The sequence below is a fragment of the Macrotis lagotis genome, chromosome 7, assembly GCF_037893015.1.
Source record: "Macrotis lagotis isolate mMagLag1 chromosome 7, bilby.v1.9.chrom.fasta, whole genome shotgun sequence".
NCBI classification, from domain to species: Eukaryota; Metazoa; Chordata; class Mammalia; order Peramelemorphia; family Peramelidae; genus Macrotis; species Macrotis lagotis.
The window spans coordinates 102,278,448-102,406,234 of NC_133664.1; the positions used below are offsets into that span (position 1 = coordinate 102,278,448).

General features: G+C 35.8%; 1 pseudogene; it reads left to right on the forward strand.

The window, feature by feature from the left end:
- The first annotated feature begins 2,714 nt into the window (after window positions 1–2,714).
- On the forward strand, window positions 2,715–70,354 carry LOC141494093 (uncharacterized; annotated as a pseudogene).
- Window positions 70,355–127,787: the final 57,433 nt, after the last annotated feature.

Sequence of the window (127,787 nt, forward strand, 5' to 3'; positions counted from 1 at the left end):
AAAAAGACCAATGTTGGAGGTGATGTGAGAAAACTGGGACACAACACACTGTGAGTGAAGTTATGGACTGATTCCATAATTCTGGAGAGCAATTTGGAATTATATCCAAAGGGCAATTAAAAACTGTGCATATCCTTTGATCTACCATACCACTACTAGATCTGTATCCCAGAGAAATCATTAAAAAGAGAAAAAGACCCACAAGTACAAAAATATTAATAGCAGCTCTTTTTGTAGTAGCAAAGAATTAGTAAATGAGGAGGCCTATTAATGGGGAATGGCTGAACAAATTATGGTATATAAATGTTACGAAGTATATGGATGTAATGGATTGTTCTATAAGAAGTCATGAACAGGCACCCTTCAGAAAAGCCTGGAAAGACCTGAATGAACTGTTAATGAATGAAGTGAACAGAACCAGGAATGCATTATACAAATTAATAGCAGCATTGTGTGATCTATGATGGGCAGTGACCAAGGAAAATTCTAAAAGACTTGTGACAGAAAATGCCGCCCACATCCAGAGAAAAACTGTGGAGTCTGAATGAAGATCAAAGTATATTATTTTCATTTTTAAAACTTGTTTTATGTTTTTTTCCTTTTTCTTATGGCTTTTTTCCTTTAGTTCTGATTCTTCTTTCACAGCATGCCTAATATGGAAACATGTTAAACATGATTAAACATGAATAACTTATGTCAATTGCTCATGGGTAGGGGAAAAGGGAAGGGAGAGAGGAAGAAAAATGTAGAACTCAATAGCCTTACAAAAAGATGAATGTTGAAAATTATCTTTTGCAGGTAATTGAAGAAATAAAATAACAATCAATTATTGGAGAAAAAAGAAATTAATTCCTCTAAACATTCTGACCATTAGAACTTGTGTGGATAAATGCCCTTTAAAGAAATGTTCAATTATAAATTTAGCAAACATCATTTAAAAAGTTCAAATATATACACCTCAGATTACATCATATATCAAATCATAATCCTAATGATTTGCAATTTATCAAAACATGCATATTTCAACTTTAAAAAAATATTTTATTTGCTTAAGAGCTTAAGACACAACAGGATAGGATAATGGAGACTTCTCAGTCTTCTGATGAATTACTGGAACACAAAATTTAAAAACTCAAAATAACTCTGAGCCAAGCAGAAATAAAAACAAAATATAGAGAGAATCAAATAGCCTTCAGAAGACAGTATTTGAAAAAGAGGCTGAAGCTCCAAGTTTTCAGGAACAACAAACACATATTCAGTTTGAACTCTCATATCATCAGAATTTTCAAGACAGAACTACACGGGGAACAGCTGTGACAACATATGACTGAGAAGGAAGACAAAGTGAGAAAGGCTCTTATAGCCAAAGCCAAACAGGCACACTGAGCTGGTGTCAAAGATCAACTAATTAAAGAAAATGAAGAGCTTAAACCAGAAAAGGTGAATTAGATTAGCAGAAAGATAAGTTCAATATGTGTATGATTGCTCTTAAATCACAGCATGAAAATCAATTAAACAATTGAAATAGGAATTCAGGGAAAACAAGGAAAACATCTTAAGCAAAGAACTGAGCCTCTGGAAATCACTAGCAAGGTCCCTAAACTAGCAGAATAACACTAAAAACAACTCTCAGAATGAGTCTGCTAGCCAAGAACTATCCCCCAGCATTACAGAAGTTGGGCAACCAGTTTTAACAATTGAAAGACCTTGCTTGGGACGGCTAGGTGACACAGTGGATAGAGAACCAGCCCTGGAATCAGGAAGACCTGAATTCAAATCCGGTCTCAGACACTTAATAATTACTTAGCTGTGTGGCCTTGGGCAAGCCACTTAACCCCACTGCCTTGCAAAAATCTGTCACTTGGACAGCAATATTTGATATTGCTTCAGCTACTCCAAGTTCATCCTTGCCTAAAGATGCATGTGAAAAGGAAGACAATAGCACCATGGAGCCAGTCACAGATAAATTAATAGATATGCCTCTCAAAAAAACTTAAAAAGCATACCCCTTATAAGACCCAAGGTGAAAGTGATTGCAGAAGAAAACACTGATAGGGAGATCCAGCCCCTTGTAAATCAAGAATCACAAGATTCTATTGGAGAAGGAGCCACTCAGTCAATATTATGATCCTGTGGAGAACAGGGAAGAAACCTCTCCATCTCTTCAATTTATCAAAAGACTATGGCCTCTTGCCAGGATGCCCAGTACAAAGGCAATATGATAAACAGTGATGATGGAGATGATGATGATGATGATAATGAAAATTATGATTATGGTGAACAAGAAGACTATGAGGAGGATGAGAATGATGATGATGATGATGACAATAATGAAGAAGACACCGTACAAACATGAAGACAGTAATGAAGGAACAGGTAGTGCAGAGGGCAATGATGCCTTTGAAGCTGATGATAATAAGGATAGTGATAGTAATGATTCAAATTCTGAAACAGAAGAAAGTACAGGAGGTAAAAGTAACCAAAGAGTTTTAGATTCCCAGAATGTTGGCAGAGGTTTTGTTACCGTCCCATGAGAATTCTAGAGAACAACAACTATCATCAGCATCTGAAAGACAAGGTCCTTGGGTGCTTCAGTCACCCCAAAGACCACTTCCCCTACTTCCCCCATGATCTGTTCACTTTCCCAGGAACTAGGATTAATAATACAAAGAATTCAATTGACACCAAGATTGTCAGATGGATGAGGGTTTCAAATGACTCCTGGGGTAGGTGGCAGGCAACAGAACTTCTTGGATGAAAAGGACAGAACAGATACCCCAACTCTTATGGTACCATATCATACATATGGATTTGCAGAAGCAGTTAATTCACCTCCTGTTGCTGGCATTCCTAGATTCCAATTTGAACTCCCTGAAGAGATGCCGCAAACAGTTCTAGTTACTCAGATATTAAGCAACTTGTATCTCAAGGGTATATATATATATATATATATATATATATATATATATATATATATATATATATATGAAGCACCCTTCTTATTAGTATATAAAGAAGAATCTAGGAGCTGCAGTATTTCTACTACTCCCCTACAAGTTGCAGCTCCAGAGACTATCTCTAATAAAGGTACTTTTGCTGATGCTCCTGAGAACACATCTAAATCTGTTTCAATTCTGAAAACATACACTGGTAGTTAATCCATGATAACATAAACTAGGACAAGTGATGACAAAAATTAAATATTTATGGTGATAAACCTGAAGGAATTAATTTGGAAGCTGGCCTATAAATTGATAGCCACCAGAAGTAAAAACCTATTCAGGCTTCTGAAGAGTCTGACCTTCCTTCTACCATTCAAGATCCCCTGTTCAGCTCTTCTTCAAACCCCAGCAGTAGTCCACCTAAGTCATTCAGATGAGTTAGGCTTCAGCATCAGACTTTGAGAACAGAGGTCTAGAATCATTAATATAACCAAAAGAGAAATGTGATCCATGCAATAAGAGGCAGAGAAGAACTAAACAGAGAAAATATTAATTAAAAGCTTTATGAGCTATTATTAAAGCTGTGAATAAGACTATCAAATCTGCTGTTTTACTGTAATGATTGCTGAAGTCAAAAGTGCTTTTTACCTAAATTGGTATGTACACATTTCAACATTTTTATTAATAAAATCATTTTCATTTCAAAAATATCTTATTTGCTAATATCTCTCTTGTTCTTATGTAAATATTATATGATTTTGATATTATTTTAAAAATCATCATAGTTAGAATGTCTAGTGTTAAGATTCTCCTTTTTTTGAGTCTACAGCACATCTTTTTTGCTATTTGTTTTCTTGTCATGGAGGGAAGTACTAAGAAGGAATCCAGATCTGTGATTTCATTATTTTAGGGAATTTCCAGTATGGAAACTCCTTTTACCAATACAAATTTACAATTCATCTATAACTTATAAAATTCAAGAGATTCTTGAATCAATGAGGGGATAAAGGACATCCGTGTCACATAGTTAATACTCATTGAAAGTACTTTGAAGGGAAAGACTAAGACTTATTGGGATATTACTTTAAAGCAATATTTTTATTCTGACTCTGAGAGTCCAGAAAGTTAGTAGGGAATATGATGGGGCATATTTGACAAAGTATATGGGGGAAATCAATGCAGCTTGTGACTGGAGTCTGGAATAATATATATGTGTGTGTGTGTGTGTGTGTGTGTGTGTGTGTGTGTGTGTGTGTGTGTGTGGTATAATATATTGTTCCATTTAATTTTTTCAATTTATATGAAAATATTTTTATCATTACTTTTTGTGCTATCATTTTTACATCATTATCCCCTCTTAAGAGATCAATAGAACAAGAACCTTTTCTTGACAATTTTTTAATAATTCCCTGATTTTGAAGCATGTAATATATATATATGCATATATATATAAATCAAAGTAGAAATGGCATTGCTCCATCAACTTCTCCTTGTTTCTATCTATGATATAGTTACAGATGGTTTATATAGGCATGTCTTATATTTTATACAGAAATATGTTTCACACTCTATTATCTTGCTTGTCATTAAGTCTCAGATGACTTTTAATTGAATTTCTCAGTTTTTTCTAAATATACCATTATATCTTCTGCAAGCACATATTTTAACCTCTATTGCCTAGAATTATTTACTTAATTCTTTCTTTCCTTCATTCACTTCATAATTACATTGAATAATAATAGTGAGTGCAGACAGCACTGCTTCACAGCTCTATTTTTAATGAGACTGGCAATAATGTTTCATGACTACATAAAATGATAGCTCTTAGTTTCAGTCATGTTTTACCATATTGGGGAAAATGCTTCTATTTGTATGCTTTTCAGTATCTTCACAAAAAAGTAGAAATTGTATTTTGTCAGTTGTTTTTTATGTATATATTATTAAATGACTTTATAGTTTTTCATTATTGATATTTTATTATGCTGATTATTTTCCTAATGAGAAAACCATACTTGTGTTTCTGATATAAATCTGACTTGAGCTTAATGAATATTTTAAATATATTGCTGTGTTCAGTTTGTCACTATTTTATTTAATGCTTTTGCTCCTAATATTTATTAACATTGCAAAAAAACAGTAATATGGAAATGACCTTGTGTTCTTGAAGACTGTGCAGACACTAGATGTCCTCCTTCACTCCAGTAAACCTAGAAGATGATCAGGATGGCCTCTCTCAGAATATAGGATTTGATCCAAGTCTTTGGAGGGAGCCAGGAAGCAAAAGCGAGGAGGGAATCTTGGTGATGCCTCCAGGGATGCACATTGCAAACCATCCATGCCCCATTTGTCCCTATGTGTATCTTGTCCATAATCAGTTCAACAGAGGGGGTCCTTCCAAAGTGCCAGGGGCCTTTCTTGTGTTCTCTTGACATCTTGAGGTACCAATGGAGCAAACAGGTTATTTGTTTGTTATCCCACACTCTCCTCTCATGACTAACCCATCTTCTTATTTAATCATTTTCTTGTATGATACTTTTTATGTTGCTTCTCCTACATAATTTCTTATTTGTGCACATGTTGTTTTACTTCTGTTTGGTAGAAAATAAGTTACTTGGGGACAGAGACAGTTTAGGTTTTAACTTATGTAGCCTTCTCCCTGGGGGAGGCCCTTATCATCTCACACCTGTACCGTTGCTACAACCTGCTGGGTGATCGCCCTGCCTCAAATCTCTCTCTGCTCTGCTTCATCCTCCACTCATGTCAAATTGATCTATCTAAAGCACAAGTCTTAGCATGTCACACATACACACACACACACACACACACACACACACACACGACAAAATCATAAATTCCAGTGCCACCAGAATCCTATATAAAATCATTAGTTTGTCTTTTAAAGTTCTTCACAATCTAGCTTCTTCCTACCTTTCCAGTTTTCTTGCATATTACTCCTCTCCAAGTATTCTGTAATTGAGCAATTATCTCCTTGTTTTTCCATCTACCAACTTGCTAGATTTTTACAGATTGTCTCCCATGCCTTGAATGGTTTCCCTCCTCACTCTTCCTAGCTTCCTTCAAGATCAAATCAAATCTTGCTTTCTACACTGGGTCTTCCTGGTTCTGTCCCTCTGAAGTTGTCTTCTCCAATTAGAGTGTAAACTCCTTGAGAGGAGGGACCAAGAACTTTGCCTTTCTTTGTTTCTTTGGTGCTTTATATACAACTTGGTATAAAATAAATACCTAATAAATGGTTGTGAACTTGAATTGATTTTACAATTGCAGCATCTGTGGTTGACACATAGTAAGTATTTAATAAAAGCCTACTGAATGGAATCAAAATGAATCAACTTGCATCACAGGCTAGTCTTGCCTACTAAGGGCCCTTGGAGTTATCAAATTCTCAAATTCATTTTTGTGGAAATTTTAGCACTTCTTTAGCAATTTTGGGATGTCTTACTATCATAACACAAAGCTGTACAAAAAACTGATATTAAAAAGAAAAGTTGGGGCAGCTAGGTGATACAGTGAATAGAGCACCAGTCCTGGAGTCGGAAGGACATGAGTTCAAATCCAGTCTCAGACACTTAATAATTACCTAGCTAAGTGACCTTGATCAAGTCACTTTGCCCTATTGCCTTGCAAAAAAAAACAAAAAGAAGATAAAGAAAAATTCATTATTAATTAGGATACTAATTTTGAAATCTCTATAATTTTCCAAAGACAATTGAACCTGCTTTTCTCTTTCTTTGCAATTATGTACCCATCTCATTGTCAAATTTTATGAGTATGTATCTTCATACTTTATTTATCACTTAATATTAATAAAGATCATCAAACAAGATTGTTTATATCTGTTATAACTTTCAAGGAATAGTGAATAATTTTGACTATGCAAAAGTCCTATTTTGATATCTTATAATGACATAAGGTGACTTTGAAGTCTTGAAGTTTATAAAAGTGGAACAGAAGCTCTAGCATTTTCTAACATATTGATAAGGCTTCAAGTACAGTACTTTCTACGGGTTAAGTACAGAGAGATTGCTCACCAAAGCAAGAAATATATTGGAAAATATTCAGCAGGAAATAAGTAATGAGAAAGGCCAAAGACTGAAAAACTACACAGTATATTTGTAAACCATGGATAACTTCTTCAAGAAAAAAAAATTAGTAAGCATTGGATTTGGTGAGCAGTGAATAAATTTTCTGAAAACAAAAATGATTTTATTGGATAGGAAACAACTCCTTATTGATGTAGCAGTTCTTGAAGCAGTATTCTATGTACAATCAAAGTTTCCAGAAGAGATCTATACTCATGCCAAAGATTTTGGCCTAACCATTCACAGAGGAAAAATAAGTGGATAAGAAATGTCCATTTTTCAGATTATGAAATGTAGTTGGATAAGAAAACTATGGAGATTGTCCATTAAAAGAAAACTGTGTTTATATAAATATTATATATGCATATACCTATATAGTATATCACATAAATGAATGTGCATGTATGTATATGAATATGCAATATATATAAAGTGTGTGTACATAGACATATATAATATATATGTGTATAAGTATATATGTGCACTTGGATATCTGTGTATAATTATAATTTATGTATATGTATCTGTGGTTTTCTCCTAGTAGATAATTTGTATAAGGAAATATCTATCCATCTAACTATCTATCTATATATGAGAGAGATCTATCTATCTATCTATCTAAAAGGAGAGAGAGAGGGAGGGAGGGAGAGAGAGAGAGAAAGAGAGAGAGAGAGAGAGAGAGAGAGAGAGAGAGAGAGAGAGAGAGAGAAGAAGAAGAAGAAGAAGGAGGAGGAGGAGGAGGAGGAGGAGGAGGAGGAGGAGGAGAAAGAAAGAAAGAAAGAAAGAAAGAAAGAAAGAAAGAAAGAAAGAAAGAAAGAAAGAAAGAAAGAAAGAAAGAAAGAAAGAAAGAAATAGAGGGAGAGAGAGAGAGAAAGAAATAGAGGGAGAGAAGAAAGAGAGAGGAAGAGGGAGGGAAGAAAGAGAGAGAGAGAATGTATGTGAGAAAGATTTGTTTTTTCTGATGGACAATCCCTATAGGCTTTCCATTGTACAAACAGTACAACTGGAAAGATAGAATATACTGCTAATTCAAATGGACAATGAATTGGACCCAGAATTAAGGAGAAGAAGAGAAGGCTAGAATGCCTTTAGGAAATTGCAAAACTTCTTTAGTAACACCAAACTTCTCCCAGAAAAAAAAAAAAGTTGTCTTTTTAATGCTGATATTCTACCAACATTGTTTTATGGCTTCAAGTCATAGAACATTGCAGTCTTTGAAGAATCAAAAATTAGTATCATACAAAGGGCAATGGAAAGGCATATGATAGTCATGAGCAGCCTGAAACATATAAATCAGAATTTGAAGTTTTGAGTCATCTACAAGCCTTTGGCCTCTTTTTTTCTTTATACTGAACCATATTTTCTAACATTTTTATTGTTTTCCCTTTTCCCCATCTTCCCATCAAAGTCATCTACTAGTATTAAAGTGAACCTATCAATTTTAATTCTGAAATCTTATCAAGTGTCACATAGACTGCTTCTATCTCTTTATCCTCCGCATTAGATGGTTATATAAGCTACATTTAAATTCATTAAGGCCTTTTTGTTTATGCTCATCTTGAAAATTGTAAGGCAAAATAACTGGCATGATGTTTCTCATGGCATGATGTTTATAATAACCCTTTCATTTGTATGTTTTTTCTAGCCTAATGTAGGTACAGGATGGGGGGAAAAGGTTAGATGTCAGAGCAAAAGGTACAAAAGGTACAAAAAATTTGATCAGAATAGAGTCATTTACAAGAGCCACTTACTTTTGTTAAGGTTTTGCTCATGCTGCATGAGATTCGCAAATCTAGAGACATCTCCATCCCAAATATTCAAACAGACTATTTGTGCTGGACCTGTTGAAGAGCTTTCCAAGCTTGTATTGGTCTGATCAGCTACAAACACACTGTACCTTGACCACCGTATTGTGATATCATTAGTGCTTTTCCAGTATGAAGGACAAATGGCAACATGAACTACTAAGACTTTATATTTTGGGGCATGGTCTAGATGCAAGAATAGTTGGTGAATATAGCAAGACAAGTGAGGAGAGTCAGTGATTGGGAACTGTGGCTTTTAACGGAGCAGGCACAATTAGAACCAAGAAGTTATCATGAAGTGAGCTTCTGTGTTGGACCAAAATGATTTTCAGACCATGAGTCTTCTGCAGTGATGAGGTAAGTGTACTTCCAAACCCCAGATGCATTTACTCCTTTTCTTCCATTGTTGGAGGGTAGAGAAAAATGATGTGGTTTCAGTTATGATTGAGTAAATAAATGAACGAGTTGATATTGATGCTCATTTATAGTTGATAATTTTACTATCTTTTTATTGCTTTGATTAAATGTGTATTCTAACAATGCATAGAAACTTGAGTTATTAGAGGAATCAAAGCAAAAGGGAAAGCTTTGCACAGAAAAAACTAGGAACATAATGACCCATGATCCAATTGGATAGTTCATATATAGATCCTAGACCACAGAGAGAAAAGTATGACAACCCACAAAGGAGGCATAGAAAAAGATGAGAGAATAATAAGTTCTTTGAGATCTAGAAAGAATTTTCCAGTTCTACCAGAGTACCATCAGGCATTAAGCCAAGCTTTAATCACAGTGAAGAAGGTCAAGCACTAGTCACAGTACCCCTTATTGGTTACATCGTCAGGCTTGGCAAATACAATGAACTGACTCCACAAACCCTTTGCCTTTAAAAAAAAAAGCCAGTGATCCAGACTTTCATTTAATTAAAACTTTCTTAATGTTTATGATTTCATCTATAGCAAGAACATAAATAATGCCATGCTTCATTTGTTCCCATATGTTTCTTCCCATTGATCATTGGACTAGGCATTCTAAAAGTTGTGTGCTCCTAGGCATCTTCTTTATCTCTTTTCTGTGACATTGGTAATGTCACAAAAGAGGAAGAAAAGTTTTGTGGGTTGGAGGACCCTTCTGCATTTTACTGTTTCATGTATTGTGTTATGGCCAAATAATTCATCCCCTAATAGAAGCCCTTAGAACTGAACCTTCCTTAAGAAGGCAAGTTAAGGGCCATAATTGAAGTAAAGTGATTCAGCCTCACAAAATGTGTATTATACCACTATACCTTCAAGATCATGAGATAACTTCCTTGACCATGATGAGACATTTTGTAGAGAACTTTAGCAAATTTTACAAAGGTAAAATTAGGCTCATACCTTCCTTTCCCCTTAAATGTTTTTATCTTGGGCATGTTTCTGGTCTTTTTATCTTTGGTCTAGTTTCTGGTTATTCAAAGAATATAACAATGTAGCCAAAAAACTGGGAAAGTTTACCCTGTGATCTAAATGAGAATTAAAATTAGTCCAAACTGGATTAATTTCTCTAATTCATGCTGACTTATTTGGATGGATAATGACCAACTGGAAAAGATGATTATTCTTAAGGACTAGGTTCCCTTACATGGGCTGCCTATGGCTAGCAGTACAAAGGTTTTAGAACATTGACCAAACATGGTCAAAGTAATTCTAGTTGCCCTTCAAGGCTTGGAGCAGAAGGGAAATATACCTCACCCTCTCAAAACCAGTCTTAAGTCAAAATTTTGTGGTGTCTATTCAGCAATTGCTTGGCTGCTACTTCTGGGATGACTAGATCACCATCTGGGGACTTCATGAGGCTATCACCTCCCCAACCTCCCACATCCTTCCTCTAACAAGGTTTCACAATGCAGTATACAATCAGGTGGGGATATTGAAGTAACTGTTTTACTGTAGGAACATGTGTCCATATGTACTTACTGATAATTACAAGAGCATAAAATTATTTCAGAGTCCAAGTTTGGAAATTCCTTAGTTGGACCTTGGTCAAGTTCCTGATGGCAATCAGTTCTTGATTTCTGATCCTACCATCTGGTTCCCCAAGAAGTCTATTTTCTCCGGAGACCCACTCAGTTTCTGTCTCGGTTGCAGCTGAGCTGAATTCCCCAAGCCACATGAAAAATCGATGTCTTTATTAGTCCCCAGCTTCAACACAACTAAAACATTTTCTCTTGCTCTACTTTCTGTCTCTATATGATCACACAGATTCCCCTGATTTTACTGTTTTAAAATTTCAGAGTTTTTCCTAGAGAAGAAAGAGAAAGCAATTTTAAAAAAATATGAAACATAATCCTTTAAATAAAAAGCAGAATTAACTGAATAATAATTCAGGCACAGGCAAAGAGGCACAAGAGATCTAGAGCTCCAAGATACTTCGGATGCCATCTGGTCTTACCTCTTATTTTATAGATGGGGAGTGTGAGACCTGGGGAGGTAAATAACATACCCAGCATCACATAGGTAATTGCCATCAGGTGGAGGATTTGAATATAACACTAAGAAAAATGATCTGCAATATTAATATGATTTTGCTACTCAGTCACATCCAACTCTCTGTGACCTTGTGGACCATACTGTCCTTGGGGTTTTCTTGGCAGGGATTCTGGAATGATTTGCCATTTTCTAATCCAGCAGATGAAGGCTAACAGAGATTAAGTGACTTGCCCATGGTCACACAGCTAGTAAGTATCTGAGACTGGATTTGAACTCATCTTCCTGACTCCAGGTCCATGCTCCATCCACTGATTCATCTAGCTGCCGCTTCATTATGATAAAGAAAATTGTTCACTTGCAAAGGAGTCAAGGGAAAAAAGAGTAATATGCCAGTCTCATGATAACTTCAGATTAAGTGAAATTTTTTTTAATTGGAGTAAACCAATATGAGAACCAGAATGACAAGAAATGGAGATAAGTAGACTAAAATAGAGAACTGCCAGAATTATTGAAAGTTTTCTTTCAGTTTCAAGTCTTTTCTCTTTATTGCACCCTAAAGCAATTGTAAATTGGATATTAAAGAACTGGCTTCTTTTGGTTTATTTTGGTTTGGTGTTTTGATTTTTTTGTTTGTTTCTATTTTCTTTGTTGTTTGTAGGTATAATAACAGTCTAATAACAGTCTTCACTGTTTAATATCGAAATGAGGGACATGACCTGACCCCTTTGTTTACTCAATATATAGTTATCTAGTAGTTATTGCTTGAAATTGCAGATAGACTTTTCTATTTTACCCCTGTAAAGAGAAAATGGCAAAACAATTCAACTATGTTTTGGAAATTCCAGGGCCATTCCTTTGAAGAAAATTCATCCTCTCTAACTTTGAAGTACAGAGAAGTAGCATGTTTTTAGAGATAATTTCCCTAATCTTGCTCCCATCCCATATGCCACTACCCAAAATAAACAAACCTTGACTCAAATTCATATTTAACTAACATTTCCTAAGCCTTCACTGAATAAAGGGTACTACATATGTTAAAAAAGCAAGAGATGATAAAGAATTTATATGATATACTCTCTTGTCCTCCTGAAGAAATAGTGTGGAAGAGAACATTTTCCCCCTACTCCAAAATAAGAAAGATTGAAAAGGCTTTAGAGACACAATCCTTTATTCTTAACCTAAATGAACCAGAAACTTACCTGCTTCATTTTGGGGATGGTGAAGCTAAAAATTCCTCCAGGAAATTAGTAATTTCCCCATAGCCAAAGTATAAGCACAAAACTTAGATGCTGTCTAATGAGACACTCAACTCTGAACAGTTCAGAATAAGAGGCAGTTACAGTATATAAGACTCAGTCATGAAAAACTTAGAATGACAACTTAGATCAATGTATACCATGGAAACAATGCAAAGACTAAACAGACTGTCTTCTGTGGGAGGTGGGGGCAGGAAAGCAAGATTAGGGGGAAAAAAATTGTAAAACTCAAAATAAATAAAATCTTTCTTTAAAAAAAAACTTAGAATGAGAGATTTATGACTATGAGATAATCTAATCATCCAGTGTTTTCATTTTTCAGAGAATGAAACTGAGATATAGAAAAATTGAATATTAACAAGAAATTTCAAACATAAGTTTTGAGGCCAGGGACTCTGATTCTGAAGCCAGGGTACTTTCTGTTATTTTCAAATGTTTTTGAAGCCTAACTGACAGTTACTGGCTGTGTGATACCTTGAGGCACTTTTTTGAGCCTGATTTTCTCCATCTGTAAAATAAAATGACTATTGCCTGTATTGCCTAGCTCATGGGGCTGTTATATGGTTCAAATGAAACCATGTATGTAAAGTGTTTTATTAAAAAAACATATAAATATTAGTTTTTATTGTGAATAATAATAATTTAATATACATTTCACTTCTCAAGGACTATTTGCCCTATTTTTATAACTATTTGATTATTCATTAGTATGTCAACATTCTCATGGGCTGTCATGTCAACTACTAACCACAAACCACTGCTGGCATAATTAATATTTGGTTTGTGATATATAGCTATTAAATCATTAGCTTGATGACATGGTGATTTAAACTGTTATAAATAAAACTCACATTTGAGACTCTGGCTGAGCACTCAGATTTTAAACTTTGAATGCACATATTCTGATTGCCTGAGTATGCTCAGAATTAGAGTTGTGTAAATTGGTCACTGTCTGTTGCAGTTAGTGCTTTTTTTTCTTCTTTTCCTCTCATGAACTTTTTTCATTTTTTCCTTTTTTTCCAATACAATCAAATAGTGCCTTTTCCATTTTATTATATTATTCAAGCATTTTCCAGGCATATCTGATTCATCATGATCTCATCTCAAATTTTCTTCTCCAGTTCATTTTACAGATGAGAAAACTGAGGCAAACAGAGTTTACTGACTTTTCTCAGGCTCATCCAGTTAGTAAGTATCTGAGTTCATATCTGGTTTCATGCTTCTTCCTGATTCCAGGTCTGGTACTTTATCCAATCTGCATCAATATACATTATTAAGAGAACTGCAAATCTGAAGAATGCAATAAAGTCCATTGATGGACATAAAAGGAAATCATTCATTGAACTATCCATAACTAATTGACTCTTCTGATGAGCACAGCAGAGTTGAATTCACACACACACACACACACATACACACACAAACACACAATTTTACTGGGCTGGTGAATCAGAATACCTATGTCCTAGTTCTAGCCCTGTCATCAACCAACTATGTGACTTTTAGAGAAACCCACAGCCTCTCTGGGAGTCAGACTCCCCATGAGGACAATAATATTCTATTTCCCTTGGTGGCTCTATTTCTCCTTGAAAACTAACATTTTTAGTCATCAGTCTTGTGAGTCTGGACACTAAAATATCATTTTCTCCAGTTCCATTATCAGATCTGGATGATATGAATGAGATAATCAGAACTGAGGGTAGTAAAGTTGGCACAGTAGAGACAGTTGAGTCTAGAGCCAAGAAAACTCAAATTCAAATCTGACCTTAAACATTTGAGAACTGTATAGTAATTCATCAAGTTGCCTAAACTCCATCTGTTAGGTTTCCTCATCTGTAAAATGATACATCATCATCATCATAATAATACATACCCCCTTCTCAGAGTAGTTGAGAGGATGAAATGAGATAATTAGTTGTAAAACACTTTTTGAAGCTTAAAGCCTTGTGTGAGTGCTTGATATTTTATTATAGTAAATGATAGAATATAGAGTTAATATCAAAACTTCAGGCCCAGACTAAACAGTCTCCCTCCCCCCTATCAGAATTATAACCATGTAAGTGAAAGGATGATTTCTCCTTTTAAAAACTGCACATTTATTTTTTAAATGACATTTTTATGAGTCATTCGTGTCTGTGAGTATTTGGAAAGATCACACATAATTGTCTAAGAGAGTGAACAAGTTGCGCATTTTGAATCCCTTCTCTGTCATTCCAGTAACTTATGCCTAAATGATAGGAAGATGAAAATAAAATGAGGTATAAAAAATTACCAAGAGAAAACAGAAATTAAAAGTACAAAGAAAAAATGAGAGGAGAAAAATGTGAGGAAAAAATTGTCAAACCCAGAGTTAATTCTATATATCTATATCTATAATATATATATATATATATGTCCATATATACATATATATAAATTAAGGGGGCAGCTAGACAACACAGTGGATAGGGTACTGGGCTTGGAGTCAGGAAAACTTATCTTCATGAATTCAAATCAAGTTTCAGACACTAGCTGTGAACCTGGGCAAGTCACTTAATCCTGCTTGCCTCTGTTTCTTTAACTGTTAAATGAACTAGATAAGGAAATGACTGAATAATCTAGTATCTTTGCTAACAAAACACCAAATGGGGTTGCAAAGAGTTGACACCACTGAAACAACACAAAAATAATAACAACATAAATGAAATATTTCTAATACTATTTTTAAAAATAGAAAGCTACTCTATAGAATTAAAGAAGATTATAGCATAGCATTCATCATGGGCAAGTAGCTGCCTATATATTTATTTAGGATAGGTAGTTATCCACTCTACCACTTCCTGTTCTTAAACCTAACTGGTACAGGATTCTACCTTGCTCTGCTCCCTTTGAAGTCATTTTTGATCAATTCATAAATAGTTATTAAGCACCTAGGAATGATAAGGCAATTCTAAGGATACAAAGGTCAAAAGATATATAGATCCTCCCTCCCTTTACTGTTTATATATGACTTTCCCCCTCTTCTGACTTGGATCAGCTTTCTCCTGTACATTTCTTATTTGTACAGAATTGTCTCTCCCATTGTATTATCAGCTTCTTGAAAGGTGGGACTGTTGAGATTTTTGCTTTTGCCTTTTTCTTTCTCCCCTTAGCACAGTTACTGAAATGTAGGAGAGGCTTAATAAATCCTAGTTAAGACTGATATAACCACTAACCATGCCCAACTCTCTGGACCCCACTTCTACACATTCCAGTGGCATAATTACTGTTTTGACCTCAGTTAACTTGCGGTCAGCTTCCTTTGATCAACTGTTAAGTGACCAACCATCCCATCATCACCAGAAGCCTTCATATCTCTATTCTATAGAGCAGAGGAGAAATAATGTAAACAGAAGTATCTACAGAGCTCCCTGCCAGTTTAAGAACTATCTCTTTAATATGGGGGCAGAAAGATGTTTAGAGACATAAGGATCCGCTAGTGGTTTTATGACAGTCAGCTATAACAAAAAATTTTAAAAAGATATAATAAAAAGGGCATAAGAAAATTGAAAGTACTGATGCAATACTTGTATGTTGGATTTTAAATGGTGGAAAATGAGGAATTTCTTTGAATTTTGGAGAAGAGTAAAATGGTCAAAGGACAAGTATAAAAGTTATTCAAAATATGTCTAATTCTCCATGATGCATATTGGACTTATTCTTGAATTTTCCCTCATCCCCCCAAAAACATTCGTACCCTCCAGAAATAACAAATGGGAAATGCATTTCTTTGCCTCTCATTTTCTAGGGATGTGATCATGCTTCTCAAAGTATTATACTTCCATTGAAAAAGGTTGGGGGAGTTGCAACAAGGTGGCACAGTGGATAGAGCACCAGCCCAGGAGTCAGGAGGACTTGAGTTCAAATCCAGTCTCAGACACTTAATAATTATCTAGTTGTGTGACCTTGGGCAAGCCACTTAACCCCCTTGCCTTACCAAAAAAACAAAAACAAAAAAAAGAGGTTCAGCTCCTCCCCTAGGTAAAAAGAAGGGGAGAAACTCCCTTTCTCCAAATCTCAGTAAGGATATCTTCTCTGTTCCCAAAGAAGAGTCTTTATAGATGTTTAAGAAACAAAAGAATAAAAAAATTAATTAAAAAAGAAACATTATCCTAGGGTTGGGAACAATAGTACAGCTCTTCAAACTTCTAATTGCATCAAATTGTTCTAATAGTAGTTTTCAGGCGTTTTAATTGGTGAGCTGGCTAAGAGGCTAGTCAAATTATTTTCTCATGTTCTTAAAGGGACCCTGCTTCTTACGTGACCTTGAAGTCAGCTGATGGGGCAGCAACCAGGCCCCTAAAATTATGAATCCTTACCAGAAAGACAGCTTCTCATAATGCAGGAAGATGCCCAGCTACTAAGTGGTAACAATCTCTCTATCTCTCCAGGGTCCTGTTCTTTGGTTCTTCCCTCACTCCAGTCCCCAGAAAGGAAATGAACTATCCTGAGTCTGGCAACTCTCAAGTTTAAGAGCAAGATACAGAGTCCTTCCTCTATATTCATGTCTGGGCTGTGCAGTTGTCTGAGTGTCCAAGATACAAGAAGCAGAAGCATTCAATTACGGAGTTGCCCTGACCAGTGAAGCAGCTCTCTGAAAATCACTTTAATCTTCTGATCATTCTGATAGAAAAAAAATAAAATTCTTTCTTCAAAGCAAGCCCATACCATGGTCTACTGACTTTATTAGTCTTCTCCTCTTGCTACAGAAGGTCCAAAAGACAGGGCAATGAACTCATCTACCTAGACAAAAAAAATGCATAGAAAGCACCTAGACCCACTTGGTCAGTAGGAGAAAAGGTCAGTGTCATTGTAACAGAATGCAAGGATATGCTTCTCTTCAACTGATGGACTTGTGTGATGTCTATGGTTATTCCAAGAACTTTTGAGAAAGAAAGGAGTAATGACAATAGGCAATTGGTCTCTAAGCTGGGTTCTGGTTTGCCCTGGCATAGTATCATTTAAACACTGACCCTTGCTAAGATAGATAGATGGAACTACCAGGAGATATAAGTGCTAGAGCTAGAACTTAGGAAAGTGAGAGAAATAGAGACATGAACAAACTGAAGACAAAGACAAAGTGAAACTGTTTATACACCCGGAGAAATGAAACCTGTTAGGACTGGGGGGGGGGGGGTTGTTTCTACAAGAAAATGAAAGGAAATTGTTCATTTACATTACAAAGACTGGAGTCTCCCTGTATTGGTGCCTATGGGCAGGTAGGTGAGTGTAAATCAAAAGAAATAGCCCCAATCTGATCAAAAACTGAGATTAGATCAGGCCTACACCATCTAGTTCTGAGTTAACCTAGGGTCTATGTCCTTCTCCTTTATCACCTGCTCAAGGAGGTTACTGTTCACTTCCCTGTGCTCATTAGTATAGTAAGCAGGGTGGAAAAATGTATGGCATTGAATGTATCAATTAGATTGTGACCCTGGCCAATGATTGGTTAGTTGGAGGAACAAACTTACCAAATTGCATATAAGACACAGAATAGTTGTAATTTGGGGCCCCTTTCCTTAAGAGATGTGGTCCTTCTTTGCAAAGATGTATTAATAAAAGCCATTTTAATCACTCTGAACTAAGTATTTATAATAATGAGCTATTGATAACAAAACTTATTTCCTGGTCCACCCCAATATATGGGCACTTCAGGAGAGCCAAGAGCACCCAACATATATTGTATCTTTCATATGTGATAGTGTCTGAGCTTGCCAAATTTATGAATGAACCTTTTTCAACTCCTGGGTGTCCTTTCTGAAATGGGGAGTTCGGGGCAAGACTGAATAAAAGACTCAATTAATAATGTACATCACTAATGTACAGTTATTAAAATGCTATTTTTATTTTAGTGTTCTAAATGCCTTGCAATGTAACTTTGTTAAAAGAGATAACAGCACAAAGCAGCAATGTGGTAGTGGATAGAGTATCAGAAAATTAGGAAGGTTCATCTTCCTGAGTTCAAATCTGACTTTGGATACTTACTAACTGTAAGACCTGGAATAAGTCACTTAATCGTGTTTCCTTTAGTTCCTCATCTGTAAAATGAGCCAGAGAGGGAAATGGCAAACCAAGCAAGTATCTTTGCCAAGAAAATGCTAAAAGAGGTGACAAAGAGCTGGACACAATAACAACAAAAAACAACCAAACAGCCACAACTAAAATCATGAAGCTATTGCAAGGGAAAAAAGGGAGGTACTCATGGGTAGAAGCAAATGAGGCAAGTAATCTGACTATTAGATATATCCATATAATAATCAGATTCAGGTGTCAGAAAAACTTGATCCACCTCCATAAGAGGCAGAACTAAGATTACGGAATTGTAGATTTAGAGGTTGAAAGGATTTTATGGATTATTTAGTTCAACTTTATTTTATAGATAAGGAAACTGAGGCCTGGAGAAGTCAGAGACTAAAGAACTAGGCCTGAACTCAATCCCTTTGACTCTAAATCTAGTTTCTACTTTGAGTTTCTCAAATAGAGGAACAGGTTATTGGCCAAGATGAGACCCACAGCACTTATTTACTTACAGCACTTACACTGATTTTATATAATTTAAAAAATCCTTTCAACCAAGGAGAAAAATCTTCTAACCAGGTTAAATATGCTTGAGATTCTGCCACTAAAAATTTATTCCCTCATTCCTTAAAGATTTTACTTTGTTCCCTACAGAGGTCACCTATTGGGTCTTTAGTCAATGACACCTTTGTCTGAATCACTATACCAGATCCTATCCCAAGAATGAATTGCAATGGTGGGGATTGGAGAGGTATAGGGGAAGAGGAGGGAGGGAAAACAGACAAGATCTTAAGATTACTAGGTCCCTACATGAAGAAAGTTTGCAAGGAAGAACAGGAAAACAATGAGAAAAGGAAGAGCTGGAGAAAACCAAAAACAAACTTCCTTGTTAACAATTTTGTCATGATCTGTTCTGTTTGCCCTCAACCATTTCAAGACAAATTGAAACTCCATTCAATGGTTTTTTTGGTCCTAATTGGAAGAATTGTCTTTGGTTGTGGCTCAAAAAGCTAGCAATGCTTCATAGAATTTGTAAAAAATATTCTGCTTTTTAAATATTTCCCTTGTTATAATGGTACTTTGTTTCCAGAAAACTGGCAATCAAGGCATCACCATAACTAGCGGCATACTGGAATTAACAACAAATAATGTACTGCTTCCAATTTCCTGAAACCCAGTCTTCCCAAAATTTCCTAGCTATAATTTCTCTGCTCCTTTTTCTTTACCTGCATTTTACAACCTGCTTCTGTATTCTAAAATAGTTACTTTTCACATAAGTTTTTCTAACAGGGAACTTGCTTTTTCCTCATCTAACATTTGCAAAACACAATTTAAATAGTACAGAGATATCCAGTGATTTCCTCACAGTCTATTTTCTTCTCCCTGAAAAAAAAATACTTCCCAAATAATGATATAGATCACCCTGTATTATTTAGACATACTAACAATATGACAAGTTGGGTTTGTTGTGTTTTTCCCCAGTGCTATGAAGCAATGTGAAATGAGGGCAAATTATGCATAATATATCCATAAATTATACCTCAAATAATAGGCTAAGATTGTGTTGATTGGTGACAAAGAGTTCAAGTAGTAAGCGCAACAATGGAGTAGTTTTTCTTGTGGAATTATTGTTCCAGAAAAAAAGTACACAAATGAGAAACTGAATAAGTGCTATTAGTTGCAGAAAAAGAATGATCATGTCTCATACCTTTTTATAAGTAAAAGGCAAAGAAAAAAACAATTCTATAATCAGTTACTAAAATACAAATCACCCAAATTCCAAACTCTAACACTTATAATCCAATTTCCAGACTAAAAAGTACAATTTTAGCCTATGTCCTTCCATTTATTAGCTATTGGGTATATGCAAGTCATTATGCTAAACATTGAGGATAGAAAGAAAAAAAAAAAGAAAAAGTCTCTGTTTTCAAAGAAATTGCATTCTATAGAATGATTTATGGTAAAGCGTTATATAGCTTGTGGAAAATTTGGGTAAGGTGGGAATTAACAATCTATGTAACAGTGTATATGAACAGGAGCAATGAAGAAAAAAATAGAAAGAACTCGATATTTGTGGTCAGAGATTGAATTGGAACTCTGGTTCCAATACTTGATTGTGGGAAGTTAGATAAATCACTTAACCTCTAATTTCTAGTTTCCTCTTCTGGCCAATAATAAGAGCATAGGACCAAATGATTTCTAATGTCTCTTTCTGTCCTAAATATAAGAATCTATTATGGGGGGCAGAGCCAAGATGATGACAAGAGAGGATTGTCTCTTAGGCACTCTCTCTTAAAACTTGTAAGCTAAGGATTCTACCTTTCTGAGAGACAAAATCCACAGAGGGACCCAGTGAGGCAGTTCTCCAACTAAAGGTAACCTGCAGTTCTCCAACTAAAGGTAACCTGGAAAAGAGCGGAAAGGCTGGGCTCCACAGGGTGGGAGGGGCAGCCCACCAGAGGGGTGGCGCACCAGAGCAAAGGAACTTCAGCCTCCTGGAGGCAGCCCCAGGCGGCTCACAGAAGTGAGGGAGTTTCCTGACCTACACCCCAGGGATCACCAGGCACAACTTGAAGGAACATGGGTGGGAGGGGGGGGGCTCTGATAGAGCAAGCACGTGAAGCCCAGCCCTCAGGGCACACAGCCAGCAGCTTTGTGGGGCAGCCCAGATCCAGGAACAGGAAGCAGAAGCTGGTAAGTAGGAGCCCCCAGGGGCATGAGCTCCTGAGCCTAGGGAAGGGAATGGAGAGAGACTGCCGAGCTCTGTCCTCTGCCCCTGGAACAGGACTCTAGGATTCTGACCACATTCCGATTCTGATCACAGTCTAGGCCCCCCCATAGAACAGCAGGGCCCCCCCCACCTCAGCCCCATGGCAGAGGGGGGGCACATATGGTCATTCACAGATCAGAAGGGAGGACAGAGCCTCACAAACTGAGATCCTTGTGGGGGGCTGTCCCACTAATACTTAAAAGCTCAGGAAGCACCCCCAAAACAGGCTCAGGCTGGGAAAATGAGCAAGCAGAGAAACAAGAGGAACACCATTGAGAATACTTTGCCTGTGATCCCAAGAAGGATCAAAACACTTGATCTGAAGATGAGGAAGCACAAGCTCCTGCATCTAAAGACTCCAAGAAAACAGAAATTTGGTTCAGGCTATGACAGAGCTCAAAAACGACTTTGAAAATCAAGTGAGGGAAATAGAATAAAAATTGGGAAAAGAAATGAGAGAGATGCAGGAAAAACATGAAAATGAAGTCAGCAGCTTAGTCAAGGGGATCTAAAAAAATGCTGAATAAAATAACAGGCTAAAAAAAAAGAAAATAACAGGCTAAAAACTAGTATAAATCAAATGGATAAAACAGTTCCAAAAGCTATTGAAGAGAAGAATTCTTTAAAAAGCAGAATTAGCCAGATAGAAAAGGAGATAGGAAATCTCTCTGAGGAAAATAAACCCTTCAGACAAAGAATAGAATTCAGGGAGATTGCTGATTTTATGAGAAATCAGGACACAATACCAAAAGAATGAAAAATTAGAAGAAAATATGAAACATCTCATTAAAAAACAACTGATATGGAAAACAGATTTAGAAAAGATAATTTAAAAATTATTGGAATACCTGAAAGTCATGATCAGGAAAAGAGCCTTGACATCATTTTCAAAGAATTACTACAGAGAAATTGCCCTGATATCCTAGAAGCAGAGAGCAAAGTAGAAATGGAGAGAATTCACCAATCTCCCTGAGAAAGAGATCCAAAAAAAAACAATGCCCAGGAATACTATAGCCAAGTTCCAGAACTCCCAAGTCAAAGAGAAAATATTACAAACAGCCAGAAGGACACAATTCAAATATCGTGCAGCTGTAGTCAGGATCACACAGGACTTAGCAGCAACTACATTGGAAGCTCATAGGGCTTGGAATATAATATTCTGGAAGGCAAAAGAGCTTAGAATGCAACCGAGAATCAACTACCCAGCAAAACTGAACATCCTCTTCCAGGGAAAAAGATGGACTTTCAATGAACCAGGGGAATTTCAAATGTTCCTGCTGGAATGGCCAGAGCTGAACAGAAGGTTTGACCTTCAAATACAGGACTCAGATGAAGCATAGAGAGTGGAGGAGAAGGGGAAAATATGAGGAACTTAATAATGATGAACTACATGTATTCCTGTATAGAAAAATTATGCTGATAATACTCATATGAACTTTCTCATTTAATAGAGCAGCTAGAAGGAGCTTTTGTAGATGAAGCCCAAGAGAAAGCTGAATTTGAAGGTATAATGTGGTGTAAAAATGGAGTCAATAGGAAAAAAAGGGAAATATAATGGGAGAAAAAAGAAGAGGAGGAATAGGCTAAGATATTTCATATAATAAGATTTTTCTTTATTCCAATGAGCTATTGCAATGATATGTAAGGGGGAAGGCAAGGGGGAATGAGGGAATCTTTGCTCTCAAGGAGGAGGAAACAGCATATATACTCAATGGGGTATAGACATCTGGAATAAGAAGGAAAGAAAGGGGATGGGGGAAGGTGTGGATGTGAGTGATAGAGAAGAGGATGACCATGGGGGGAGAGTGGTCAAATCTAACACATTTTCCTTTTATACTTCTTACAAGGGACTGGATTGGATGGCCTATCCAGGACCACAGGGCAGGGTGGATGCTGGGCCTAAGGGTTGGTATGTGGACTCGGGGCCTCTTGCACCACTCAGCGACCCTACAGCAGAGACAGAGTGAAAGGAGAGAGAAAATATAGTACATGGTAGTGGAGAAGTATGAATGGTGGGAGTTGTGATCAGCAATGGCAACGTTGGAAAAATATGGAAGTAACTTTTGTGATGGACTTATCCTAAAGAATGTGATCCACCTGTGACAGAGTTGGTGGTGTTGGAACACAGACTGGAGCACATTTATTATTATTATTATTATTATTATTATTATTGTTGTTGTTGTTGTTGTTGTTGTTGTTGTTGTTGTTGTTGTTGTTGTTGTTATTCTTTTGGGGGGTTGCAGGGCAAATGGGTCTGGGTGGCCTGCCTGGGGCTGCATAGCAGCATGATTGTTGGGTGTCTGAGGCCACATTTGGACCTGGGTGCTCCTGACTCAAGGGTCAGTGCTCTAGCTGCCACCTGGCCACCCCTACTATTAATATTATTACTATTATTTTATTTGGAGTCTTTTTTTTTGTTTTTGCAGGGCAATGGGGTTGGGGTGGCTTTCATGGGATCACACAGTTGGGTGATTTTTGAGTGTATGGAGCTGGATTTGGGTTTGGGTGCTCCTGGCTCCAGGGCTGGTGCTCCATCCACTGCGCCACCTGGCCATAAAATTGTTACTATAGTTTTTTTTTAGTTTTAATTTTAATTTTTTTCTCTCTCCCTTTTACTTTAACGTGCATGCGGGTCTATATTTTTGGGGGGAGGTGGTATTATGTTTACTCTTAAACAAGAATATTTTATTAATGTAAAAAAATTATTTGTACAAAATAAGAATAAATAAATACACAAAAAAGAATCTATTATGAACTGAATGGTTAACTAGATGGTACAGTGGGTAGAGTGCCAGGACTGAAATGTGAAAAAAAAAAACCTCTTCTTGTGATCAAATCCAAATATTTACTAGCTGTGGGACCCTGGGCAAATTACTTAACCCTACTTGCCTCAGTTTCCTCACCTATAAAATGAGCTGGAGAAGGACATGGTGATGCACTTCAGTATTTTTGCCAAAAAAAGAACCCAAGTGGGTCATGTACAGGTGATCCTGATTGAAAAATGACTAACCAACAAAATTATGAACTGAGAAAGACTGTATCAGCATAGCAGAGCCATCAATAGGAATTTTTTCATATGAAACAGGAACAGTTATTTTTTCTTTCACCTGAAGATAAGAACAGGAAGGAAGGTGGCAATGCAGAGTATAATTGGTCAACTAAGTGGCACAGTGGGTAGAACACCAGCCCTGAAGTCAGAAGGATCTGAGACAAGACCTTGGGCAAGTCATTTAACTCTTCAGTTGTCCTGATCCTTATCTGACCATTGGACCCAGAAGACTCTGGAGGAGCAAGTGAGGCTAATTATTTAATACAGCACCCCCTCATTTGAATCTAATTCATGTGCTTGTCATAGCATCACTCCTCTGTTTTCATGGTCTATATGCATAATGTAGGATAAAACATCATCATCAGTTGAATTAGTCACAATAGGTGGGAAGGCAGTCCATTCCCTACAGAGTCCACACCTATCACAGACAACAATGGGAGAATAAGGATACCCCAGAAAAGAAGAATCACAATCACAGGTCAGCGACAAAGTTAACTGGTGACAAATATGCAGTATAGTGTGCCAGATTGACAAGAGCTACAATGTGAGGTTTAGTCAGTGGTTGATATCTGGAGAAAGTGAAACTCCCAGATATAAGGACCACAAGACATAATTCTCTTTGTCACAGATGGTTCATGTTATCCCCAGTAGGGTGGGGCTTATAACATTTTTTAATAAGTCAAGTATCAAGTGACTGTGATATAATGTTAGTTGTGCTGTGCTTACAGGAAAACCAGAGTTCAAATTCAGTAAATTCAGTATTCAAGTCTTCCTAGTTGTGTGAGCTTGAATATCACTTAACCTCAATTCCTTCATCCTTGAAATACAAATAATGATAGCTCTTACCTCTCAGGGTTTTTGTATAGGTATATAGCACAGTGCAAACAGATACATATTATATATATATATATATATATATATATATATATATATATATGTATATATATATGTATATATATAGATATAGATATATATAGAGAGAGAGGTATATATATATATATATATAATATAGATAGATAGATAGATATAGATATACAGTAGGTGCTATAATAATGTTAGTTATCATCATTATCATCATATCATCATCACCATCATCAGTGGAAAGGGTATTTTACAAAGACTCAGAAGATATGAATTCTATTTTGTTTTGTTTTGAGTCTGTATCAACTATATGGCTTTGCACCAAAACAATTCCCTTATCTGGGTCGTGGCTCTTCCTTACATAAAAAGATATTTGGACTCGATGATCTTTGAATTCTCTCTCCCAACCTTAAACATTGAATTCTATTATCCAGTAGATGAAGAGTCTTCAAACAGTAGATTTGGAAAAAACAGTGAGGAAAGGCTTCAGCTACAATGAATGAGTTGATCCCTCTGATAATTAAAGGAAGCCTCCTGACTCTTGTTAGAGAGGTGATGACTTAGATGGACAGAATGCCACATTTCCAGACATAGTCACTGCATTCATTTCATTTTTCATTGCCATTCTCTCTCTCTCTCTCTCTCCCTCTCTCTCACTTCCCCCCCAAAAAAATTTCTATAACTATCTTCATAGATATGTATAATTTATAAATGTACATATATAAATATCTATTCCTAATAAGGGAGATAAAAGAGAATCAATTCTGTTAGAGATTGTTGTGTGTGGGAGCACTGTAAATTATCTTCACCTGGTGTCCTTAAGCATCAGAGTCTTATTTTGCTGAGTGCCACAGGATTGGAAATGGATTAGAGACTGGGGGCATATTTAGGCACTGGTATTTGGTTCAATAAATGGAGACCTTGGAGACCTTTGAGACCTTGGTGTAAAGGGAGAACTTGTCTTCCTTGTCTCCTTCCCCTCCAACACTCACCTAGGGAATACTGAGGGAGTCCAATAAATTCAATATTAAAAATATACAAAGATATTTTTAAAAGTTCACAAAAGGATAAAATATAGAGAAATCAGGTTTCTATCTTATTAAATTTTACACACTTTACAAAAAAACAAACTGTAAAACAGGATTTTTCTTTTTCATCTTTGTTTTTTGTTAAAGGTCTGTAGCCTCATTTCAGCTGAAGCCTCTTCCCAAAACAAACACAATCACAGCCCACCTTCTGCCCCAGGCTATGGCCAAGCAGCTGTGAGTAGGAAGAGGGATGACTTCACCCCAGGGTAGAGCCCACCATTGATCAAAGATAAAAGTATTGAACAGCTTCAACCACTTCCTCTAGGCCAAGGGAGGGGGCCTCAATCAAGGTCACAGACACGCCAGAGAAACCAACAAGCACCCCCTACTGGCCATCTGGAGATATTACACTCAGTGAGAAAAACCTCTAGCACCACTTACTGACCAGCTAGAGATATTACACTCAGTGAATAAAGCCTCTAGGGATCCCAAGACTAAAACTCTGTGAACCAGCCCATCTCCAACACAAGGTCTTAGGATAATGAAGAAAGGCCAGCACAAAGGAGGGTCCATATAAAAATTCTTGGAAGGAAAAGACACTAACTCAGAGAGACCTAAAACTTCTGAGGAGAATATAACCTGCTCTCCAACACAGAAAGACTTCCTTGAAGAAATAAGGAAGGAGTTTAAAAATCAATTGGAAAATTTGGAAGAGAAAATTAACACATTGCAATAAGAAAACAATTCTTTCCAAACCTCAATTGGTCAAATGGAAAACTCTTACAAAAATAGAATTGATCAATTGGAAAAGGAGTTGCAAAAGGTAAATGAAGAAAATTCATCTCTTAATAAAAGAATGGAGTCTGTGGAAACGACTTCATGAGACAGCAAGAGCCAGTTAACAAAACCAAAAGATCTAAAAAATAGAAGAAAATGTAAAATATCTCATCAGAAAAAACCACTGACCTCAAGAATAGATCAAGAAGGGATAACCTGAGAATTATATGCCTTCCTGAAACCACTGAAGAGAGAAAAAAAAGTCTGGACTTAACATTACAGGATTTAGTAATGGAAAATTTCCCTGATATCATGAACCAGAGGGCAAAATAGTCATTGAAAGAATATATCAGGGCAGCTAGGTGGTGCAGTGGATAGAGCACCAGCCCTGGAGTCAGGAGTACCTGAGTTCAAATCCGGCCTCAAATACTCAATAACTACCTAGCTGTGTGGCCTTGGGCAAGCCAGTAAACCCCATTGCCTTGCAAAAACTAGAAAAAAAATCCTGCAAGCAGTGGGAAAGAAACAATTTAAATACCAAGAAGTTATAGTAAGGATTACTCAGGACCTGGCTGCATCAACATTAAGGTATTGAAGGGTCTGGAATGAGATATTCTGAAGAGCAAGTGAGCTTGTAATATAGCCAAGAATCCACTATCCGGAAAAACTGAGCCTTCTCTTCCAGGGGAAAAGATGGTCATTTAAAGAAATGAGAGACTTCCAACAATTCCTGATGAAAAGACCAGAGGAGGTTCAAGAGACACATGAAAAGGTTAAAAAACAAAAGGGGAGGTAAAGAGAAAAAAAAAAACCTGCTATCCAATAAGATGAAACTGGCTATATCCCAGCATGGGAAAAAGATTCTCATGAGAATTGTAACTCTATCAGAGAGAATTTGCTGAGCCAGAAGTGATGGACACTCATGACTTATCCATGAGACTGCTAGCCAATGGGAAGAAACTGGTTATATCCCTATTTGGGGAAACACTCTAATAACTCTCAAGAATTGTAACTCTATTAGAGAGAATATACTTAGCCAGAAGTGATGAATACTCATGATTTTCTGTGATTCAAATAGAATGATTTAAAAACACTTCCACCTTAAAAGGGGGGACTGGAAGGAGAGAGGAGGATGGAGGGGATTGAATGCGGTAAATCTCATTACATAAAGAGGTACAAAAGACTTATTGTAATAGAAGGGAAGAAGGGGGAAGATGAGAAACACCTGAATCTTCCTCTCATCAGACTTGGCTTAAAGTAAACTTACACACACACATACACTCAGTTAACTTAAGAAACATTTTACCTTTCAAGTATTAAAAGGGGGAAAGGGGAGAGGGGAATAAAGACAGGGAGATAAAGAAAAAGGGGAACTAACAAAAGGAAGGGAAGGAAAGAAGGGGAAAAGTGAAAGGGAGAAGAAAGGGGAGGTGGTAGATATAGGAGGGCAAACACACTGAAGGTGGTGGTATTTAGAAACAAAATACTGGGGAATATGGATAATGTGAAAAGAGGGGAAAATACAATCAGATGGAAGATAGCATGGAGGGCAATAAAGAGTTAGTAATTATAACTTTAAATGTGGATGGGATGAACTCTCCCTTAAAACGTAAGCGAATAGCAGACTGGATTAAAAAACAGAATCTTTCAATATGCTTACAAGAAACACATTTGAAGCAGAGAGATATAGAGAGAGTAAAGGTAAAAGGTTGGAGCAAAATATGTTTTGCTTTAGCTGAAGTGAAAAAAAGCAGGGGTAGCAATCTTTATCTAAGACAAAGCAGCTGCAAAAATAGATAGCATTAGAAGAGATAAGAAAGAATCTATATCCTCCTAAAAGGTATTATAGACAATAAAGTGATTTCAATACTGAATATGTATGCACCCAATGGGATAACATTCAAATTCTTAGAGGAAAAGCTGAAAGAACTACAGGAAGATATAGACAGCAAAACTCTACTACTGGGAGACCTCAACCTCCCTCTCTCAGATTTAGATAAATCGAATCATAAAATAAACAAGAAAGAAGTTAAGGAGGTAAATAGATTGTTAGAAAACCTAGATATGTTAGACTTATGGAGGAATACCAGAGAAAGAATTGTGGCATCTGAACAAAGACCAAAGTCTATTACCTTCAATTTAGGAAAGAACCGTTATCTTATTATGTAATTTTGCTATCTCTTATACTTCATTTTTCTTTCTTAAGGATATGACTTCTCTCTCATCACATTCAATTTAGATCAATGTATATGATGGAAACAATGTATAGACTGGCAGATTGCCTTCTGTGGGGGGTAGGGAGGAAAGAAGAAAGATTGGGGGAAAATTTTTTAAAAAAATAAATAAAATCTTTGGGATATAAAAATAACTTCTTCATTGTATTTTTGTTGGAACCATTAAAGACTTCCCTTAAATAACTCTCATTTGAAGTAAAGCACATATACAAAAGCGAGCTTTTGTTCCCTCTTATGAGGCAATGAAGCTTTCCATGAATATTTTTTGAAGTAAAAACCAGAAAGAAACAAGGCTGAACTCTAACAGCTCCATTAAATTGTTCAGCGCTTGGTCTAACATTTAGAGTAATACTCAAAGTGTTCCCCCAAGGCCTATCAAAACAGAACTGAGATATTATGTTCATTCAAACAAATGCCTTGTAATTTATACCTAATGAAATGGTATCTTTAACTTTGCTTCCCTCCTCTCTCATTAATGAATTAAGAGGGAAGGAAGAGGGAAAGCTAAGGAAGCAGTTATTTGATAGTCTCCAGACTATCAAAAAGAGTTTCATCATCATAGTCACCATAACAAAGAGAATGGGAATATGGCACATATGTTTTTATTTGTAAACAGTATATCAAAGAAGAAGAGAGGAAATACAATGTGAGCTTGGGGAAAATAATACAAGCAATATTGTCCATCAAGGAGCAGCTCTTGGGCATGTTTTTTACTCTTATGATTTTAAAATTATTGGCTCCTTTTATGGACTTTTCCAGTAAAATAATTCCATTTTTATTACCATCTGTGTCCTGTGGTTTTATTTTCTAATAAAAAGATTCTTGGTGTTAGTGTTGTCCTGAAGAATAATTGATTTTTGAGAGGTATAATTCCTGATCTAGGAAATGGCTTTTTGAGGTCCTATAAAAAAAAATTCAGAGATGAATGAAATATTAAGGAACAGAGCACTGCTAGAAAGTGGCAATAAGAATAAATATTAGTTTTCATCATTTTGGCATTCGTTTTAGCCTTTATTTACTAAGCTTTTTAAAGCTTTTAACAGAAAGTGCATATTTCATTAGCTACTTTCACAAACTATTTTCATTATATAAAATCTTTATGTTAGAATGAATTTTAGATTGCATTCCTTTGTATATTAATATTAAAACTTAATTGAGACTATGCGCTGCAAAAAAAAAAAAGACTGGTGGATTTTCTTGCTAACTTGGACAAGTTTCTACTATTCCATCCAGGTCCATTACAGACATGTATAAAACAATCAATCAATACACATTATTGCATGCCTGTTTTATGTAAAGCACTATGATAAAAATCACAAGGAATACACAGATATAGGTCTTGCTTTGAAGGAGCTTGCATTCTAATCACATATGAGAAAGTAACAACGAGACATACTAGTAGAGAACTTATGCTTTATTTTCAAATAAATGAAATATTCAAATAGAGCTATGAACTCAAAGGAGAAAGAGAGATCTCTATGGCTTAGAATGTGCTTAGATTTCATGGAACAGTTAGAACTGGGTAAGGAAGAGGAAAATAAGACAGAAGAACAAGAAGAAGAAGGACTTCCCCTTGACCTTAAAAGAAAAATGTGATTTCTTTTTTGGCAGAAAGGTAGAGGAAGGGCAGAGGGCATTCAGGACAAAGGAACTATATAAGCAAGGGCAAGGGAACAGAAAATCCCAGCACATTCAGAAGATATCGAATTCCTGGACCAATTTGTCTGACATGGAGGGTGCATGAATGGAACTAGAAGTCAAAGCTGGAAAGTCAAGTGCTGAAGCAAGATAATGATAAGATATGAGTCCATCATTTTTCCCTTTTATTTCCTTGGTAACTGTCTTCCTACTAGTCTACTTCAATACAATGTGAGCTATTTAAAACCCACAGACCATTTTACTAAATAAAGAAAATTGTTGGACACAAACTATATGCCAAATTGGCAAGTGATGGGATGAAGAGGATTTTACAAGTCTACTTTTTAGGACACTATATGTCCATAAACTATTTTCTCTCATCTTTCCTAATTTCTAGTACAAAGTAGTACTTTGTAACTAGATCCAGTTCACCACCTCAGTCTCAGTTAAAAAATTTCTGTAGTTCCCAAAACCGTAATTCAATACTTATTCACTGAACTGAATGCATTGGGGGCACTTTTAAGTTTCCTTATTGTATTGTACAATTGCACTATTATCATAAATACATGAAATTACAACCATGTGAGAAAGTAACAAGAGAAGAGATACAATAGAGAACTTATGAAACTATACCGCAGATATTTATTCATCCCATGCCTAATTTGTTGTTGTTGAGTCATTTCAGTCATGTCTGACTCCTCATGATCCTCTTTAGGGTTTTCTTGACAAAAACACCAGTTTGCCATTTTCTTTACCAGATCACTTTAGACAATGAGGCAAAATAAAAGTAAGTAAGTAACTTACCCAGGGTCCCATACTCATAGTGTAAGAGGCCAGATTTGAACTCAGGAAGATGAGTCTTCCTGACTCTAGGCCCAGCACTCTATCTACTGCTCCTTCAATAGGTACCTCAATAAAAATCTAGTCAAAAAATTAGTGCTTTAGTTAAAAACCCCAAAGTATGAAAAACATTAATCTCTACCATTCGTTGAAATAAATTAAGTTATAAAAATAAATTTAAAAGACACCATCAACTGTACAGTAGTGAATAATATTTAATAAGAGATTGTTTTTCACTGAGGTTCTTTTTTGTCATTTCTACCAGTACACCATTAGAACAAAACATCAATAATCAAAAATATCACCTAGATTTGACTTGAATAAAAGCAGAGAGATAGAGATAGGTCTGCAATTTCACTGGTCCAAGGAAATACCAGGTGAGGAAACCCCTCTACCAATTCAGGTTAGCATCATTCTCTGCATTATAGTCTTATAAGATTGACTAGAGCAGAGGCAAAATACACTCAAGGGCAGGTTGCATTACTGCTATAATGCTCCCTACTCTAGCCCAAACTAGATGCAAAATATAATTGGGAAATGTTTAACAAAATAAATAAAGTACAAAAGAATATAAATGATGCTAATATGTGGTTTTCTAATTCAACAGACTTCCACTGGGATCTTTATATATGATATAGTGACTCCTTTCTATTTGAGTTGTGGAACTAGAACCCCAGTCTACTTGGTTTCAAAGAACTGATTTCAGATGTTACCATCCATTGTGGAATGAGGCAGTAATCACTCGAAGAGCAAAAAGAAGGCAACATGGTCAGCAATATTACCCACAAGGTAATATAGCTTATTAACTGAAAGTCCCATCAAAAGTCTCAAACAAGGGGCGGCTAGGTGCCATAGTGGATAAAGCACCGGCCTTAGAGTCAGGAGTACCTGGGTTCAAGTCAGGTCTCAGACACCTAATAATTACCTAGCTGTGTGGCCTTGGGCTTGGACAAGCCACTTAACCCCATTTGCCTTACAAAAAACCTAAAAAAAAAACCAAAAGTCTCAAACACTATTTCAGTTAGTTGCAAAAATGAATGGGAGATAATATATTTTTCAAACTTTGGGGTTTTAATTAAAGCATTAATATTTGACTCTAGATGTTATTGAGGTATCTTTTGGTGATACAGTAGATGAGAGTACTGGATCTAGAGTCAGGAAGACTCATCTTCCTGAGTTCAAATCTGGCCTCTGACACTTTAGAATTTAGAAAAATATATTTATTTATTTATTCTGAGATAAAAAAAATTTTAACATAAAAAGAAAAATTTTAACTGATGAAGAAGTCATTGAAATATAGTAATGATTAGTCTTAACAATGAAGAGCAAAATAGTTAACCAGCTATTGCATTAGAATTAATAAACTGGAAAGAACATTGGAATGAACAGAAGTTCCAGATTCTAATTCTAATTCAATCAACAACTTTTACAACCTAAAAGAGGTTATTTACCCTTTGCGTGCCTATGGTGATTCTCCTCAAAAATGAGAATATCTATCCTATTTACTTCATAGAATTGCTGGAAGGTGCAAATGTTTTCCATAATATTATGCAAATGTTGTACTACTGTCTCACTGATGTCATTTTGTCCCTTTTTTTACTCTTCCTTTCTCTCTCTCTCTCTCTCTTACTTTTATTCCACACATGATTTTAATAGCTACTATATTTGTTGAATACTATTTTATATTACCTATTCTTAATTTTTAAAGGGTTAGATTGAATTTTTATGTTTTTTTCTTTCTAAAAATGAAATTAAATTGCTTTTTTACTTGTCTATGAGTCACAGGTGATCTTTTCCCCTCTATAGGTCAGTGACTCACAATAGGAAAAAGACTCTCTCCCTTTGCTCTAGAAGAATCATCTTCCAGCTTATGAAATGAGTCACTATGTGAGTTGAGCACTGCTGTGAAGTTTCTCAGAATCAGACCTGTTAATGTTGTTTCTTACAGAAAGTTTGAACCAAATACCATATTATTTACTAGTTTTTTCTCAATGTACTTCCCTGGTAAGGAAGCATGATCTCACTGGCCTAGGGATTGTTTTTCTCTTCCTGATCACATTTTGAATGTTAAGTAAGATACTAAGACTTCTAAGTGATGTGGATCAGTCACTAAAAACTTGTTTTATTAGATATTTAGTGGCACAGTGAATAAAGTGCTGGGTCTGGAAACATGAAGATTCATCTTTCTGAGTTCAAATCTGACCTCAGATACTTCTAGCTATATGATCCTGGGCAAGTCACTTTACCATGTTTGTCTCATCTCTAAAAAGAATTGGAAATGGAAATGGCAGACCATTCTAGTATCTCTGCCAATAAAACCTCACAATAGGTCACAAAGAGTTGGACATGACAGAAATGACTGAGCAACAATATTTAAGGCATATTATCTATGAAGTTATCACTCAAACTACTCATTTAACAATAAGTTCACATACACGCACATACACACACACACACACAGGTAGGTAGTTAGGTAGATTTTAAGAATATATAACCTTGATTAGGTTTTTAGGATACACACATATCTAAGTATATACACACATCTCTAAGGATATATATATATATATATATATATATATATATATATATATGCATATGTATATACATAAATGCTCTCCTATCTATTTCTAGAAATCTATAAACAAGCACATATCTATAAAGTAGAGGAAATAATCAACAAATATCTATTCATACACAAATACAATTCATCATTTTCTATAACATATAATAGTATTGTCATATATAACATATATTGTTTGTATTATATTGGCATGTAATATATAATATATTAAGTATTTCTATAACATCTACAAATATTATATCAAAAATGTATGCTAAATGTATATATAATGCTGATAATTTCCTCTTACTTTACTATAGATATGTGCTTATATATTTATATATATTGCTAGAGATATATCTAATATGTGCATATCTTAGATTTCTTTTGTATTATATTATATATTTATATTTATTCTATGTATATAATTTAGATGCTATTTCCTATGCTACTTTACTATAGATAAACACATACATGCATATATAACATATATATATATATATATGTTTCACATGGACAAGATCTTTTCTAAAAATTCTAAATCATTTTTACAATGTCTAACACATAGTAGTATCTAATAGATTTAGTTCCCTTCTTTCTTATCCCCCCAGCAGCAAGCTCAATGTTCTTCTCATAATAGGGGCTTTGTGAGTGCTGTTTATTAATAGTGTTAGGAAGGCAAAGAATAGAGTTAGGATTATGCAGGTGTTTTAGAGGATGGATAGGACTAATTAAAGGAAGTTTTCTAGTGAACGTATAAAAAAAGAATCTTTTATAGAAGAGATGGTCCTATGCATATAGGTAAAATAACTAGTGAATAACCAAAGAGGGGAAAGGGAAGTATGAATGAAAAGTATAACTAGAAATAGAACCAAGGCAAAATTATTTGATGAAATGAGAGAGAGAGAAGAGAAAAGGGAAAAAACAAAGGATGTATGAAGAGCAGAAGAGAAAAAAGAAGATGGAACTAGTAAGGGGATGATGGTTTCACGTGAGGCACAAGAAGACAAACTTGGCTAGAACAAAGGTTACAGATGGATTGTGATAAGTAATAACTAATATGGAGAAAGGGACTATCTGCTGAAGCCTTGGGAGATGTAGAACAAAAGTTGTCTCTGAGAGATAACTTCAGCATTATCTTTTCTCATTTCTAACTCTAAGCTCCTCATTTCATTTACATATATTTATGTAGACTTTCTTTAGAACCACATTACAACTTGTTCCTAAGCAGTCAGCTCCAGGTACCTCTTAACAATTTCCCCATTCTACCAAGTTTCTCCATCATTCCTGCAGCATAGATTTCTCTAGCTTTGAAGCAAACAGCAAATGAAAAGATTGGCTTAAGGGCATCCCCTTTTGAGACTCTGGATCATCATCTAATTCCTGAGGTAAAAAAGTCTCTTTTTAGCCTCCATGATAAGAGAAAGGGAAGCTAAGAAAAGTCACAATGTAGAAGCCTTCTACCTTCTCTATTTCACTAAATTGTGTTTGTATCATTTTATCTGTAAACCCTTAGTAGGGAAAACAAATCTCCTGCTAGGTTTTGTTGATTTAATATGCTATGAATATTCAAAAGATAAATAACCACAAAGCTCTAATAAGAGTTGGAATCACTACAGTGTAGTTGAATAAATACTGAATTTATAGTCAAAGAATGTGTGATCAAGTCCTATCTCAGACACTTGTCTCAGGTAAATCACTTTCTCCTCTGTGTTGCCAGCTGCTAATCTATTAAACAAAAAAGAGAAACAGGGGGGTTAGATATATTTCTAAAACTTTGTAAGTTCTACATTTTTTATCTTTGCCTAAAATATAGTTATTACCATCATACATTCTATTAGAGAAGTTGGTGGCACACTAAAGAACCACATGAAACAATAATGGACTCTTCACAGGTTGTGAAAGATAGAAAGCTACAGCTTTCATAACTTCCTTAGTAAATGTATGTCTTTTTCCATTTACAATCTATGGTGCTCAAGAGGCCATCTCTAGGGAATTATCTGGATGAACCTTTGACATGTCATTGACTCAAAAATTGATTGACCATTCTACATTCAATTACAGATTGATTCTTTCACATTTAACCATTATTTTTTTTAATTGACTTGATCCCAGGTTATAAGATTAGAGAAGAAGAACAAATTCTATTGCAAGGCTTAGTGAGTCTCCCCAACCAGGTGAGTGAATTATGACTGAATGGAAGACACTGTGGGGAAAACTCTATCCCAAATTCAAAAATAATGTAAGGCCATAATGTGGTTTTTCATTTTTTAACTACATGAGAAACTGGAAGAGATATAAGGGTAAAGTGAATACTCAATAAATATTATGGGAAACTTAGAATTTCCTCACCCTCTAGAGCAATGGGTACCACACTTCATCCCAGAAACAAAAACTGTCCTATTCAGAGACACATTGCCATGTTATGCCTAAGCATATTTCCATGAAGATTAGAAATCAAGATTCTCTCCTAATAAGCAAATTTCTCTGGCCCCCAAAGCAAGATGAAAACCTAGCAGTTCTCCAAAGAGGGATCTCTAAGGAACTCAAACACAGGAGATAATAGTCCAATGTAGAGTCACAATGAAGAGTTATTAAGCAATGTGTTATTTGGTTATATATTAACAGTAAGAACTGATAGGTATAGTTTACAAAGCATATTTATGTATTTTCAGCTTTGATCCTCCCAATGATCAAATAGGTATTAACATGACCCTTTGCAGATGCTAAAATTGAATCTCAAAAAGCTTAAGAGATTTTTCCTAAATCAAACAAGGTTGTCAGCAGAGGCAGCAGGAGTCCAAACAAGAATTCTTAAGTATAAGCCCAATGTCCTTTCATTAAAACATGTATCCAATGGAATTCAGAGCCATTATGCTGAATTGCCTCCATATAATATATTTTGACAACTCAAGAACCCCTCAGATAACTATGAACCAGAAATAGAAAAAAAAATACATTCACCTTGCTCATCTATTCTTAAAGGCTTTACAAAGCCACTGGTTTCAAAGGGTAACAATTCATTTCTTCAAATCATTTTCAATATTTCCTCTCATAATTTCCCTTAAATTTAATTTAAACAGCTGTCATTCTTTCTCCAGCACAGTAATATGCATGTCTTCCCTCCTGCTGATATTTTTAAGCAATGACAAAATGATATTAAAAATGCAATCAAAATGTCTTTTTTTTTCTATAGTATTTGACTAGTTTCACAGTAGCTATGAAGAATGGTCTTTTCCCTCCACAAGAGGGAAGACATTAAAAGCTATCAATGAGCACCCCCCCTCCAGGGTGTCTCTTAAATATCCAGTGTACTGTATCTACTGGAAAGTGACAGTTTTTCTGACTAGGCATGACATATTGATGATACCTTGAGCTATTAAAAATGGTTTTAATATGTAACAAGCATGCCTTGGGTGGTGGTGGAAAAGACCCAAAAAGCATCAACTGTTGATTGTCAAAACAATCAGAAAAAGAGTGTAGGGACTGGGGAAGGGTCTTAGAGGAGAAAGAAGCTAGCATTTGATCAATGAGCATGTATTTCAAGAGGGGAAGAAAAGAACAGAAAAAGAGAAGTGGGGCTAATTGCTTCAAGCTGACTTGTCAGTCAACAAATATTTATTAATAAGAACTTACTATATGCTGTTCAATATGCTAATAATCATAATAATAACTGCCATTTTTATGATACTTAATGGCTTGCAATATTCTTCTAAATATAATATTTCACTTAATCCTCACAAAACCCTTTGAGACAAGTGGTATTACTATTATTTCCATATTGCAATGAGAAATATATATAATGAAGAGAGGTTGAAGGATTTTCCCAAAATCACTAAGCTGTGGAATTTCAAAGAAACATAAAAGCTCCCTGACCTCTAGACAAAGCTGGGAATAAGGATATAACTTGGAGAAGGTGCACATACTGATTTTTATTTCTATTCTATGATGACTTTAGGTCATAAAATCACAGGCTTAGAGCTAGAAGGGGTTTTTGAAATTTCCAGATTTATACTTCAGACAAGGCAGAGAACAGGGAAAAAAAAGTGCTGGAAACTTGTAGACAAAGTAATACTGGGGCAAGCTCATACAGGCTCATGAAAGTTGATTGCTCCATTTTTATTGTGAGTATTTATGTCCTGGAAATTGACACCTCAAAATAGTTAATGATTTATTGCTTTCTTGATTTTCTATATTTAATAATGTGATGGAAAAAAGTTACTAATTAGATTAAATTTAAAAATGTGTCATACAGGGGCAGCTCCATGGCCCAGTGGATAGAGTACTAGCCCTGGAATCAGGAGAACCTGCATTCAAATTTGGCCTCAGACAATAATTACCTAGCTGTATGATCTTGGACAAGTCACTTAACCCCATTGCCTTGCCAAAAATCAACTTAAAAAAAATTGTCATGCCCATATTTTTGTTGTTGTTCCAGAGAGACGACTGTTAAACTATTACCCAAACATGCTTGACTATAGGTCTAGTCCCTAGGCTCTACTATTAGAAGAATAAACAATCTCAAGAATTTGAGGTCTCCTTTAATTTCTATATCTAAAAACTAAGGCCTCTATGTGCTTTTCAAACTCCTAATAAAACTAAAGATTATTAGGACAAAGAATTATTAAGAAAGGAATGAATGGACAAGGCTGACTGAGAAGAAATACAGAATGAAAATATATGGCAATGGGAATAGAGTTTGGATTTGGAATTCAGAGGACCTGGGTTTGATTCCCTGTTCATAACCAAGCTCTACTGCTTTTTTTTTAATTATTGTGTGACTTTCTCAAAAATACTCACCCAACAACAGCAACTTTGCATATTACCTTTTTTAACAAAGAACAATAAAGCAAACAAATAAAAACAAACCAAAAAGCAAACAAATCCTATAAAGTTAAGAATGAGATAGTTATTGATTCCAAAGTCATTTATTCATCTGCAATTAAAAGCTGTTCTCTTGCTTATGATTTATTTCAACTTAAACAAACATTTCTCCTCTCTGGGCCTCAGATTCCTCATCTGGAAAATAAGAAGGTAATAATATATGTCATAATGGACAAACATGGATTCAGGAAGACCTGGGTTCAAAACCTGTCTCATAAATTTATTAGTTGTATAACATTAGGCCAGTCAACTAACCTATCTAAATTTCATTTTTCTAATCTTTTATTGATAAGGGAGTTGGACATCTAAGAACCTTTCCGGATCTAAATTGGTGACCTGTGACTAAGTAGTCTCAAAGATTCTTCCCTCTCTAAGTTTGTGATTAACTAGGCTCCACTCATAGAAGAATAGCCTTTAGTTACAGATGATTAAGTGACTCATGAATCAACAACTCTTTTGGGGGAGACTTGTAGGGTTTTTTATTTGTTTTGTTTTTTTGGTTAAATCTTTGTAATGTACAAAGATGCTGTTGTTGGACGAATACTTTTGAGAAAACCACCCAATGATATAAGAATCAGTATATCTTGGTTATGAAAAGTTGTTCAATCTTTAGAACATCAATTCTGACAAACTTCAAATGGAAAATGTCATCCCAATTACTTTTTTCCCCCATCCTGCTAACCAGTTTTGGCTGGTTTTCTAACTATGGTTTAAACAAGGTGGTTCTGAAAATATCATGGATCCTATTTTCAATAATTATGTAACCACAATATGGTTGGAAGAACCAGGGCAGGCAGGTTTACAGAGAGGCAGGGAACCTCTTCATGAGAGAATTAACCTCTTTCATAAAATTGTCACCTTATGACATTTGTTTTCACAAACCAATACTTAAAAGAAATGTCCTTGCCCTGACTTTTCTGTTAAAATGCTGGCACACTGCCACCAGGTGGTGACAGTGTATCATAATCGGGTAGCCTTGACCCTTGGTCTTCAAATCAAACCCACCCATAGGAACAAGAGCATTTAACTTTATGTGGAAAAGATCACTGCACAAATATCAAAGAAGATTATTCTTTACTTTTTTCGAAGCAAATAGAACTCCTGTGATATAGACAGGTATTCTTCCTAACTAGATCTAAATTGACTTTTACTTGTTCTGAAACATACATTAATTCGTACTAACATTGATGTTATCATGATGAGAATACTAAGTCTTTATTAGAATTTTTCCTGAAGTTTGAAGTTGGTGCTAAAATGCTCTTGGGTGATTCTTCTTTCTGCTACAGACTTTGGACTTCAGAACCTTTGGCAGCTCCCAGTTCTCTCTAAGATTTTACTTATTTCCTTTAAGGGATCTCTCTTTTTTTTTTTTGTTTGCTCCCAAATCTTGTAGAAGTGATAGCCATCCCATCATCTCTCTGTTTCTCCTTGTTAGGGGTTTCATCTCCCTGCAGCGTTCTCATGAAGGAAAACAACAACAACAAAACCAGAAAATCATTTAACTTGCCTAATTCTCTGGGGTGCAGTAAATACCTACTGCTTCCCTCCATGGCCACCCAGAGCAAGATCTCACATGCTCTTTCTCTTCTTTCTCTCATATTCTGCATCTCATGTTGTGCTTCTCTTTCAATATCTGTCTCTGAGTGTCTCTGACTCGCTTTCTGTCTCAATGTGTGTCTCTTTCTGTCTGTCTCTCTTTCTGTCTCTGTCTCCCTCTTTGTCTCTCCCTGTCTCTGTCTATCTCTCTGTCTCTGTCTCCGTCTCTCTCTCTCTCTCTCTCTCTCTCTCTCTCTCCCTGTCTCTCTCTGTGTCTTTGTCTCTGTCTCTCTGTCTCTTCCCCCCTCCTTTTCTCTTTTGATCATATCTCTTTCTGTCTTTGTCTCTCTCTCTCTCTCTCTCTCTCTCTCTCTCTCTCTCTCTCTCTCTCTCTCTGTCTCTCTCTCTCCCCACCCCCTGCCCCCTCCATTCTAATTGTGCAGGATACTTCTTTTGCTCAGAACATTTGCTTAATTTACTAGTCACTTAACCTGATTCTTCCCAGTAAGGGAAACAATATGAAAGGGTAGGCACAGAATATGATACTCAGGCAGAGGATATGGATTTCCATCATGCCTTTCTTACTTACTAGCTGGGTGGCCATGGGGAAATCACTTCTCTCTGGACATCAACCTCAGTTTACTCATCTGAAAAACAAAGAAATGAAGAGGCTGAAATAAATTACATCTATGATCCCTTCATGTTCTAAATATATTGTCCTATGATCTTGGCTCTGCCACTTCCTGCTTGTATGACCGTGGGGCAAGTCATAATACTCTATTTGGGTCCTAATTTCCTTTTCTGTAAAATGAGGGGTTTGAAATAGATATTCTCTAATTTGATCTCTTCTAAGTTTATGAATATTTTTTAAATTTCAAATATTTTCAAAATTATTAAATTTGGATTTTTATCACTTTGACTTCTCCATACAGCCCCACTCCCAAAGAATTAGTCCTTGTAAAACAAAGAACTAAAAAAAGAGAGGGAAAGATAGTTCAGTTAAACTAACCAATACATGACCTCAAATACAACATTATATTCAATATTCTGCAAGCATATTCCCCCATCTCTGCAAAGAGTAGGAGGGAGTTTTCCATATATCTTCTTTGATACTAAGATTGGTCATTTTCCTTCAGTAACAAATTATTCCTTGTTGGTCAGAATTACATTCATATTATCCATTCTTTTGTGTTACTTCTTCCATTTTTTGAAGGATGACATTATCCTGAAGCTGATGACATATAGTGAAAAAAAAGGGAAAGCAGATGGACAATCTAAGTACATTAACTGTATGGGAAGCATTTTTTTTTAAAGTTAATAATACCCACTTCACAAGGTTATTGTAAGGATTAAATGAGATCATTCTTGTAAAAAACTTAACACAGTGCCTGGCCCATATTATGCATTATTTAAATGCTTTTCGTTGTTGTTGTTACTAATACTACTTCTACCTCCTTTTTAGAAAAAGTGAAAAATGAAGAAATAAAATATTTCTCTAAAAAGCCCTTTCCAAAATTCTTGGGAAGCCCATTTGAAAAGCAGGTGATAGGTCAAAGACAAAAAGGCTTTTCTTAAGTAAATAGATTAAGGGCAGTACCCTCATTTTCCATCAGCCACTCTGCTTAGCTTCCATTCCAAGTATACTAAATCTCATCACCATGGAGATTAATTTAGCTTTGATACTCTACACCTCTGTTCTCCTCAATTGTGTCTCCCTTCTTATGAGAGGACTGGAGAGCTGAGCAATCAACTTCTCCCCAAACCTTCCTTTATAGAGAACTCAGAATTTTCCAGTTAACTCCATTTTTTTCAGCAGCTGCTCCCCTAGATTAATAAAGGAGAAGATAAATATAATTCTAGCCTAATACTTCTCTTTCTGAGAAGAACAGAGTGGTGGCCTCTGGCCCCTATCCTCATGCTTCCCCTCTTGACAGGAAATGAAGTTGCTTCTGGAGAAAGAGTGTAAAAAGTCTAGAGATATCTATTCTGCCTCCCTTGCCACCCCCATGCCCATGTAAGGGGACAACCCTCAAAACATATGAAAACACATAAAAAGAATCAAAACAGAAATTCAGGAATCAGGAATTATTCACATGAGTGAATAATTCACACTTAGCTTGGAAGAAGACAGTTTGCCATGTTTCAAGGAGCTCCATTTATGTGTTAGTTTTTTGGTTTGTTTGTTTTTTTTAAGCTGAAAAGTTAAACATCTAGCTAGGTTCCTGTCTTTTCTTATCCACTTAAAGCAATGGGGGTAAGTGACTTGCCCAAGGTCACACAGCTAGGTAATTATTAGACCTCTGAGGTCCGCTTTGAACTCAGGTCCCCCTGACTCCAGGGCTGGTACTTTATTCACTGCACCATCTAGCTTCCCCTAGGGTCCTCTTTTAAAGGAGATCTTCATAGAATCTAGAGCATGAAAAATCATATAGCTTTTCTGATTTGACTTTATTCAAAATTTGTCTAAATTAAAGGGTCCCACCCCAAAACTAAAATGATGAGGGGAAAAAACTAGCATAGTATAGTGGAACCATAGTCATTATTAATACATATATATATAATTATTAATATATTTAAATTATTTTGAGTTTGGGGGGACTAGCTTTTAATTATAAAATATTATACAATTAATATTATGAACCCTCTTTTTTTATTCAATATTTTCACACTCCCTTCATATACCCCAATCATCAATAACATCTTATGCTTCAAGAATGGGAGCATGATTGGATGGTATGACAAGAAACTTATTACACCATGACTAAGATTTCTTTCATTTTTCAAGGGAGATCTTTTCCTTATTTTCACCTCCTTTCTCCTTTGTACTCTGATCTTTTTTAAATTCTTTTCTTTGCCTTTCCCTTTTCTTTTTTTTTTCATTTTTATATCATCTTTTTTTCTTCTGTACTGGTTTATCTTCCTCATCTTCCTCCACATTCTCCTCTTTATCGTGTCTCTGCCTTTGGTTCTTTCCTCTTTCCTCATTCATGATTAACTCACTAAAAGCATGCTTCCAGGGGCAGTTGGCTGGCACAGTGGATACAGAACCAGCCCTGGAGTCAGGAGTACCTGAATTCAAATCTGGCCTCAGACACTTAATAATTACCTAGCTGTATGACCTGGGGCAAGTCACTTAATCCCATTGCCTTGCCAAAAAAAAGTATGCTTCCATTAAATTCCACTAGATTCTACTCTCTAGAACAACCTTCTTCACCTTTAGACCATACACTCCACTTCTACCACTCCATCAGTAAGCGATAAGTTTGATGTGACTTTGGAGCATCCTTACTCTGAACAAGGAATCAGAACAATGTATATCTGTAATGTTCTGTGTATATGAAGCAGTATCTTTACAATGAAATAACACTGAGATGTCAAATACCTAGAATTTTAAGTATTTACCCTTCTGGTAAAAAGTGTTCATAACACCTTATAAAAGAAAGGAAACTTTTCAAACTGAAACTTAAGGACCTGAAAACAGGGTTATATTCTAAGGTATCTTCTGAAGCACAACTGTAATACTTCAATTTAATAGGATTGCATATTAAAATAACTGAAGTAGAAAAGAAATGTATAGAGAGATATACAGTATGTGTGTGTAATATGTGTGTGTGTGTGCACCTATAAAATATGCTGCCTACCAAAGTAATTATTATCTAACATTTCTTTTACTCCTCTAACTGCCAGCTCTGACCTTGTTTATCCTTGGAACTTCTGTTCTAGAGGCAGAAAGAGTATGTGTGGGCTGTGGGAGAACAGCAGGATTTCTGACTTCCTACAATGGTGTTGATTTTAATAGATGGGCCAGAGTGATGCCTTTCACACTTGCAGTAACTGGTTTGTTTTTTTTTCTTTTTCTTATACTTTTTCTTTAGAGCCTAATCAACCAAAACAGTTTAGTCCATACAAATGTAGTAGAGTTTTAGTTGAGGGGTTTTTTTGGGGGGGGAGGTTACCTTTTAAATTCAAACCTGACAGGAATTTGAAAGCATTTTCTAATACTCTATAAACAGAAAATAACTGACAAACCAAGAATAGTTAGAGAAATTATAAATGAAAACTGAACTACTGAAAAAGTCTTCACCACTTTAGAAAAGAGGTCTCTTCAGATCTTGGCTGAGCCAGTCTTAAAAGTTTCCCCAATTAAGCAAATGAGTCTGCTGTGACATGATTCGAAGAGGAGACCTAATCTCATTTCTCAATTACATAGAGAATTGAGTCAAATTTAAAAGAATATGAATCGGGGTTGGCTAGGTGGCACAGTGGATAGAGCACCAACCCTGGAGTCAGGAGTACCTGAGTTCAAATCCGATCTCACACACTTAATAATTAATTACCTAGCTGTGTGGCATTGGGCAAGCCACTTAACCCCATTTACCTCACAAAAGCCTAAAATAAATTAATTAATTAAATACTAAAAAAATATATGAATCATTCCATAATTGATAAATGGTCAAAGACTATGAACAGGAAGTTTTCAAAAAGAATAAATCAAACATATCTATATAATATGAAGAAATGCTTTAATTGCTATTGATTAGAGAAGTGAAATTTTAAACAACTCTGAGCCACCACCTCACACTTATCAGATTGGTTAATGACACAAAAAGAAAATGTCAAATGTTGGAGGGGATGGGACAAAAACAGGGAGACTAAGGTACCGCTGGTAGAGTTGTGAACTAAACCAACCATTCTAGATAACAATTTCAAACTATAAAATTGTGCATAAACTTTGACTCAGCAATACCACTGTAGAGATCAAAGAAAAGGGAAAAGGAGTTATATGTCTAGAATGAGTTTTTTCTTTGTATTGGCAAAGAATTGGAAATTGAGGGGATGCCCCTCAATGGGAGAACGATTGAACAAGTTGTGGTATAGGAATATGATGGAGTATTATTGTGCTCTAAGAAAAAATTATCAGGATGATTGCTGAAAAACCTAGGATCATTAATGCAAAGTGAAGAACCAAGAGAACATTGTACAGAGTAACAGCAATATTTTACCAAGATCAGTTGTGAATGACCTAGCTATTCTCAACAATACAATGATCCAAGATAATTTTGGAGGACCTGTGATGAAAAATACTATCTACTTCCAGAGAAAGAACTGATGGAGAATAAGTGCAAATTGAAGTATACTTTCTTAAAACTTTATTTTTCTTGGGTTTGTTTCTGTTTTGTGGTTTGCGGGTTTTTTTTTTTTTTTTGGTTTGTGTTTTCTTTCACAGCATGGTTAATATGGAAATATATGTTATATGCCAGCACAAGTATAATCTATATAAAATTGCTTTTCTTCTCAAAAGGGGGGGTAAGAAACAGAGAATGGGAGAGAATTTGGAATTCAATTTTTTAATGAATTGATAAAATTGCTTTTGCATGTAAAGGAAAAAAATATGAAAATAAAAAAGAGGTCTTACTCAGAGAATAAAGATACTTCCCATAATTGCCTTACTCATGTCTGAAATTCCACAAATAGAGATGCATTTGGTTTAATCTCCTCTAGTCTCCTACTTGTCAGATCCTTCTTGAAAATCTTAAACACATTAAATCTTATTAGTTACTTGTATTTCAATGAGAATTAATGGAACACATCCTTTCATCAAAAAAAATTTTTGATAGAATAAATGAGGATGCTTAGAGTGGCTATGTAAGAAAGCAACTTATAGGCATATTAGCTATCTGAGCAAGGTATTTAACAACTGCCTGCCTTGGTTTTCTCAACTGTAAGATAGTAATAATAATAGCACCTTCCTTCCAGTGTAGTTGTTGAGATCAAATGAAATAATATAGGTAAAGCACTTAGCATAATGCCTAATATAAATAGTAAATGGTAGTAGTAATTATGTTAGTAGGGTAGATAGTAGAAGAAGTAGTAGTAATAAATAGAAGTAGTAACAGTGGTATTAGTGGTGGTAGGAGTAGTAGTAGTAGTACTAGTAGTAGTACTGGTAGTGCTAGTAGTAGCAATGTTAAAAAAATAACTGAGGGCATTGAATTCAAATTCAATTTTGTGAAGGGTTATTCTTTATTCTTCCTAAATAATTTATTTTTACCTCAAAATTTTACTGATTTTTCTTGCATTTTATAAGCAATTGAATCATTCCCAGAAATTTTGAGATGGCTTAAAACATGCTGTTATAATCGTTGAGTGTATATATTCATGCTTTTACTATAAAGCTTTATTTCCTATAATTTGGGGAAAATGGCTTCTGACGATTGCATCATAATCCTAGTTTAGAAATCTTATTATGTGGTTAATTATGAAATTATACTTTATTTTCTGAGTGGTTCAGTACCAAGAAGTTTATATGACAATTAGTAGGTTAGGCTGCACTTTCAATTAGAAACACTGGGACCAGCTGTGACCCTTCTAAGCTATAATAAACTAAATCCCTGTTGCAGAGGTGGCTGTTTGGAAAGGATGAAAAAGTCTTACACAATTCAACAGGAGAATAAGGAAAAGTGATGACTTTTGATGAGGTTTAAAATATACTTTCTAAGACCAGAAGCAAAAAAGACTGCCAGTTTTTTCAGTAGTGAAGTCAATTGATAAATACTGATTCCACCACAGAGCAGCTAACATTTCTCTAGCACTTTAATGTTTGTAAACTACTTCATATGTACTATCTCATTTGAGCCTCCCAAGCTGGTGAAATAGATACTACTGATGCACTCCCTAAATTTATAGATGAGGAAATTTAAGCAGAAAGACATTGAACAACTAACTTGTTTAAACTCATATAATAAGAAATTGAATCAGGATTCAAACCCAAAACTCCTTGACTCCAAGTCCAATAAACTATTTCCTTTGACCAGATATAAATGCCCAGCAAATATTTACTGGGTTTGGAAATGAGATTTTGAATTTATATTGTAATTTAGTAAATATTTAATTAGATTTAAAATTTTAATTTAGTAAATATACCATTTACTAAAATTCTCCTGAAAAAGAGCTTATAATCTCCTGGCTCTTGTAATTCTTAGTGTTGTTTCATAACTGAGTGTGAAAATAAGCTCTTTCTTTGTAAATTTAAATGTTTATATTTGCTGATAATCATAACTCTGATCCTAATAGCTAACATTTATATAGATCTTTAAGATTTGCAGAATTCTTTGACACTCACAACAACCATATGAAGTAGAGGCAGATGAAGAAACTGAGGTTAGGAAGCATTGATTGTCTTTTCCAGGATTCCATTGCTAATAATAGTCGGATTCAAACCCAGATCTTTCTACCGTCTAATCCAGTACTCTATATTTCTCTCTTCCTGAAATAAATATCTTACAAATATATGTTAGACTTTAGAATCACCAAATTGTAAACTTGGTAATCTAGAATGAATGTTTGACTTTTAGAGTCATGAATTTTTACAGTATGAACTTGTTCTTCTTACTAATAATTTCTATTGTAAAGGAGTCTGATTTTCCTAGATCTCCTAGTAGGTTATTTTGTTTCATAATTTATTTGTATATTGAAATGACTGGTTTGTTAATAATTGCTAAATTCACATTTAAAAAAGAAAATTTTCAAAAGGAAGACATCAGTACCCCACTCAGACAGCTAGACAAATCAAAGATTACAGTGATGGGTCTTGAGTCAGAAAAACTGGAAATAAAATTCAGGCTCAGACACTTAACTGGTTGTGGGATCATGGACGAGTCACTTATTTACCTGTTCCTTCAGTTTGTAAAATGGTGATCATATCACTTTCCTCTCATGTTTGTTGTGAGAATAAAATGAGATAAAATTTGTAAAGTGTTTAATTAGCATAATGCCCAATATATTGTAGGCACCTTCTTCCTTCTTTCCCTCCTTCCTTCTTTCTCTCCTTCCCTCCTTCTTTCTCTTTCCTTCTTTCTTCTCTCCTTCCTTCTCTCCTTCCTTTCTTCTTTCTCTTTTACCTTCTTTCCCTCCTTCTCTACTTCATTCCTTATCAATAGAGTGAACAGTCTTGACTTCAGAGGGCTGTCCTCCTTTTATTAAAGATACAGAATAATATATAAAATTTCAGATATGGCCAGTATTCATATATGTTTTATTTAACTTACTGTTTGTAAGAGGGGGTTCTGTTGGGCATGGGGAAGTTCACTAAGAAGAGAAAGCGTAGTTCTGGGGTTTTATTTTTTTGTTGTTTTTTGTGGGGGGTTTTTTTTTTTAGGTTTTTACAAGGCAAATGGGGTTAAGTAGCTTGCCCAAGGCCACACGGCTAAGTAATTATTAGTGTCTGAGGCTGGATTTGAACTCAGGTACTCTTGACTCCAGGACCGGTGCTCTATCTACTGCGCCACCTAGCCACCCCTGAAAGCGTTTTTTTTAAAGCGAAAAACATATATATATATATATATATATATATATATATATATATATATATATATATATATATATAATCCTAAAAACAATGTTGGGGAACGGAGTGGAGCAGGAGTGAAATCTAAAGACTATTTTGATACTGCATGCATGTTATAATGAAGTAGTAATAGGAATGCAAAGAGAGTATATGCAAGAAATACACAAATAGTATTTACTTGACAGTTGATTAAGATTTAATATGAGGATGGCTAGGTGGCGCAATGGATAGAGCACCGGCCTTGGAGTCAGGAGTACCTGAGTTCAAATCTGACCTCAGACACTTAATAATTACCTAGCCATGTGGCTTTGAGCAAGCCACTTAATCCCATTGCCTTGCAAAAAAAAAAAAAAAGATTTAATATGAGATTAAAAAGTTAATGTTTTTCAAAATTATATTTTTGATACAAAAATATAAAAAGTGCTAACTGTAAAATGTTAACTATGAACATTTGATGATATGAGTGAAGCTCAGGAGTTCTTAATCTGTGGTTTATGAATTTTCCTGTATTTCAGGATAATCAGTTCCTTTTGTATCTTATGTATTTTATTTTATGGACTTAAAAATATTCATCAAAAAAGTTCAGAAAGGGATACAGCACATAGGCACACACACATTAAGAATCTCTGAATTAGGGGCGGCTAGGTGGCATAGTGGATAAAGCACCAGCCCTGGAGTCAGGAGTACCTGGGTTCAAATCCTGTCTCAGATATTTAATAATTACCTAGCTGTGTGGCCTTGGGAAAGCCACTTAACCCCGTTTGCCTTGCAAAAAAACCTAAAAAAAAAAAGAATCTCTGAATTAGCTTAAAAAAAATCTTCTGGATACAAAATACATTTTATTAAAAGTTATATTCAAAAAACTCATCATCATTATTATGACACTCTCTTCAATGCCTAGCCAGTCAACCAGTATATTCATACCTGATCAAAATACTATCAACATAGTAAAATGAGGATCAGGAAAAAGAAATTATTCTGCATGAAAACAGTTGGTCATTGTATTATTTCCTGCTATTTAAAAGGATTTTCCATCCATGTTGGCAAATAAATGAAACCAATATTATAAGTTATATAAAGAATAAAAAAAAAAGTAGTTGCCTCTCCATCCCCAATTTAATTAGAGCTGGACAGGATTATATAGATTAAAGGGAACCAGTGGGAAAGTGAAAGAAGGAATGCTAGGTGTAGATTATCTATACAAGATCTCTGTGTATGTCACACATTCAAGTATATATGTATGTGTGTATTAATATGTGTATAATCACAAACTCATGAGCTTGTGCATACACATACACACATAAAGACAGAGATAGAGATAGAGATAGAGATAGATAGAGATAGAGATAGATAGAGATAGAGATAGAGATAGAGATAGAGATAGAGATAGAGATAGAGATAGATAGAGATAGATAGAGATAGAGATAGAGATAGAGATAGAGATAGAGATAGAGATAGAGATAGAGATAGAGATAGAGGTAGAGGTAGAGGTAGAGGTAGAGGTAGAGGTAGAGGTAGAGGTAGAGGTAGAGGTAGAGGTAGAGGTAGAGGTAGAGGTAGAGGTAGAGGTAGAGGTAGAGGTAGAGGTAGAGGTAGAGGTAGAGATATCCACTGAGTTCTTTTAATTCAGAAAATAACCTTATTTTTCTGCTCCTGAAACAAGTACTCCATCCTAAGAAAATAAATTTTCTTTAGGGAAACAGGAACACTTACTTGAACATAGGAACTGATTCTATGGTGTATCAAAGAGGGTCATAGATCACGAGACTTACTAATATCTTAAATCTATGACCAGCAACATAATGCAGTGGAGATGAAAAGTCCCCCACACTACAACAGTTGTTCCTCTCCTGCAAATGATTCTGAAAGATAGAAGTTCTGAATCATTGGCCCCCTCTCACTTTCTTGTTTTTGAAATTATTACTTGGGGGAATTGAGTCTGATCTCATGGTAAGATAAGTTGATTAAATTACCCTCTAAAAGTAAACTGCTCTCTAAGTCAAGGCCAAACAACAAAAACAATAATAACTTTTTCTAAGATATGTTCACAGTGCTGACCAAGAATCAAATCACTATTTACTTAATGGGATCCATTGCCCAGGAGTTATGGATTGCAATAAAGGATTTTGAAGTTGGAAGTACTCTTAGTCCTAAACTAATCCTCTCATTTTATTTATTTTTAATTCAACCAATAGAGTTCTTCCATTAGTATATCAGTCGATAATAATTTATTAATGATATATGGCAGACATTATGTTAAATTCCAGGAATTCAAAGAGATGTAAGAGATATGAGGGAGAAAAAGGGCAAACAGCAGTGTATAAACAAGTTATATACAGGATAAATAGGATATAACCGACAGAAGGAAGGTATTAGAATGACAAAGTTGAGAAAGACTTCTTAGAAAAGGGAGGATTTTAGATTGGCTTTAAAGGAAGACAGGAGATACAGATAAGAACAAAGATCATTCCAGGCATGGGGAGAAAATGCTTTGAGTCTCTTTTTCATGAAATAGTAAGAAGCCAATGTTACTGAATGAAATATGTAGAGTGAATAAAGTGTAAGAAGACTAGAAAAGTAAGAAAGGGTTAGGATGTGAAGAATTTTGAATACCAAACATTTTGTATACAATTCTGGAAGTGATGAGAAACCAATGGAGTAGGGAAGTGATATGGTTGGACCTACATATTTTACAAAAATCCTAGATCATGACTTGGTCCCAGATCATTCCTTTTTTGATTATTTCCAATCAATTCCATATATCTCATGTTTATGCATTCTCCTTTATATATTATCTATCCAATTAGGATATGAGCTCCTTCACTGCATTGTCAGGTGGACACTTTTGGTAGATGCTTGTTGACTGACTAACTAACCCTAACCCAAGTTGAACATGAAAAAAGCTGATTAGATTGCCTTTGGGAAAGTGCAACATTCTTTTAATGATGAAATGAACCTCTACCTTTTAATTAAATAATTCTTCTTATATTGTGTGTCTGTGGGTCATGGAGGCTAAGGATCATCCAAAGAGCAACTGTAGATGTAAACAAGCTATACAGCACATCACTAACCAAAAATTACATAGCAGAAGCAGGCTAATTATCAAAGAAATACTAAAGGACAATGAAAGTGGAGGCCACTGAGTAGTACAATGGCCTTGGAATCAAAAGGATCTGAGTTCAAGTCTAACCTCAGACATTTATACTTAAGAGCTGTGTTTTCTCTCACAACCTGACTAATGTGAAAATGTTTTGTTTGACTATACATTATAATTTATTGAATTTCTAAATGGGTCTTCTAGAGATTACATTGAATTTCTAAATTGAATCTTCTAAATGGGACAGAAGGAAGGGAGAAAGGGAGAGAATCTGGAACTCAAAGTGTTTAAAAAATTAGTATTTAAAAGTATTTTTAAAATTTTTTAAAATTTTAAAGTATTTAAAAATTTTAAAAATAAAAGTATCTTAAAAATAAAATATTAAAAAATAATTTTTACTTGTAACTGGGAAAAATAAAATACTTAAAAAACAAACAAGCAAAAAGAAGATGATGAATGAATGGGTCATATGGCTAATTCAAGGGGATAACTGACATATAGCTCACATGTTTTCTTAGTATCTTTGTCATGTAAAGAGTATTTGAAAAAAGCACCTAACACATTAAAGTGATGAACCTGTGGAACAATATAGACCTGCATCTCACAGAATAAGCAAACTGGACTGTGATCATGACACAGTGGAGAGAATACCAAAAAATGAACAAATCATAGCTTCATTTAAATATTTTCCGCTTAACAAATACTTAAGCACCCCTCACAAGGCTAAGAACCAAGAATATGAAGAGCTTAAAAAAGAGGGAGAGAGAAATTATACTCTGTTCTCAAGAAACTTATATTCTATTGGATATGAGAAGAAATACATCCAGGTAGCAAGTGGATAGAGCATTGGCCCTGGAGTCAGCAGGACCTGAGTTCAAATTCGACCTCAAATACTTAATAATTACAGCTGTGCAACTATGGGCAAATGAATTAATAAAAGATAATTTGAAGGAGAGAAGATAGTACTTGAGCAGGGTCCTGAAAGAAAAAAAGATTCTGAGAGTTTCTAGAATCTCAGAGCTGGAGAGGGCTTTAGAAGCCATCTTGTCTACTTCTAGGACCTAAAAGAGAATACTTTCTGCTAAATACCTAGCAAGGAATCATCCTGTCACTCTTCAAAGACCGTCATCAAGGAGAAAACCCCTCCTCAGGAGAGACAACCTAGTTAACTTGGTAAGTCCCTCAATTTACAGATGAGAAAACTGATACTTAGAGATAGCAAATCTAAGGATGGACTTTAAATCCAGGGCTTCTAACTTTAAACTTAGAGCTTTGCTAAGTCCATTATATCATATTACTTATCAAATATGTCCAATGATATACTAAATTCAGTTTACTAAGATTGTCTCACCAAAATAAATTTATTTCTTTGAATGAGATTGTTGGATCTTAAATCGCTATTTGTTTTGTTTGAAAGTATTTTAAGCCACTTTTCTGGGAAAAGGGAAAAAAATACAAACATGCAAGAATCATTTTCTGTGAGTGTGAAGGAACTCCAGGGAGGTTATAAGCAATTAGTTAAGTAGGCCCTCAGAATCACAGGATTCAAATGCAGATAGCTCACAATGTCATGTCAAAAGTGTCTTTCAATATTTTGTTAAAAATTTGGAACATTATGTCGTTGAATACTCATTAGAGTCCTAGAAGAGAGCTCTGGGGAAATTCAATTCCTATATTTTGGACTTTTTTTGTTTGAACTTTTAACTAACCTATTTTTTCCCATTTCTTTTGCACTCCACTTAGATTCTGTTGCTGTAAGAGCTGGCATTTATACAGCTGTTTTCTTCCTTGATCTGCTGAATAAGGTCCTGATTATTTTCAAACAACTTTTGTAATTAGCTTTGAAGAAGCAAATTGCTATGTTATGTACTGTATATCTGTGATTACGATAAACTGTTCTTTTTTATCACACTGCAGTGTGGGCTTTAATTGGCAAGCTCCAGCAGTCTGGTGATCAATCCATGAACTCACTTCTACATGTTGGGTGAAAAAAAAAAATCAAGATTATGCACAAGCAACAGGGGGAGACCAATATTTTTTGCTGGCCTGGGGTTTAAAAAATTCTATCAAATCAAAAATCTCTGCACATATAATGGTGTGATTTCCCTGGAATCCTAGCAGAAAATCCCTAAGGCCCAGAGGTCATTAACAGGGCCTGTGCCTTTATAAATCTGTCCCTATGACTCCAATATGCTCCCTTTTCACCTCAGCCTCTTAAAACCTCTAGCTTCCTTTAAGCTTCAGATGAAGGTCCAAGAAGGAGTCCTCTCCTGATCCTCCAGTTGCTAACACCCTCCTCCAATTATCTTTCATTTACTTTGTTTTACTTTGTATTTATTTATGTACAAACTATTTCTTCCCCCAAAAGAATGAATACTCCTTGAAGGCAGGAACTGTATGATTTTTATCTGAATTCTAAATCTTAACAGTGATTGGCAAATAGTATTATAATCACTTATTAAAATTTTGCTGAGAGACTGGTACTTCTAGTTAAGATGGGAATGTGAAAGACCCTAAAGGAGTCAAATTCTTCCACAAACCCCTCAGCAAGCTCTAAAAAAGGTACCACAATGAATAATGAAAAGGAAGACTGAAGAGAGACAGCTATTCTACCATGACTTCAAAATGGACAGAGAAGATACACACAAGGGAGGCAGAAGTCAGATCAAGCTCCATTGATTGAGGTTGGAAACAGTGCTATCCCAGACTCCCTTCAATAAAGTCAATGAGTTCTCAGCCCTGGATGTCTGAAAACATTTGGGAACAAAGGCAGCTGTCACAGATTAATACATATGGAGGAAGCTACACGAAATTATGTCACAGTACTCTGAGACAAAGCAAGAAACATGAGGAGGTGGGGAGAAGCAGGGGGAGTGAATGGGGAAGAGGCACACAAGATACCTGAGATTTGTATCTGACTGGGACCTGTCAAGAGAACGACAAAGACAGACCCAACTTCTGATGAAATAGGAGACAGACAAGATGAGACTAAAGTCTGTGCTGGTCCACAGAAAGGTAGAAGTTGAAGCCAAAAATTGTGGGAATGCATAGGGACTAATCTCCTCCAATTACTCAATTCAGAATTGTAGCAACAGTAGCATCCTAACCAGGGATTCCAAGAGACAAAGAGGAGATGGGAGAGTATTCTTGGCATAGTGATTTATTTGTGCAATGGAAGAGAGGAGACAGACAGACATTCAGACCAGGAGATGGGGAGAGAAAGACAGGGATAGAAAGACAGAGAAACAGAGAAAGAGACAGACAGACAGACAGACAGACAAAGAAACAGAGAAAGAGAAAAAAATAGAGTGAAACAGAGAGAGAGAGAGCATTCTCATTGGTCCCTCCCTATCCTGTACTCACTCAGCCCTGAGATTTGGAGATGATGGCAAGTGGAATCAATTAGGAAAATCTGAGGTCAAATCTGGCCTCAGCTGCTTGCTAAACTGGGACATGCAGCATAAAAGAGAGAATAGCTGGAATCAATCAACTAAAATCTTCATAACTACCTTGAGTAAAGAAGTCATCATTATCCCAATTTTACAAGTGGGGAAACAAGTCCAGCACAAAATATTTTTGAAGTGACCTTCTCCAGGTCCCCTGGCTGGCATGGGACATAATAGGAACCTGAATCTGGGTCCTCTGACTGCAATCCTCTCTATTTCTTTGGGTTAGATGAAAGTTTCCAGCCTTGACTTCTAGAAACTAACTATAAAGATGGTTCCTGAAAAGGAACTGAAAGATTTCTTCTAGCTTCCTCCCACTCACAGCTGTCAGTTTATCAAATTATTAGCTCATTATGTTTTGGAAATGTCCCATTGTTTTTCATTTTATTTTGAATTCCATAAAGTAGGTACTGTATTTTATAGTCCCCTATCATGCCTGGCACAGTTTTGTACATCTAGGTGGGTAATTATGATGTAGTGAGCGAATTTATGAATATAGAATTAATAAGTTTTAATGGAGTAAGGAATACGCATAGCAGCTTCAGTCCCTCAGCAGACAGGGCCATGGGGTTCCGGGTAGATTAGAGGAGGAGTAAATAGCACACAAAAAAAAAGTTGGGTAATTTTACCTTGTGTTGCCAAGGCCCTGCCCTGAAACAAATGTTATTAATGATTCTCTTGGTTACTGCTGAATAACTCTCCAGGTTACTATTGAATGACTCTCCTAAATATTATAGTCAGACTTATTCCTGAAGATGCATTTTAGGTAAAACTGGGATGGGAATTGTTTGGGATCTAAAGTGTGAAATGCAGAACTTTATGGGAACTCCCTAGGATGAGAGCTTCAAGTTTCCCCTGTCTTATAATTCTCAAAATTGATTCTTCTTCCTAAATTGCTCATTGTGAAAGTTTTTAAGTACTTCTCCAAGGAAAAGAATGATTGTGAATTAGAACTCATTTTTAGACTATCACAATAAAAATTATTAATGAGCAGTTAATTTAAGAAACTTTCTAGAGGATTGCATGTATTTAAAATAGTCCCCCTCCCAGTCAGTTTAGGCAGAAAAAGAAAGGGAAGAAGAAAATTATTTAATCTATTTAATCTTGGAATTTAAAAAAACACAAATGATCCTTTCTTTTCACCCCATCACTCCCCCAGGGATGATTTCCTGAAGAAGTATTTAACAGGTGGAGCAGTGAAGAAAGTTCTGAACCTTAAGTTAGAAAGAGCTGAGTTCAAGTCACAGTAGCTTGTAAAATGGGAGTGATAATGATAACATCTATCTTCTAAGGGTGTGAAGATCATATGAGATATTTGGGAAAACACAACACTGTTTGGCACAGGTAGAAACTTAATATTTTTCCCTTCCTTCCTATAGAACCCTGATAATTTGTATATCATGTATATTGTCAATGCTAGTAATTTTTCTATCAAATGAAATATTATGATCTTGAAAATAATTGCATGTAAATATTTTTATAAATAAAAATAAATAGATTTTATTGTTGGTGTTGTTGTTGTTGTATTTGAATTATGGTTTAGACTTACGATTTCATTAGAAAACTCACTGGTATATAATTTTCCTAAAGCAATGCAATTCATTTCTCTTATTCCAATCCTTCATCCTAAAAATAGTACTTATCTCCAGACTAGCATTTTATGGGGCTTAAACTATGAGCCCATATTTCAAGTCTCAAAGCATTAAATGATCAAAATAGACAGACAGATAGACAGTGGCCAGGGGCAGATGGGTAGAATAATAGATAAAGTGCTGGGTCTGGAATCAGGCAAACTCATTTTCCGGAATCTAAATCTGGCCTCTGTAACCTCAAACAAGATACTTAACCTTGTTTGCCTCGGTTTGTTCATATGTAAAATAAGCTGAAGAAGAAAATGGCACTCTAGTATATTTACCAAGAAAATCACAGAATGGGATCATGAAGAGTTGGACTTGATTGAAAATAACTAAACAACATAAAGATGGTTCTAGAATGTACATCCCATAGGAACTGTTCCAAACCTACTCCTTCTATCTCTTATAATTTCTATCTTCCTTTAAAACTCTGTTCAGATACTGCTACCTATGAAAGGTCTTTCCTGATCTCCATGTCCCCTATTGTCATTCCCTTTATTATTCTTGTCATAGTGTAGCTTGGCTTATGGGGACCAGTCCTTAAAATCAGCACAAATATTTCTTGCCTAGACCCAATCCAAATGTTCACATGGAAGTTTATAGTAAGCTTCCTTCCAGTCATGACTGAGAGGTCTGTAATGGGAGATAAAAATAAAGACTGAGTGAGTGTTCCCCAGAGCCAAAGTTGGTGAGCCAGAAATCTAAAAAAACAGACAATCCACTCATCTCTGTATCTCTCTGTGTACATATATATGTTTCTCTTTGATTCTCTCTTGTCTCTGTGTCTGTCTCTCTGTGTTTCTATACAAATGTCTTTGTGTCTGTTTGTCTATCTCACTGTCTAACTTTCGCTTCAAAGCAGAAGGTCTGTTTTAGTCTGAAACCCAGGTTTGGAAAGAATGACTTCCCTATCTCACACCCAGACACCACTTAATGGTGAATACATTGAAACTTCAATCTTTGTGTTTGCTCTAACTTAATCTTAGGTGAAGGAGTATTCTGAAACTGTATAGTCCAGGTAATGACTTTATCAAGTTCAGATGATCTCAGAAACTCACATGGTGGTGGTATCTCTGCAATAGTAGTAGTGCCCATCAGAGCTAGTAGTATAGTCTACTAGAAAGATGGTAATGCAGTCTACTAAAAAGATAGTAACAATGAAAATATCTGCAGTGGGTGAGAGGAGACACACTAAGGATGCAACAATCCCTAATAAAAGACTGTTATAGAGATCATGACCCTTCATGGCAGGAAAAAAAAAAAGGATTCTAGAAAGGTAATGACCTTCAGAGCCCAGCAGAATTAGCTAAATAAATCTACTTTCTCAACCAAGAATGATCTCCCTAACCCCCCTGAAGTCTGTATCCTGATTTGGGCAACTCAATTAAATAGGATTCTTAAAATTTACCAGTGTGTATTTACTCGTGATTTATTTTTCCATAATTTTCACCTTCTGGCAACTCATCTTCTGACAGTGTCACTTGACACAGTTTACCAGTGATAGTCATTCTTCTCCCAATTTCCCTAACATTGCTGTTTCTGGTTTTTCCTGTTACATCTCTGATACCTACGTCTCTATCTCTTTCACTAGTTCTTGCTTTTACATTCTAACTATGATATTTCCTCAACGTTCTGTCTTGGCCTGTGCTCTTTGCTTCCTACATCATTATCCTGTGTATTTTATTCCACCCTGTCACCACAAACTCAATTATGACTTCCATTCTATATGACTTATAAATCTCTATTTCTAATCATACTCTTTTCCATATTTCTATTTTCCTGATGAACATTTCACATCTAGATCCCAGTCACCTCATACTCCACGAATCCAAAATTAAAATAGTTTTCTTTCCCAATCCATACTACAATAAGAATTCCAGTTCTCTTACTCCCTGTATGGTCTTGGACAAGTCATTTAAATTCTCTGGGCTTCCAAGTCCTCATCTATAAAATGGAGAAGTTGGATTGGATGTCCTTGAAATATCCTTCAACTCAAAAATTATATGACCTTCAACCATGATTCAAAAAGACTGATGATGAAAAATACTATCCTCCTAATAGAGAAATGATGGACTAAATATGAAGAATGATACACATTTTTGTACATGACCAATGTTCAAACTCTTTTTTTGACAACATATTTGTTAGAGGTTTTGATTCTTAGGTCACGTAGATAGTGCAGTGTATAGAGCACTAGTTTTGGAGTCAGGAGGATCTGAGTTCAAATCAGACTTCAGACAAATGATATTTTTTTTTTTGCAAGACAAAGAGTTAAGTGGCTTGCCCAAGGCCACACAGCTAGGTAATTAGTAAGTGTCTGAGACCAGATTTGAACCCAGGTCCTCCTGACTCCAGGGTGGGTGCTTTATCCACTGCACCACCTAGCCACCCCAGACAGTTGATATTAATAGACTGTGTGACCTTAGACAAATCACAACCTCATTGCCTTACAAAAACTAAAAAAAAAAAAAAAAGTTTTGATCTTCTTTCTCCAAGGTTGTAAAAGAGAGAGTAAGCAAATGTTTGTTGACTGGAGAAAAACTTTTTTAAAAAAAATCTTATAATCTTATCTTGCCTAACCACCAAATAAATTTATCCCCTTGATTCTTCTGGATAAACTAAAAAATGTTTTCACCAGCCTATAATGTAACTTTACTTCTTCTCCCTCTATCATCTAGTTTGTCATCTAGTTTTAGTGATTTTTGTTTCCCAGGTTCCCTTTGATTCTTTTTTTTAAAATTAATTAATTTATTTATTTATTCATTTATTCATTTATTTATTTAAGTTACAAAATTTCCTTCCACCCTCCTTTCCCACCCCCATCCCCTCAGAGGTGAACAGTCAGGTTAGCACTGTACATACATATTTTGGATAAACATGTTTACATATTAGTCATTTTCAGAATGAGGAATTAGGATTAAGGAAAAGAGATACATAAGAGATCATTTTTATAAAATGTTCATCAGATTCTGAAGGGTTGTTTTGTTGTTTTGTTTTTCTTCCTCTGGATGGGGATAACAGAGTCCATAGCCAGTCTAATACAGTTGTCCTACCTCTCTGAAGTGCTGAGAGGAGCTGCTTCCATTAAGGTTGCTCATCTCACAATGTTGTTCATATGTACACTATTCTCTTTGTTCTGCTTCCTTCTCTCAGTATCAGATTCTGTAAGGCATTCCCTGGTTCTCTAGAGTCTGACTATTTATGACTTCTTATAGGACAATAATATTCCATAGTATTCATGTACTATAACTTGTTTTGTCATTCCCCAATTGATGGGCATCCCCTCAATTTCCAATTCTTTGCCACTACAAAAAAAGAGTTGATATAAATATTTTGGAATATATAGGACTTTTCCCATTTTTTATAACTTCTTCTGGATAAAGACCTAGAATTGAAATTGCTTGGTCAAAGGGTATGAACAGTTTTATTGTTCTTTGAGCATTAGTCCATATTGCTCTCCAGAATGGTTGGATCCATTCACAACTCCACCAATAATGCATCAATGTCCCAGTCCTCCCACCACCTCTCCAAAACTGATCATTTCCCCTTTTTCTCATTTTGGTCAATCTGATAGGTGTGGTTCCCTTCGATTCTAACACTTCTATTCATTTGGTCATTGAAAGTTTCCCCATTTAAATTTACTACACATTGTCTTTTATAAGCTTACATCTTTTCTAAAGAAGGATATTCAAAACTTTTTATAATGACTTTTGATAGATCTCAGCTCATTTTTTCAATATAAGCAATGTTCATCTGTACTTCAAAGTGTGTTCCTTTAAATCAGGGCATGAGAATCTATTTGTGTTCTTACCTTATCAGCAGTCCTTGTACAACTTAACTTGGCTCTGCAGTCTCTGCATTATTCTGCATGTATTCTCTCTTTTTATTAGTCTTAGTTGGGAATACAGAATCTCAAACTAGTCAAACCTCTCTGATTTGAGCTAATTGGCAGGTAGGGAAGAGACAATCTGAATTCATTAAAAGTGTGATTTTTATGATTTTTTAAAAGAATCAATATCTCATTTATCAATAATAGTATGCATTTGCATAAGGTAATTCATGTGCCAAAATCTTTTACAATTTAAATAAGTTAATTATGGCCCATATAGCCATTTTATACCATTAATTTGCTTAATTCTTTTCTCTACAGAGGGTATAAAAGCAAACCTAAACCAAGTCTAACATGAATTGTCGCAAATTCTTAAATTTATGTTTTACTAAAATTATATCCTACATTAAATCAATTTTGAATACTTTGTTGACATTTAAGGGATTTATTATAGTTTTTTGATAAAAGAAATTTCTTGTTATGGGTTAGTCTTTTGTTTTGCTTGTTTCAAAAGATCCTAACAAGGTTATAATCCCATTAAGGGGAAAAACGATACTCAATTTAATAGATATACACACACACACACAACCCACAAAGGAAAATACTTGTAAAAATTCTTAATGGGAAGTCATAACAATGGTGAAAAGGGTAAGAATCATTTAAGAAAAATCATAGATATGGAAATAAATATAACTATGTATAGTAATAAAGTCCAATTGTAGCTCAGAACTAAATTTGTTTTTTATTTTTTTCCTGATCTGCACTTAATTACAGATGTGCAGTGACTTCAGAAATGTAAATGAAAGAACAACACTAAAATAAAACTTGAAATGTGCTTCTGTTAAGTAAAAATGATCATGTTTAGTGCTAAATGAGCGATAGGAAAAGGTATCTCCCTAACTTCTTTGCAGATGTGGGAGAATATGGGTGAAGAATACTATATAGAATGTTAGATTCTTTTCCCCTGTATGTTGGTTCATTATGTTAACCTCTTTTTTTTATCAGTCAATTCTTTTCTCTAAGAGCCATTTTATGGGAGGGGAAGATAGAGGAAAAAATTAGAAAAAACAGTTGATATGAAATCAAATCTATCAATAAACATCTTTAAATCTACCAATTAATTCTGCTATGGTCATTGACCTGACAGATGGCTCATATCTCCCCATTTCTAGATACTGGTAATGACATTATCTTCACATGATATTTATTCCATGTCATTTCCTGAGTGAATATCTATCTATTTTTTGATATATTGCTAGCATTTTGGACTTTAGGTGGAGATCTGAAAAGCTATCAATTTAAAATATCAAGAGAAAACTATCAAGGTGGTGCTATAGGGTTAACATTACAATCATTGGCAAGGAATAAGTGCATTGCTGTCCTCATCCAGTTTGAACTAATATGCTGAGAGATTCCTAAGGAAATCTCTCAGTCCTGAGTTCTTGCTATCAGTTTGAAGATATAAATGGACTAATGGCTCATTTTATTTTTTTTAAAGAAATGCTATTAATGCCTTTTGTCTTCTCATCTAGTTATTTGTAGACTGTCATTTCTCCCTCAAATGATTGCTCTGACTCTTAAATAAAACTTTCCAAAAAACAGAAGGAAGTGCTTATTTTTTCTCTGGGGAAAGATTCATCATTAGAATTACTTGACATTCAATTTAATTTTAGTAATCAAAATCTATTTTTGGATGGAATAGAAGACAATTTTGAATAAGCAAAATAGGGTCAGATGATGGAAGAATGAGAATGTTAGGCTACATTAGGAATCAATTGGGTTAATTGAATTAAGAGGCTAAAAACGATGGAAGATGTGTGTGTGAAGAAAACTATGAACTTAATACAAGTCCCAGAGATGTCATGAATGTATACAGCAACTACTGATTTATGCTGGCACTTGGCAAGGTTGAAGATAAGGAGATGTTCACAGTTGATAGATATCACCCTTGAGCAAATGTTAAGTGCATCTTGCTTAATGGGAACTGTGACATTTCTGTCACTTTAAAAGGAGTTGGGATTTCAAGGCAAGTCCAAGAGAGGTTTTTAAATTCCTCTATGGTGCTATGCCTCCCCTCTGGTAACTGATACCAAATGATTAGTGATGTCTAATTAGGATAGTATAGTCATGGCAAGTTAGACTATCTGAGGCCCAGAAAACTGAGAACAACGGGAATTAATCATTCAGTTCTCAAATGCTCTGAAACTGTGCATGCACAAACACATTCATTTACAACAAAACATATTTTAATTTTATATCATTTTATCAAACCATAGCATTTTTAATTTTTATATGCTGTGCACTATAGTAGATAGAATGCTATAGTTGGATTCAAGATGATGAACTCAAATCTTGCCTCAAACAAACACTTTTGTTAACTTCTATCTGCTTCCATTTCTTCATCTATAAAATGGAGACAAGAATAGCACCTCCTTTCTAGAGTTTTGAGGATGAAATGAGATGATATATGCATAGTGTTTCCAAACTTTAAAGTATGATATAAGTATCAGTTATTATTATTATAATTAAAAATTATGAAATTTTCTGATAAAGGAATGTAGTTCTACCAACATCCTCTTCAGGTGTGTTATCAAAGCATAGAAGAGCCCTTGAAGGCTCGAAGGCTAAGCCACTCGAACACAGTACCTGCTAGGGCCTATCAAGATGGAAAGACTTGGACTGTGGATTGAAGAAAGAGTGAATATAGCTAAATTTGGACAAGTTCACCACCAAAAGACTAGCTACTGAGAATCAGTTGGTTTTGGTTACTTAATGCTCAAAATACAGCAATTAAATCTTTTAAGCTATCAAGAGAGCAGTACAATATTACAAAAAAAAAAAGAAAGAAAGAAACCTGCTAATGACATTGGGCCTTTTTATCTCTAACTTACCAGTTTTTGTTTCTTTAACTACTGGTTAGTTTATTTTTCTTCCACCACCATGCTGTTAAAAGGTCATTTTCATAGCTGGTGTCCCCATTTGTTTCAGACTATAAGATGGTATTTAGACTATAGGTAATAATTGCTTCCTTTTCAGCTATTCATTTTTAGAGTGAGTCTCGAATATAAAATTGAGAGGCAATGTAACTGTACAATAGGTATCCTGGACATGGAGTTAGATCACTTGAATTTGAATCCCATCCTAGGTACTAATTAGCTGTGTGACTATGGGCAAGTCCCAGAAATTCAACACCTCAGGTTCCAAAGGTGAAAAATAGAGACAATAATACTTATACTACCAAGGAAATTGCTCTTCTAGTTAAATTTCATAAAAATTGTCTTAATGAGAGCATTTTGAAAATCTTAACAGCACTTTCTAAATGTGTGTTTGTAAAAAATAGTTGCTTTTTTAAGCTTCAAGAAACTTAATAAAGACTTTCCAAAGTCTTCCAAAGAATGGTAGTTCTTTAACTTTTTTTATTTTCTCCTTAGTTCTGAATTTATTTATAGGATATAGCCATAATGTAACTATGTAACCTGTGAGCTATTTCTTTTTTTAAATAGATTTTTATTCATTTTTTTTGTTTTTACATCACCTATATTACACCCTATTCCCAGGAATTTCTAATTGATGCATTACAGCTCCTACCAACTTATTTCTTAAAGCATCCAGTTCTTTTTGAACCATCTGAAACTGAACACAGATCAAAAAAGATAAATGTCTTTTTCCTTCCCCACAGAGATGGTGATGAAATCACTTTAAATTTTTCCTTCAAAAACCTGTACCAGAAATGCTCTAAGCTTAGATTTATAACTGTAAACTCTATAAAAGAAGGCAGGCTATACAAAAAGACAGCTTGTAAAAGTTTAAGCTCTTACCAGCAACTCAACTGCCAAGAAAATTGCCATTGTATTTAAATTGCAAGTAATCCATAGCCTAGCAACAAGCAAAGATATATGTTGTAGTAGGGGGAAGCTTCTTTCTTTTTCTTTTAAGTAGTATAAAAAGTTACTATGTTTGTGATTTGGAAAAGTCAATCATATGGATTTTGTATATTTTTATTGAGACATAGTCATATAACATTTTCCACTCCTTCTTTCTGCCATATATGTTAAATTGTATGGTTAAGAATTGAATACTATAAGCAAATTGGAAAATCAAGGACTAGTTTACCTGTCAGATGTATGGAAAGGGGAGCAGTTTATGACTAAGGAAGAGATGGAGAACATCACCAAAAACAAACTAGGTGATTTTGATTACATTAAATTAAAAAGCTTTTGCACAGATAAAACCACTGCAACCAAGATCAAAAGAAATGTAGTAAATTGGGAAACAATCTTTACAACTAATGATTCTGACAAAGGACTCATTTCTAAAATATACAGAGAACTGAGTCATATTTAAAAAAAAACTATTCCCCAATTGACAAATGGTCAAAGGATATGCAAAGGCAATTTACAGATAAAGAGATTAAAGCAATCTATAGCCATATGAAAAATTGCTCTAAATCATTCATTATTAGAGAAATCCAAATCAAAACTTCTCTGAGGTACCACCTCACACCTCTCAGATTGGCCAATATGACCAGAAAGGATAATGATTGTTGTTGGAAGGGTTGTGGGAAATCTGGGACACTGTTACTCTGTTGGTGGAGCTGTGAACTCATCCAACCTTTCTGGAGAGAAATTTGGAACTACGCCCAAAGGGCAACAAAAATGAGCATACCCTTTGATCCAGCAATACCACTACTGGGTCTATACCCTGAACAGATGATGAAAAAGGGTAAAAACATCACTTGTACAAAAAATATTCATAGTAGTCCTGTTTGTGGTGGCAAAAAATTGGAAATCAAGTAAATGTCCTTCCATTGGGGAATGGCTTAGCAAACTGTGATATATGTATGTCATGGAACACTATTGTTTTATTAGGAACCAGGAGGGATGGGAATTCAGGGAATTCTGGAGGTATTTGGATGAACTGATGCTGAGTGAGATGAGCAGAACCAGAAAAACACTGTACACCCTGACAGAAACATGGGGGTGATGTTCAACCTTGATGGACTTGCTCATTCCATCAGTGCAACAACCAGGGACAATTTGGGGCTGTCTGCAATGGAGAATACCATCTTTATCCAGATAAAGAACCATGGAGTTTGAGCAAATTTCAAGAACTATTCCCTTTAATTTAGAAAAAAACAGATATCATTGTCTGATCTTGCTATCTCTTATACTTTTTGTTTCTTCCTTAAGGATGTGATTTCTCTCTCATCACACTCAATTTGGATCAATGTACAACATGAAAACAAAATAAAGACTAACAGATTGCTTTCCATTGGGGGGGAGGAGTAAGATTGGGAGAAAAATTGTAAAACTCAAAACTCAAATAAAAAAAATAATTGAAGCATTATATTCACATGATTTGGATTCAGTCTTGGATGTTTCTCACTAAACATCCTCTTTCTGGCTTTTGCCTTCATCTGAAATTTTTCCTCTGGGAACAATAGAATTTGTCCTAATGGCCCTGAGAAGAGAAATGGATCTTCAATGCCCTTGCAAACATTCAAAATAGCAGTACATTGACTATGGGACAAGCTGAATTTCAGTTGACTGAAAGATCTACAGATCTATCCATGAATCCACAATCTACAAAAATACCCATAAATCCACAAAGCATTACTCCTTCCCTCTCTATTGGAATACCATTCTTGAGTGCATCAACTGCTCTGACCCCATACTGCAAAAGAGAAAAAACAATAAGTTCTTCTGACCTGTACTACACACATATAATCCTACTCCCCTTATCCCCACTAAGGAAAAGAATTAAAAGTACCCTTTTTTCATGGACCTGCCTGATCCATTTATCTCATAGTAGCTTTAAAAAGATAAGGTTTATTTTGATTCATTCATATTATGACGCCATGATATTCCTTGGAACTACTTCCTATTTGATCATGTGGTTTCATTGGATCCTTTTACCTTAGAGATCAAGTCTGAAATTTTGTCTGTGTCTCTTAGCTCTGCTTTTCTCATTCTTCTACATGTCTCTACACTCCCCTTTTAAAACTATATCCAACTCAGACAATGTAAAAGACAGAGCATAACACATAACACATTAATAAATGTTTATTAATTAACTGATTAGTGTTGAAAAATATGAATTTTTGTTTCAAGAGATTGAAGTAAGTAAAAGTACTTGCATTTTTCCAAATATAAATCAATCAGAGCACTCAGTCCATGGAAGGTAAGGGAGTGGAGGGAGACTGCTGAGGTCTGTCTTCTTTCCCTGTGACAGGACTCTGGAGATTTAACCATATTCAGACCCTGGTCTCAGTCCGGGCCCCCCATAGAGCAGCCCCCCCCCCACAGCCCCTGGCCAAAGGGGTGCACTGGTGGTCATTCAACAGATCAGGGGAGCAGTCAGAGCCTTACATACTGAGGTCCTTGTAGGGGTGTTCCAATAACACTCAAAAGCTCAGGAAGCACCCCAAAACCAGGCACAGACTGGGGAAATGAGTAAACAGGAAAAAAAAAAGGAACCTGACCATAAACAATTACTTTGGTCCCATGGAGGATCAAAATACTCAATCTGAAGATGATGAAGTCCAAGTTGCTGCAGATAAAGACTCCAAAGAAATATAGAAGTTGGGCTCAGGCTATGACAGATCAAAAAAAAGATTTTGAAAAATCAAATAAGAGAGATAGAAGAAATATTGGGGGGGGGGAGAAAGAGATGCAGGAAAAACATGAAAACAAAGTCAGCAGCTTAGTCCAGGAGATCCAAAAAAAATGTTGAAAAAAAATAACATGTTAAAAACCAGCTTAGGTCAAATGGATAAAAGGTTTTAAAAAACAGAATTGGACAGATGGAAAAGGAGATAAGAAAGCTCACTGAGGAAAACAAATCCTTCTGATGTAGAATGGAGCTAAAGAAAGCTGATGATTTTGTGAGAACTCAAGACACAATAATTCAACACCTAAAGAAAGAAAAACTAGAAGATAATGTGAAATATCTCATTGAAAACTGATGTGGAAAACATCTAGAAAAGATAATTTAAAATTATTGGGCTACCTGAAAGTCATGATCAGGAAAAGAGCCTTGACTTTATTTTTAAAGAATTTCTGTAGGAAAATTGCCCTGATATCCTAGAAGCAGAGGGTAAAATAGAAATTGAGTGAATCCATCTATCTCCCCCAGAAAGAGATTCAAAAAAAAACCCCAGTAATATTATAGCCAAGATCCAGAATTCCCAAGTCAAAGAGAAAATATTACAAGCAGTTAGAAGGACACAATTCAAATATCATGAAGCTGCAATCAGGATTACCCAGGATTTAGCAACATTTACATTAAGGGCTCGTAAGGATTGGAAATAGTATTCCAGAAGGCAAAAGAGCTTGGAATGCAACTGAGAATGAACTCTCCAGCTAAACTGAACATCCTCTTCCAGGGGAAAAGATGGAATGAATTTCCATTTCAATGAAACAGGGTAATTTCAAGTGTTCCTGTTGAAATGACCAGAACTGAACAGAAAGTTTGATCTTCAAGACAGGACTCAGGTGAATCACTTTGCTCTGATTGTGGGCTTAGTTTATTGCCTGTTTGTAACATCTATCATATATACAAATGTATGTATATATATATATATATATATATATATATATATATATATATATATACACATATGTATATATATAAATATCATTGCCTGTTTTCAGTAACTATAATGTATTCTATGTGTGTATGCATACCTGTATTTATAAGTATATGTACATACATGTATATATATATATATATATACATATATATTAACAACTAGATCTATGGGGTGTCTATATAACTGCATTTTATACTCTAGATAGCCAATATTCTTTTTTAAAAATTTTTTCCATATTCTTCAAACATTTGGTTTTTACTTGTGTTTATTATAGTTTCCTTTTAGGTGGCTCTACAGTGTTTGGAGGAAACATAATTCAATCTTCAAATAGCGGTATCTGAAAGATCTTACTATCTGAGTATGTTTTTTGAGAATGACAAAAACTGTTGGCAAGCATCCAGCTCCCTGTTTTGAGTCTTGCTTGACATTAAGAATCAATATCTCTGTTTTATGCCTCAGTTAACATTAGTAATCAGAAGGTCATTGAACAAAATTATACATTGTTGAATCCAACAAGGAATCTTTCTAATCATAAGATATGCATGGAACATACCTTGTTGAAGGGAGGCTTTTGAGAGTACATTTTTGCTCTACTAAATCAAATGCTTTTAAAAGTCAAAAATAATAAGCACAATAGGACTTTATATTCTCTGCAACTTGCAGTTAGTTGTATGATTTTAAAGGTGTAATCTTCTATAGAATATATATACATATATATGTATATATATATATATATATATATAAATGCTTTGAGTTCTTCTTACCCTTCCTCACACAACACTGCCAAGTTCTTTGTAGAAACTGTTTGAGTGAGAACGGGGAGGCTAGGTGACGTAGTGGATAAAGCACCGGCCCTGAAGTCAGGAGTACCTGGGTTCAAATCCGGTCTCAGACACTTAATAATTACCTACCTGTGTGGCCTTGGGCAAGCCACTTAACCCTGTTTGCCTTGCAAAAACCTTTAAAAAAATGTTTGAGTGATATACATTTCAAGTGCTATGTAGAAACTGTTTGAGTGATATACATTCCCTTTGGGTCACATGCCAGCAAGCTGGTGGATAATGTGGATATTACTGATCAAAACAGGGGTTGGTGATATGCAGTGGCATGAGAAGGCAGTTTATACTATTTAAATATGTGCATCTTGTTAACTTCATTTCCTAGTTCCTACGCAAGAGCTCCTCAGAAGCATATCAGGGCTGTTTGTGAGAAGGAAAAGAACAATACAAAAAGGAAAGCTGTAAGATGAGCCAAGAAAATTGAAGCCAGACAAAGAAAAGTCAAGATAACAAATTTTAACTGTTTTAAAGTCAAGAAGGCCAAAAATTGAGAAACAGAATTATACAGGACAAAATGAAAAAGCTCCAAATGGCATTTATCCACAAGGGGTCTTCTAAAAAGGGAGCTGCCTAGAGGGCACTTGCCTCAAAGGTCTCTGCCAAGAAGATTCCCTCTAAGAAGACTGAGAGCTAGAAGGCAGCCCCAGGCCAGAAGGTCCCAGCTAAGAAGGAATCGGCTCAGAAAGAATAAAAGGGACCTGCTCAGAAAGCACTAGTTCAGAAGGTTCCAACCCAGAAAGCAGTTGCTCCAAAGACCAAAAAAATAAGACTGTCAAAAATCAAATGAAAATAATTTTATACAAAAATGTTTTATATTGTTTGTTTTATAAAAGAACTGAAACTTTCCAATACTCTTCCCACCTTTGTCCCTATAGAAATCTCATAACAACAATAACAAAAGTTAATGAAAACAAATGAACAAAAAGACCACATTTGATCTTATATGCAGAATTCCATATGCTTAGCATACCATTTTTCTACTGAGAGTAGTAATTATTTTTCATCATTAGCCCACTTGAATCAAGATTGTTCATTAATTAATCTGAATCAATGTTTTAGCATTGTTTTCTTTACATTATTGTAGTCAGTATGTATATTATTGTTTTGTTTCTCTTTTCTTTGTATTAGTCTCTTTTTCATAAAATTCATTTTTCTTAATGTACAAGAACATTGCATTATAGTCACATGCCATGATTTGCTTAGGTATTTCCAATCAATAGGGTTGTTTCTAGATTTTCACTGTGACAAGGTCCCATCTTCTCTAAGAAGCTTTTCCTAATATTCCTCCTTAATATTGATACCTTCCCTTTCTGATCATGTTCCTTTTATCCTGCAGATAATTGTTTGCATGTTGTCCCCTTCATTGAAGCTTCCTGAGACCCAGGATTGTCTTTTGCCTTTCTATGTAATCCTAGAATTTTGTATGGTATCTGATACATAGTAAACATTTAATAAATATCTCTTGACTAACTGCTGCTGTGACTATAGTTTGATATATGGGACTTTTCTCTCTGCCACTATACATTAGTGGAAGACCCAATGGTGTATTCACTGGGTCAAAGGACATGAGCAATTTAGAAATTTTTAATAGAACCTCTTTTTAAAAAGCTTGCACCTGTTCCCTTCTCACATTTTCATTAAAGATGACTTTGTTAGGTATGTAATTACTTTCATGAATATTTTTGCAAAAATGACAAAGGAACCATATGCATTTGTAGCTACTAATAACTTTTTTTTTTTTAGTTTTACAAGGCAATGGGGTTAAGTGGCTTGCCCAAGGCTACACAGCTAGGTAATAATTATTAAGTGTCTGAGGCCAGATTTGAACTCAGGTTTTCCTGACTCCAGGGCTGGTGCTCTATCCATTGTGCCACCTAGCCGCCCCTACTAATAACTTCTTGATGTCATTTTTTTAAGTAATAACATCTGCGATTTTTTTCTCAATTATTTGGTAGCTTTCAATTGTTCAGAAAGAACTATTTCCTTAAGTCTCTCAAAATATGTTGCCTCCTGAGTGGAACTTCTCCCTCCATGTATCCTTTATATATTTCTTTCCTTGTCCACCATAAAGTTCATACTATAGATTTCATCTCTATTTATTTCTTATTCATTTTTTTCCTAATGTCAGACTAAATGATACCCAATTCAGAATCAACTCGGCAAGAGACTTACTGAAATTTAGGTAGCAAAGAAACTCAGGACAGGTTTGGACCTTACATTATTAGATGCTGTTGTTGACTCAAAAGGACAGAGGGGATTTTTCCTTGGAGGACTATTTGCTAGTTGAAGTACATCTCCTATAACCTGTTCAATCTTTTAACAGGGAGAGGGGCTGCTTTATCTATTTTACTACCCTTTTGTATGGTTGCTGGCAGTTAATGTGTCAGGTTCAATCTCTTTTATAGGTGAAGGTTGAGCCACACCAGTCTTGTTAACTGAGATGGTGGCTGATGTTGTTGGAAGTTTAATCTCCTTGCCAGGCAAATTTCTCTTTGCTCCAAGGTCATGAGTATGAAAACTTGTAGTAACTACAGTTTCCTTCACAACAACTACAATCTTCATACTAGGGCAAATAGTGTTAATATTAATGTATTAGTATTAATAATTACACATTTCATGTAATATTTCTATATTGTTTGTAATAATTATACATCATGTTTATAATTTATATAAAAATTATTTGTTTCTAGAAAATAGTATTATTAGTAATAATGTGACATGTTCAGTTTTTTTTAGGTTTTTTTTGCAAGGCAAATGGGGTTAAGTGGCTTGCCCAAGGCCACACAGCTAGGTAATTATTAAGTGTCTGAGGTTGGATTTGAACCCAGGTACTCCTGACTCCAGGGCCGGTGCTCTATCCACTGCGCCACCTAGCCCCGCCCTACATGTTCAATTTAATGAACAAAGAATTGTGCAAATAAACTAATTTTAATTTAATATTAAGTTATAGAGCAAAAACTGTATTGTGTTCTTTTTTAAAGTATTATAAAATGATTAAAATTCTGGACTATACTTAAAAACATAGAATTTAACAGTTGAAAGGAAGTCTTGAAGTTATTTAGTCCAGACTCCTAGATTAGGATCTAGAATGAGAGGACCTAAGTGTGAAACCTAACTCTGCCATTTAATATCTGTGTAATTTTAAACAAGTCAAAACCTCAGTTCCCCATTCTCATCTGCTTGTGCCCTTCTTCTCTACTTCGTATTTATTCCAGATTTACTTTTCTGTATATGAATTGTCTCACCTGAAAGAATGTCAGATTCTTGTGGATAGGAATTGTTTCATTTTTTTGTCTTTGTATCCCTGAAGCCTGGCACAATATTTGGTAAATAGTGAATACTTGTGGTAGGAGGAAATAGGGAAACTAGAACTAATTGTGCTGAAGTTGGTTATAACAAGTATCTCTCCACCAGGGTCTTCTGGAAGGCACTGGTCTCTTAGTTTTATCAGAGGTAGGTGGCAAGAGGTCCATCAGTACTAGAACAAGCATTTCAAAAGTAATTTTTTTCTAAGTAATCTTTGAAAGGGTGGCTAGGTGGAGCAGTGGATAGAGCACCGGCCCTGGAGTCAGGAGTACCTGGGTTCAAATCCAACCTCAGACACTTAATAATTACCTAGCTGTGTGGCCTTGGACAAACCACTTAACCCTATTTGCCTTGCAAAAAAAAAAAAAAAAAACCTTAAATGATCTTTGAGTCAATAGTCACAAGATATTGAGAATCATAGAGAAATGTATTTACCAGGTGTGGCAGTTAAATTCATGATTTTGATTTTTATATTAAGAGAACTTTTAGGCTTTGAAGCCTAATTTTCTATTTACTCTTTGGACTTTAGTTTCCTCATTCATAAAATGAAGGCATTCATTGTACTAGATGATCTGTATGACTCCTTTTATATGTAATATAATTACATAAACACATCCTTTGAAGGATGCTTAAGAAGGAACATAATGGCCATTGACAAAATTTCATTTGATAAAACCATTCTGGATACAAGAAGGGACCCATTAACCCTCATATTATTCAGGATGGTTTCAGAATAGGCAGAGTCTGGGCCTATTTAAAAATTTTGAAACTGGAGAATGTCTGTCATGGCTAATAATTGAATCCATTTTCTACCCAAGTTGAAGTATTAGAGTTGAAGCAGATATAATGGAGCTGGCATCTACCAATTTCTCCTTTATTTGGGAAAGAGCTTACCTAGATTTTCTGTTCTGTGATGATTTAATTGGGCAAGTAGAAAAGTTATGGACAAGAAAAACAGGTATGATATAGTTGTCTGACTTTCAACTACATGATGTCTATAGCTTCAAGATAGAGCCAAGGAGCATGCTAACAGGAAATGCTCACTTATTAATGTTACAAATTGTCTATGTTGTGGCACCAATGTTAGATATATGCATGTGAAATCTATTTTAGTAGACACTCCACATCTTGGTCCCACCAAAATCTGGTACTCAAAATATAAGAAATTATCAGGATTTTCCACCAACTCAGAAAAGATTAAATGTTTCTCATGACCCTAATTCTTAGCTGGAGAAACTGAGAGGGAATGAGGAGAAAGGGGTATGATTTTGCTTGTGAACATTTTATATGAGATGCTGTTGATAGTATTGGGCCTTGAATCAAGAATCCAGAAGACCTGAGTTCTATTTTGGCTTCACGTAATAACTATTTGGGCAAGTCACTTAACTTCTGTTTGCCACAGTTTCCTCATATATAAAACAAGAATGATAACAGCACGTCTCCCAGGGTTATCATGAAGATCAATTGTGATGTTTGTAAAGTACTTAGCATAGTGTTATATGAAAATTCTAGCTATGTAACTAGACAAAGAAAATATAATGTACCGGCAGACAGAAATCCGTAGAAAGCTCCTACACACCAGGAAGTAGGAGCTGCATGGAAGAGAGGGCAACCACAAGAAATGATAGAATAAGAGCCTGGGAGAAAAGTCACCTAGATCAATTGCCATGGAATCACTACAGTGATGTGCTTGCTAACATTGAATTCCAAGGCTATAAGTTGGATCTGGGGAAGATTCTATTTTTGCTGAGATTTTTCTTTGACCCCAGCTGATGATTCTTCACTACTCTTTTCCCTTTTCCCTCCCTCTCCTTTCTGTTTCTTAGGAGTTTGTTTGCTTTTTTCTGTTATTTTGTCATTAAGTATTATAAATATGATTCACCATTGTAATCTTGATCTATATGTTTCATTAGTTAAATATCAGAGAGAGACCAAAGGGGAGCACTCTAAGGAGGAAGGGAGAGAAATAGATTTTTATAACTTCAATATATTTCATCAGAAAAATTCTCTTAGGGGGAGGGGAGTGTTTGAGCTAGAGAGAAGGAGAGAGAATTATCGATTCAAATTTTTATAACTTTCTACTAGGGGAAAGGGAGGAGAAAGAGAAAGAGACAGAGGGACAAAGACAGAGACAGAGACAGAGAGACACAGAGAAAGACACAAAGGGGAGACTTAGACCTAAATTTTTGTAAGCAAATAAGCTAACAGATTTAGTTTGGGGAGGTAGTGCTAAATAGGACTAAATAGAATGAAGGGCAAAGACTACTTTCCTTTTCCATTGTTTTCCCAGGAAAAATTTGAAAGAAAAACCACTTCTTCAGAAGGGAGGAGTTGAAAGGTGATTTAGCAAAAGTCAGGTCCTAGAAGAAGAACCTAGGGGAAGAAGTGTCTTTTTACACAGGTGTGTCAGGGATGAAAGGGCTCAACAATCTTCATGCTTATCAGTCCAGAGTAGTCCTACAGTTATTACTGTAGTTATTACACCATTGCTAACTCTATAAGTAGCCTAACTCAATACAAAAATATCAATTTATAATGATACTGGGGAATTAATTACTCAAAAGGAACCAAGTATAACATTGGTGTTACGGTACATAGAGTGCCAGGCCTGGAGTCAGGAAGAATTGAACACTAAATGACTGAACAACAACAAAGATGACAATTTTGGAAGACTTCAATTCTTAACCATTCACAGCAGAAAAATCAATACAATAACTGACACAATATCAGTTGTAATTTCCTTTGTTGTTGTTCAGTTATTTTCAGTCTTGTCTGACTTTCTGTGACCCCATGTGGGGTTAATCTTGACAAAGATATTGGGATGCTTTGCCATTTCCTTTTCTAACTCATTTTTCAGATGAGGAACTGAAGCAAACAGAGTAAAGTAACTTGATCAGGGTGAGTATCTGAAGCCAGACTTGAACTTAGGAAAATGAGTCTTCCTAATGCCAGTCCAGTACTCTATCCATTGCATCGACTACCTACCCCATATTTCCTTTAGCTCCTGTAAAACACCTCTATGCTACATTAGGGAATATTGCAATATGAAAATACAGTATGACACAAACCTAGGAGACCAACCTAGAGCTAGCAATATAGTAATTCTAAGCTTCTGAGCAAAGACAATCTGTTATATTGTTTATAGATCCCCATAGTTATAAAGTCCCTAATCAATCCACAATATACAGGATGGTTAGCAGAAGTAGGGTCTCTGACTAAACTTCAAGAATAGAAATCCTTTCCTTTTGCCTACAAAAGAAAGAGAAATATTATCTTTGCACAGAACTTTGAACAGGGTCCATAGTGGCATCTTTTTTCAGCTTGATGGTGCTAATCAGCACCAGAAATATGTTTAACACCTTGGCCATGGGTATAGAACAAGGATACAGCAACAAAGGAGCTGGAGTTAGTTTGACAATGTAGTTTATGAGATAGATTTAGGAAAAAATTGGGACTAGGGCAGAGCATGGGAGCTGATAGTCAAAGTGGGATCTGAAGTTGCTCTGAAACTTATAATTATGAAATATGGTAGAATGTGGTGACAGGAACATAGGGCATATTAAAGACCTATTGTTAAATCAAGACTGTTAGAGCCTGTGTAAATAAATAAATTGCTAAATGTATATCAGAATAATAGGGTGGTCTGAGAATCATATTCTCAGAGAAGGGGCAAATCAGAATAAACTATAGTCAGTTCCCCTTAGTATCAGCTTCCTGTCCTTAGTTGATTAAAACCAGCTTCCTGTTCCCTTTCTTAACAGTAGATAACTAAGGTTCTGCCCAGATCCTTCCTCACCTGGCTAAAACGGAAATGATCCACTTGCTACTTACATTCAAATCAGGATGGAAAAGTTTTCTTCAGGGAACTCTGACTCCTTTGAATGTAATCCCAATATTATAGATGTGAAGAATCTATTTTCTATGGACATGCAAGCATTCCTCATGAAGATATTACTGGATTGTCTAAATATAGCTCTTCTCATGAAAATGGGACAAATGTTTAGTTCAGATCACCAGGCTCAAAGCCCAACCACAGTTGCCCTTTAAAGGCTAATACCTCTAGAAAGGGAAAAAAGAGACACTTTATGCACTTTTTAGCAACATGACTGATTCTGCTTTCCTCTCACACTTTGCCTGTGCTTTGTTCTTTTATTTTGGATCAATATTTGAAGTCAGTTTTATTGTGTACCTTGTATGCGAATTAGAACTTTTCCTGCACTACTCTGGCTTTGTTCTGACAGCTGGCTCTGTTATGTATCACTATACAAAGGTCATGGTCTCCCTCAAGCAGTCATAGTTCCCTTGGTTCCTGCCAGATTCTTCTGTGACAACATCAGGGAATATGGCAGGTGAACATCAGAGAGAGCATAGGGTTTCAGGAAGCCTGGAGAACAAACCAAGACCACAAGACCCAGGCATTCACAAATGACAGAGGGCAGAGAAGGACCGGAGTCCAAAGTCCAGACAAATAGTTAAAAACCTTTAGGAACCCTAAAGATCTTGGAGTAGATCAAAACATAGAGAATAGTTGTGAGTCATTAATAACAAGGAAATAACTTTTCTATCTCAGGTTCAAAGCTTTTATATACTACAGCCTGAGGACAGGGACAGGATAGAGAGGGGAGATCCATGAGGAATAGATGGAAGGCAGACAATAAAAAGGAGAGAGAGAGAGAGAGAAAAATAGGGAAGAGAACATAAGGGCTTTTGCCTTCCTTGAACTTCAAACCAACATTTATTAAACATCTCTTTGTGCATATCACTGTTTGCTACCCATATTCCAGATTCCCAGATTAGTTTGTTATATGTTTTCAGAGATATTATAACTCAGTAGAGAGGTATATGTATGATTATGATACATGATAAATGATTATAATACATGATATAAACATGACAGAGAAACAGGCAAAATGCTGCTCAGGTTATAGGATTTGGAACCTAAAGAGACCACTAAACTCTTCTGCCTCTCAGTCATAGTAACAATTGAGGATATAACACTTGGTCTCCAAGTTTCACGAGGGTTGTAATAAGAATTTTAAAAAGATAATGTTATTAGCAACATATAAGGAGGGGGAGGCATTCAGTTGAAATTAAATATGGAAATATTGACAATTGGGTAGTAGTGGAAATGAGAGCAGATCTGTTGTAATGACATCCACTGCTTGACAGTCCTCCCTTAAGATAATGGATTGAGCTCAATCCAAAGCCAACAAACTTCTATTTAAGTGCCTACTATGTTCCAGTAATGACACTAAACCTTAAAGGATATATAACTCTGAGGTCAATTCTGTCAGATATCTTCTAAGTTGTGTGCTAACTTCTGATTTCCAAGTAGTAAAAGTTCCAGAGCTGGACCACACAAGATAACTCTGAAAACATTCTTGTGACTGTTATTGTGAGGTACTACAGTTAGGGTCACACAAAATATTACCAAGGAAGACAGGATGGAGCAACCCAAAGTCATCACAATTAAGTCATTACATGCTTCTCAGAACTCTACTTCCACTTTCCTATTCACATAGATACTGTGCTGTAATTGATAGAAGAGTTGTGATTTGTCCAGCATCAAAAATCATATAAAGCTAACTTTTAAGTGCTTGCTGGAACTGGGTAGAAATCCTTGATATGCATCTCTAGGGTTAAGACCCAAGATACTATCATGGATTACTAATAAATGTACTTAAAGCCCTTTTCATGGATTTACTACAGCCTAATGCAGAGCTTCTTAATTTTTTTTTAATATCATGGACCCTTTTTGTACTCTGGTAAAATATATGGGCCCTTTCTCAGAATCGTGTTTTAAGTGCATAAAATAAAATATACAGAATAACAAAGGCCATTTATATTTAATGATGTAGAATTATTAAAAAACAAAGGTCCTGACCCTTGAATCACTGCCCTAGGCAATCATATCAGTGCCAACTATTGACTTGTTGCCTTTTCATTGGTTGTCCCCTATTTGAAGAACACTCTTCTTCCTAGTCTCTTCCTCTTGGCTTTTCTGGCTTTCTTCAAATTAGCTCAAATCCTACTTTTTGAAAAAGATCTTTCCAGATTTCCCCTTTCCTATTTTCAGTGCCTTACCTCTAAAATTATCTCAGTCAATTCCCAGGTATTTATTAAATACCTACTAAGTGCCTACTATGTGCCCAGTGTTAAGCACTGGGGAGACAAAGAAAGGAAAAAAATAAAATCAACAGCTGTTCTCAAATAACTCATAGAGAAAGCTATATACAGGATTAATTTGGGAAATCTCAGAGGGAAGCCATTAAAGTTTGGCTTCTAGTAGAATAAATTTGGGACTTTATCTGAAACTTTAAATGAACCAGGGAAACTGAGAGGTGGCAATAAAGAGGAAGAGCATTACAGACTTGGATTTCTGGTGTCTATATCTTATAGGTACATAGTTGTTTACATGTTTTCTTACCTCAGTTGAGCTTTGTGAGGGCAGGAATTGAGAATTTCCAACTGGGGTTTGGGAGTGAATGAGTGAATTGTGAAAGAATTTCATGCTTTTGGTAATATAGATTAACTTTTGTAAGTTCTCAAATAGCAGAAATGAATATACCAAGTTTCTCAGGACCATTGCATCCCCATGCTGAAAGAGTCATTGACAAAAGAGATTCCTCGTAACTGGGAGAACTGACATCTCAATGAAGCACTAGTCTCCTGGACCAATGATAATGCCATGTCTTCTCTCCAGGACAAAATGAACAGTCAGAAACCTAGAGTGCAATCAGTGGTTGCAGCCTCAGAAACCAAAGGAATTCTATCAATTTATGAAGCTTAAAAAATTTCAGAGATAAAGTTTCTGTTTATTAATCATACTAGCAGATAATTAACAAAAGAGGTCATTGATACTCTCAAATGCCAAAAACCCATCATGGAACTCATTCAGGGCTTATATGCCTTTGGAAGAGTGGCTGTTCCTGAGGGTGACAATCAACTATGATTGGTTAACAATTAATGAGAATAATGAATATTATAATGACAGGTGGGCTTATTCTAATGAGGTATTGGGAGATGTAACTCTGATCACTCAGTCTAGGACAATGACTAATATCTTATCCTGAATATCTCCCACCTATGACAATCTAGACAAAAGAGAATCCACCTCTACTCAGATCTAACTGAGTGAAACACAATGGGTCTGAATTACCTTAAATTAAATTCTCTGCGAGATTCTCTAGTTAGGTGGGGCTTTCCACCAAAGATCCAAAGTCACTGTACTGAAGATTTTGGTAATCTCATCCATCAACAATGTCTTTCACAGGGGCAGCTAGGTGGCACAGTGGATAGAACACTGGCCCTGGAGTCAGGGGCACCTGAGTTCAGATGCAGGTTCAGATATTTGATGCTTCCTAGTTTTGTGACCTTGGGCAAGTCATTTAACCCCATTGTCTTGTAAACTCCCCCCAAAAAGAGAATAATTTCCTTTAGGTCAATGAAATTCAATAATTAATCATCCATCATTACTTTCAGTTTATCTAGTTTTCTGATTATTAGTATAGTTAAAAAGTGATTAATACTAATCTCATTTAGTACATCCAAAAAAGATTCTGTACCCATTGCACAGTTGAGTGACACAATGAAGATTCTTCTCCCTCAGATACTTCCTAATTACACAATCCTGGCAAGTCAATTAACCCTATTTACCTGAATTTCCTCATCTATAAAATGAGCTGGAGAAAGACATGGCAAACCACTCTAATGACTTTTCCAAGAAAACCCCAAATAGGGAAATGAATAAATGGGCACTACTGAAAAATGATTTAGCAATAATAAATCTATACCTTTTATTCTTATGAATATTAAGCAAGGCTACTCCTAAATGTGGTTACTACCATGACCTGACAAAGCAAGCATGTATATATTGATGATATCATCTGTTCTGTTTTGCTTTTCAAAGACCAGAATGCATATCTGAGAAAGCTGGTACCTGGCAAAACTGATTAGAACATAAAAATTTTGTATCATTTCTTTTATGTATATATACCTTTGGTATTCTGTGTGCTGTCAAACTGTAGTTATACTTAACCAGTATATTACATTATTTCTCTTCCTTGATATTTAGTGCTCAGCTAAGTCAACAACAAAATCACAGATTACAGGATCATAAGATCAAAGATTTAGAGCTAGATGGGACCTCACAGGTCATCTAATTCAATTCCTTCATTTTATAGATGAGGAAACAGATTCTTGAAGTACTTATGATTTATCCCCAGCTTAATTCCAAAAGAGATTTGAGGTGTTATGCAAAGCTACAAGACATAAAACAAGACAATTAAGAATAAAAACAGAACCCTGTAAAAGTTCAAGTGAGTTGAGAAATAGATGTAAGGGGACCCAGGGAATTAGCTACTGTAGCTGAGTACTGAATTTTGCTAATAACTTCTTGGCAGCTAAAGCAAAAAGAGAAGCTTCTATTTCTCATTGTCTGATAAAGGTAAATATAAAGGTTGCATAGTAAGGCAGTCTTTTTCCTTTCTCTGAGTTCTAAAAAAATTGAATGAACCTATGTAGAGAAGTGAAAAAATGGAATGTAAAGAACAATGCATATGATAATCATATTAATAAATAGGAAAAGACAAGAACACTAGTGGAAGCAGAATCAATGCAATGAACAGTCTTGATTCCAAGTGACTGATGGTGAACAATATACCTGCCAAAATGGTGGAGTACAAGCTGGAACTTACCTGAACTTTCCTATCATTAACTTCCAAACAACTTTAAAATAAAATCCCCAAGTCAGACAGAAGATTAGAAGGGCACATTTTTCCAGCCTAAGACAATTCAGGAGATTAGCAAGAGAGTGCACCAAGAAGGTACACACCCAAAGCACTGACGGTGGGCCTTAGAGTTGACTGCAACAGCAGTAGCTTCAAGAACTCTCAGCCCAGAGATGTTGAGGTCAGACAACAGGTAAAGAAAGAGCTGATGGGATGCCCTTTGCTGGCACTTGGTACAGATGGTGCTGATTGACAACTATCGGCCATGAGCAACTCTGGGTCACAGTTCCAAGGTGGACAGGAGTGTTTGTTATCAATCATAAAAGAACAGGGGCCAAGAGAAACTCTAATATTGAAAGGAGTGGGGGCCCTTCCTAGGTAAAAACCAGAGTGTACATTAGAAGATCAGTGATCACACCCCTTGGAAACACCAAAAACTTTCAGACCCTCCTCAAATCTATCTCTGAAAACAGCAACATGAAAAAAGGCTGAAACCTGTCACAATGGTTTTCTGATATGAGCAGAGCCCAACTTTTCAAATTTTTAAAGTTAAAAATGAAAGAATAGTCCAGGGAATGAGCAAACAACAGCAGCTGAAGGAAAATGAATAGAAATTTATATAGAACTATGAAGTTCTAATAGAGAACTTCAAGTGCTAAAGATCTGAGTTCATAACAGCAACTGTCTTCAAGAAGCCAATATTTTCTTCCAGAAGAAGGCAATTTTTACATAGAAAGATTAACATGTTTTTCTATCAAAACCACCAGTTTAATCTTCTCTAAGAACCTGACTATTTAGGGAACTGGTTAGCAAAATGAATATGGTACTGTACCTGGTGGGGCAGTGGATAGAATGCTGGACCTGGAGTCAATCTCATTTTCATGAGTTCAAATGTAACCTCAGACACTACCTATGTGACTCAAGTCACTTAATCCTGTCTGCCTCAGTTTCCATATCTATAAAATGAGCTAGAGAAGGAAATGGCAAATCATTCCAATATCTTTGCCAAGAAAACTTCAAATAAAGTCACAAAGAAATGAATATGATTGAAAATGACTGAGCAACAAGTTAGACCTCAAATCAGGAAAATCTGAATTCAAAACCTACCTAGCTACACAAACCTTAGGGTGATCATTTGAACTCTCCTGACACTATTGTTCTATTAGAAACCAGGAAGGACAGGAATTCATGGAAGCCTGGAGGGATCTGCATGAACTGATGCTGAGTGAGATGAGTAGAACCAGAAAAATACTTTACACCCTAACAGTAACATGGGGGTGATGATCAACCTTGATGGACTCGCACATTCCATCAGTTCAACAACCAGGGACAATTTAGGGCTGTCTGCAATGGAGAATATCATCTGTATCCAGAGAAACAACTGTGGAGTTTGAACAAAGACTAGGGACTATTACCTTTAATTTGGGAAAAAAACTGTTATTTTGTTGTTTGATCTTGCTGTCTCTTATACTTTATGTTTCTTCTTTAAGGATATGATTTCACTCTCATCACACTCAATTTGGATCAATGTACAACATGGAAACAATGTAAAAGACTGACAAATTGCTTTCTGGGGGGTGGGGAGGGAAGTAAGATTGGGGGGTAAATTGTAAAACTCAAAATAAATAAAATCTTTAATAAAAAAAATAAATAAACTCTCCTGGCCTTGATTTCCTCACTTGTAAAACAGATTTAATAATAAAATTCCTACTTCTCAGATTGTTGTGTGGATCAAATGAGATATGTAAACTTCTACTATATAAATGGTAGTTATTATCATTTCACATCACATTTCTTTTTCTATATCATATACAAATAAATATGTTAAATAAACTTGGTCACAATTCTAATCTCCAGGCAATTCTACTGTTCAAATTTTTCTTTCTGATTTATCCTTAGCTTTTGCAAATTTGTTATTTATGTCAATGTTCTTAATAAAATATTAGCTCAGTTTTTAATGGGCTTTGGTATGAAACCCTATCAAAAGCTTTTCTAAACGGTTAAAAACATAATATTTACTGGTCTCTCATTAACCAAAGGTATATTGACCCCCACACACATGCAAAATTTAGTTAGGCATAATTTCTATGTTCAGAAAATAGATCCCAACCTGAACCTAGCCTCTATTCCCTACCTTGGGACAGATATGGGATTCAAAAGCAGAAAACTTTGAGGATGAAGATAATGCCATGCATTGACTCTCCTCTACAGATCCTTGTGGTTCAATTCCACAGAACTCTCTGAGGCCTGGAAAACCCTGAAAAAACTCCAAGTCAAGAAAGGAAAAAATTCACAGTGTTTTAGAGTGAATAGCAAACGTTACTGGATGGATGATAATGATCCCTCATTTCCACAAAGGCAAAAGCTGCCAAACCTGGATTTAACTCAATTCCATTTAACAAACATTTATCAAATGTCTGCTGTGTATAAGGCCTAATGCCAAACACTTGGGATAAGAAGGAAAAAATTAAATATCTTCTGTTTTCAAAAAACTAATATTCTACAGGGAAGAGAAAGTCAAAACATGTACACAGGTAAGCATATTTCAGGAGTGTACACTAACAACCAGTGTCAAGAAAAGCTTTGCCCAGGAAATGGGAGCTGAACTACAGTGAAGGAATCTATAATGATATAATAGCTATAATATCAGATGATAGCTATGATATCAGATGATAGATATTATATGTGATATGATATGATATGATATGATGTGATGTGATGTGATGTGATGTGATGTGATGTGATGTGATGTGATGTGATGTGATGTGATGTGATGTGAAGGTAGAGCCTAACCTGAAACAACCAACAAGCAGGTCATTCAAAGGAATAGAAAGGGGAAATGATATTGGTGGATTTAGGAAATAGTTGCTTTTGTTGGGTTGGTTCTGTCATGTCTGACTTTGTGACCCCATTTTGGGGTTTTCTTGGCAAAGATACTGCAGTAGTTTGCCATTTCCTTTTTCAGTTCATTTTATAGATGACAAACTGAGTCAAACAGGGTTAAGGAATTTGCCCAGAGACTCAAACTAATAAATGTCTAAGGGTGGATTTGAACTCATGAAGATGAGTTTTCCTAATTCCAAATCCAGTACTCTATCCACTGTACCATTTAATTATCCCAAAAGCAAGGGACACTTAGGAGACTAGTTTAGCTGAAAAATAATGTGAAAGGGGAAAAATATTAAATGCCTGAAAAAGTAGATGGGAGTTTTAAATGGCAATTTTAATGGAAAACTGATGATTCTATACTTTATCCTGGTGAGAACTACTGAAATTATGTGCCTGGAAGGATCATGGTGTCTTAATATTATATTTTTGGCAATTTTGAAAAGTGTGAATTGGAGAGGAGAGCCTGGAAGCCAGATGCTATCCTTTTTTATTTAATTTTTATTTATTTATACATTATTAAAATAGTCTTGTTGTAAAAGTAAATATAATCTGCCCTCCCCCCACAAAAATAAAAAAACCTCATGAGAAATAACATGAAAGTAAGAGAAAAAAATGTGCTTCAGTCTGTGTTCTGATACCATCAACTCTGTCTCTGGGGTGAATCACATTCTTTGTCATAAGTCCATCAGAGATGTTATTTCCATATTTTTTCACAGCTGCTGTCGCTGATTGTAATTCCCTCCATCCATTCCTCCCCACTACCATTTATTATATTTTATCTCTCCTTTCTCTCTGACCTTCTTCAAGTGTGCTGTGGGACAGCTGAGTAGACAGAGCACCATCCCTAGGGCCAGGAGGCCCCAAGCCCACATCCCACCCCAGGGACCCAGCAACCACCCAGCCCTGTGGTCCAGACATGCCACCCAATCTTATCACCTTGCAAAAAGTAAAAAAGAAGATGTGTTCTATCTGACTATCCTCTCTTATGATCTACACTCTTCTCTATCACCTACATCCCTCCTCCAATCCCCTTGGCCCTTTTCTCTTCTTTTTCTTCTAGATTTCTATGCCCCCTATTAAGTATGTATGTTGTTTCCTTTCTGAGCCATTTCTGGTGAGAATGAAGGCTCCCTCATTTGCCCTCACCTTGCCCCCTTACATACCATTACAAAAGCTATTTCTTGACTCTTTTACATTAAATATCTTAGTCTATTCTGCCTCTCCTTTACCTTTCTCCTGGGACATTTCTTTTTCACCCATTGACTCCATTTAAAAAAAATATATTAAACCTTGAAATTCAGCTCTCTCCTGTGTTTTATCTATTTATGCTCCTTCTAACTGCTCTAATAAATGAGAAGGTTCATATGAGTATTATCAGTATCATCTTCCCATGCAGGAATAAATGCAGTGAATCATCATGAAATCCCTCATAATTTACCCTTCTTGTCCTCTTTCTGTTCAGCTCTGACTGTTTCAACAGGAACATTTGAAATCCCCCTGTTTCATTGAAAGTCCATCTTTTCCCCTGGAAGAGGATGTTCAGTTTTGCTGAATAGTTGATTTTCCATTGCATTCCAAGCTATTTTGCCTTTCAGAATATTATATTCCAAACCTTATGAGTCCTTACTATGAATGCTTATAAGTCCTGTATAATATTGACTTCAGCACCATGATTTTTTAATTGCGTTGTTCTGGCTGCTCATAATATTTTCTCTTTGACTTGGGAGTTCTGGAACTTGGCTATAATGTTCCTGGGGGTTATTTTGGGGGGGGGGATCTCTTTCTGCAGGAAATTGGTGGATTCCTCTCAATTTCTAGTTTACCCTCTGCTTCCAGGATATCAGGGCAAATTTCCTGTAGAAATTATTTTAAAATGAAGTCAAGGCTCTTTTCCTGATCATGACTTTCAGGGGACTCAATGCTTTTTAAATTGTCTCTTCTGGATCTGTTTTCCAATGAGATATTTCATGTTTTCTTCTAGTTTTTCACTCCTTTGGTATTGTGTTATTGTTTCTTGATTCCTCACAAAGTCATTGGCTTCCTTTAGCTCTATTCTACATTTGAAGGAGTAGTTTTCTTCAGAGTTTTCTTATCTCCTTTTCCATCTGTCCAGGTCTGCTTTTTTTTAGGTCTTTTTTTTTGAAAGGTAAATGGGGTTAAGTGGCTTGCCCAAGGCCATACAACTAGGTAATTATTAAATGTCTGAGGAGGGATTTGACCTCAGGTACTCCTGACTCCAGGGCCAGTGCTCTGTCTACTGCACCAACTAGCCACCCACCTCCAGTTCTGCTTTTTTCCTCATTAACATTTTGAACTGCTTTTTTTCCATTTGACCTAAAATCATTTTTAACATGTTATTTTCTTCAGCATTTTTTTTTTGGATCTCCTTCACCAAGCTGCTGACTGGGTTTTCATGTTTTTCTTGCATCTCTCTCATTTCTCTTCCCAATTTTTCCTCTACCTCCCTCACTTGATTTTCAAAAATCTTTTTTGAATTCTGTCATAACCTGAGCCCAGATTCTATTTTTCTTGGAGGCTTTGCATACAGAAGCTTGGACTTTGTCATCTTTTGAGTGTGTGTTTTGATCTTCCATGGAGGCCAAAGTAATTGTCTATGGTCAGGTTCCTTTTTTTTCTGTTTACACATTTACCCAATCTGTGCCTAGTTTTGGGGTGCTTCCTGAGCTTTTGAGTATTATTGGGACACCCGGGCAAGAACTTCAGTTCTTTCAAGGTCTTGTGAGAGGTTCTGACTGCTCTCCTGGTCTGTGCTTTGGTCTGTGAATGACCACAAGTGTACCCCTCTGCCCTGGAGCTGGAAGGGGAACCCCTGCTCTATGGCAATGGGGGGAGTGGCCCAGACTGTGAAAAGGGCCTGAATATAGACAAAGCACAAAAGTCCTGTCCCCAGGACAGAGGAGAGACCTCAACAGTTTCTCCCCACTCCCTTACCTTCCATGGGCTGAGCCCTGTGGAGCAGCTGCCAGGTGTCTCCCTGCTGGGCGGCTCTGTGAACCTACTTCCATTTCCTGGGATCTGGGCTGCACTGTTGAATGTGGCTTCACTGAGGGCCATGCTGACTCCCACTTACTCTGGAAGAGGTTTTCCATTAATCTTCCAAGATGTGCTTGGTGTTCCCTGAGTTGGCAAGTCAGGAAATTGCTTATACTGCCAGGAGTCAATGCTCCCAGGGATCCAGGAGGCTGTTCGCAGAAGGTTGGATCTCCTTCACTCTGGACCATGATCCTGGCTGCACTGTTGCCCCCTCCAATCTCATGGAACAGAGGCTTCCCACAATCTTCCAGATTACTTTGGGCTGGAGAATTGCCTCACTGGATCTTTCTATGGGTTTTGTCTCTCTAAAATTTAATTAGGGTCATAATTTTAAGGTTTTTTGAAATATTTTGGAGAGGTCTTCTAAGAAAGGTTGTTCTCGCTGCCCCAGCCCTCTTATAACTGCAGGTCCCTGAACCCTCCCACCCACACCCAACCCAGCCTGCCAAGTCCCTGTTCTGTTCTGATTTCCCCAGCCTCCCCATACACACATCGTGGCAGAGCCTCCTCCGGTCCCATCATGAAGCCTTTCCTGTCCTTCACTGTCTTGGTTGTACTTCTGTACTTTTTGGCAGAAGGCCCCAACCCAACCCAGGCTTCCTCAAGTGCAGCAGAGAACTTTGAAAAATTCCAAGAAAAGGTGAAGGAGCTGTCAGACACTGTGGCTAACAAGGCCAAGGACATAATCACTAAGATACAAGAAAATGAATTCTCGACCAAAACTAGGAACTGGTTCAAGCAGACTTTCCAGAAAGTGAAGGACAAAGTGGAAACCACCTTCTCCAAGTAACACAAAGGGACCCTGTCCCCCCTCCTCACCCACCAATGGGCTGTGCCCTCCTGGAGTCAGTACCCTTCCCACAGGAAGAAAGGGGTCTCTGAAGAAAGGGGTCCCTTTGTTTCTGTCTGCTCTCTCCAGCCCTCTGATCCTCTGCTCATGGATTCTGATATATTAAAGATTTTACAGCTTCAAAAAAATCTCATGCCACCATCTTAGCTCACCCCCTGGGATGCTAGCTCATTAGTCTACTAAGAAATAATGAAGGACTAAAGTAAAGGGAAGCCTTCTACTTGTCACCTCCTTACTCACCTCCACTTAGGTGGTCCAGTGATAGTGTCTTCATTATTGTTCTTTGAATAAGACATTCCATCTCCTGTCACTGTTCATTTTTCACTGGCTATTCCCCATGTCAAGAATCTTCTCCCTTTTTAATCTCCATTTCTTGACTTCCTACAGATCTCACCTAAAATTCCACTTTCTGCAAGAATATCTGGCCCCAAGGGGTGGTTAGGTGGCGCAGTGGATAGAGCACCAGCCCTGAAGTCAGGAGTACCTGAGTTCAAATCCAGCCTCAGACACTTAATAATTACCTAGCTGTGTGGCCTTGGACAAGCCACTTAACCCCATTTGCCTTGCAAAAAAAAATAAAAAATAATATCTGGCCCTGATTTCCTTTCCTACTTCCCTCTAAAATTATTTCCAATTGTCCTAACTATAGTTTGTACATACCACTTTAATTAAAGTTCTCCCATTACACTGGGAGTTCCTTCAGATCAGGAATTCTTTTAAGAAAAAAGAAAAAAAACAGAAAACCAGAAATAAAATTCCTGTATCCCTCACACTTAGCACAATGCTTATAAATAAGCAGTAGATACTTAAAAATTGTTTTTTTTTAATCTTTACTGAATTTAATTTGGGAAGGGGAACAGTTAAAAAGATGTGATGAAATTGACAAGGCTTTTATGGAGAATGAAAAAGAGAGAGAGAGAGAGAGAGAGAGAGAGAGAGAGAGAGAACAGGAGGGAGGGAGAGGAAAAGAGAGTCAGAATACAGGGCAAGACATACTATGTCCACTTTTTAAATCTTTTATGATTTTTCTTCTTTCTCCTTAGTTCTAATTCTTTGTCCACTATATGACAATATGGAAATAAGTTAAACATGATCATACATGAACAACCCATTTCAGATTGTTTGTTGCCATGGGGAGAAGGAGGAAAAAGGGAAGGTGGTAGAAGAATGTGTAACTCAAAAGCTTGCAAAAGGATGAATTGCAATTCTTTCCATGCAGTTGGAAAAAAATTTAAAAAGCAATAAATAAAAAAAGAAAAGAAAACATTGCCTGCCAATCAGATGTCTACCGCAAAAAAAGGGAAAGGATGGTTAACAAGAAATCCAAGGACAGATTCTGTTTAATCTGACAAATAATACTTGCAGAGAAACTCATACCTAAGTTTCAAACCATCAAGACAACTTTCCTTCCCTTTCCATTGAGCCACATCCCTGCCCAGTAACCTATATTGTTCTCCACAGAATTCTGGAATGCTAGAAAATCAAGTAATCTATCCCTATGACAAGCACTACTTCCCCCAGGACCTACCCATAATCCAGTAACTATAACTAATACTGACAAATGGAGGCTAAATATTTTCTATCATTATATTCTCTTACTTTGATCCACAATCTACTTTGCCTCTCCAGTTTAGCCTCCTGTTTGTAAAGCAAAGAAATACTGCCTTTCATACAGCTTTAATAGCATATAGGTAATCCTCTGTTCTGGGTTTATTATTACTACTAAGGTATACTAAAGTCATTAAAAATTCAAAGGAATTTAGGAGAGCTGAATATAATTATGTGAATTGGCCTCTAGTCAGAAACATAGAATGATAGAATCTGAATAGAAAAGTTTCTTTTATCTTAAAAACCAAGAATCAAAAATTTTGGGGTTTTTTCCTTTAATTACAAAGAAATATCATTTTCATTCAGTATATAAAATTTTAGATTGGTAGTCTGTGTGAAGAACAAAACAAATGGACAGAGAGCTAGAGGCTTCAAAAGAAGAACTTTACGATAAGACATTCCTTATCAATTTTTCAAAACTTAGGATAATAGACAACTGAGGCAAAAAGTTAGGAAAAGTACAGGGAACTCAGTTCACAGAAAGAATATTCCCTGTACATGAAGTTTACACAACAAAGATTCAAACATCCCTATTAAGATTAGCTCTCTGTAGTAAAGCTTTCCAGAAATAATCCAAAGTGATTTTGTTATATTCATTCATGAAATCAAGGTGCCTCTCCACAATGTCATTAGGAAGCAGTCAACCTATGTTGAATCAGTATTAAATAATCTATAAACTTTAAAAGTATATCTTGTTATGAAAGTTTGATGAAATGAGTTGAATATGAGGGTCGTGTTATGATGCTTTACCACTATACACCTTGTACAACTGAGCTCAGACTCAGAGGACTAAGCGCATACTTCTGAACCAAACCTGCAGACCAAGTCATAATTCCTTTCCTCATATTTGCTTCTTTTGGTGCTGGAAATCCCATGTTCATCACTGAAGGAAAAAAAATAAATGAACAGAAACCACCTTGGTATGTTTAGCCATGAAAAGAAATTTCTTCTATCTACCTGAAGGGATATTATATGGAGCAGAAATTAGATTTCCTGCTTAGCCTAGAAAGCAGCATTGGGAGTTAATGAGTAATAGTTACTGATTAGTCAAACTTGACTTGAAGTAAAAAATAATTTCCAAACACCTAAATTTGTCCAAAAGCTAGATTGTCTTATTAATGAGGTAATGATTTACTCAACTCTGGAAGTCTTTAGGCAGAAGTAGAATGACCTGTTACAGGAATCTACAGAAGGACTTTTGGGATTTGGTTCAGATATGAGTTTGACTAGATCTCCAGGGTCCCTTCCAGCACCAAGATTCCATGATTGTGCTTTTAGTCAGTCAGTTAGCTAGCATTTATTAAATGCCTACTATATGACAGATATTGTGCTAAACACTGGAGTTTTAAAAAATTGAAATCTATCTTTAAATAATCAAAGATTTGTCATGTGGAAGAAGAATCAGATTTGGTTTTTGTTTAGTTCCAGAGGGCAAAATTAGGAACAATTGGTGGATATGAGGAAGCAGATTTTGAATTCATAAAAAAGAAACCTCCTAATAATCACAGTTGTCCAAAAATGGAACGTTTTGCTTGAAAATATTGAGGTATCAATTGCTTGGAGACTCTAAGTTAACGTCAGTTGATTTTGGGGAATGAGGTAATATTTGGTTAGATAAGATCTGAGATTCTTTCCAGTTCTAATATTCTGTGATTCCACTTACAATTTCTCAGTATATTTCTACTAATTTTCTAAGGAAAAGACATTATCTGACCTAAACCTCCTGAACTGCTAGGGAGAAATTTTTTAAAATTACACATTAAGCACTATGTTAGACATTGGGAGTACAAATAAAAAAAAGTAAGTTTATCTTGCCCTCAAGGAATTTACATTCCAATGGAGAAATAACACATATGATGAACAGGACTAGGCATTTTATTCTGGAAAGGATGGTGAGTGGAACCATTTGAAAAGAAGATTGAGATACTTCATGATGAAAAAACTGCAAATGATTTGATTATAATTTCTGGTTTCATAACTGGGAGGCGATGGAGGAAAGAGTACATTGACAAGTAAGTTGGTGACCTGGGTGAGGTGATTGGAGAGTCTAAAGATTTCCTGAAATAGGGTTCTTGGTGAGTCAGCAACCAATCAAGAGGGAGAACTTCTTTGAAGTCTATATCTGGTGTGAGTGGTAAAGGTTTGGAGAGAAGGTTGTAAGAAGGGAAAAGATAAATTCTTTTAACAGAGAAAGGTTAGTTAGTAGGCAATTTAGTAGAGGTTGAAGGGAATGTCTCTTAAGAAAAAATCTCTAACTTTTTTTTCTGATTAAGAGATTTCCCTAGAATTTTATATTCATTTATGGCAGGGTAAAAATAGTAATAAGAATGTGGTAGTGGGCTGCTGATGGCTGTATTCCCCCTTCTCCTTAGCAATTGAGCTAAAGGGAAAGCAAATCAAAACTTCATGAGTTACAGGAAATGAATATTACTCAAGTAAAGCTTCATACTTGACTATTAGAGTGTGATTATGGGATTGGAGAAGGTTGCCTTAAGGCTGGCTCAATTACAATTGTGAAAGTGAGTGAAACATCTTTTCCATCATCTCCAGTCTCTTATTTCTGTGCTTCCCCATCTTCTTGGATGCCTTATACTCAAAAATTCTTTTTCTCTCTTCCCAAGAAAGGAACCGATAAACTTTTTTTAAAGTTATTTATTTATTTATTTATTTGTTTTTAAGTTTACAATTTTCCCGCAATTTCGCTTCCCTGTCCCCATCCCCCACAGAAGGCAGTCTGTTGGTCTTTACATTGTTAAGGAACTGATAAAACTGATCCACACTGCTGCCCTCCTCAGCCTGGAGTGTTCTCCTTCCTCACCTCGACTTGGAATTCCTAGTTCCCTTCAGGGTTCAGATAAAGTATCATTTCCTATACTATGTCTTTCCTGATCACTCTTCCCTCCCACTCAACCAAGTATTAGTGCTCTTCTTACCAAATATTATATTTTAATAGCATGTATTTTGTGATTTGGTTAGATGAGATCTCAGGTTCTAATTCTGGCATTCTGTTCTTTATACATGACTCTTTATCTCCTCTTTCTGTACCTTGGCCTTGATCATCCCTCATGCTAGAAATGTACTCCCTCTTCATCCACTTTCTTCTTTTTTTCCAAGACATGAAGCCTTTCTTAATTCCTAACCCAACCAATTTCTCAAACTACCTTGTAATTATTTTGTATATGCAAGTTGTTGAGTTCCCTATTACAATGTAAGTACCTTGAAAGAAAGTATTTCTTCAGTTGTACTTGTCTCCTAAGGACCTGACACATAGTAGGAGCTTAACAAATATTTTTTTATTTACTTGCTTTTTTTTTATATGGGTATATATTTTTTTCCTCTCCCTATATAAGAAATTAAACTGCTTGACAGCAGGAATCATTTTGCTTTTCTTCTTTGTAGACAGTGTCTAGCACTGTCTTTGACACCTAGTAGGTACTCTACCAACATTTGCTAATTGCATTAAACTGAAAGAATCTCTAATTGTGTCATCACTGAGAAACTCAAGGAGATTTCATTTGACCAGGAACCTTTCTCAATGCCCCCAAATTGATAATATATAATGGATATTTTGCACAGTCAAACAATAAAGTCAACCCTTCAACATGCAGCATTCTACTCTCATTTTGGTTTCATAAGTGACTATCCCTAATGAGAAGACAAAGAACTGTTGATGTGAATATTTCAGTTCATGGAGCAGTTACAGTTCTCTTATAGAAGAATGAACTGACATTTTTGAATTTTAAAGAGTTTTCTAATGGATTTGGTAGTAGTGCTTCTGAAATAATAGAGACCTAAAAAAACCACTGAATTTTCAATACAAGAATCTGATAACTCCACCAAGGTTGCTATGCCTCTACACAGTAAGATTCATCTTAAAACATTCTTCCAGCCTTCTCCATTTTCTATTACAAATGTTATTAAGCTTGTCTCATTTGGGAAGGGGAGAAAGAGAGATTATTGTCAGATTGAATAGGAAACATATGGTTAAAAAGGCTTTTTTTCAGTTTTTGGATAGAAAGTTGCTAATTCTATAGTGAAGATCAAAGTTTCTTTTCAGTAGTATTCCATAATTTAACTCAGACTGAAAGTTCAATAGTGACCAAATCAAGATTCAAATATTTCTTTTAACTTCTCACAAAGGAAAACCAAACACACACACACACACACACACACACACACACACACACACACACACACACACAAACACAGTCCTTACTCTTCCTTAACTCTCAAATGATATACATATTTTGAGTAATTCATATCAGTGCTGATAGATATGTTTTCCTTATTTACCTTTCTACTCTATTAAAATATTTATTTGAAGTACTTTCAGCATGTCTGATAACATAACCATTGGCAAAAGCTTGAATTTGAAGACTGCAGCTCCTTATAATGAAAGGTATTAAGGACAATGTCAGGGAAGGCTTCACTTGAAGACCTCGAAGTGACAGGTTATTTGGTGAACAATTTACTGAATCTCTCAAGGCCCCTCCTTCCTTCAACTGTGGTCATTGTTAAATTCATTCTATTAACCTTAATAGGTTTGCTTTCAAAGGACTTCACTTAGAAGATTTAAATGTGAACTCTGTCATATGTCAGCCTACAACTGAGCTTAAATAACTAATAAAGCAAATGTAATGTATCAAGCTGTGTATCCACCGGTCCAGAACTATGAGGGCCCTTTTCATTTTGGTTAAGACATCTATAGACCATCAGAGCATAACAGCTTAAGGAGTATGCCTAGGGAGTATAAAGTTCTTTTTCCTCAGAGCATCATCACTGTCTCTGTCCCTTTATATTGTTGCAACATTCCTCCTCTCTCCAAAAAGCTCATCCATAGAATTCTTAACTTTGAATATGTGGTCCATTCAGTAGCACCTATGGATAGTCTATTAAACAGAATAACTTCAAAGTGCATAAAGTATAAATTGAAATGATGGTTGTATTCTGAATTACAGATTATAATGTGGGTTTTGAAATTAACCAGAGTATGAGTTGCTGATTCTTTATGTGATTAGGATGACTAAGTATTTTTTACAGTGTGTCTTGGCATGGAATGAAATGAAATATTGTCTCTACTAGGAAGTTAAGATAAGTGTGTACAAATATACATGTATTTATATATTTCTTTTTATGATAGAATTGCTTACATATTAAAATTGAAAAATACTTAAGTTTAACTTCCCACCCATTTCAAGAATCTCTTCCATAGCTTTCCTGACATATATTCATTTATATAGCTTTTGTTTGAATATTTCCAATGATCTTAAATGTCAGCTGAATTGAATTTTCCTGCCTCACAAAGCACCTAATTCCACTGTTGGACAATTCTAGTTAGGAAGTTCAGGAAAAAAATCTGACTTCTTGTAAATTTCATTCATTTCCCCTAATTCTGCTTTCTATGGCAGCACAAAGTAAGTCTAATTCAAGAAAAATTATATTTGCATTGAAGATAGCATTAAATTTCATAAAATTCTACCTAACTACATTTTAGTGCTTCCAATTAAATGGTCACGTTATATACAGGCAAATCCTTGGTTGTCAAGAGATTATCTAGGGAATTTCACATAATAAAAAAAGAAGGGAGGAGTTGGTCATTATTAAGGAAGTTAGTTTTGACCCAGGTGGATGATTCTTTCCCTTATGCTCCTGTACTTTCACTCTGCCTCCTGTTCTTAAAAATATGTTTTTTTCTTTTTACCAAAGATGATCTTGACTAGGTATTTTTCTGATTAAAACAATTGATGCTAAAGGTTAAATAATAGCTTTAACCCTTGGAGAGAGGTGATAGACTTTCTATTTACACTGAGAAGTTCTTAAACCAAAATGAATCCTTAAATGGTAAATAGTAGGCTTGGGATGTGTGTGTGTGTGTGTGTGTGTGTGTGTGTGTGTGTGTGTGTGTCTGTGTCTGTGTCTGTGTCTGTGTGTGTGTCTGTGTGTGTGTGAGAGAGAGGGGGAGAGAGAGAGAGAGAGAGAGAGAGAGAGAGAGAGAGAGAGAGAGAGAGAGAGAGACTGCATAGCCCTTTCCAACTTAAATAAAATTTACTTGCATGTCATGGCATCACCTTCGTGATGTCATGGTCTTCTTCAAAAGCAAAGAATAAATAACTTAAGTGAGTAGTTTTTCTCTCTTCCTTCTTTCCATTTTGTTTTTCTTTGTTTTTCTTTCTTTCTCTCTTTCTTTTAGCCAGGAATTTTTATTATAAGAACAGGAGACATAGAAAAAGAAAAAGAGGATGAGAAAAGTCAATTTAGATTTTATATACATACATATATATATGGAATTATCAAAACTATATGGCATTGGCTAAGAAATGCAAAAATTAATGGAAACAGAATAAATAAACAATTTATAGCTGCAAATAAATATAGTAACATTATATTTGAGAAGAGTAAAGACTTAAGTTTTTAAGAAGAATTTATTATTTGGTAAAAAATTATTGGGAAAACTAGAAAGTGTGACAGAAATTGGGCATAGACCAAAATCTTACATCATTTATCAAGATAAAATCAAAATGAATATAACAACCTAGATTAAAGAAAGATACAATAAGAAAATTTGAAGAACATGCAATATATTGTCCGTCAGACTTATAAATAGGCAAACAATTTATGAACAAACAAAAGATAGAAAGCAGAGTGAGGTGTCAAATAGAATTTTGATTACATTAAATTAAAAAGGTTTTGAACAAATAAATGGCAAATGTAGCCAAATCAAAAGGAAAGCAGACAACTGAGTAGGGGAAGTTTATAGACAGATGCTCATATAAAGTTTTCATAGCTCAAATATATAAAAATTTTTTCACATCTATAAGAATTCAAGACTTTCCTCAATTGATAAATATTCAAATAATATGAAAAGACAATTTTCCAATGAAGAAATCAAGACAATTTATAGTTATACAAAAAAATTCTCTAAATCATTTTTGATTAAAGAAATGCAAACTAAAGGAAACTTGAGATCTCACTTTACATTTATCAGATGACTTAAATGATGGAAAGGGACAGTGACAGAGTGGATATGAGAAAATTGAGACACTAATTCATTGTTGGTGGAATTATGAAATGATTCAACCATTTTTGGAGAGCAATCTGGAATTATTCTCAAAGAGTTCTCAAACTACCCTTCGACTTAACAATGCTACTGTTAGATCCAGACCTGGGTTTCACTCTTGTCGGGTTGAGTATCATTTCCTAAGAAAACAAATCTTAATCTCCATAGAAACTTCAAACAGCTCCCAATCATACCCTGGTGATTGCCAAATGACTCTCAATTCCTTTGGAAACCATACCACTACTCCTATATCCCATAGCTTATAAAAGACATGCTCAAATGCTCTCCCTATCATCCACTGCTGGAGTCTGTTTTGGCTTATCCCTCCATTCCTTCCTTCAATAAACAACTTTACATTCTATTTGCCTCCATTGCTATCCTCTTTAAAACAGGCACTTTCTGACTCCACCTTTTGCTCTTTCAACCACTTCTAGATTTGTTTCCCAAAATGATTGGGGGAGGGGAGGAAAAGAATCTATATATTCTAAAATCCTTTGTTCTTTCAGTTCCTACTAGATCTGTTTCCCAAGATGATTAAGGGGAAAAGGAAAAGAATCTATGTATTCTGAAAATATTCATAGCAGCTCTCTTTGTGATGGTAAACAACTGGAAATTGTGGAAATGTCCATCAATTAGGAATGACTGTACAAATTGTGCTATATGACTGAATGGAATAAAACCGTGCTATAAGAAAAGATGAACAGCTAGGTTCTAGTGGATAGAACACTGGTCTTGATAGTCAGGAGGACCTGAATTCAAATATGATCTCAGACCCTTACTAGCTGTGTGATCATAGGCAAGTCATTTAACCCCAATTACCTTGCCTCAACTCCCCACAACAAAAATGATGACTTGATGATTTTAGAAAAATAAGATTTACTTGAACAAATAATGAAGAGTGAAATGAACAGTCACAATACTGTTTTAAGAATAATTTGGAGGGGTGACTAGGTGGCACAATTGATAGAGCACCGACCTTGGAGTCATGAGTACCTGAGTTCAAATCCGACTTCAGACACTTAATAATTACCTAGCTGTGTGGCCTTGGGCAAGTCACTTAACTCCACTGCCTTGCAAAAAAACTAAAAAAAAAAATAATCATTTTGAGTGACCAAGTCATTTTGACTATTACAAATACCCATATTAACTACAAAGGACATGTAGAGAAAGACTTGATGAATAGAAATATGTATAAAATGGCTTAACACACACACACACACATACACACACTATTTATACACACTCATACATATTTGTGTCTAATGGGTGCCATTTCTAGAGTAGGGGTGGAAGGAGGGGAAAAAAGGAAAAGAAGAAAGTTACATGATAACCTTATTATTTAAGTAAAAGGAATAGCAAGTTTTACATAATCGATTTGCAGTTTCATATAAAATCATTTTTTCTATTCTATTGTCTCATGGAAATGTTTTATTTCCTGAGTTCAAAATAAAATAATTTTTTAAAAGGATAAATTCCTATCTACCTAAACCAGAGATTCTTTTTTTTAGTTTTTTTTTTTTGCAAGGCAATGGGGTTAAGTGACTTGCCCAAGACCACACAGCTAGGTAATCATCAAATGTCTGAGGTCAGATTTGAACACAGGTCCTCCTGACTCCAGGGCCAGTGCTCCATCCATTATGCCACCTAGCCACCCTGAAACCAGAGATTCTTAGTATGTTTGTTTCATGGATTCCTCTGGGAGTCTGATGAGGTTTCCAGATCATTTCTGAGAATAGTGATTTTATTTTATTTTTTTAAAAGATTTTATTTACAAGAATGAACTACCCAGCAAGGCAGAATGTCCTCCTCCAGAGAAAACGATGGACTTTCAATGAACCAGGGGAATTTCAAAGGTTCCTTTTGGAATGGCCAGAGCTGAACAGAAGGTTTGATCTTCAGATACAGGATTCAGGTGATGCATGGAGATTGGAGGAGAGGGGGGAAATATGAGGGACTTAATGAGGATGAACTGTATGTATAGAAAAATGACGCTGATAATATTCATATGAACCATCTCAGTTAATAGAGCAGGTAAGGGGAGCTTTTATAGTTGAAGCACAGGAGAAAGCTGAATTCAAAGATAAAATATGGTGTAAAAATGGAGTCAATAGGAAAAAAGGGAAATGGAATGGGAGAAAGAAAAAGGAGAGGGGGAATAATCCAAGCTATTTCACATAATAAGATTTTTTTATTACAATGAGCTATTGCAATGATATGGAAGTGGGGAGGCAAGGGGGAATGAGGGAACCTTTGCTCTCATCAGAGATGGCTAGGAGAGGAAACAGCAAATATACTCAATGGGGTATAGACATCTGGAGTAAGAAGGAGGGGGGAGCAGGGGGAAGGGGTGGGGATGTGAATAAAGGAGGAGAGGATGGACCATGGGGGGAGAGTGGTCAAATATAACACATTTTCTTTTTTACTTCTTGCAAGGGGCTGGGATTGGATGGCCTGCCCAGGACCATAGGGCCAGGTGGATGCTGGGCCTAAGGAGTGGTAGGGGGACTCGAGGCCTCTTGGCCCCAGGGCCGGGATCTGTCTGCTGCGCCACTCAGCTACCCTACAGCAGATTCAGAGTGAAAATAGAGTACATGGTAGTGGAGAAATAAGAAAGGAGGGAGTCGAGATCAGCAATGGCAACGTTGGGAAAATATGGAAGTAACTTTTGTGATGGACTTATCATAAAGAATGTGATCCACCCATGACAGAGTTGGTGTTGGAACAAAGACTGAAGCACATTTTTTGTTATTATTATTTGGGGGAGGGTGCAGGGCAAGTGGGGCTGGGTGGCCTGCCTGGGGCCACATAGCAGGGTGATCTTTGGGTGTCTGGGGCTGGATTTGGACCCAGGTGCTCCTGGCTCAAGGGCCAATGCTCTGTCTGCCACCCAGCCACCCCTACTATTATTACTATTTTATTTTATTTTGGGTCTTTTTTTTTCTTCTTTTTGGTTTTTGCAGGGCAGTGGGGATCGGGTGGCTTGCATGTCACATGGCTGGGTGATTATTGGGTTTACGAGGCTGGATATGGACTCGGGTGCTCGTGGCTCCAGGGCTGGTGCTTCATCCATTGTGCCACCTGGCCATACCTACAATTATTACTATTATTTTTTTAATTTTAATTTTTTTCTCTCCCCTTTACTTTTTTTGCCCAAGCAAGTCTATCTATATTGATGGGGGGAGGGGTATTTTGTTTACTTATAAACAAGAATATTTTATTAATGTAAAAAAAACATTTGTACAAAATGAGAATAAAGAATAAATTAAAAAAAAGAAAAAAAAGATTTTATTTAAAACCCTCATAAATCCACAACTTTTCTATATATGACTAGCAAGATACAGCAGGAAGAGCTAGAAAGAGAAATCCCATTCAAAGTAACCTCAGACAATATAAAATACCTGGGAGTCTATTTGCCAAGGCAGACTCAGAAACTTTTTGAAAACAATTACAAAACACTTTTCACACGATTTAAATCAGATTTAAATAACTGGGCAAGCATCAACTGCTCATGAATAGGGAGAGCTAATATAATAAAAATGACAATTCTACCAAAACTAAACTATCTGTTTAGTGCCCTATCAATCAAAATTCCAGAAAATTACTTTAATTAGTTAGAAAAAAATTGTAAGTAAATTCATATGGAGAAATAAAAAGTCAAGAATTTCTGGGGATTCAATGAAAAAAAGTGTAAAAAGAAGGGGGAAGGGGGCTTAGCCCTACCTGATCTAAAATTATATTATAATGCATCAATCATCAAAACTGTTTGGTACTGGCTAAGAAATAGAGTGGTAGACCAGTGGAATAGATTAGGTGCTATAGCAGGAAACGATTGTAGTAATCTGCTGTTTGATAAACCCAAAGAGTCCAGCTATTGGGATAAAAACTCTTTCTTTGATAAAAACTGCTAGGAAAATTGGAAGTTAGTATGGAAAAAACTTACATTAAACCAACACCTCACACCCTATACCAAGATAAGATCCAAATAAATACAAGATTTAGACATAAAAAACAATACTACATGCAAATTAGAAGATCAAGGACTGGTTTACCTGTCAGATCAATGAATGGAAAGGGAAACAGTTTATGACTAAGGAAGAGACAGAGAACATCACCAAAAACCAACTAGATAATTTTGATTACATTAAATTAAAAGGTTTTGCACAAAAAAAACCCACTGTAACCAATATCAAAAGAAATGTAGTAAATTGGGAAACAATCTTTACAACTAATGTTTCTGACAAAGGACTCATTTCTAAAATATAGAGAACTGAGTCATATTTTTAAAAAAGGCCATTCCCCAATTGACAAATGGTCAAAGAATATGCAAAGGCAATTTACAGATGAGGGGATCAAAGCAATCCATAGTCATATGGGAAAATTGCTCTAAATCATTCCTTATTAGAGAAATGAAAATTAAAGCTTCTCTGAGGTACCACCTCACACCTCTCAGACTGGCCAATATGACCAGAAAGGATAATAATCATTGTTGTAAGGGTTGTGGGAAATCTGGGACACTATTACACTATTGGTGGAGCTGTAAACTCATCCAGCCTTTCTGGAGAGAAATTTGGAACTATGCCCAAAGGTCAACAAAAATGTGCATACCTTTTGATCCAGTCATACCACTACTGGGTCTGTACCCTGAAGAGATGATGAAAAAGGGTAAAAAACATCACTTGTACAAAAATATTCATAGCAGCCCTGTTTGTGGTGTCAAAGAATTGGAAATCAAGTAAATGTTCTTCAATTGGGGAATGACTTAGCAAACTGTAGTATATGTATCTCATGGAACACTATTGTTCTATTAGAAACCATGAGGGATGGGAATTCAGGGAAGCCTAGAGGGATTTGCATGAACTAATGCTGAGTGAGATGAGCAGAACCAGAAAAATACTGTACACCCTAACAGTAACATGGGGGTGATGATCAACCTTGATGGACTCGCACATTCCATCAGTTCAACAATCAGGGACAATTTGGGGTTCTCTGTGATGGAGAATACCATCTGTATGCAGAGAAACAACTGTGGAGTTTGAACAAAGACCAAGGACTATTACCTTAAATTTAGGGAAAAAAACCTGATATCTTATTGTCTAATCTTGCTATCTCTTATACGTTATGTTTCTTACTTAAGGATGTGATTTCTCTCTCATCACACTCAATTTGGATCAATGTATACCATGGAAACAATGTAAAGACTGACAAATTGCCTTCTGTGGGGGGTGGGGGAGGGAAGTAAGATTAGGGGAAAAATTATGAATCTCAAAATAAATAAAATCTTTAATTGTCTCTGATTGTTGCACTGATGGAATGAGCGTGTCCATCGAGGTTGATCATCACCCCCATGTTGCTGTTAGAGTGGACAGTGTTTTTTGGTTCTGCTCATCCCATCCCTCCTGGTTTCTAATAGAACAATAGTGTTCCATGCCATACATATACCACAGTTTGTTAAGCCATTCCCCAATTGAAGGACATTTACTTGATTTCCAATTTTTTTTGCCACCATAAGCAGGGCTGTTATGAATATTTTTGTACAAGTGATATTTTTACCCTTTTCCATCATCTCTTCAGGGTATATACCTAGTAGTGGTATTGCTGGATCAAAGGGTATGCACATTTTTGCTGCATAAGAATGGCCGCAAGAATGATGATTTCAAATGTATAACATGAAATAACAAGAGAACAAAGGAAACCAATTATCTTGAAAAAATTCAGTGAGGCAGATAGGTGGAACAGTGGATAGAGCACTGGTCCTGGAGTCAAGAGGACCTGAGTTCAAATCTGCCCTCAGAAACTTAATAATTACTTAGCTGTGTAAGGGCAACTAGATGGTGCAGTGGATACTGTACTGGCCTTGGGTTCAGGAGGAAGGGAGTTTGAATTCAGCCTTAGACACTTGACATTTAGCTCTGTGACCTTGGGCAAGTCACTTAACCCTGATTGACTCATAGCCAGGGCCATCTTCAGGCATCCTGATCCATATCTGACCACTGGACCCAGTTAGCTCTGGAGGAGAAAGTGAGGCTGGTGACTTAGTACAGCCCCCTTCACTCAAATCCAGTTCATGTGCTTGTAATGACATCACTTCCCTGATATTGTGGTCTTCTTTGAAAATGAAAGACAAAAAAAAGCATTACTTAACTGTGTGACCTTGGGCAAGTCACTTAACCCCATTGCCTTGTTCCCCCCCATTAAAATACTTAAAAACAAATTCAGCGATTCCATATTACAAATCTCTGGAAGAGAGGAATCATAGTGCAATGAAAGGAGGGATAGATGTAAAATGAAATGACCTGCATTCTAGGCTCTGCCATTTACTGCTGGTCCTTAGTCAAGTCAAGATAAACTCTAAGATTACATCCAACTGTAGATCTTTGAGCCTATGATGTTCAAGGTCCCTTCTAGTGAGAAAGTCATCTTCCTTTGTGAATATGGAAGCAGAGATAATAAAGCATTGTGATTTATCCCAGTAGCCATTCTCTTTTCTATGTATGTGAATCACATACAATCTGAATTCTATTCCTAGTTGCGCTACACAGGCCTAAACAAAATTTTAGTGTATACCAATGATTCTTAATTGTTTTTGAGTGTATCATGAAGTCTGATGAAGCCTAGATCCCTCTTTTTTTATAATTCTTTAAAAAAAATTTTTTTATTTAAGGCAAGAGGGTTAAGTGACTTGCCCAAGGTAACACAGCTAGGCAATCATTAAGTGTCTGAGGCCAGATTGAAATCTAGTTATCCTGCCTCCAGGGCCAATATTCTACCCACTGTGCCACCTAGTTGTCTTTGGATCCCTCCTAGAATAAAGTTTTGAAATGGAAAAAGAAGCATTAAATTTTAGAGGCTTGTGAAAATAAAGATCTTTTTTCACCATGGAGATTCATAGATTCCCCCAAAAAAGTCTTTCCGTGAACCCTAGATTAAAACCTGATTTAGACCATAGCACATTAGTAAACATGAAAAAATTTATTCTGAAGGCTTTGTTTATGTAGGCAGATTGAACAAAAGCTGTCTCTCTGTTTTGATTGATTGATAATAGTTCTTTGTTCTCAAATAACCACAACATCAAGGACATGACAAACAAACAACTTGGATTTGAGTGAAGGGGTGCTGTGCTAAGCCACTAGTCTCACTTTCTCCTCTGGAGCCATCTGGTTCCAGTGACTAGATATGAATCAGGATGACTAGAAATGGCTCTGAAACTAGCCAATCAGAGTTAGGTGACTGGCCCAAGGTCACATAGTAAGTGAAAAGAATCTGAAGTTGGATTAGAACTCAGATCCTCCTAACTCCAAGGGGTAGTGCTCTGCCTACTGCATCACCTAGCTAACCTATTTTAGATACTTTCTGACCTCTGATGGAACCCAGTCATCAGAATTTCTTTATTTGCCCTTAGATGTTACATAACACAAAAGCATTAATAAATTAGATGTTATGTATTGTGCAAGATTTCAAGGAACAACAATTGTCTAATTTAAGCTAGTTCTCAGATGAAGAATTCAGTATTATCTAAAAAAAAGTTCTACATTAGCTGCAACACTGTGGTTTTTGATTTCATGATATTTGTGACTCCTAAACCTGGACCCTGTGTAATTTATAACTATTGCAACCCATAATCACTCTTCCTAAAATAAATAAAATTTCACTATAATAAATTTTACTATAATACATCTGGTATTTAGCTCTCCTACATAAGTCTAAGTGGGAATTTGAGTAGGATCCAGTCTAATGATTATTTGGACATGAATAAAGAGTCCAGTGATCTGTATAGAGTCCATTTCTGTTTCACTAGTCAATTGGCCCAAAAGGTATTGACTTCTCAGCCTTCTAAAACTGTATTGTAAAAGCTAAGGGAACTGAAACGTTGTTGGAAGAAGACTTAATGTTTATAACCATACAATCTGAATTTGTCTTTTTCATATCTATGCATTTTGTTTTCAAACTATGAAGCCCTTAGGGATGTCATTCATACAATCAAGCTGATGAGCTGGTTCAACATTTTCCACCTTGTTTTGCATTTCAGGTTATTTCATGCTGTGAAACTATTGCCATATAGGTTCACTTAATGGGACTTATTTCTATGTAATGAGAAACCAAGGAAGAGGTAAAGATTTTAAATCATGATTTAAACAATTTATTTTCTATTATGTATGTATGAATATATTCATATATTAGAATTCATAATATGTGGATGCTTTTTAAAAAAAAAAAGTCATGAGTGTTCTCATTGGATTGGGTAGAAACCTATGAATACTTGCTGATGGGGACTGGATTTAGTTGAGGAAGCAGGAAGTAGTCATTTTCAGATAATAACACAGAATAGACAACAGAATGTGGGAGTTCATGGTGGTTCCTGAGATGGAACTTAAGGTTCTTCTCACTTTAAGTAAAACCATCATGAACTATGTGAATTTGGCAGAAACCCCTTCATAGCCTTTTGTAATCATTGTATCTATGGAATTCATTTTTGGCATAACAAAGGGAGGCACCTATTCTTTTATTTATGAAAAGAGTTTTTTTGTTACTCTGGCCAGTTTCAAGTAAAATAAATATATTTTGATTTCCTGTAACCCCCTCTATAATGTCAATGGCTATCTCACCAAAAAACTGAAATATCAAAACCTTTCCCAGGCTATCATTGTAGGTTCATAGAATCATACATCTGGGAAAAAAATAGGGATGTGTAGTAGGAGCAATCAATTTGTCTATTATGTGCTAGACACTGAATTAATAATGGAAATTTGAAGAAAGGCAAAAAAGTAGCCCTTGCTCTCAAAAGAATTCAGTTTAATGGGGAAATTGCATGAAGATAGCTATGTACAAATTTTATATATCTATATATGTGTGTATGAAAACATGTGTGTATGTAGGTATATGTGTGTGCATGTATTTAAATTTATATGTGTGTGTGTGTTTATGTATTTAATTTAAAAGAAACCAGTGAAGCTAGACAGTGGAGATGAAGAATGAAAGAATTCCACACATGGGAGAAAGCGAAAGCTTTGGTGTGGGGAGATAGAATGCTAACCAGTGTCAGTAGATTGCAGAGTACATGAAGGGAAGCAGGGTGTAAAAAGACTACAGAGGTAGAAATAGGACATGTTTTAAAGGGATTTTACATTTTATCTTAGAAGAAATAGGGGGTCATTGAAGTTTGCTGAATGAGGGTGTGACATAAATGGAAGGTGAATTGGAGTGGTAAGAGAACACTATTCAGGGAGACCAACCAGCATACTGTCATGAAAGACCTGTATCTCTATGAAGGCTGGGATGGTTTCTCTAGGAGAAGACATCCTAAATTTTTGATTGGTTGAGATTCAGAGTTTTCATTGCTTCCTTGTCAACTGAATTTAAAAAAAATATCCATCCTATAGGGTACTGGCATAGTGGAAGTTTGGAAGAATTCCTGGAGGTTTGAAGATGTCTTTTGGACCCAGTTTTTTTCCTCTGGAAGATGTTGAGGACAGAGGAACAATATTCATTCAAGTCAGTGAATTGTATCCTTTTACCTTTATTTTATTTACCTTTATTTTATAAAATTCTAGTATCTTCCCTCTTGATTAACTTCAATTTATCCTGCATACATTGCTTACTTGAAAATAGTTATTAAAATGTTGCTTTCCCCATTAGATTGTGAACTCCTTGAGAATGGGAAATATCTATTTTCTTTCTTTGTATCTTCAATTCTTAACATAGGTCAGGAAACATGGTAGGTGCCTAATAAATATTTATTGGTTGAATATTGAATATTTTGGTCCACTAGTGTTTTATTTCATTTGAATTTATTACATTTGGATTTTTGAACCTGAATCATTAGAAGGGTCAGAGGTAGGCCTTGCCCAATAGAGAACCTCAAAGGACCATTTATTCCAAATTTCTCATTTTACAAGTAAGGAAGCTAATGTCTGGTCCTTGAGTCATATAAGGCCCATGAAATCATATGGTCTGGCCCTGCCATGGCAACTGTAGGTGGGACTTGAAATTCAATAAATATAGAAGCTTTTTAGGGGAGAATTAATTAAATGTTTGACCAAATATGGCAAGTAAATGATATTATAAATATCCAAATGACCCTTGGCAGAAAAAAAGATTCCCCCCTCCTGAGTTAAGGAGATGACAGGCCTTACTCTATATTATACAAGATATAAGTGGCAGAGTCATCCTGTGTTTGGTGGAATTTTTTTTCTAAAGAAGAAAGCAGGTGACTGCTATATACTTACATGCATTTCCCTGATCATTCATTCCTCCCTCCCTTCATCCATCCATCCATCCATCCATCCATCCATCCATCCATCCATCCATCTGTCCATCCATCTGCCTGTCATTTATTATATGCCCAATATATAAAAAACATTGAGCTAGACTGTGGGAAAGTCATGTATCCCAATTATCATTAAGCTTAAATCTGAGGGGCAGCTAGCTGGCGCAATGGATAGAGCACCAGCCCTGGAGTCAGGAAAATCTGAGTTCAAATCCAGCCTCAGACTTTGGGTGACCTTGGGCAAGTCACTTAACCACATTGCCTTACAAAACAAACACACAAAAAAAAGCTTTAATCTGAAAGAGGGGACTTTGATGCCAAACAATGATATGATATTATATGATAAATATGCAATAATTACAATATGGAATATAATGAAATAAAAGCATAAGACAAATAAAAAAGTGATATTTTTGGTTGTAACAAGAAAGATAATTTCTATTTCGATGAAATCTACTCCTTTCCATTTAATTCAATTCTAAAATGATATAAAGAGCCTTGCAGACCTCAAAGCACTACATAAACTCTAGCCATTTCTCTTTGCAGATAAGTTTGTAATGTTCTGGATGAAGGATGGCTATTTCAAAAAAGGAAAGAGGAAGGAGAAACTGGACATGCAGTAAGGGAGACCACAAGCAAAGGCCCAGAGATAGGACAGTACTGGATGTACATGAAGGACAACAAATAGTGCAGTTTGACTATAGCACAGGAAGGAAAATAGTGTGAAATAAACTTTAAAGGCATGGAGCTAAGAGTCTACAGAGAGCCATAAATGTCAAGTTATGGCTAATATAGAAATGCATTTTGCTGAACTTCATATGTATAGTGGATATCATATTTCTTGCTTTTTCAACAGGTGGGGAAGGTGTAGAAGAGAGAATTTGGAACTGAAAATAAAATAAAAACTAGAAAAAATTAAAAATTAAAAAGAATGAATACTGGATTCGGCATCAGAAAACAATAGCACTAAAAAAAACCCAAAATATTTTTAAAAAGAAAACAACAAGAAAACATCAAACTATGAGCTTTAGACTTTAATCAACTGACAAGAGGAAGTAATTGAAGGCTCATTAGCCAAGGTGTGACTTATCCAGATTTATGAATGACAAACTGCCAAGCAGCAGTATGAAAGACAGGTTGGAAGAGTAGTGTGATGATTAATCAGTACATTGGTTAGGACTTTATTTTAGTTATTAGATGTAGAAAATAGGAGAGACTGGACTAGAGTAGGATCCCTGTAAGAATTCAATTTCAAGATTGTTTCAGTGATCTATCTGAAAGTATGATCAGGTAGACAAATTGTGCCATCCCCACTTGCTTCCCCATTCAATTTATATCTTTTTTTCTGAGACTAGGAATCTTTAAAAATGATAGTTCTATTATGTCAAGCTTTATAGATTTTAGAGATCTGTATAAATGCTGCCTGTTACCTACTTTTTCTAAACTCAAAACCTTATCCTAGAAGAATATTATGCTGAACTTCTCCATAAGAGAAACCCAAATCTTTAGAATCATTTAAATGTTTCTTTATGATTTACTATGTGTTATTCATAAAGTAAGATGTATGACACATCATGATTGCTTCCATAGGTTCAGGAACCTGTTGAAGTCATTTAAATAACAAAAAAATCATCCTGTTTTATATTCAGGATGAATATTAAAAGATTCAAACTTCCTACCAAATATTGATGAACCAAATATTTAGGACCCATATTTTCCATGCCATTGTAATAAATTTATATCTCAAACTATTCAATATATTATTAATAATAAGATGAATCATTGGAATTAAAGATTCATGAAAAGTGGGGTCACTCTTTCCCCGGACATCATTTTAGGATTATTAGATATTTTCTCTTTTTAATGATAGTGATGACTAAAAATTGAGTTTCTAACTTCCTCAGATTTTGTGAAATTTTAAAAGACTTCTTCTTCTGTCTCCTACACCTTCCACCCTGTTTCACAACTTCTATACATAGCTGTTAGAACTCCCACCATCCTGAACCACTCAGTATTGCATCTCTGTAAATTGCTTCAGCCTTTCTCTGAATGATCTAGCAGTTGATCAGTTCAAGGAAAGCCCTAACAAAAAGAATTTGGCACATAGCCCAGTCTTTCAATCTTAAATTGTGCTCCTCTGCTGCCCTCTACTGCAGAAATTGCTACAACCTCTGAATCTGCCAGAATAATATAATTTTCTAAGGTCAAAAAAGGGCTGGAACTAAAGGACAGTGGCACTGAAATAAGAAGTGAAAAAGAAAGGGAGGTGATGTGTACCTATTGTTAAGTTCATAATATAGTGCTAATTTGATTAAAATGTTCCTTGGAGGGGCGGCTAGGTTGCACAGTGGATAGAGCACCGGCCCTGGAGTCAGGAGTACTGATTTCAAATGTGACCTCAGACACTTAATAATTACCTAGCTGTGTGGCCTTGGGCAAGCCACTTAACCCCGTTTGCCTTGCAAAAACCTAAAACAAAAATGTTCCTTGGGAATAAAATTTCAAGTTAAAGGAAATAAATAAATAAAAATTCATGTTATATTAAGCAACATATACTCTTTTTTTTTGCATTTTTCTAATGAATATCTTGCTGCCCTAGAGCTGAAAGTAAAAAGTAAAAAGAACCCCAAAATAGAAAAAGTTGTGTATTCTTCTATGGCATCTTTCAATTTCCCTCAATACTAGAGCTTTCCCTAAGAGATTGCCTCCTATTACACTAAATGAATCATATACTTAGTTGTGTCTATTTTGTCTCTTCCATTGAAATGTGGGGAGGGTCCTTTTGGGCAAGGGCTATTTTTTTGCCTTTCTTTGTATCTCCAATGCTTAGGACAGAGGCACATAATAATACATATTTAACAAACATTTGTGGATTGACTAGTTTCCAGTAGCTATCTTCACAGGTAATTCCTCTCTCTACTCCAAGATCCTTCTAGGATCATTTATTCTTTTCTTAGGAGACTTGGGAAAGAGCTTATCAACTAATCAAGACCCTCAGTAAGGAAGTGATTAAATCTGTATTGGATTTGACTCTTTAGAAGCTGAGATTCAGTCCAGTGGCTAGAAGATAGTGACCTTGTCTCCTAAATTTAGCTTTTTGTTCATTTGTAAACCTTGTGGGGTGAGTGGTGGGAAAAGTAATTTGAGCAAATTTTGGACTAGGCAAGACAACTTCTGTTACTTTGTAGACAGGGCAGCTAGTGGTGCAGTGGATAGAGCACTAGCCTTGGAGTCAGGAGGTTAGGAGTTGGAATCCAGTCTCAGACACTTGACTATAACCAACTGTGTGACCTTGGGCAAGTCACTCAACCCTGATTGCTCACATCCAGGGCCATCTCCAGTTGTCCTGATTCATATCTGGCCACTGGACCCAGATAACTCTGGAGGAGAAAGTGAGGCTGGGGACTTAAGCATCCCCCTCACTCAAATCCAGTTCATGTTCTTGTCATGGCATCACCTCCCTGATGTCATGGTCTTCTTCAAATGAAGGACAAAAAAAAAATCATTACTGTAAATAGAGCAGAGTTTGTAATGGTATTGAAGGATTACAGTTTGGCAATAAGGGGAATAAATAAGAGTTAAGGGTCTTTCTAATCCTGCACTGAATAAGTTTTCTTCTGTAAATTTTCTGTGTCCAAAAGGCCTTGACTCTGTAAACCTTAAAAACTGTAAACCATAAAAAATATAGGATTAAAATAAGATGACAGAAAATATAGGTTAAACATGTCTCATGTGTATGGTAATATGATAATAACCATCCCGAGCTGAGGGAGATCAAAATACTTATGCAACAGCATAAGGGGGCAGAATATACATAAGGAGAAAACACAAAAATCTTTAACTTCCCTGGAGACTATTCTATTATTTGATATCAAGGAGGGCAGGACAAATATTCTTTTCCAAGGCTAAAGGAGGTCCCATTCTTTCCTGGACTAAGGAGGGCTGGACAAGAATTCCTTCCAAGATCTTAAAGGAAGACACATTCCATTCCTTACAGTACCTAAAAGAATCAGCCTTTGACCAGGAATATATTTGTGAAAAATTTATAGTAATTATTATTATTTCACTTAAAAAAAAACTTAGTACAGCCAATATTCTTGGAAAGTAGAAAATGTCCCACTCTTTCTAGGGAGAAAAAAAAACTGAGGTTTTGTTTTTTGTTTTGTTTTCTACTTTAAAGTTGTATATATGAATTATTTAGACTTTAATCAATTGACAAGAAGTAATTGAAGGTTCATTAGCCAAGGTGTGACTTACCCAGATTTGTGGATGACAAAATGCCAAGCAGCAGTATTAAACTGCCCTTTTTAAATAGTGCAATTTAAGCTTCTGAGCTGTAATCTAAAAGTCAGAGGGTGGGAAGGCAGCTATATGTCATAGTGGCTGGTCAGAAGGACCTGAGTTCAAATCCAGTCAGAGATGCTTAATAATTACCTAGCTGTGGTGACCTTGCAAAAACTAAAAAAAAGTCAGAGGGTATTAGGAAGAGAAGTGTGAAATCAATAATAATATCTCACAATTATATTGTGATAAAAGATTAATTTCATTTAGAAAATACTAGGCTTCAGATCAGTTCACCTCTCCTTACTATTTAGATATTAGTCACCCTCTATGTTAATCACAAAATCTGGAAGAACAATGCTCAGAATGTAAAGAGCCCATCCTTCCAGGAAGAGAGATGAGAATAATTCAAGAAGAAATATAAAAATGACATTCTTTATAGATCAGTTTCTGTTAGAGATATTGAGCAAATTTCTATGTAAAGGTCATTAAGGATGTTAAGAATTTTTCCCATTTCCCAAATAGTATAAGAATTCCCTTATTTTCCCAATTTCTTTGTGACCATCACAGGATGTTCTTCATCCCCTATAGGTTTTATTTGGCAAATCCAAGGGAATAAAATTTCATGTCTAATCTATATTTTTCTGTTATGTTTATTTTAACCTTATGTTTTTGAGGTTCTTACAATTTTAGGATTCACAGACCCATTTTTTTTGAAAGTGTAAAGAAACTCTGAAATCAAATTCCTAATGAAGTAACAGTGACTACAAGACCAGTAAAGCACAAAGCATTATGAGACCAAGGGAGCTCCAGGTGACCTGGGTTCATGAGACCAGTGGAATTGATGAATCTAACAGAATTGCAATATTTGTCATCAAAAGCCATTAGCATTCTTGCAGCATCACCTTCATTTGTTTCCCCACCACGTGTGGGCCCTGGCCACATTTATTGCTTGTATGTATGCCCTTTGAAATACATTCCCTAGGTATGTCTGATTGTTCTGATAATTTCTGATAGTCATAGGAGAACATGACTCAATTTCATAGAGGAAATGTTCTATTACTACTCATATCAATAAACATCTCTGTTTTAAAAGACACATTGGTGAGTACTTTTAAACTATGACTTGGAGTAGATTCAAGCTTATGGTTTCTTGACCAGAGCTATCTTTACCTTTATTTTAAAATCTTTTATCTTCAAATGGATCTCCATATTTTATTCATTTTTATGATTATTTTTATTTCATTAAATACTCCCAATTGCTTGTAAACAATTTAATAATTTTTTTGATTAGAATTTCAAACTTTCTTCCTCTATCCCTTCTCCTTCATTGAGGCAAGAAATAGGATATCAATTATACATCTGAAGTCGTGCAAAACATATTTTCATATTAACCATATTGCAAAAGAAAACACAAACAGAATAAAACAATAAAAATAAAAATATCTCCCCCCACAAAAAAAATGCTTTAATATGAATTCAGAATTTATCAGTTCTTTCTCTGGAGGTGAATAGAATTTTTCATTATGGGTCCTTTTGGAATTGTCTGGGATCATTGTCTTAATCAGAGAAACCAAGTCTTTCACAGTTGATCATCATACAATGTTGTAGACAACATTCTAGTTCTAACTCATTTCACTTTGCATCAGTTCAAGTCTTCCTAGATGTTTCCAGGACAACCACCTTATTTATTCTTTCATAGCACAATACTATTCCATCACAACTTTTTTTAAAATTGCTATTTTATTTTTCCAAACACATGTTATGAAAGTTTTTCAACTTCCATCCATATGCATATGTATATTTTTAAGTTACATAATTCCCTTCCACCTTCCCTTCCCATACACCTCCCCTCAGTGGAGAATTTTGTGAATATTTTATATACATATTTGTATTAAATATGTTTACAGATTAATAATTTTTGGGAAAGAAGTAGATGAGAGAAATTTTTTAAAAAGTGAATATAGTGTTCATCAGATTCTGAAGGTTGTTTTTGTTGTTGTTGTTGTTGTTATTGTTTTGCTTTTCTTCTTCTGGATGGGGATAACATTGTCCATAGTCATTCTTGGTTTTTTTTTTGTTTTCTTTTTAGGTTTTTTTTGTAAGGCAAACGGGGTTAAGTGGCTTGCCCAAGGCCACACAACTAGGTAATTATTAAGTTATAGTCATTCTAATACAATTGTCCTAGCTCTCTGAACTGCTGAGAGGAGATGCTGATGCTTCCATCAAATATGATCACTCACAATATTGTTGTTAATGCCACCACAACTTCTTCATGATGTTTGTACTTCCTTCTGGAAGAAAATCATGACATCAGGGAAAGTGATGTCATGACAAGCACATGATTTGGATTTGAGTGGGGGGGGCATGCTGAGTTATGAGTCTCACTTTCTCCTCCAGAGTCATCTGAGTCTAGTGGCCAGATACAGATCAGGATGACTGGAGATGACCCTGGATGCGAGGCAGTCAGAGTTAAGTGACTTCCCAGAGTCACACAGATAGCTAGCATCTAGAGTCTGAGGCTGAATTCAAACTCCTAGCCTTCTGACTCCAAGGTTAGTGCTCTATCCACTGCACCTAGCAACAACTTCTTCAGTCATCCCACAACAGATGGACAATCCCTCAATTTCCAATTCTTTATAATCACAAAAAGTTGCTAGAAATATTTTTGTACATATAGATTATTTCTCTTTTCTTTGGTCTCTTTGGGATGTAGACCTTGTAGGAGAATTGCTGTATCAAATGATATGCACAAAATTATAACCCTCTGGGTATAGTTTTAAATTTTTCTCCAGAACTGAACTAGTTTCACAACTCTACCAAGAATGCATTAATGCTCCAATTTTTCCACATCTCCAGCATTTGTTCTTTTCCTTTTCTATCATGTTAATCAATAAGACAGGCATGAAGTGATATTTCAGTGTTGTTTTAGTTTGTATTTCTCTATATAGTAGTGATTTAGAGCATTTTTTTATTGTGAACATTGATAGCTTTTATTCCTTCTTTTGAAAACTGCCTCTTTGTATCCATTGACCAATTATGATTTATGCAATGGAAGAATATAATCTCAAGCTGCATAGAAGTAATAATGTTAAATTATTACACCTTATACCTTGCTATATCAATAAATGATTTTGTTTTAAAGCAGACACATTTGTGACAGTTTATTAATATTATTTGAATTGGGGGTGGCTAGGTGGCGCAATGTATAAAGCACTGGCCCTGGATTCAGGAGTACCTGGGTTCAAATCTGGTCTTAGACACTTGATAATTACCTAGCTGTGTGGCCTTGGGCAAGCCACTTAACCCCATTTGCCTTGCAAAAAGCCTTAAAAAAATATTATTTGAATTGGATTCAGACTCATAGTTTTTAGACAAGGGCAATCTTTTCTGAGATTCTAAATGCCTAAATTTTAAAACTTTTTATCTCCAACTATAGCACCCGATTTTATTCACTTACATTTTAGCATTAATTTTTAAATTTCATCAAATATTTCCCAATTACAAATATTTTTAAATGCTTTGTTCCCCCTCTATATTTGAGAAATGAGGTTTTTATCAAAGAAACTTGCTTTTTAAAAAATTTTCCCCAGTTTCTTGTTTTCTTTCTAATTTTGGATGCATTAGTTTTGTTTGTGGAAACTGTAATCTTCTCTAGCTCTTGTTTGATTATAAATTTCTTGTCTTAATCATAAATCTGATAGGTTCGTTATTCAATGTTCCCTTAATTACTTATATTACTCTTAAATATCTAAGTCATTTATCGATTTTGACTTTATCTTGGTAAATGGTATGAGATGTTGGTCCATGTCCTAGTTTCTGACAAACTATTTCCCAGTTTACCTAACATTTTTGTCAAATGTTGAGTTCTTCCTCCAAAAGCTTGGATCTTTAGATAATAGATTACTATGGTCATGTACTACTCCATATTGTGTACCTAATCTATTCCACTGAGCTGTTACTATAAGTCTTAGCCAGTACCAGAGTATTTTGATGACTACCACAATGCAATTTTTTTAGCTCTATGAAATAATCTTTTGTTAGTTTGATTTGTATGGCATAACTTACCCATGAGTAATTAATATTTTTCCAATTGTTTAGGTCTGTCTTTATTTGTATGAAAAGAGTTTTCTAATTGTGTTCCTATAATCTCTAGGTTTGTCTTGGTAGGTAGACTTAAGAGTCTATTGTCTTCAATATTGTCTTCAGTCATTTTCAATGGAATTTTTCTTTCTTTGTCTTTATGTTAACTTACCTTTTGGTAGTATATAGAGTATTGATAATTGATGTGAGTTTATTTTCTATCTTACAACTTTACTTAAGTTGTTAACTATTTCAACTAGTTTTTTTAGCTGATTCTCTAGGGTTCTTTAAGTATACCATTCTATCAGGGGGCGGAGCAAAGATGGCAACCAGAGAGGATCATCTCTTAGGTGCTCTCTCTCAAAACTTATAAACTAAGGACTCTAACTAAATTTTTGAGAGACAAAATCCACAGACAGATCCCCTGGTGCAGTTCTCCCACCCAAGGTATACTGGAAAAGAGCAGGAAGGTCCACACCACAGGGTTAGAGGGGCAGTGCCAGAGTGAAGGAACTTCAGACTCCTGAAGGCAGCCCCAGGGAGCTGGGAGCCACAGCTCACCGGGCACAAATTGGGGGATCAGCAGGGGGACCTTTGCCAGAGCAAGCATGTGAAGCCCAGCCCTGAGGGGACTTAGCAAGCAGCATGGCCATGGCAGCACAGATCCAGGAACCAGAAGCAGGCAGAGTAAGCAGGAGCACAAGTGCCCCTAGGGAGGGGAATGGAGAGAGACTGCGAGGTCTGTCCTGTGTACCTGGAACAGGACTCTGGGGCTCTGACCACATTCAGATCCTGATTGCAGTCTAGGCCCCCCATAGAACAGCAGGGCACCCCCCACCCCAACCCTGTGGCAGAGTGGGGCGCTTATGGTCATTCACAGACCAGGAGGAAAGACAGAGCCTCGCCCACTGAGATCCTTGTGGAGCTGTCCCAATAATACTCAAAAGCTCAGGAAGCACCCCAAAACCAGGCACAGGCTGGGGAAATGAGTAAAAAGAGAAAAAAGAGGAACATCATTGAGAAATACCTTGCCTATGATCCAAGAAGGATCAAAACACTCAATCTGAAGGTGAGGAAGCACAAGCTCCTGCATCTAAAGACTCCAAGAAAAACAGAAATTGGGCTGAGGCTATGACAGACCTCAAAAAGGACTTTGAAAATCAAGTAAGGAAGATAGAAGAAAAATTGGGGGAAAAAATGAGAGAGATGCAGGACAAACATGAAAAAGAAGCTAGCAGCTTAGTCAAGGAAATCCAAAAAAAAATGTTGAAGAAATTAGCATGTTAAAAACCAGCATAGGTCAAAATGGATAAAGCAGCTCAAAAGGTTATTTAGGAGAAGAATTGGCCAGATAGAAAAAGAGATAAAGCTCTTTGAGGAAAACAAATCCTTCATATGTAGAATGGAACTGAGGGGAGGCTGCTGATTTTATGAAGAATCAGGACACAATACTTCAAAAACAAAAGAATGAAAAATTAGAAGAAAATGTGAAACATCTCATTGAAAAAACAACTGATATGAAAAACAGATTCAGGAAAGATAATTTAAAAATTATTGGAATACCTGAAAGCCATGGTCAGGAAAAGAGCCTTGATATGATCTTCAAAGAATTACTACAGGAAAATTGCCTTGATATCCTAGAAGCAGAGGGCAAAATAGAAATTGAGAGAATCCACCAATCTCCCCGAGAAAGAGATCCAAAAAAACAACCCCCAGGAACATTATAGCCAAGTTCTAGAACTCCCAAGTCAAAGAAAAAATATATAAGTAGCCAGAAGGACACAATTCAAATATCGTGGAGCTGCAGTTAGGATCACACAGTACTTAGCAGCAACTACATTAAAAGCTTGTGGGGCTTGGAATATAATATTCTGGAAGAAAAAAGAGCTCGGAATGCAACTGAGAATCAACTACCCAGCAAAACTGAAGGTCCTCTTCCAGGGAAAAAGATAGACTTTCAATGAACCAGGGGAATTTCAAATGTTCCTGTTGGAATGGACAGAGTTGAACAAAAAGTTTGATCTTCAAATACAGGACTCAGATGAAGCATAGAGAGTGGAGGAGAAGGGGAAAATATGAGGGACTTAATGATGATGAACTACATGTATTCCTGCATAGAAAAATGATACTGATAATACTCATGTGAACCTCATTTAATAGAGCAGGTAGAAGGAGCTTTTATAGATGAAGCACAGGAGAGAGCTGAATTTGAAGATATAATATAGTGTAAAAATGGAGTCAATGGCTAAAAGGGAAATGTAATGGGAGAAAGAAAAAGGAGAGGTGGAATAGGCTAAGATATTTCATATAATAAGATTTTTCTTTGTTGCAATGAGCTATTGCAATGATATGGAAGGGGGGAAGGCAAGGGGGAATGAGGAAATCTTCGCTTCCATCAGAGGTAGTTAGGAGAGGAAACAGCATATATGTTCAATGGGGTATAGTCATGTAGAGTAAGAAGGAGAGAAGGGGAATGGGGGAAGGGGGGGATGTGAGTGATGAAGGAGAGGATGGACCATGGTGGGAGAGTGGTCAGATATAACATATTTTCTTTTTCACTTCTTGCAAGGGGCTGGGATTGGATGGCCTGTCCAGGACCGTGGGGCCCAGATGGTTTCTGGGCCTCAAGGGTGGTATGTGGGCTCGGGGTCTCTTGGCCCCAGGGCTGGGAATATGTCTGCTGCGCCATTCAGCTACCCTACAGCACATTGAAGAAAAGGGACAGATTGAAAGGAGAGAGAAAATATAGTATATGGTAGTAGAGAAGTAGGAATGGAGAGAGTTGTGATCAGCAATGGCAATGGTGAGAAAATATGGAAGTAGATTTTTGTGATGGACTTATAAAGAATGTGATCCACCCATGACAGCTGGAGGTGTTGGAACACAGACTGAAGCACATTATTTATTATTATTATTTGGGGGGGGAGGTTGCAGGGCAAATGGGGCTGGGTGACTTGCCTGGGGCTGCACAGCTGGGTGATTGTTGGGTGTCTGAGGCCAGATTTGTACCCGGGTACTCCTGGCTCCAGGGCCGGTGCTCTGTCTGCCATGCCACCTGGCTGCCACTATTACTACTACTACAACTACTATTGTTATTATTATTATTATTATTATTATTATTATTATTATTATTTATTGTTTTATTTGGGGTCTTTTTGGGGGGAGGTTGCAGGGCAATGGGGTTGGGTGGCTTGCCCAGGGTCACACAGCTAGGTGATTGTTGGGTATCTGGGGCTGGATTTTGGCTTGGGTGCTCCTGGCTCCAGGCTGGTGCTCCATCCAATGTGCCACCTGGCTGCACCTATTATTATTATTATTAATAATAATAATTTTAATTTTTTTCTCTTTCCTTTATTGCTCATGTGAGTCTATATTTTGGGAGGGGAGGTAGTATTATGTTTATTCTTAAACAAGAATATTTTAGTAATATATAAAAAAATCATTTGTACAAAATAAGCATAAATAAATAAATACTTTACATAAAAAAATTATAACATCCTGTCAAAAGAATGCAAAGAATAATAGTTTTGTTTCTTCAATGCTTATTTTCTTTTTTTTCCCCTAGCCTTATTGCTATAGGTAGCGTGTCTATTTCAATACTGAATAATACTGGTAATAATGGACATTCTTGGATCACCCCTAATTTTATTGGGATATCTTCAAATTTATCCCCATCATAGATAATGCTTACTCTTGGTTTTAGATAGATAAAATTGATCAATTTAAGAAAGATTCCATTTATTCCTTTCTAGTGGTTTTATTAGGAATGGGTGTTGTATTTTGGCAATTTTTTTAGAAGGTTCAATAAATGAGAAAAAGGTATATTTCTTTTGATTCTCATTCATTTTTCTCCAGAGATCTGTCATAACTAACTTTTCTAAGTTTCTATTGATCTCCTTGACTTCCTTCTTGTTTATTTTGTGGTTAGATTTATCTAATTCTAAGAGGGAAAAGTTGAGTTCCTCCACTAGTATAGTTTTGCTAGCATAAATTTCCTCTGTAATTCATTTAACTTTTCTTTGAAAAATTTGCATTCTATATGCCATTTGGTTCAGATATGTATAGTATTGATATCCATTAATTGTCTCTGGTTCCTTTTAGCAAGATATAGTTTCCTTGTTTATTCCTTTTAATTAGATCTATTTTTGCTTTTGTTTCATCTAAGATTATGGCTGTTATCCCTGCCTTGTTTGCTTCAGCTGAAGCATAGTAGATTCTGCTCATTTTTACTTTCTCTATATGATTGAAGTGTATTTCTTGTAAACAATATATTATTGGATTATGATTTCTAATCCATTCTGTTGCCCACTTCTGTTTTATGTGTAAGTACATCCTATTCACTTTCACAATGATGATTGTTAACTGTGCACTTCCTTCATCCTATTTTCTACTGTTTAACCTTCTTTGTTTAATTCCTATTTGTTCTCTAAAGTCTGTTTTGGGGGCAGTTAGGTGGCACAGTGGATAGAGCACTGTCTTTGGAGTCAGGAGTACCTGAGTTCAAATCAGACCTCAGACACTTAATAATTACTTAGCTGTGTGGCCTTGGGAAATCCACTTAACCCCATTGCCTTGAAAAATCTAAAATAAATAAAATAAAATAAAGTCTGTTTTGCTTTTGACCACTGCCTTTTTTTCTGCATTCCCTTTCATCCTATTTCTGTGTGTGTGTGTTTTGTCCTTTTTGATCCAATTTAAACATGAATGAAATTCAAGTGTTGCCTTTCTCCACTCATTTTCCCTTCTGTTGGAAAAGCTCTTCCTTTGAATGCCTATTTTATGTAAGTTAATTTCCCCTCCCTTTCCCCTTCTGCCTTGGCATCTCACTTTTTCACCTATCCATATTTTGCATCATGCTCACAGAACCGCCTACACCCTGAACTTTCCATGAATAATTCTTATAACTTCCCAAATAATGATAAAGTTTTTAGAAGGTACATGCATATCAATTTTTAAATAGAAAAGTAAACAATACAGTGATCAATGACAATACTAAAGGATTTGTGATGGAAAATACCACCCACATCCAGGGAAAGAGCTATGAAGTCTCACATGCAGATCAAATACTCTTACTTTTCACTTTACATTTTTTTTGTGTGGATTTTCTCTTTTGCTCTAATCTTCTTTCACAATATAATTAATATGAATATGTTTGACATGATTGTACTTAAATAACCTATTTGAAATTGCTTGCTGTCTTACAGGTGGTAGGGCAGCTACATGGCACAGTGAATAGAGCACCAGCCTTGGAATTAGGAGGACAGGAGTTCAAATTCAACTTTTGATACTTATGAGCTGTGTGACCTTGGTTAAATTACTTAACCCTGATTATCTCTAATCCAGGGCCATCTCTAGTCATTCTGATTCATATCTAGCTACTGGACCCAGATGGTTCTGGAAGAGAAAGTGAGGTTGGTGACTTAGCACAGTCCCCCACTCAAATCCAATTCACATGCTTGTCATGGCATCACTTCCCTGATGTTGTGGTCTTCTGCGAAAATGAAGGGCAAAAAGTATTGTTATTATTATTATTATTATTATGGAAGGAGGTGGGCAAAGAAGAAAGAAGAAAATTTAGTAACTCAAAATCTTTCAAAAATGAATGTTGAAAACTACATGTAATTGAAAAAATAAAATACTATTAAGACAAAAAGTAAGAATTGTTGGTAAAAAAAGAAAAATAAATATTTTAAACTTTTTTAGTTACTTGCTTGCTTTTCATATTTACCTTTCTATACTTCTTGAATCATGTTAGAAAGTCAAGTTTTCTATACAGCTCTGGTCTTTATTTCATCAGGAATACTTGAAAGACTTCTATTTCATTAAATATGCATTTTTCCTAAAATATACTTATTTTTGCTGATTGGGTTATTTTTCATTATAACTCAACTCTTTTGCCTTCCAGAATATCATAGTTGATATAGTTTGTTCCTTTAATGTAGTAGTAGCTGATAAATCTTTTGTGATATTAAGTATGGTTTCATGTTATTTGAACAGTATGTTATTGGCTTCTTGAAGTATATTCTCTTTGAACTGGGTGCCCTGGAATTTGACTATAATATTCCAGGGAGCTTTCATTTTGAGATTTCTTTCAGGAAGTGAACAATAGATTCTTTCAGCTACTAACTTACCCTCTGGCTCTAGGATACAGAGAAGTTTTCTTTGATAATTTCTTGAAAGATGATATCTAGGCTCTTTCTTTTATCATGGCTTTCTTAAATTATTTCTCCTCAATTTTTTTTATTTTAGTGTTTTTGTGCAAGGCAATGGGATTGAGTGGCTTGCCCAGGGCTACACAGCTAGGTAATTATTAAGTGTCTGAGGCCAGATTTGAACTCAGGTACTCCTGACTACAGGGCCGGTGCTGCCCCACTCAATCTATTTTTAGGTCAATTGTTTTTCCCATGAAATATTTCTCATATTCTTCTATTTTTTTCACTTGTTTGACTTTGTTATATTTTTTCTTGAGTCTCATGGAGTCCTTAACTTCCACTTGCCTAATCTTAGTTAAGGAATTATTTTATTCAGGGAGATTTTGTACCACTTTTTCCATTAGGCTAGTTCAGCTATTCAAGGAATAGTTTTCATCAGCAAATTTTTATACCTCTTTTCCCACCCAGCCAATTTTATTTTTTTAAGAAGTTATATTCTTCAGTATTTTTTGTGCATATTTTACAAAGCTGTTAATTGTCTTTTCATATTTTCTTTTTATTTCATTTCTTTATCTAATTTTCCCTCTATTGATTTAATTTAATTTAATTAATATTATTTAATTTAAATTTCCTCTCTCATTAATTGATTTTGAAAATCTCTTTTTTAATCTTTGCTTGTAGCTGTTTTAACTTCATTTTCTTCCTTTGAGTTTGTGTCTTGATTGTATAAGAGCTTTTATGATCAGGTTCTTTTTTTTTTTGATGTTTACTCATTTTTCTACCCTATTTCTTGCTTTGGAACTTGATGTCAATATTGTACTCAGTTTCCTATGTGTGTATGTGATTGGGGGGGCAGGTAACATTTTCTCGTTTCTTCACATTGCTGAGCTAGTTCTGAGAATTTGGAAGCTTTGATTCTTTCAAGGTAGTATGTTCTGGGGAGAGGTATAGTCGATGCTCTCTTGGTCTTTCCCTGGTTCTTACATAGGAAAGATTTCTGATCTCTAATCAATACTGCTCAGTGCCCTGTCTCCCTTGGGACTAGAAATGATACTGCTCCTCAGAGTCCCTGATCCCTTGGGAACAGAAAAGTATGATACTGTCCCTCAGGGATTCCACTCCTTTATTGAAGTGCTCCTTTCCACCTTTGAACTATGTTGTTTGTCCATCATTCTCAAGAAGGTGAATTAGATTTCAGGGAGGGGGTGCAATGCAAAGTTACTAGCCTCACTTTGTCCTCTAGTATCATCTGGATCCGGACAACTGGAGATGGTCCTGGATTTGAGGCAATCAGGGTTAAGTGACTTGACTGGGGTCACACATTTAGTAAGTATCAAGTGTCTGAGGTTGGATTTGTACTCAGATCCTCCTGATTTTAGACTGGTGCTCTGTCCATTGTGCCACCTAGCAGTCCATTGATGACCCAGAAGTGGATCTATGTGGCTGACAAACAGCATCTGGTCCTGCATGCAATGCTAGCACAGGAGTTGACTAAATCTCTTTTTGACTACTTTGCAGGTCCCTTTATCATTTTTGCTGAGTGTTCCCAGAGCTCCTGAAGCTCCTGTCACTACCTAGACTCATTACTGGCATTTTATCCAAGTGATCTCCAGGTTAACCTCTCCTCAAACTCTCCTATCCCCAATCTATCAATATCACAGATCTCTTTGTCCAATCTTCTCCACTGTCTTGCTTTAAAAGAATGTCTTATTATGACATTTTTTTTTGTCTCTGTTACTCTAGAATTTGATTTGAGGCAGATTTCAGAAAAATTTGGAAAGATTCACATGAATTGATGCTGAGTGAAGTGAGCAGGACCATTGTGAGGAGAACATTGTACACATTAACAGCATTGCTCTGAGAAGATCAATTATGAAAGACTTAGCTCTTCTCAACAGTATAGTAACCAAAGACAATTCCAAAAGACTTGTGATAGAAAATGGCATCCACAGACAGAGAAAGAATTATGGAGTCTGAATGAACACCAAAGCACAGTATTTTAACTTTAAAAAATTTTTTTCTTTCTCATTGTTTTTTTCTTTTGTTCTGATTCTTCTTTCACAACATGACCAATCTGGAAATTCATTTAACATGAATCTATATGTATAACCTATATCAGATCATTTTATGTCTTGGAGGGAGGAGGGAAGAGAAGGAGAAAGAAAATGTAGAATCAAAATCTTACAAAAAAATGAATGTTGAAAATTATCTTTACATACAATTGGGGAAAAAAGAAATAAGTAAGGGTGAATATGTATAAACTATAATAAACCATCATTGGAATTTTTGAATACTAAATAATAGAATTCTTGCTTTGAGTCAAAAGTTAGACATTTTTGAAGATTCCTTTCTATGTTTAGATTGCATTACCCATGGGAATGAAGTTTACAAAGACTAACAAACTGCCTTCTGTGGGGGGTAGGGGGAAAGAAGCAAGATTGGGGGGGGGGTTGTAAAACAAAATAAATAAAATCTTTCTAAAAGAAAAAAAGAAAAACTTTACCCAAGTATGATCAAAAGTAAGAAAGGGAACAAAAAAACAGTCAGAAAAGCTTATTCAATATTATTCAGTGCTGAAGGGTGTTACAAGATGATAGGGACTAAGAAAGGAATTTATCAGTGATATTGGATAAGCTGCTTTAGTGGAGTGTTTTGTTTGGAAGTGTAACTAATACATAGCTTCTTAGCAATTAATAATCAATTTATTAATTATAGCTAGCAAATTACCAATAAATTGAGGTTAGTGGTTTCTTTCAGCAACCAAGGATGAACTTTGGCAGTTGCTGAATGCTTAAATACCCTTGGAAAAGGGTTTTTTGGTCCCTGAAGGGTGAATATTAACTCTTATGGGTTAACAATTAGTAAGCTACTATTATAATGAAAGGCATCCTCATTCTAATGAGGAGCTTGGGGTGAAGAGACTTTGATAAGGTCATTCCTGGACAAAGTGACTCCTTTCTATCTAGTTCAAACCACAAAAGGATCTATCCACCCAAGCCTGCCAACATAAACCACATCTGGCCACTGAATCCAGACTGCCCTGGAGGAGAAAATGAGGCCGGTGACTTAGTTCAACACCCCCTCAATCAAATCCAATTCACTTGCATTTCATGGCATCACATTCCTGATATCAAGGCCTTGCTAACTTCCCGGAGAGGAGGGTCTGTCTTCTTTTTGTCTTTGAGGGGTCCTTAGTAGTACTAAATAAATATTTTGTGGAACCTTAAAAAAAAAAAAAGAATGAAAGACAAACAACAAACTGTGTGAGTACGAGGAGCTGGCCAGTTGGGCAACATAGGTCTTCGAGTGCTCTGCCCAAAGGAATATAAATTTTAATTACCAAAATCTGCCTGGATATCTTGGGATTTACAGGCCTCAGATCACTCAGGCTCTTTTTGATTACACAATAATAGGTCCGAGGCCAAGCTCCACTTAGTCACTGTTTGGTTCCAGATTGGCTAAGAGTGAATGCAAATAGCAATTCTTTCTTTTTATCCAGTTGCCCTGAGATCTTCCACTTCCAGTTGACTGTTCCTTCAGAACGCTAAAAAAAAAAAAATCCAAAACAACTTCTTTGGTTATAAAATTGACTGTTAATATAAGAAAATAATCAATTGTTTTCAGTGGATGAGAATTAGGGTCTGCAATAGAGACTGAGGGTTAGTGAAAAGTGAATGAATTCACATAAGTCCTAGGAGTTTAAACTGCTCAGGATTTATTAGAGATTGCTGTAAAGTAGACATATTAAAATTTTTTTCTCCTCCTGGTAACAAGGCACTTTGATGACAGAAGTGAATAACAAAAGGCTAGAAAGGAGATAGAGAGAGAGAGAGATAGATAGATAGAGAGAGAGAGGGAGAGAGAGAGAGAGAGAGAGAGAGAGAGAGATAGAGAGAGAGAGGGAGAGAGAGAATCAAAGAAAGTTGATTAGGCCAGGTTTTTATAGTCTTGTGACCAAAACCAGGTAGAAGGTTGGAAGCTGGGGGCTAGGAATGAGGAGACAGTGCAAATTTTACATTTAACTATGGAACAATAGGAGTCAATTTACATCTCAGGAGTAGATAGCATTCTACACTTAAAACAAATTTAACAGCAAAAAAGATTACAAAATTTCTCTCTAATTACAAATTTCCTATATTCATAATTCTTTGTACCAAGATTATAGACCTTTAGAGGAGAATGTGTTGATGTTAAGTGACCAAATGAAAAGACAGTACAACTAGGACAAGAGTTTGAGGGAGTATTAGGCTTAAGAGGTCTTTTTTCCAGGCAAGAGAATCTGAAGTACATTTTAAGACTCAAGAGAAAGAAACAAGTGGAAACAAGGCAAGAGAAGACTCTGTCTGGAAGTCAGCAAGACCTACATCCTTTGACAAACTTATGCAACCTTATCTAAGTCAATCTGTCCAGTGTTTTAGTCACCTATCTAAGGTTATAATTTGCAGAGCAGTTATCCATCTGATGCAGGGAAATGATGTAGAGAATTATGAATGTAGCAGAAACAACCCATAATCTTAAATGCTGTTAAATCTTGTTAGTGTCATTGTTTGTTGTAAAACTTGCATCCTGATCTCTTCAGTCTTCAACTTTCTACCTAATTCCAGTCAAGTAAGGAGGGAAGGGAATTTTCTTTTTGCCTTCTGGATAAGGGGCAAGACTATAAAACCTGAGTTGGACCTCCACTAGAGGCCAGTCACCTCTTTCTCTCTGGCCCAGTCAAATCTGCTTCTCTGTCTCTCTACCTATCCCTCTCTCTGTCTACTAGATCTTAATTATTCAATCTGTCTTAAGTCCTTTTGACCCTTCTAGAGGAGTTTTTTTTAACTTTGTTATATTACAATAAAATCCTGAGCAGTTTTAACATCCCAGAAAGTTGTGAACGCCTTCACCTTTTCAGTGGCCTTAAATCTTGTCTTCAATCAATTTATCTTTAATAATCAGTAACACATCTTCACTGGATAGGAATATCCTCAGCTTTAGGACTTCTTGGACTTCTCAACCATATTCCAGCAAATTCATTATTGACTTTGTAAGATTTCACCAGCCTTGGGAATCTACTTCATCCCTACTCTTTGTCTCTGAGAATGAGACAGACCATGAACTCCAAACTCCAGTTAAGGAGAGCATCCAGGTCAGACATCTCCTTATTTCTCACCTGGCTGTAGTTTTTTGGAATTTTTCCTGACTGATTTCTCCACTGTTTCTCCTTCCTTTTTCCACCCTTCTCCCTTTAGTTTGTTGAAGTTTCCCACAGGACAGTAAAGTCCTTAAGGGCAGGATCTTTTCTTTTTTTCTTTTTGTATTTGTATCCCTAGGACTTAACACTGCTACTGGTACTTATTAGGGTCCTAATAAATGTTTTATTGTACTGAACTGAGTCCTCTTGTGCCCCTTGCCGAGAAAAAAAGGAACTGCCAGTTAATTTTAAGGAGGAAATCATAGCAACACTGACAAATATTAAGGGTGTGACTTTAGGCAAGGCCTAAATCACAACTACCATGGGTTTGTAGATAGGGGCTCGTCTTTTCCCCCAAGGGCAATGATTTATAGTCCTTTCCAGGGAGAGGCTAGGTTCTTTACTAAAAAGTTCTTGGTATCTCAATAGCTTGGACAATGGAATGGGGGGAGGGGCATCAGTGTTAATATACTTGCTCAGTGCATAGGGAATAGATGAATTATAGAACAAATTTCTCTTAACATTTTCTCTTCTTTACTATGAAATGAAGATGAGGAAGAAAGCATTCCAAGCATGGCAAACATCTTGTGAAAGTGCCTAGAGCATAGACATGGGGGTTCTTGTTAGAGAACAAGATTCAGTATCTGAAAAATCTTAGTGAACATGTGATAAATAATAAACTTAAGTATGAATGCTATAAAATGAAATCATTATCTTGTACTATATCAATTTAATCACTTTTCCAACTCTATATTAATTTTTCAATATTTT